The sequence below is a fragment of the Talpa europaea genome (assembly GCF_964194135.1).
Source record: "Talpa europaea genome assembly, chromosome: 13".
Classification (NCBI taxonomy): Eukaryota; Metazoa; Chordata; class Mammalia; order Eulipotyphla; family Talpidae; genus Talpa; species Talpa europaea.
In genome coordinates, this window is record NC_140080.1 from 32,963,251 (window position 1) to 33,103,573 (window position 140,323).

General features: G+C 47.9%; 3 protein-coding genes across 3 annotated transcripts; 2 read left to right on the plus strand and 1 right to left on the minus strand.

Annotated features, from left to right (window-relative positions):
* Positions 1-5,769: 5,769 nt before the first annotated feature.
* On the plus strand, positions 5,770-6,334 carry SMIM33 (small integral membrane protein 33; the record flags this gene model as incomplete). Its single annotated transcript, XM_084252627.1, is given in 2 exon segments — positions 5,770-5,909; positions 5,911-6,334. Coding segments are annotated over 2 exon segments (564 nt in total).
* A 2,844-nt stretch (positions 6,335-9,178) lies between these two features.
* Positions 9,179-14,569, minus strand: STING1 (stimulator of interferon response cGAMP interactor 1; the record flags this gene model as incomplete). The annotated part of the gene is made up of 6 exons (XM_084252029.1): positions 9,179-9,372; positions 10,081-10,267; positions 12,395-12,633; positions 13,745-13,853; positions 14,062-14,245; positions 14,343-14,569. The coding sequence occupies 6 exons, from the start codon at positions 14,567-14,569 to the stop codon at positions 9,179-9,181; spliced, it is 1,140 nt and encodes a 379-aa protein (XP_084108155.1).
* Positions 14,570-47,046: 32,477 nt separating this feature from the next.
* On the plus strand, positions 47,047-95,122 carry UBE2D2 (ubiquitin conjugating enzyme E2 D2; the record flags this gene model as incomplete). The annotated part of the gene is made up of 7 exons (XM_084252130.1): positions 47,047-47,070; positions 78,457-78,520; positions 87,352-87,383; positions 87,463-87,540; positions 87,626-87,731; positions 93,619-93,712; positions 95,077-95,122. 7 exons carry the CDS (start codon positions 47,047-47,049, stop codon positions 95,120-95,122), a joined length of 444 nt encoding a protein of 147 aa, XP_084108256.1.
* Between the last annotated feature and the right edge of the window lie 45,201 nt (positions 95,123-140,323).

Below are 140,323 nucleotides of genomic sequence, written 5' to 3' on the forward strand. Positions count from 1 at the left end.
CTGTCTCGCCCGCTGCTCCCCTTAGCAGTATATTTCAGTAGATCTGCCTGTTCTGCTCCCCACTCTGTCTCTGGTGAATCCTCTGACCTACACCCTAGCTTGTGTATGCATAAATAAATAAATGTTTTTTAAAAAAGGGGTTCAGGGCCTCCCCTGGTGGCGCAGCGGTTGAGCGCTGGGCTGCGAAGCTGCCCACAGCTTCTGCAGCGCTGGTTCGATCCCCGGCCACCGACGAGGGGCCCACATGGTGCGCAGACCTCTCCTGTCGCGCCCGCTGCTCCCCTCAGCAGTGTATTTCATCACTCTGCCTGTTCTGTTCCCCGCTCTGGCTCTGGTGAATTCTCTCACCCTCCTGTGCTTCTGACTGTACCCAGTGCTTGTATAAATAAATAAATCTTTAAAAAGAAAAATAAAATAAAAATGGGTTCAGCATTGCCTTTGCAGCAAGCCAGTCTAGAGGCAACACACACCCTAAGCAGCAAGAGTAGCCCTGCCAGACTCCTTCCCACGCAACTACTTTATACAGGCTCTTTTATTTATTTATCATATTATTCCTGGTTTTACTATCTGTTAGTGTTATTTTAGGTTTTATGCTATTTGGTATGATAGTTTTGGGGTCTGGGAACACACCAAAAGTTTTCATATAAATTAATGGTAACTACTTCTTAGCTTTATATAATTTGGGTTTACAAAAGGCTCCCAGTGACCAAAAGGGGACAATCTGGGCATCAAAATAATAAATAATTGTAATATATAACATTTACATCATTTCTTTTTTTTTGCATAGAAGAACTGGAGTGTAGGCTAAAGGTGTGTGTGTATGTGTGTGTGTGTGTGTGTGTGTAAGAGAATTTACCAGAGACAGATTAGGGAACAGAACAGGCAGATCGACTGAAATATACTGCTGAGGGGAGCAATGGGTAAGTCAGGAGAGGTCTGCTGTGCCATATGGATCACCTCCCTGGCAGGGGATGGAACTCCTGCCACAGTGGCTGCCAATAACTTCATAGTGCTGAGACTTCACCCCTTGCACCACCAGGGAGCCCCCCCAGCTGACTTTTGTGTCCTTTTGACATGTCTCTAGATTCTTTGAGTACTTTCTGGCATAACAGGATCTCTCAGGTTCAGCTAATGTTTTATCTCCCTCAGCCCTGGAATCAGCTATCTCTCTCAGGAGCCCCAGTTTCTGTTAGTGGCAAATGGTATTTAGAAAATGAGATCCAGGTGGTAGGTGTGCGTACTGCTACTCGAGAACAGCTTCTCCAAGGCCCTTCTCTGAAGTCTGACTCCCGTTTTCCTTAAATGATCATTCCCATCTCTGCCATCACCCTCCACCTCAAATACCTCCCAAACCCCACTCACTCTGACCTTGGCCCCTGATTCTTCCCCCACCACGCAGATGTGCTCTTCACTCCTCATGGGCCCTGACACCTATTCTGGGTGACTGTGACTCTCCCATGGGCACATTGCCTACTTTGTTCTGCCTCACCTTAAGGACTGTGTCTTCTGAATTATTTCAAAAGTAAAGGGAGAAGAAATGTTCCCCTTGTTCTTCAATCATAAGTATTTTCTGCCAGCTCACAGTCTTCACACAGTGACCATTTTATTTTTATTTTATTTATTTTTTTTTTTAAAGAGGCACGTATTTTATTTATTTATTTATTTGTTTGTTTGTTTGTTTATACATGCACTGGGTACAGTCAGAAGCGCGGGAGGGTGAGAGAATTCACCAGAGCCAGAGCGGGGAGCAGAGCAGGCAGAGGGACCCAAGTACACTGCTGAGGGGAGCAGCGGGCGGCAGGAGAGTTCTGCGCGCCATGTGGGACTCTCCTCCAGTGGCCAGGGAGCAGCCAGGGATCGAACCGGCGCCGCAGAGGCCGCGGGGAGCTTGGCAACCCAGAGCTCAAACCCTGCGCCACCGGGGAGGCCCCACACAGTGACCATTTTAAACAATGTAATTACTACTCTGTGGTTAATTAATCATCCCCCTATTTTTTTTCCTGAATCTTATATCTATTTTTATTTTAAAAATTTATTTATTTATTTATATTTTACATCATTGTTTTTTTTTTTCCCTCAATGTTTACTTTCTTCTCTCAGGTGTACCCCCATAGAATTCCCACCACCAGTTCACCCTTGCACCATCACCATAGTCCCATGTGTTCTTCTGGCCCTCGTTTTGATCCCTCTCCCTCTCTCCCCTGTAGAATGTCTCTGATTTATAATTGTCTGTTTATTTTGTTTTGTTGTGTTGTTTTTTATTGTGATTATTTTTTCCCTGATCCTTTATTTGATTCCCTTATATTCCTCCTATAGGTGAAACCATCTGATATGTTTCTTTTTCCTCTGACTTATTTCACTGAGTATAATCCCTTCTAGCTCCATCCATGTTGCCACGAATGGCATTAGTTTATTTTTTTGATTGCTGAATAATATTCCCATTGTGTATATTTACCACACCTTCTTGATCTAGTCATCTATTTGGGGGCATTTGGGTTGTTTCCAAGTTTTGCCTATTATAAATAGTGCTGCAATAAACATAGGGGTGCAGGTATCTTTTTGAATTAAAGTGTTTGTGTCCTTTGGGTAGATCCCTAGGAGTGGAATTGCTGCATCATATTGATGTGGTTGTGATTGCTGCATCATATTGATTGTGGGGTCCTTAGGTTCACTCTGGGAAAGGTTTCACCAGAGCTCCTGTTTCAGCGGCACATGGCGAGTTTCCCCGGTGAGTTTCTCCACGAGACAAAGACAGTAGTGATATTTAAAGAGCAGGTTTATTAGAAAAGGGATAGGATAGTAAAAGACACTTGCATAGACACAAGTGGGCAGGAAGAGCTGCCCCAAAAGGGACAGGTTTGCTGCGAGAGGCCTGCATGGTTGCAGGAGGGTAGCCTTGAGGAGAGCTGCTTCCGTTGAGGGAGGTCAGTGAAGAGAAGTCCCTGCATGGTGCAGGTCACGGGCAGGCAGGAGGCTGCTGCTCTGCAGAGGGAGAGATTTGGTGAAAGGAAGCACCTGCATAGGAACAGCTGGGCAGACGGAGTGCTACCCCATTGTGAGGGCTGCATTAGGTTTTATCATCTTCAGAGAGGGCCTCATCTTTGTGAGTGGATGGTTTGTGCCCCTATAGCACTCTGATAGTTTCTGGGTGTTGCACCTCCTGATCTGGGCATTGATGCCTAAGGGTCTTGGATTCTATAACTGGGTTAATGGATTATGGTAACCCCTTCTACCCCTATGTCCTTGTGTGAGTTAGGTTCTTGACCTTGTATCGCCTTTCGGCCAGGCCAACGGGACCACTTCTGCCTCCCCTAGGGAGTTGGTAGAGAAGCGAAGTAAGTGTGGCAGTAGCAGAAAATTGCAAAATAAGAGCAGATTCTTGATCATTTTATTTCCTTGAGCCCATCTAAGAGGCTCCATGAGGACAAAGAGTCAGAAAGAGACAGGGAATGAGTCAGTGAACACTGTTATGGCTCAGAAGGGCCCTCCCATGTCACTTACAGACCTCCAGGAAGGGGAGAGGTGTGGACGGGGGATTCTTCAGGTCCAAGTTCTGCTCAGTGAACTTGTCTAGCACCTGCTGTGTAGTACCAGGCACTATGACAAACTCTGAGACACAGACAGGATGCCTTCACAGAGCTCACAGGCTAGGGAGAAAAATGAGCTCAACAGACCTGTAACATAAGACAAAGTATGACAAATGTTAGTAGCTGGGTAAGAAACATAGTTCTATAGCATTTTAAAAAGGAAAGAAAATGGGGCCTCCCTGGTGGCGCAAGGGCTTGGGACGCAGCACTATGAAGCTATCTTTAGCCACTGCATGAGTTTGATCCCCAGCCAGGGAGGTAACCCACATGGCACAGCAGACCTCTGCTGCTCCCCTCAGCAGTGTGTTTCAGTCAATCTGCCTGTTCTGCTCCTCACTCTGTCTCTGATAAATCCACTCACCCCCACCCCCTGCATCTCTGGCCTGCACCCCCCCCTTGTATGCATAAATAAATCTTAAAAAGAAAGAAAACTACTTAATACAGTGGGCTAAAGAATACATTCTGGAGGAAGTAACACTTGAATGAAGTCATAAAAGCTGATTAGGAGTTAGATAAGAAGCAGTGAGAAGGAGGCAAGAGGGTGGAGCGTCTATTTTATTTGTAAATTTAGTTCCTCAAAGTTTTTGAAATGAATAAGACAGGCTACTGAGAGGTGGACAGAGCAGGTGGCTGGCTAGAGAACTTAGCATGTGATAGTCTCCACTTCCCAGTGTGTTTGTGATTTTGCAATTAAAAAACAAAATCAAAGGATTGTAACTTTAGGAAATCGCTTGGGGTGGGGAGTCAGCATGTAGGAGCCCTGGCCAAGTGTCTGGAGCCTGGTGGAGGAGGGGTGGGCAGGCAGACGCAGACACCTGAAGCTACCAGGGGGGCACAATAGGAAGTGCCACGACCTAAGATGAAGGAACAATCGATTAGAGGTAAGGGCTGGGCCCAGGGTAGTCTCAGAGCTCACGGAAGTGAAAGCGCGGGAGAGAGCAGTAAGGGTGTGTGTGCAGAGGGTGTGTGCCCCGTGAGCCCCATAGACGTGGCAGCTCCGGGTAGGGGCCCGGCTTGGGCATCAGGCTCTCCTTCTCTCCGTTGCCTCTCTGCTGCCAGTTCTGAGGGAGCCTTGCGCTGGGCTGGCAGACAATGCACCAGGTAAACTCTCTGCTCACTCTCTCCTGATAGCTTAGCCATGAGACCGGTAGGGGCCCCATGACTTTCACCAGCCTGCGCTTCCCTTTTCCCCTCCCCACGTACATCCGGTGCCGCTTCCCCGCCCCCCCCACCCCCACCCCCCCCACTCCCCACCCCCACCCCCCCACCTGGGAGCTGTAGGTTGCCCCCTCCCCGCCCCCCCCTCAAACTTTCAAGGGAGATGGGGGGATTGGGGATTGGGCTTGCCCCAGGTTCTGGGGGGCGGGAGGGGGTGGAGATTATGACTGAGGGACTAAAGGAATGGGCTTGTCCTGGACACAATTGCAAGCCCACGGGGAGGGCCAGGCTGAGGACTCAGGGTCTGCTCCTGTTGGTCCATCTGGGAAGGGAGGCTAGGGAGTTTCTTGAGCCTGTGGATACCTCACCAGCTCAGGGGCTTGCTACCTTCACTGCAACTGCCCCCCTCATCCAGCACTTAGCAGGGTGACCTGCAACTTCAGGTAGAACAGTGCTGGGACCCTGAAAGAGGCAGAGGTTGGCATGGGTACTCCACAGCCCTGACAGAGCTAGGAATGAACAACAGACACCCCCTCCCCTCCAGGATCCGGTTGTGATTCCACAACCTGGGGGGGATGTTATGGGCTGATGCCGCACCCCAAATGTGTGGTTCCTGTCTCCTCTTCCTCTCCCCTCCCCCCAGGATACCACTGCAGCTTGCCTTCCGTGTGAGTCAGGGATAGTGGGAACCTAGGATGCTGGTCACAGTGCTCTTCCCAGGAGTTAAAGCACAGCTACTCTCTGCCCACTGCCCAGGGTGCACTGCAGCCCACAGTGGATTTGGTGCCTGACCCAGGGCTCAGGATCTGTTTTGCTGGAGAACTGGGACAAGAAGGCTTGGGATTGGGCTTGGGGGCCAACTCTGTGGCAGGCCGTAAGGGATTCTCTTGCTTTGTCCTCTTTGTCTGAATGACTTTTGTCTCCCTGTTTCTTCCCACCCCCCTGCCTCCCCTCCTGCCTCTCAGCTTGTCTCTCGCTCTCTGGATTGCCCTCTCATTTTCTTCTATTCTCTGTGATGCTGCGTATGTGTCTATTTCTGTCAGTCTTTAGCTCTCTGCTTCTCTCTCTCTCTCTCCATGTTCTTACTCTGTCACTCTCTGTCTCTCTTCCTCTCTCCCTGAATCTCGTTGTCTCTCTCTCCCAATTCCCTTTGGGTGTCTGCCTCTCTATTTTGGTCCTTTCCTTTGTCTACATGGCTAGGTCACCCTCTCTCTCTGCCACTCCCCTCCCAGGCTGGCCATTCTTCCTGGACTTCTCCGGCTGTCAATGGCTCAGTGGGGCAGCAGCCCTGGGCGCCCCCTCACCAGGATGGGCTGCCAGCGCTCACCGTCATCGTCGCTGTCTTTGTCCTGCTGGCAGTCTGCATCGTGGTGGCTGTCCGCCTTGGGCCAAGGCTCCAACAGGGCCATGTCACTCTCCACACAGAGCCACCAGTGCCGAAGCCGGAAGGGGGCATTTATCTCATCCACTGGCGATTGCTGGGCCCCCAGGACAGTTACCAAGATACCCGGCAGGGACCTCTTATCCTTGGCTTCTGCCCTGTGCCAGATGGGCCTCGGCTCAGCATTGATGAAGTTACATATCTGTAGAAGGGAGACTTTGGAAAGTTGGCCTGACTTGACTCAGAACAAGAAACTAAACCGAGAATTTGGCCAAAAGCAAATTGGGGCCTGGATAGTAGAGCTTCAGAAGAACACATATGGATTCAGCTGGAGCTGAATGTTTACAGAGAAGGCCCTGTGGTGGACTGGAGAAATAAAGGAAGTTTAAGGTCCCTGTCCAGACACATGCTGCTATGAACATTCCCAACACCCAAGACCACCCTTCCAAAGCTACTCCCTCCTCTTCAGAGACCACCAGGCTCCTTCTCCAAGTCCCTCCTCCCACCTCTAAATTCCTCCCCTTTTGGTGTCAAAGTGCTTTCTTTTTTTTTATTTTTATTTTTGCGTACAAGATCTGGGGTGTAGGACGGAGGTGGGGGGTTGAGAGGATTCAACAGAGACAGGGTGGGGAGCAGAACAGGAGGATTTACTGAAATGCACTGCTAAGGCTAGCAGTAGGCGAGATGGGAGAGGTCTGCTGTGCCATGTAGGTTAGCTACCTGGCAGGGCATGGCTGTAGTGGTGATAGCGCTGAGACTTAACCCCTCTTGGAGGCCCTAGTGTCAAAGTACTTTCTATGCCCTTGCAAAGTCTCATTCACCTTTTATAGCTCCCCAGACTGTCTTTCAATGGCCCCCACTGACTCTCTCTTGCCTTCCCAGGATGGGATGGGAGGAATTTGGGGGCTCTCATTGCCTCCCATTTTCTGAAACCAGCCTAGAATCTATCCTAGATCCAAAACCTTCCAACTGGTAGGAAAACAAGAAAGGAAAAGGATCTCCATGGATCTTATCTGGGAGAAGGAGGGAGGAGGAGGTTTTCAGAGGAGGGACATGGAGGTTGGGAAGATGCAGGGGGCCAGGGAGGCAGAATGGAGCCCCCCCGGTGATTGTCTGGATGGACATCACTCTCTTTGACACCACTCAGCCTCACTCACATGCAGTCAGGAACTTGCAGACGGATGTCTATGGAGGACTCTTAGTGCTTTACCCTGGGGAATGCCTGAGGGTGACAAGTCTACCCTGGGGACTGCCTCTGATGAGGTTCCCACACAGTCAAGGAATCTGGGGAACAGCAGAAGTCAAAGAGGTACTGAAGTGGAGACTGTAAGTGCGCAGAGAACTAACTTGCATCCTTGGGCCTGGCAAGGAGCACCTATAATGTTACCAGCTGCTCCTGCATGTGGACCAGCTATGTGCTGGGCACTGGGCTCACCTGTGGACCGTTATATATTGTACTGTTCACCCCTCAAACAGCCTTGGAAGGAGAAGTCACAGTTAGCAGGGGATAGCAGGGAGACACAGATATTAAATGGTAAAGTCGGGATTTGAACCTGGGACCATCAGATCCTAAATCCTGAGCACCACATTGGCACTGGGTGGATAGAGGAATGTCCAGTAGGGAGGCCCTTGATTCTGGGCAGGTTTCTAGGTGCAGAAGTGTCTAGCGTGGGGTTGGAGGGTGTTCAGACTTTGGGGGCAAAATGTCTGGGACATCCAAGGAGAAAAAGGGCTATTTCCCTTTTCACACCTTTGGCTCTGTCATCCTTGGGGGTTGTGTCTATGTAGAGAACCTTTCTCCACAGTGATGTGCAACTCAGAAATGTAGACTGAGCATTTGTGATAAAAGCAAAGGTGGGAGGGAGGGGCCAGTCCCAGGGGACATGTCCTGAGTGGCACAGGTGGAACTGACAGAAGTGGGCCACCTGCTTTCCCGGATGGGGGCAGTTTTGCCCTCTTCATGTTGTTGCAGTGGCTCAATAATGGCATCCCTGGCCCCTCATCCTGCGCAGGCCCACTTATCCCAGGACATTGCATCAGTGGCCCCTGCCGCTTTCAGTGACCCTTGCCCAGGCTGCAGCTATGTACCCCTTGTGGGCTCTGTGTGCTAGCTGGGGCCTGCCACTCCCTGCCCCCCCAGGCCTGCACTGGAGATGCGGGCACAGAAAGAACAGATGGAGTGGGGGGTGCTCCCCCACTCTGTGCCCTCAACCTGTCTAGGGGACTCTGTCCACATCAAAATGACACTCCCCACTCACTGCCTTCTTCTAGGATGAGGAGAGGTGTGAGGACGCAAATTGTCGCATGCAGATTTGGATAATGTCAGCCAGAGTCTGACTGGGGTGCAAGAGCACACACTCTAATGGATCATCTGAGGAGTGATTTTAAAAAGGAACTACTTATAAATGGTAGGGAATAAGGAAACCACGTGAGAGTGAGTACCCCAAGCAGAGCATGTGGGGTACCACTATAGACCTGAAGGGGCAAGGGATGTTGCTGTTGATGGGACCTGGAGTTACGGAGGGTTACTGAGCTGTGACTGGACATGAGAGCTGCAGAGAGCCCACATGACCTTGATATCACAGCACGAGGGCTGGGGAGTAAATGCCCCAACCTTACCCTCTTTTTCTTCCCCCGGGAGTCCTCACTGACCTAACATAACCAAAGTGAGAGGACAAGGGAGCCTGTTGATGCCACTCCAGGGCAGAGGAGGAAGAGAAGGGTGGTGCATAGTTCGGAGGGTCCAGTGAAAGACATCTGGCGTGTCCCTGAAGCTTACCTGATTTTTTTTTTTTAGAATTCACAAAACCTTACACTTATAGTCATTGTCCTCACAACAGCCTTGTCAGGTAGGTAAGGTAATGATTATAATCCCATTCCATTGATGAGGATACTGAGGCTCCAAGGGGTAAAACAAGTTGCCCCAGATCATGGGATTCCTTTTGTCATGTCAACTCCAGGAACCTTGTCTGAATGGCCCGCTGTGTTAGGACGTGGACATCCAGACACTGAAGGAGTCTTAGGGATCGCTCGTGCTCAGGCAAGATGAGCCTCAGAACATATCCGTGCGGAGCGGGAGGGGCATGTCCATGCCACTGATGAGGAGCTCAGGCTCTTGGGACAGCGTGGAGGCAGGAGGCACCGCTGGGGCCTCTGTGCTGCCCACAGAAACCTCCTCCCTTTCCTCCTGCCTCAGGTGCCGGAGAATCTCCTGAGACAGTGAGAAGTTGCTCCCCTCTGAAGATTCTGGAACAGGAGAAGGTGGAGAGGAGTGGAGTTAGGACCTCACAAATTCTCACTTAAGCACATACCTGGGGGGCCTCTGGCCTGAGTTCAATCCCCAGCCAGGGAGGTGACCCACATATGGAACAGCAGACCTCTCCCGTCTCTCCCACTGCTCCCCTCAGCAGTGTATTTCAGTAAATCCTCCTATTCTGCTCCCCACTCTGTCTCTGGCAAATTCCCCCCGGCTCCCCACCTCTGGCCTATACCCCAGTTCTTCTAAGCAAAAAAAAAAAAGCACACGCCTGGGTCTTACTGAGTAAATCCTCCAACCCTCCTCCCTCCCCAAAACCTCCCACTCCTTAGCCATGAGGCTAGAGTTTCATGGAATCCTAGAGCTAGAGTGGCTCTAGAAATAATGGGATCCCATCCCTCTTGATGATGCCCCCAGAGGGCAGACATCTGCCCAAGGAAACATGGCAAGGGAATGGCAGAGCTAAGGCTGCAGCCTGGTCCCTTGGTCCCTGACTGGGAGCCCTCCTGCTTTCTCTGGCATCTCTAAATGAAATGAGGGACCCCTCTTCATGTTCTACCCCGGGCCCATAGCCCCAGACCTCAGAAAGCAATCAAGTGGCTCAGCGAAGTGAAGGCCCAGGTTATAGTGCTACCGTATCTCTGGATCCCCTGGAAGATCCCTAGTCTCCTTCTGCCCTCCAGCCTGTCAATCCCTACCCTGGTAGACAATGAGGCGGCAGTTATTCTGAGACTCAGGGGCCTCTGCCAGGATGTCCTCAAGCGTCCGGCAAAAGAGTTTGGCCTGCTCCAGTCGATCCTCCCGGCTAAAGCCAGCTCTGCTATCCTGTGACATGGCAAACAGGGTCTGCAAGGGGGTGGCGTACTCTAGGACACAGGCGCCGGCCTGGAGGAGGTGAGAGAAAGACTAGAGTTAATTAGGGACTGGTAATGTTATAGGACAGGGAGAGGGGCAGCCCAAACCCCGCAAACCTGCCTATTCTAAATGGGTTCTGCCATCCGCCGCATCAACACAAAACATAGGAGACTTTAATGGGAAGGAACTTTAATAAAACTAGCAAACAATACAGGTAAGGCAAAGAGTCTAGTTTCTAAGTGAAGCACCCAAAGTTACCCGTCCCCTCGTGGGTAAAAGTCCATCCAAATGGGATTGGCCCAGAGCAAGGCCCCAAAGCCTGCCATGAGTCTAAAGCACCTTCCAGTGGGGACCCACAGAAAAGGGTCACAAACAACCGGACAAGCCCGGAAGGAAAAGAGCAAAATCAACATCAAGATAAAAGCTGCCATTGTCACCTCCCCATGGGTCTCACCCACATCTGTGTCACCCAGTCCACGACCAAAAGACAAGCGCAGCTTCTTCACGTGTCTCTAGGCTCCATGCGCCTCCTCCAGGGCTCCTGGCTCAATCCTGCTTCTTTCCTCAGTCCCTTCTGCAGCTTCTCCTCTTCCTGCTCAGCTCCACCCTCCCTTGGGAGGGGCAGGGAACCTCCCCCTTTCCTGGGGACTACCCTGTTACAGTAAGACAGCCTAAGGGCCCCACTGCCACTGGCCGGGGCCCCTGCTCCCTTAGTCTGTAGGTGCTGATGGGGTCTATCCTGTCTGATTGGTCTTTGCCGCTGACATCCTACTCCTGAAATCCGGGCCAGGGCTGCACTAAACCCATCTGCCCATCACGGATCCTCTCCTCCTCAGAGAGCTGGGCAAGGTCCACAGAGCTGGGCTGTTAATCACTCCAGCTGGAAATCAAATCTCGGGGCTGGACTCTAGGGTTCAACCCTGATCTGGATCCCCCCTTCCAACACCCATGTGAAATCCTTTAGACACTGGGTCAGTCTTCATCTAGGGCAACTTTTCAGTCAAGAACATGGTGGGCCTCCCTGGTGGCGCAAGGGGTTAAGCTGCAACCTGTGAAGCTAACCTCAGCCACTGCATGAGCTCCACGAGTTTGATCCCCGGCCAGGGAGAAACCCTCATGGCGCAGCAGACCTCTCCTGACTCGCCTGCAGCTCCCCTCAGCAGTGTTTTTCAGTCAAGCTGCCTGTTCTGTTCCCAACTCTGTCTCTGGTGAATCCTCTCCCCCTCTGGTGAATCCATCCCCCACACCTCTGGCCTGTACTCCAGCTCTTGTATGCATAAATATAAAATAAATCTTAAAAAAAAAAAAGCATGGTATACTCATGTTGAAATGATCTCCTCTCTCATTGTTTCAATCTTAATTTTTTCATCTATAAAGCAGGGGTCTTAACAGTCCCTAGCACACAGGGCGGTGGTGAGAGTTCAGTGAGGTGGTCAGTTGAAGCCTCTAGAAAAGGCTTAAAAAATGTTACTTAACAATGGCCAAATCTTGCCATTCCCCGGAACCAGTTTGCTGCACCTCCCCCTGCAGTGACCTTTAGGGCTAACCGTCCCTAGGTCCGGCTGGGCAACCGGCACGCAGGGGGAGAACAGCATAACACCCTGAAGCAGAGGAAGTACAGCGGAAGTTCCCTGAAAAGGCAGAAGCTTATCAAAAGATAACGACCACCAGGAACCACTACAAGAATGCTAAAAATCTTATCCGGTCTTTCTAGAACTACAAACTTTAATCCCTTATTTGTCTTTCTAAACTTCCTTCTTTCTTCTATAAAAGTCATTGCTTGTTATGTAGATCACCTCCCTGATGGTGATAGACTGAGCCCATGAGCAAGCTGATTTCATTGATATTCATTGTCCCTGTGCCTTTGGAAAACATATATATTGGTCACAAACTCAAAGAAAATTACACTCAGATTTTCACTCTTAAAGTGTGTCTGTTTGTCATTTCTTTCACCGACACCCTGACCACCCTGCACGCTTCTCTCAACCCTGAGGTGGCCTCATCGTCTACTGCTGTGCTGGTCCGCGCGGCACCAGTTGAAGAAACTGAGACTCAGAGAAGGGTGGTTAAGTTTTATCAGTGCTTGGTTAGGGCCAGAATTCTGGAATGCTGCTCCTGACCTCTCCCCCAGGGGCACCCACCTCCCTGCACACTCACCCGCTGCCCATTCTCCAGAATCTCATAGACGCTGTTGGAGTAAACCCGGCCCTTGACGCCAGCACGGTCAGTGTTTTGCCTGGGGAGCTCATGCAGGAAGCAAATGTTGGGGTCGGCTACACTCAGGTCATCAGGCACCCCACAGTCCAATGGGAAGAGGATGTACAGTTGACGGCTCCCTGCACCCCGCAGAATGTTGTTGTGGAGTCGGTTGTAAGTTTGGATCCGGGCCTTGAGCCCTGGGTGGAAAAGCCCAAGTAGTCATCTCTCTGTGTCCCACCCAACCCAGGACTAGGACTCAGGCCTTTAGTCCCCTCAACATGTAGGGTGACAAAGAACTGGGAGTCCAGCCCACTCTCATCTAGGGCCAGGGGGCCAGGAAGGGCAGAGCAGCTAGGAACCCTTCCCACTCCTTGCCCAGTATACTATGTCAGGCTGCTGGCTGTAGTTGTTTCCTGGCACAAACCCCAGTGTTCAGGGAAGACATCACTGGGATATGGGAGAACCACAGCCTTGGCTGCCAGGCCAGACGCAACACGTGGGCCCTCAGAGTCATGGCCAAGGGCTCAAATCCTGTCTCCCCTCACTAGACTGTGATTTTGGACATGCCAGAATCACAATTGATTTATCTCTAAATCAAAGCTGATTATCCCTTCCTCACAAGGTATGAATTAAAGGAGAAATTGCACATGAAGGGCACACAACATGTATTGAATATTTATTGAAAGGATTCATGGGTTACTCTGGCCAAGTCACTTAATGGCTCTAAGTCCCATATTCCTCATCCCTGCCCCTGTAAAGTGGGCATAATAATAACATCCTTCATGCCTACTGGATAGCTTTGGGGATCAAATTATTTATTGAAACTGAAAATACTTTGAAAAGTATAGAACTAGAGGGAATTATGCTCAGTGAAATAAGCCAGAAGGAAAAAGAAAAATACTGGATGGTTTCACTTATAACAGGAATACAGGGGAACCAAATAAGACATCAGTGTAAAAAAAATAATAACGGTACAAAACACAACAAAGCAAAAACAGAGACAATTATAAATCAGAGACATCCTGCAGGGGAGGAGGCGGGAGAGCGATCAGAGGGAGGGAGGGAGGAGCACAGGGGACTGAGGTGATGGTGCACGGGTGCATTGGGGAAGGAAAGTCTATGGGGACTACACCTGAGGGGGTGGGGGGAAACAAATATTGTTTGAAAATGAAAAATGATATAAAAATAATAAATTTTTTTTTAAATAAAAAAAAACAAGAAAAATATAGCAAGTTCTGGAAACACAGAGGCTGCCTGTCTTATTGTCTGTCTTATATATCTGGAGATGGGGCAGAGTGGATGGCTCACCTGGCAGGATCAGCCTCAGGTACCCGATATAAAATGACCATGCCAGCCCATGTGCCACGTTGAAGTTCCCTTTTTCACAGACTGCAGAGACCTCAGCTGGGGGCAGTTCCTGTGGATGGCACGGAGGGGCCTCCATGAAGGACCACCAGAGGCCTCCTCCTCAAACTGGATTCCCCAATCGACTGCTGACTTGCTCCCTTCTTTGCCATTGCTGAACCCATTGTCCCAGGACGTTTTAGGTGTCAGCCCCAAGGACCAACCTCTAAACTAGTCCCTCTTTTGGGAGTTCATACCCTCCACCTCCCTCTGTGTCATACCTGGAGCCTCAGAAGGATGTCCAGTGACCGTGAGAGACCCATGAAGGCAAGCATCCAAGCAAAGGACATGCCAACCTCCTTTGGGTTGAAGAAGTAGAAACAGCAAGACAACAGCAGCAGGGTCCCGCAGCGAAAGGGGCAGCCCACGCAGGCCCAAATGGCCTTCCAATAGCTGCCCTGGTACCTGTGGGTGACAACACAGCCCCAACTCCAGTCTAGCTCAGCCAGAGGGCCAAGGGTGGAGGTGAAGGGAGGAAGGCCTGGGTGCTGCAGGGAGTTACCTGGAGTGGATGTGGCACAGCTCCTCAGCCATACTGCACATCCCCTTGAATAGCAGTCCCAGCTGCAGGGAAGCCAGGTAGTGCACAAGCTTCCAGAAAGTGTGTCCTTGCAGCTCCCCCAGTCCCCAAAGGGCTGCCATGCAGATAACCAGCAGGACCAAGGCTGCCTTCTGGGCCCCGTAACCCCGGGGCCGCGGGATGGATGGATGCAGGTTAGAGTGGGGCATCTGTGGGGACCAAGAAATGTATGGTGTGTTCCCCTCACTCTCCTGCTGTTCTCATGCTGGGGCTCTGGTGGGCACCTTTCCCCCCAGACAGCTATACCCAGGGGCTGCTCTTAGAGACAACTCTAGGGAACAGGGTGATTATACAGCACCCCGGAACTCCTGTCTAGGAAGGATTTGTTGAAATTAGAGCAGGTGGGCCTCCCTGGTAGTGCAAGGGGTTAAGATGCAACCCATGAAGCTACCAGTAGCCTCTGCAGCACAAGTTGGATCTCTGGCCAGGGAGCTACCCACATGGTGCAACAGACCTCTCCTGTCGCACCCCCCACTGCTCCCCTCAGCAGTGTATTTCAGTCGATCTGCCTGTTCTGTTCCCCACTCTGTCTCTGGTGAATCCTCTCACCCCCGCCGCACCTCTGGCCTGTACCCCAGTTCTTGTATGCATAAATAAATAAATCTTTAAACAAAAAAAAGAAATTAGAGCAGGTGAAGTACAGGTTCCCACACGCATCTGCCACCCAACCCCAGTGAGATAGCAGGTCTGGTGAAGAGAGAAGTCAGCCACTATCCCAGACCCAGTCCTGAAATTGCCCTATGACAGGTCACCCACCTAGGGACTACTGGGGACCTGGCCTTCCCTCTCCCAGAACATACCCAACAAGGACCTTAGTCAGCAAAGCAGAAAAAACAGAGTTGAAGGGGTGGGGCGAGGCAGCCAGAAGGGCCCTGGAGGATCTCTGCCTTGGGTTCTGGACGCACTGTCTTGATCCTACCTCCTACCTCCCAGATAGGTTGTTTCTGGAAAAGGCCAGATGTCACAGCTCGCAGGGACCAGGGGCAGCCTTCTTGGTGCAAACTGAAAAGGGAAGTAGGAAGTAAATGGAATTTCTCCACAACACTCTAGCCCTGTGTCACCTCCCCCCAACCCCACCCCCCTCCGCAGCCCACAGCCAAGGGTGTCTGGGGAGGAGGGTTTTTCCGGTGCCCCCCCTCCCCAGGAAGGGCCCTTCCTCCCAGGCCCTGATAGGCCACACCACAGCTTGGAGGAGGTGGAGCTTGAGAAGGCCCCCATTCCATTGCCCTTTGCTTCCCCAAAACTGAGGGTATTCAGAAACCCCCTCACACACCCCTGCAGTCACAACCCTGATCACCAGCTCCCCCCTCAAGCCCCCACCGTCAAACCTACCCCACCTATACTCACAGGGGACTCCACAAGCAGCCGAAGACAGTGCAGCAGCTATGCCATGCTGTCTGCCTGCCTGGCTTTAATAGTCTGATTTCTAGCTCGGCTCTTCTTTCTCTGAAGAGGGAGCTGTCAGGAGTCAGACCAGGGAAATGAGGTTATTTCCTGTAACAGCAGCCTTTCTAGTAAAGGGCTGGAAGAGAACAGAAACCCTGCAGAGGAATGAAAGTGGCACTCTTTAAGAAATGACCACACCCCTAATTTCTCTGCGAGAACCCCTTGGGAGTCAAAGGGAGGGGGAGACAGAGGAGGGACAGGGAAGAGGAGAAAAGGGAGGAGGGGGAGGAAGGCTTGTCTTGACTTGGGCAGGGTCTGTGGCTGCTCCCTGGCAAATAGTTTAGCTAGCTGGATGGGGCAGGATGGGGCAGGCCTGGGGAGCAGGATTGGGCAGCATCATAGAGCAACTGTAGCTCCTCCCTGTCCAGCTTGGAGGGTCCTTGCCTGGATCCTTCTCCACATCACAACCATACGCAAGAAGACACAACTTTCCTAGATCTATTGACCTCTCAAGGGTAATGAGATTCACTGAAAACTCATTTTCAAATTTGTTTCCTAAGAATGGCGGGAAATTCCTACACTCTCAAAGGCATCTCCTGAGTATGGCAAAGGCTTAGTTGCTTCCAAACCAAAGCAGGTCATGCTTTCCAAGGACATGCCCAAGCAGAAGACTCCCAGAGGAGACAGCTCCACACCACCCCAAGGCCCAGCTGCCTGGCCTCCGGGAGGCTGCCTGGCCACCAGCACCAAGTCTCCTGGTGATGACAGTATTGCCAGTCCCACTGCTCCACCCTAGTCCTCATTCTCACCCTGCCCCTTCTCCTGGAGGAAGAGCCTCCGGGAAGAACATCTGGACCAGGTTGGTACTGCGTGTTGGAAACCTTAAAAACACAGCGAAATAATGGAGCCAGCAATCCACTTCTAGAACTCCTTCATCAAGAAAGAATCAGTGGTGGGCCTCCCCGGTGGCGCAGTGGTTGAGCGCTGGGTTGCGAAGCTGCCCGCGGCCTCTGCAACGCCGGTTCGATCCCCGCTGCTCCCCGGCCACCGGAGGAGGGTCCCACATGGCACGCAGACCTCTCCTGCCGCCCGCTGCTCCCCTCAGCAGTGTACTTCGGTCCTTCTGCCTGCTCTGCTCCCCGCTCTGGCTCTGGTGAATTCTCTCACCCTCCCGCGCTTCTGACTGTACCCAGTGCATGTATAAACAAAACAAACAAACAAACAAATAAATAAATAAATAAAAACATGCCTCTATTTTTTAAAAAAAAAAAAGAAAGAAAGAATCAGGGGAGGGCTTCCCCGGTGGCGCAGCGGTTGATTGCTGGGTGGCGAAACTGCTTGCAGCCTCTGCAGCGCCGGTTCGATCCCCGGCTGCTCCCCAGCCACCAGAGGAGGGTCCCACATGGCACGCAGACCTCTCCTGCCGCCCGCTGCTCCCCTCTGCGGTGTACTTGGGTCCTTCTGCCTGCTCTGCTCCCCGCTCTGGCTCTGGTGAATTCTCTTACCCTTCCCCGCTTCTGACTGTACCCAGTGCTTGTATAAATAAATAAATAAATCTTAAAAAAAAAGAAAAAAAGAACAGGTCGATCTACTGAAATACACTGTTGAGGGGAGAAGCATGCGAGACAGGAGAGGTCTGCTGCGCCATGTGGATTACCTCCCTGGCCAGGGATCGAACTCATGCTTCAGTGTCTAGTGATAGCTTGATAGCATTGAGACTTAACCCCTGAACCACCAAGGAATCCAGGGATACCTTCTTTTTTAAGGAGTAACTTTTTTAAAGATTTATTTATTTATGCATACAGGAACTGGGGTACAGGCCAGAGGTGTGGGAGGTGAGAGGATAGACTGCCAGGGGAGTAGCGGGCGAGTTGGGGGAGGTCTGCTGCTCCATGTGGGTTTCTCCCTGGCCAGGGATGGAACTCGTGCTGCAGTGGCTGCGGACAGCTTCATAGGTTGTGTCTTAACCCCTTGCGCCACCAGGGAGGCCCCTTAAGGATTAACATTAGTCACCTTTGGACGGAGCAAAGCCGTGTGTGTGTGTGTGTGTGTGTGTGTGTGTGTGTGTGTGTGTGTGTGTGTGTTTTGAGAATGGGGAGGTTGGGGACTGTGAGTGTAGAACCTTCTGAAAGAGCCACAAACAATAAAGGCCCTGGGGTGGGAAAGGTCTTGGCCTATGGAGGAATACAGGGAACACAGGAACGCCCACTGTGGTTGGAGCCTGTGAGCATTAGAGCATAATGCAGTCTTTATTACTTTCCTGTGGCTGCTGTGACAAAGTCCACACATCTAGTGGTTGAAAACAACAGAAGTATGTTCTTTTTCAGTTCTGGAGCCTGAAAGTCTGAAATCAAGGTATTAGTAGGGCCATGCTTCTTTTTCACTTCTCTCACTTTCTGGTAGACTTGGACGCTCCTGGATTTGCAGCTGCAGCACTTCTGTCTCTGCCTCTGTCATATTCTGTCCCTAGGTCTCTAATCTGCACTTGCTCTCTCCTCTTCAAAGGAGCCAGTCCTTTTGGATTAGGATCCACGTTAATGACTTAACTTGATTACAACTGCAAAAGCTTTATTTCTGAGTAACTTCAAATTCACAGATACTGTGGGGCTAGGACTTCACCATATTTTTGGGGGTGGGACAACACAATTCAACCATGACAGGATCAGTGGTGTAATAAGGGGCCTGGAGAGTGGGTGGGAACTTGTGGGCTGGGAATTTTCGTGACAGCTGCATACATGAGCCTGTCCTCAGCGCTCCGTCCAGCTGTACTGAGGGGCAGGAACCTTGAGGCTCTTGTGGTCTGACCATATGGCATCTGAGGAACTAGTTGAGAATCACAGAGGGAAGTTAGGCCCAAGTCCCATGGTGCCAGGCTCACAGCTTGTGAGCCTGCTTTCCTCAGACCCATGTCTCTGAGTGCCAGCACCCTGCTCCGCAGCCATTACGCATCTGAGGCCACATGCTCACTTTGTGGTAGTTGCTTCTTCTCAGAACCCCTGGAAGTGCTTGTTTGGGCCACTCATGTTTCTATTTCTAGTTCAGTTACAGCTGCCATGGGTCTTTTCCTGAAACTGGTGTCAGTGTTCCTGGGAGAGAAATAAACCTCTAAGCGCTTGCTCAGGGGTTGGAACACTGTGTGGGCGAAGGAGTCTGTGACCTCTAAAGAGCCACTGTTTGCTTATATAACGACTTTCATGGTCAAAGATCTCTAATATTCATGTGTAAATGTCCCTGAATCCTGGTGGAATTCGATGCAGGGAGTGTAATGTCAGTTGACCATGATACACTTGGAATCCAATCTGACCTCTGCCTCTCCTTGCTATGTGACCTTAGCTCAGGTATCTAACTTCTTTGGGGCTTAGTTTCCTCATACCTAAAATATGGATGGCAATACCTTTTCTTTTTTTTTTTTTAAAGATTTATTTATTTATGCATACAAGAACTGGGGTACCAGCCAGGGTTGTGGGAGTTGAGAGGATTCACCAGAGACAGAGTGGGGAACAGAACAGGCAGACTGAAATACACTGCTGAGGGGAGCAGTGGGCTAGACAGGAGAGGTCTGCTGCGCCATGCGGGTAGCTCCCTGGCCAGCTGGGAATCGAACCTGTGCTGCAGAGGCTGAGGACAGCTTCATAGGTTGTGTCTTATTTATTGCTCCACCAGGGAGGCCCAATAATACCTTTTATCTCACAAGATTGTCATGAGGGTGAAAAGAAATAATGTACACGTAGACTGACTTGTTGGAAATAGTCATTGCTAGCTCCATTCATTACCATCATCACAATCATCATCTCTGACGATCACTCTTAGAGTGGCCTGTCCCCATCCTCTTGGCCTCTGTCGTGGCTCTGGTCACCTCTTCAGCAGGCCCAGAACTTGACGTCTGATCCATGGGTGGCTCTGAGTCTGACTCCAGACATCCCTTGTTGTGATTCCATTGTCCCATCATGGAGCTGATTCCTGTGTTTCTTGGACAGCGTGCTCTCCTAGTAGATGCGATGGAGAAAAGGGATGGCGCATGATTGTAGGTGAGAAGGCAAAGGTGATTGAACTACTGTACCCTCAGGGAGTGAATAATGGACCCAAGCCCTCCAGGAAGGAAGTACCTAGCAGGGTAGGGAGAGCCACAGTTGTTTTCATTTTTATTTTATTTTTTAAAAAAATTTTAAAGTTTATTTATGCATACAAGAACTGGGGTGTAGGCCAGAGGTGCGGAGAAAGGGATTGGAGGATTCACCAGAGATGGAGTGGGGAGCAGAACAGACAGATTGACTGAAATACCCTGCTAAGGAGAGCAGCAGGCATGACAGGAGAGGTCTGCTGTGCCATGTGGGTTAACTCCCTGGCCAAGGATCGAACTCATGCTGCAGTGGCTGGCGATAGCTTCATAGTGCTGATTTTAACCCCTGTGCCACCAGGGAGGCCCCTACGGTTGTTTTTAGAAACAGCTTGAGATATACTGAAATTCATACATTTATTAAAAATACACATTTAGCTTTAAGTATAGTCATATAATTGTGCAATCATCATCACAATCAATCTTAGAACATTTCCATCACTTCAAAAAGAAGTCCTGTAGCCTCTCTGGTGGCACAAGGGGTTAAGTCGAAGCTCTATGAAGCTATCGCCACAGCCACTGCAGCAGGGCAACAGTTTGATTCCTGGCCAGGGAGCTAACCAGCCTAGACCTCTCCTGTCTCGCCCACTGCTCCCCTCAGCAACATATTTCAGTAGATCCATCTGTTCTGCTCTCCACTCTGTCTCTGGTGAATCCTCTCGTCCTCGCACCTCTGGCCTACATCCCAGTTCTGATATGCATAAATAAATAAATCTTTAAAAAATAAAAAAGAAGTCCTGTAGCACCCCCCCCCAACTACCCTTACCCCCATTTCACCCCACTCTCAGGCAACCTTTAATCTACTTTCTATCTTTATAGACTTGCCTATTCTGGACGTTTCACATAAATGCATCACACAATAAGTGACTATGTCTGTCCTCTTATATGTGTTCAGAGTTCATTCATGTAGCATTTAACAGTACTCCATTCCTTTTTATTGCTTTATTCCTTTTTATTGCTATTCCACTGTGTAGATATATATCATTTTATTTATATTTATTTATTTATTTTTGCATAGAAGAAATGGGTATAGGCCAGAGGTGAGGGGGTGAAGCATGGAGTGAGAGGATTCACCAGAGACAGAGTGGGGAGCAGAACAGACTGATTTACTGAAATACACTGCTAAGGGGAGCAGTGGGCAAGACAGGAGAGGTCTACTGTGCCATATGTGGGTTAACTCCCTGGCCAGAGATCAAACTCAGGTCGCAGTGGTGATAGCGCTGAGACTTAACCCCAGGGCACAAGGGAGGGCCCATATTTAAATTATTGAGGAACCAACAAACTGTCTTCTGTTTCCTTCTTTTTTTTAAAGATTTATTTATTTATGCATATGAGAACTGGGATGTAAGCCAGAGGTGTGGGGTATGAGAGGAGTCACCAGAGAGAGTAGGGAGCAGAACAGGCAGATCTCCTGAAATCTACTGCTAAGGGGAGCAGTGGGCCAGACAGGAGAGGTCTGCTGTGCCCTGTGGGTCAGCTCCCTGGCTGGCTATAGTTTGATAGCGCTGTCTTTAACCCCCGCACCACCAGGGAGACCCTCTGTTCTCTTCTTTTTTAATGCTATAAGTGGAATTGTTTTCTTAATTTCATTAGCTCTATAGTTCTGTAACTTTCTTTTTTCACTAAGGAACAAACATATTACAGATATATTTGTGGGTCAGTAAAAATAAAACCACATCATAATTTTTGGTGTTCACCTAGCATTCCTGACATAGAATGATGAGCTACGATTTAATCTGTCACATATTAGTGAGCATTTAGATTCTTTTAAATTCTCTACCATAAGATTCTTTGCAATAAACATAAGGATGTGCATCGCTATGCATTTACTTTTCTGATAAGGAAAGACTGTAAGAAGTGGGGTTGCTGGAACAAAGAGTATGTCTATTTCTCAGACTTCCGATGGGTAGTGCCAAAAGGCTCACTAATGGACATTGTTTGCTTTAAAAGTCACCATGACAAAGTAGAAAGCAACATAAACTTTCAACCCCAGGGGATTGGTTAAAATAATGACAGTGCATTTGTAGAGTAGCAGGTTGAGCAGTCACAACAAATGATAATGTAGCACCAGATTTGCTGACACAGAGAGATAGTATATTTTTAAGTCACGGAACTGGTTATAAAACAGTTCATATTAAATTAACTTGGGGCCGGGCCTCCCCGGTGGCGCAGCGGTTGAGCGCTGGGTTGCGAAACTGCGCGCGGCCTCTGCGGCGCCGGTTCGATCCCCGGCTGCTCCCCGGCCACCAGAGGAGGGTCCCACATGGTGCGCAGACCTCTCCTGCCGCCCGCTGCTCCCCTCAGCAGTGTACTTCGGTCCTTCTGCCTGCTCTGCTCCCCGCTCTGGCTCTGGTGAATTCTCTCACCCTCCCGCGCTTCTGACTGTACCCAGTGCATGTGTAAACAAAACAAACAAACAAAACCAGCAAACAAATAAATAAAAGCATGCCTCTATAAAAATAAATAAATAAATAAATAAATAAATAAATTAATTAACTTGGGGCCTCCGTTCAATGACACTCTTTGCAGCTCTTTAAAAAAATGAAACAGGTCCTTCTGTATGAATATGGAAATATCTAAGGGATATTTAGTGAAGTGAGTGAGGAAGTTGCAGAACAGTGAGTATGGAAATCAAAGGGTAGATATGCATATATGTTAATGAGATGAAAAGGGCTGTAAACTTCAGGGAGTGTCCCTGAATGACTGAGAGCAGGGAGGGAGACTCACTATAACTGCACATCCTCTTGAACTTTTATACCTTTTAAATTCAATATTTTTGTTAGGGGGAAGTGATGTCCTGAGTTAATCCCATACAGGTTTTGTGGACTCCACCCCCACTCCAGACTAAAGCCATCAAGACTCTGGGAAAGACAAATCCCATCACCACCAAGGGAGGGTGGCTGGGACCTGAGGGTGGAGTTGGGCAGCCAGGTTGGATATAAAAAACCAAACACGTGGGCCTTGGGCTCGCTCTCTGGCTCGCGATCGCTCGCCTCCTGGCTTCACTGCTCCTGGCTCGCGGCCAGCTCTCAGAGCACCATTTTGGGATTCCTGATCAGCGGATCCGGTAGGACTCATTTAAAACTTTGTCTCCCACTTTTCTCCCAGAGCTGTACATTTCCTCATTTCCCCTTCCCTTGTAAATAAACCTTTTATTAACCTTTCACGTGTGCCTGCAGTAGAGCATTGATAAGTCCTTTTAAGCGCGCGGGTGAGGACCCACAGTCAGGCACCCCGTTTTGTATCGGGGTTGCTCTACAACATTTTGTCGATTGTTGCCTATTGAAACATTAAGCAAACTAGTAATAAACCACCATATACATATTATACCACATTTGTGTATGTTATATCATTTTTATTTTTTAAAGTAGTTGCATATATTTGCAACTACTTGAGAAAAAGTAGTTGCATATATTTGCAACTATTTGAGAAAAATTCTGGTTATAAATACAACAAAATGTTCATAATCATTACTTTGTTTTGTTTTTTTTTTAATTTTTTTTTTTATAGAGGCATAATTTATTTATTTGTTTGCTGGTTTGTTTGTTTGTTTTGTTTATGCATGCACTGGGTACAGTCAGAAGCGCGGGAGGGTGAGAGAATTCACCAGAGCCAGAGCGGGGAGCAGAGCAGGCAGAAGGACCGAAGTACACTGCTGAGGGGAGCAGCGGGCGGCAGGAGAGGTCTGCGCACCATGTGGGACCCTCCTCTGGTGGCCGGGGAGCAGCCGGGGATCGAACCGGCGCCGCAGAGGCCGCGCGCAGTTTCGCAACCCAGCGCTCAACCGCTGCGCCACCGGGGAGGCCCCATAATCATTACTTTGAAAGGGGGTTTAGATATCTGGAGGTTTAAAAAGATAGCATCGGGGCCTCCCCGGTGGCGCAGTGGTTGAGCGCTGGGTTGCGAAGCTGCCCGCGGCCTCTGCGGCGCCGGTTCGATCCCCGGCTGCTCCCCGGCCACCGGAGGAGGGTCCCACATGGTGCGCAGACCTCTCCTGCCGCCCGCTGCTCCCCTCAGCAGTGTACTTCGGTCCTTCTGCCTGTTCTGCTCCCTGCTCTGGCTCTGGTGAATTCTCTCACCCTCCCGCGCTTCTGACTGTACCCAGTGCATGTATAAAAAACAAACGGACAAACAAACAGACTAAATGAATAAAGCATGCCTCTATAAAAAAAATAAAAAAATAAAAATAAATAAAAAGATAGCATCAAGGGATGTGAGCTCATGATTCCCCTGGGCTGATGTCAAGCCAGATCTGGGCATTGGACACTTGTGTTCAGAAGCCATAGAAGGACCTGAAAGTGCCTCTTCCTTCATTTTGGGCCCCCTGACTCACTGTGCCTTTCTCCATTATACACTTTAGCAAGACTTAACCTTGTCAATCCTCTAGAAACTCATGAGTTCTCTCTCTGCCTGGATGGTTCTTCGAGTCCCCTATACTGTCTCCCAACCCCCAACCCCAACGTTGCTGCATTTCCCAATGAGTAGACTGTGCTCAGAGTACCAGCAAAATTGTCCCAATTTATCTCAAAAAATGTTCAGATTTTAACAGCTTCAAGTTGTCCCTGCCCTGACCACCTAGGAAGTCTCCCCAGGTCCCAAGCTGGGTGAGGGTCTTGCCTCCTGCTCTAAGTCAACCCAATCTCTCCTATTTTTTTTTAAAGATTGCTTTATTTATGCATGCAAGAGCTGGGGTGTAGGCCAGAGGTGTGGGGGGTGAGAGGATTCACCAGAGACAGAGTGGGGCAGAACAGGCAGATCTACTGAAATCTACTGCTGAGGGAGTAGCACGCAAGACAGGAGAGGTCTGCTGCGCCATGTGTGTCAGCTCCCTGGCTGGGGCATTGGCTTTGGATTGCTTTATAGTGCTGACACGTAACCCCTTGGGCCATCAGGGAGGCCCCCTCTTTCCTATTTGATCACAAATGTTCATCCTTTATTGTTATTGCTGGTTTGGTTGGTGGTTTCTTGGACAGACAATAAGCCATGGGAAGATAGACCTCAATGTGGCTGACTCTCCACTATGGCACCAAGGCCAGACCTATAGGAAATGCTTTGTATATACTCCTGAATGATGACCAAATAAACAAACTCAGGGGTCTGATCAGTTTATTCAATTGTCTGAAGGGCTGGATAGGCCAGAAGAACCTTCCTCTTTGTGTCCACAGAAGGAAAATCTAGGGCAAGTCAAAGTCAGTGTCAAATTTTGGTTCTATATCAGAAAAACTTTTCTAATAATATAGGCTGTTTTGTGAGCTGTGGTTACCATTGAGGTTTACAGGAAGCCTAGATGATGATCTATGGGGACAGACTGCAAAGAGAATTCCATTCTTGTCAGAAGTTGTGAGTTCCTAAGGTCCCAAACAGGGCTGTCGAGAAAGTTCTGAGGGTGTCCTTTTGGTGGAGGAGGGTCAAGGAGGTAGATTTTTTTTCCATTTGAGGAATTTACTTCTGATTGAGGCTAGCAGAGCTGGTCACACTTCCCCATCTCAGGCAATCTCTTCTCAAATCTGCCAGAGGCCATGTGGCTAGCACTGGTGACACCTGGTGGCCAGTTGTTCTAAGACAGAGGCAGCCCATCACCTGCCTGTCCAAATTGTCCCTGGCTATATCCCAGGGCCTAGTAGCATTATTGACACAGAGATGCTGTCAACCTTTGAAGAAGGAATGAATGAATAGACTAGAAGAGGAGGAGGATGAAGAAGAAGAGATGTCTTCTCTGGGTCTGGAGACCTACCCAGGGCACCAATCAGGACAATCCATTGACTCAGGCATGTAGAAACAAAAGGGCCTCAACTCTCTCCTCTGAGTCTTCCCTGTGTCCTGGGGGTACCTGTGAAGTTGGAGAAGGAGCTATTTGGGGGCAAGACTGAAGTAAGTTAAAAGCTGTTCTGTCCTGAGATTGTGTTCGATAGCTATGAAAAGACCCATTGGCTGCTTGGAAGTGCTGAGTCAGGCTCCTTTCAGAGAGAGAGAGAGAGAGAGAGAGAGAGAGAGAACACGAGGCCCAGAGACAACAGGAACCTGACTGAGGTCACACAGCCAGCCTATAGCAGAGCCAGGACTCCCAGCTCCAGTTCCTTAGGTCGCATTATAGCATTTGACCACTAACATCAAAACACAGAGGAAAGTTGGTATGGAGACTACAGGAGCAAGTATCAGCTCCTTGGCCTGGCAAGCAGGGCTTATATATCACTGGTGACACCCCCCCCTCCAATACCTACCTTTCCAGCTAAAAAGTTGAGGCCACTTTTGTCCCAACCCAAACTGGTGTTCATCTTCTCCCGACTCACCTGGAGTCCTCTCGACCACTCGCATCTGTATGGATTGGCTTAACCTCTCTCACCTCAGTTTCCTAATCTACAAAGGATTGTCTGAGGTGTGACAGGGGCTGCATGTCAACTGTCTAAACAATGTTTGGCACATGACATGCCTTCAGCAAGAATCATAGCTGCAGTTATTGTTGCTATTGTAACTAAGGCCCAGTTCAAGACCTTCCCACAATGCACAACTAGACAGAGACACTCTCAAGGGCAGTGGTGAGAATACTTGACTTTGTATCCAAAGACGGTCCAAGACAGTGTTGGTTCTACTGGGCATCTGCCGCCTAGTTTCCCTGAACACCTTCACTATTGAATGGGCAAAGCCTGGTTTTCCACTTTCATTCCTTGAAGCTATAATGTCATAAGTTTGGAATGGGTTTTTGATTTCTCTGATGGGTCAGAAAACAGACACAGGCTGCTACTGAAGTACAAATATGCTGTCTCGGGGTCTCCCTGGTGACATAGGGGTTAAAGACAGCGCTATCAAGCTATAGCCAGCTACTGCAGCTTGAGTTTGGTCCTGGCCAGGGAAGTGACCAACATGGCACAGCAGGCCTCTCCTATCGTGTCCACTGCTCCCCTCAGCAGTGTATTTCAGTAGATCTGCCTGTTCTGCTCCCCACTCTCTCTAGTAAATCATCTCACCCCCCCATCTCTGGCCTATACCCCTGTTCTTATATGCATAAATAAATAAATCTTTAAAAACAAACAAACAAATATGCTGTCTCCAGATGCCCTGGATCTGGCAGGAAGAACTCAAGACCCCAAGCAGAGGAGTGGGGGTAGGTCCATGAGGCCACAAGAAGAAAGCTAATATAGGGGCACAGGTTCTCCTTGGTGTCCATGGCCTCTAAATCAGACCTGTAGGGACCTCCCCTGGTGGCGCAGCGGTTGAGCGCTGGGCTGGGAGGCTGCCCGCAGCCTCTGCAGCGCCGATTCGTTCCCTCGCCGCCACCGGCAAGGGTCCCACAAAAATAAACAAATAAATAAATAAATGAATCAGACCCTGTAGGTGGTAGGTGGAAGGGCCTGCCACTCCACCACAGGTCTTAGAGTCCTTGGCCAAGTCCTTGCCCAAGTACTCATTCATACATTACCTAGTCGACAAATATCAATTAAGGCCCACCTCTGTGCCAGGCACCTTGCCATAGGAACTTACTTTTCTTACTGTTCCGGGCACAAAGAGCAGACAGGCAGAATTCCACATAATAAGAGCTGTTTTAGAAGTTAGCCAGGGTTTGGGGAGAGCAAGAAAGAGGTGATGGTTAAATTCAGCTGGGGGCCTCACTTGTGGTGCAGCGGGTTGAGCGCCACTCTGTGAAGCTGTCCCCAGCCTCTGCAACATGGGTTCAATTCCCAGCTGGCCAGGGAGCTACCCACATGGTGCGGCAGACCTCTCCTGTCTTGCCTGCTCCTCCCCTCAGCAGTGTCTTTGGTCCATCTGCCTGTTCTGCTCTCCACTCTGTCTCTGGTGAATTCTCTCACCCTCCCGCACCTCTGACCGTACCCCAGTTCTTGTATAAATAAATCTTTTAAAAAAAAATAAAATTCAGTTGGAAGGACATGGGAAGGTATGGTCTCTAGGCAAGGGGAACCTGTGTATGGGCCAGGAGGGAAGAGAGCCCTGTTATTTTTGAGGAGCTGTAAGAAGTGGGTCTTAACTACAGGTGCCTTGTTAAGCATAGTTGCCATTCTCAGGGATTCTGACTTGGTAGACCTGACCACCAGACCCTGCGTATTTAACAAGTGATTTTGTTGCAGGTAGAACTGTGGTTCAACAAAGAGGAAGGTATTATGAAAGATGGGCTAGAGTAAAACTAGCAAATGAGGCAAGGACTTGATCCTTACACTAAAGGAATCAGAAGGCTTCTGAAAAGTGTTAAACTTGGGAACAACAGAATCTTTATAAAGAACCTTCTTCTAGGGCTTCCCTGGTGGTGCAAGGGGTTAAGTCTAGGCACTATCAAGCTATCCCCAGCCACTGTGGCATGAGTTCAATTCCGGCCAGGGAGCTAACCCACATGGCACAGCAGACCTCTCCTGTCTCTCCTGCTGCTCCCCTCGGCAGTGTATTTCAGTAGATCTGCCTGTTATGCTCCCCACTTTGTCCTCTGGTGAATCCTCTCACTTCGCTGGCACCTCTGGCCTACACCACAGTTCTTGTATGCATAAATAAATAAAAATAAATCTTTTTTTAAAAAAGAAAGAACTTTCTTCCAGCTGCAGAGTAAGTGGACTGAAGAGGGACGAGCTGCTGGCCGATGTGATCTTCCAGCCTGCAGTGGATACTGGCCTGAATTAGGAAAGAAATGGTTTGGGACAGAAAAGTGGCCAGATTTGGGAGAGGAAAGGAACAGTAGCTGGTCCTGGTAATGCACTGGTTGTGAGATCCCAGTGTAGGGAGGAAGTTAGAGGCAGGGGAATGGATGGACAGGAGCCGAAACCGGGTAAGGAAAGTTGGAGTGTGAGGAGTGGAGGATCCAATGTGGAACGCGAGGGGTCGGAGAGGGACAGGCCATGGTGCACAGGCTGCTGCATAAGGACGCAGACTGGGGAGGGAAAGGTGCCGCACGCGCCGGACCCCCCGTGACGGGGACCACCACATTCAGGTGTGGGTTGAGTCCGCAGCTGGAGAGAAGCCAGCGAGGTCCGGACCACCTTTGGGACCACGTCCCCAAAGTGACCCGCTGCGAGGCTCCAATTCCCGGCATGCCTCTGGGCGGTGACCTCATGGGCCCGGGTGCTATGGCCTCGGCCTCCGCTAGATGGCGCTGCTCCCAGCAGTCCAGCGCGCCCCGCCGGCGGCTGGGGGCTGCAGCCCGGGAGGAGCGGGAACTCCCGCCCGCTGCCTGCTACCGCGGGGCGCCGCTCGGACAGGCCAGGCCCGGACAGCCCCTGGCCGAGCGGTCAGCGCGACGGAGCTGGGGGCACTGACCGGCTGGTTCTCGCCCCCATCCCCGCGCTGTTGCCCATAGTCTGTGCAGGCTTTTCCCGGACGTGCACGTCAGAAATCTGGGCATCCTCCTTGAGGAGCCCTGTCATCCTCACGCCCACACAGGCGGTTCTGTTGCTCGTTCTGCCTCTGCGGCATCTCCAGGACCCTTCCCTGACCCCAGGCCTCTCGCAGACCCACGGCCGTGGTGATTAAAAAGACTAGACAGGGCCTCCGCGGTGGCGCAGCGGTTAAGCGCTGGGTTGCGAAGCTGCCCGCAGCCTCTGCAGCGCTGGTTCGATCCCCGGCTGCTCCCCGGCCACCGGAGGAGGGTCCCACATGGCGCGCAGACCTCTCCTGCCGCCCGCTGCTCCCCTCAGCAGTGTCCTTCGGTCCTTCTGCCTGCTCTGCTCCCCGCTCTGGCTCTGGTGAATTCTCTCACCCTCCCGCGCTTCTGACTGTACCCAGTGCTTGTATAAATAATAAACAAATAAATAAATAAATAAAATATTAAAAAAAAAAACAAATCTAAAAAAAAAAAAAAAAAGACTAGACAGACTCCAGGATAACAGACTCTGTGACCTTGAGGAAATAACCTTCCTATGCTCTAATTCCCTTAAAATCAGTTGGAAATAATATTACCTCATAAGGTCGTTGGGATGACTAAATTATATCCTTTTTCACTACAAAGCAGGTGGTCAGTAAATATCAATTATTTAACACTTATCTCTGTGTTGCTGGAATGTATTCATTCACTGGCCCCAAACTCCTCAGTGGCTTCTGATGGGCCAGGATCCAGTCCGCACCTTTCGCTTGGCCCATAGGTCCTGTGAGTCTCATTTCCTGTTACTTCTCATCTCTTCCTCCCCCACATCCTTTGTTGGCTTTATCACAGATTCTTTTGTGCCTTTGCTTGAGTACACTTTTCCCAGTTTCTCTCCGTGCACAGACTCTCTTCACCCCTTGAGACCCACCTCAAAAGCCTTCCTGTCACATATCCCCCAAAGTTTTGAGATGCCCAGAACTGACATGATCAGAAACAAAGTGGAAAGACTATGGAACAATATGTCACGGTTATAAATATGTTTGAGCACGCTGTGCTTAGTTTTAGGGACAAAAATAGTCCCACTTCTGGGTTTGCAGTAGGTGGCTGGGGAGGTGATTGAGCTGGGATATCAGAAGAGGCAGGAGAAAGGAAAAAAGAGCTTCCTCTACCCCTTATCCCACGAGGTGCCAAGTGCTGAAAAAGTCACCTCCCTGGAAACCAGGTCGGGTCTCCAGATGCAAGTGTTTTATAGATTCTTGGAGGCAGGCTGCACACCCATTTGAGCAGTTTTTCTGGCTGTAGAAATGGGTGCCACTGAGTCAAATGCCCATTGGCGCCTGGTACTTTGAAAACCAGAGGCTAGAACATGTGAGGAAGCCAGCCTGATTTGGGTAATGTAACTTGGTATACCCATGCCTATGCTCAATGTCCTTCAGCCACTCAACTGTATCAACTTCACAGAAGTGAGGGGCACAAAATGTAAAATCCCTTCCCAACTATCTCAGTTCATCCACATACCAGAAAGTGTGCCAGACCTCATCTGGGCAATGCTGGATTGTTGGGGCAGATAGAGGAATGTCATTTTTGCCCCTTGGGACTCAGATTAGTGCAGGAGATGAATAAGCCATGAGGGTAACATATGACAAGTGCTGTGAGAGGATTAAGTGAATGAGGAGCAGGAATGTAGTGTGGTGATTAGAGACCTAGACTGGCATCAGATGATGCAGTAAGAGTGCTTTGTGCCATGTAGGAAGTGATCAAGAATATCTACCTAATGCTATTTACCCAAGATGCATTGCAGCAAGCAAAGGTTTTTTTTTTTTAAAGATTTATTTATTTATGCATACAAGAACTGGGGTACAGACCAGAGATGCTGGGGGTGAGAGAATTCACCAGAGACTGAGTAGGGAGTAGAACAGGCAGATCTACTGAAATACACTGTTGAGGGGAGCAGTGGGCAAGTTAGGAGAGGTCTGCTGCACCATGTGGGTTATCTCCCTGGCTGGGATCGAACTTATGCTACAGTGGCTGAGGACACCTTCATAGGTTGCGTCTTAACCCCTTGCGCCACCAGGGAGACCCCAAGCAAAGATTTTGTACCCAGCTCATTCTCATCTTTTTGCAGGCTTCCCAAACAAATGTGAACTACCCCCATATAATCCCTGTACTTATCATTCACAGTCCCCCTGAGTCCAGATGAGTATCTCTCCTCTCCAGTAGTCTGCGGTTTTTCACCTGAAGAGAGGATATGTGGGGAAATGGGCAGGACAACAATGGAAGAAAGACTGGGGGAGGGGCTGCCACCTCTGCAGGAGGTAGCTCAGGCCCTTGGGGTCCCAGGGAACAAAAGAGGGCTTCCCTTGCACATCTTGGGGAAGGAGGCCGCTGGAGGACTTTGCATGAGAATAAGAGAGCCGCAATTATCCATGTCAAAGAAAGAGAAGGAACTCTCTTGGCACTTGCCACTGCCAGGCTCAGGTCCCCAACAGTACAGATCATCAAAGACACAATTAATGATGCCAAAGAGTAACAAAAAGGAGACCAAAGATGTGGTTGGATCTTCTTTCTTGCCCCACTGCTTTTCCTTTGACCCAGACTTTTAGTTGTGCAAGGCTACTTACTGTGGAGCTCACTGGGGACACAGGACTCCATCGAGGGTCTAAATATAAAGTCAGTCAAAGGCCATTGACTCCCATCTTTATCCAAGTGTTGCTAAATAGCAGCTTTCCATTTTTCATTTCAGGATTAATATGTATTTATTTGCAAATATGTTGGAAACCACAAATGAGCAGCAAGAAAATATATTTTCTTTTTTCAATTTCCTTAAAAATATAGAAAGTTAGGGCCTCCCTGGTGGTGCAGTGGGTTAAATGCCACACTGTGAAGCTGTCCGCAGCCTCTGCAGCGTGGGTTCGATTCCCAACCGGCCAGGGAGATACCCACACAGAGCAGCAGACCTCTCCTGCCTCACCCGCTGCTCCCCTCAGCAGTGTATTTCAGCCAGTCTGCCTGTTGTGTTCCCCACTCTGTCTTTGGTGAATCCTCTCACCCTCCACACCTCTGGCCTGTACCCCAATTCTTTTTTTAAAAGATTTATTTATTTGTGCATGCAAGAACTGGAGTACAGGCCAGAGTTGTGGGGGTGATGGTGAGAGGATTCACCAGAGACAGAGTGGGGAACACAACAGGCAGACTGTTAGAAGATATAGCTGCTGGAGGTGTAGAGGGGTGGTCAAGACATGGGATGTTATTCCTAGGGGGAGCCCTAGACAGGAAAATGAGAAAAGAAACATAGGTCCAGTGAGCCACCCCACTCCAGCTTCTCTGCAGGCTGTCTTAGTTCTCCATCCCCAGGGCTTCTATCTAGAAGAACTGTTTAGCAGGGCAGGGTACCAGCCCTGGGGAGTGGGGAATTAGGAGATAAGATGGTCTCTACTTGGGGCCAACGTGCAAAACTAATGACCTAACCCATTCTATTCTTTTTTTTTTTTTTTAAGATTTTTATTTATTTATTTATACAAGCACTGGGTACAGTCAGAAGCGCGGGAGGGTGCGAGAATTCACCAGAGCCAGAGCAGGGAACAGAACAGGCAGACTGATGAAATACACTGCTGAGGGGAGCAGTGGGCGGCAGGAGAGGTCTGCGCACCATGTGTGACCCTCTCCAGTGGCCAGGGATTGAACTGGCGCTGCAGAGGCTGCGGGCAGCTTCGCAGCCCAGTGCTCAACCACTGCGCCACCAGGGGAGGCCCCTAACCCATTCTATTCTTCCTTAACACTTACTTTTAGGCATTGTGCTAAATGATGGACAGGCATTTAGCATGTAAGAATCTTTAATTCTTACTAAGTTCTGTGGGGTAGGTGTTCTCTATTCCCAATTTATGGATAAGGAAACTGAGGCACAAAGGAGCTAAGTGATTTGGCCAAGTTCATAGAGCTAGCAGATGGAGAAAGAAGAGTTGTGAAGATTCCTAAGTTTTCCTCATTATGACGGGTGGGCTGCCTGGGTTGGATCCAGATGCGCTAACCCTGGGAAGGCCAGGCCACCTCCAGCCTTCTCCAGGAGCTGACCCTGAGAGGAGGGAGACTTCCGCAGGACCCCTTCCCAGATCTGATGGCTTTTGATCGGCTGGCTAGCCCCAGAAAATATGGGGGTGTGGCTGGGCTGGGACGGACTGGGGATCTAATCCCTTTCTGACCCCAGGAGAGTTTCTTGACTAGTTGGAATAACAATGATTGATCATGGGGGTTACTGAAAATCCCACTGGGTAGGCCTGAGGTGAAAGAGCAACCCAACAGATATGATACAAGGAGGTCAGAGGAAGCTGACATACCAGCAAGAAGGCTAGGATGGATAGATCTGGATCATCAACCACTGCAGCACCAGTTCAATCCCTAGCGGCCAGGGAGCTTCCCACAGGGCACAGCAGACCTCTCCTGTCTCATCCGCTGCTCCCATCAGCAGTGTATTTCTGTAGATCTGCCTATTCTGCTCCCCATTGTCTCTGGCTTACACCCCCATACCTCTGGCTTACACCCCAGTTCTTATATGCATAAATAAATAAATCTTAAAAAAAAAAAGATGGGGCCTCCCTGGTGGTGCAGGCAGTTGAGCGCAGCACTGTGAAGCTGTCTGCAGCCTCTGCAGTGCCGGTTTGATCCCTGCCGGCCTCGGAGCAACCCACATGGCGCGGCAGACCTCTCCTATCTCGCCCGCTGCTCCCCTCAGCAGTGTATTTCGTCAGTCTGTCTGTTCTGTTCCCCACTCTGTCTCTGGTGAATCCTCTCACCCTCTTGCAATCTGGCCTGTACCCGGCTCTTGTATAAATAAAAATAAATCTTTAAAAAAAAAAAAAAAAGATGGATAGGACTGGAAGTGCAGCTGACCTGGAAGGAGAGGATACCCTGCAGGGGGTTTCAGTGACAGCCTGGTTTTTCTTCCCTGTGACTTAGAGCAGTTAAGTGCCTTCCACTTGCTTTCCCTTGTCTGTAAGAATTTTGTCCTCCCAGAATAGTTGTGATTGGTTTGGTATCTAATAAGCACTCAATCATTGCTAGCTACTATTACCAAGTACTGAAGATGTTCCTTAAGAGCATGCCTAGACATCCCCTCAGAGTGGGGTGGGGATGAAAGGAAGCCCCAGGATTCTGAATGTGAAAGCCCATTCGGAGGCTCCAAGGCTCTCTAGCCTAGAATGCATTTATGACGCTTATTAAGTCCTAGGCCGGGGTCCAGTCCCAAACTTGGCCCTACCCCCTCCTCTTGAAGAGGTCAAGAACTCTTCTGGGACTTTGGCTGGAGAAGTATAAAGATCTGGGTAGAAATAGACAAAAACCACAAACAGAAGCTCTGCCAGATGAGAATGTTCCCCACAGTTCCCCTCACCAGTAGACAACATATGGGTCTCCAGAGATAGGTGCAGGGCAAAGGAAGAGTGGGAGGTGCCACCATAAGCACTCATTCCTCTCTGCTGTCTTCTCTCTCCCACAGAATGTGACAAATTGTACCTGAAACTGAGGAAGGGGGAGGGGAAAAAGAGAAGCAACAGGGGCCCTTAAAAATGACTTCCCCTCACTACAGAATTTAAGAGAATGAGCTCAAAGGGTAATGGGAAGGACTGAGATTAGACTGCAAGAGGGATTTTATTTACCTACTGATAGCTGTGATAAATGATCAACTTATAAAGAGGTGACATCCCTTTTGTTGATCTATAAGAATAACTACCTGGGGGACTCCCTGGTGGTGCAAGGAGTTAAGACACAACCTATGAAGCAATCTGCAGCCACTGCAACACAAGTTCGATCCCCTGCCAGGGAGCAATCCCCATGGCGTGGCAGACCTGTCCTGACTCGCCTGCTGCTCTCCTCAGCAGTGTATTTCAGTCAATCTGCTTGTTCTGTTCCCCGCTCTGTCTCTGGTGAATCCTCTTACCCCCCACACCTCTGACCTGTACCCCAGTTCTTGTATGCATAAATAAATAAATCTTAAAAAAAAAAAAAAAGAATAACTACCTGGCTAGGTGCCTCGTGCTCTCAGGCATTAGTTCACCAATTCCTACAGTGAGTGCTAATATCCCCATTTTACAGATGAAGAAACTGTACCCAGAGTTTGGGAAGCCATTTGCCCAATATTATTCAGCAAAGAAAATGGCAGTGTGAGAACTCTGGAGGTAGATTGTGTTGTGCCCAAGATCAGCAGACTCGGCGAGCATAGCCTCCAAGAATCCAAAGACAGCTGATGCAAATGCGAAAGGGAGTTTATTACAGGCTCGAGTCTGGGCTCACGGCACCTACCAACGCGGTGGCAGATAGCAAGAGCCCCGAACAGAGGAAGCAGCGGTCTATTATAGGGTCACAAGCGGCGCGAATTTTGAAAGAAGCTGGCAATTACTCATTGGCTACTACAAAGGCATTTTGGCATGCACGGTTATAGTTTCAAACTGATTGGACGGTTAGAGATGCTGTCCCATTTATGGATAGGACTGCCCTCATTGGCAGCTGGGGTGGTCTGCTTTTTCATCACCAAGTGGAGTGAGGGTTGTGACTATAGAAACTATCTCCGGAATGTGGCTGTACAAGGACTAACATATCAAGGTGGAGGATATACAAAATGGCGAAACCTTGGCTAAACTTGGTTCCACAGATTGGAAACCCAGTCAGGGCAGAACTCTGCCTCTTGGACCCCCACCTTCAGAAAGGGACTTCATAAGCCTGACATAGAGCCTCCTACATGTCTCTCTACAATTCTAGGGTTTAAAGCTGCGTCACCTGGGATATGCATATGGGTGCTGTCTGTCACCGGTTGCCATTGCCTGGGAGCGCCCAATGAGTTACAAAAAAGGCTTAAAAGCCATCAGAGCAGGGCCTCCCTGGTGGCACAGGGGTTAAAGTCTCAGCACTACCCAATCCCTAGCAAAGAGCCAACACACAGGGGATAGCAGACCTCTCCTGTCTCATCTGCTGCTCCCCTCAGCAGTGTATTTCACTGCTCCGCCTGTTCTGCTCCCCACTCTGTCTCTGGTGAATCCTCTCACTCCCCGCTTCTCTGGCCTACACCCTGCTTCCTATATGCATAAATAAATAAATGAATCTTTTTTAAAAAAAAGCTATCACAGCAGAAGTCCCTAGGGTCATTGTGCCATCAGGGCCAGAGCCCTTTTTCAAAAGGGGAAACGTCACGTGTGGGGTTCTCAGCCACAGTGGTAGGGGTGAAGGAGGCAGAAACTGCACAAGCATTGACATCTATTTTTGATATTGTAGTTCTCATGCTTGGGATTCCCAGAGTCATATCCCCATTTTTACAAATGAAAAAGTCAAGCCTCAGAAAGATATAAGCATACGAATCTTTGAGCAAGAAATATAAGCAGCCAAAAATCATGTGAAAAGGTGTGTCTGACTTCATCTGTGTTGAAGGATGACTTTGGGTGTGGGAAACAGGTGATCTCATATACTGTTCGTGGAGGGTGTAAATCTTGCAACCTCCTTAGTAAACAATCTGAAAATATCTATTGAAATCTTAAATTTGCATATCCTTTCACTCAGCAATAATGCACGTAGGGATTTATTCTACAAATTTGCTAAAAAATTAAGGATACTTAAATATCCTTAGGGATATTAGGGAATTAGTTAAATAAATTATGATACAATCCTTGTTGTGATATACTCTCCAGTCTTGAAAAGTGTACACCTCATGTCACATATAACTATCTCCATGATATCTTGATGTATAGTCAGTTGCAGAAAATACAGTGGGGTTCCATTTATGTAAAAATACACATGAAGCTGCCATGAAGGCATGTCCCGGGTAGTGAGATTTGGGGGGCTTTGGAGAAGGGGGTAATTTTTACTTTTATGTCATACACTTACACGTCACACACACACACACACACACACACACACACACACCCTTTTTTAAGAAAAGTTGCCCAAGTTTAAATAATTAGTAATTTGTGGAGTTGTGATTTAATTCAGCTGTATCTGACTTTTCCACTGCTCTCGATGCTCCTTCTTCTGGTCTCCTGAGTTACATGGAACAAATTCCTTCACATTTAGGTATTCCAGCCAAGGCTCCAGGTGAAGACTCATCCTTGCATGCTAGCCTCAACTAGCATACCAGTGGGTGAGCAAACCTTCTGACGATCCTAGGCCCTTTGAGTTTTCTGGCTGAAGCCTTAGACACGGCAGAGCAGATATAAGCCATCTATACTGTGTCCTATTGGAATTTCTGGCCCATAGAATCTGTGAGCATATAAATTAGTGTCTTTTACCATTGAATTTTGGGGTTAGTTACATAGCCATAGTAACTAACAATTCTCTACTAGAATGTAAATTTAACAAGAGCTGGGACGTTATGGAGCCCATCTTGGACCCCAGTGGTTAAACCCTGGAGCTGATATAGGGGGTAACACAAAGTAGCTGCTCAGTGAATATTTCTTCATTCTCTATCAAATAATCAATACAATTGGTCCTAGAGTATTTTTTTAAAAAAAGATTTATTTATTTATACAAGAACTGGGATACAGGCCAGAGGCGTGGGAGGGTGAAAGAATCACCAGAGACAGAGAGAGAGAGCAGAACACGCAGACGACCGAAAACACTGCTGAGGGGAGCAGCGGAATTGAACCCGTGCTGCAGAGGCTGCAGACAGCTTCACAGCACTGCACTCAGCCAGCTGCACCACCAGAGAGGCCCAGTCCTAGAGTGTTAAAGGCTGACAATGCCCCCTTGCAGTGCTTAATTACATTTTATTTTATTTTATTTTTTATTTTTTTTTTTAGGCATGCTTTATTTATTTGTTTGCTGGTTTGTTTGTTTGTTTTATGTTTATACATGCACTGGGTACAGTCAGAAGCGCGGGAGGGTGAGAGAATTCACCAGAGCCAGAGCGGGGAGCAGAGCAGGCAGAAGGACCGAAGTACACTGCTGAGGGGAGCAGCGGGCGGCAGGAGAGGTCTGCGCGCCATGCGGGACCCTCCTCAGGAGGCTGGGGAGCAGCCGGGGATCGAACCGGCGCCGCAGAGGCCGCGGGCAGCTTCGCAACCCAGCGCTCAACCGCTGCGCCACCGGGGAGACCCCTTAATTACATTTTAGAAGGTAAATACTGATCCCCAGGAATAGACCACAAGGTGGAGATTCAAGGCTTAAGGGTTGGGTGACAAAGAGGATCATGCATGCACACATGCATGTGTGTGTATGCATGCTTGAATTCCTGTCTGGTTATAGTGTCAGCAGTGGGCCACATTGACCTTGCACTGGCCATTTTGAGTATGACAGCCTTCAGTTCAGTCTCTATTTCCCAGGGCCTGGCAGTAATCGGGATGATCCAATACTCCCAAAGGGCAATTTGGATGCAGGCTCTGGTCTAAAAGACTACAAAGAGTTTTTTTGACAGAAAACAAGAAGAGCTGGTGCAGAGCATTTGCTTAATCTGACGCTTTTGAAGATTTATTTTTATTTATTTATGCATAGAAGAACTGGGGTGTAGGCCAGAGGTATGGGGGGCAGAGGACTCACCAGAGACAGAGTGGGGAGCAGAACAGGTATATTGACTGAAATACACTGCTGAGGGAAGCAGCAGGTGAGAAAGGAGAGGTCTACTGCACCACATGGTTATCTCCCTGGCTGGGGATCGAACTCATGCCATAGTGGCTGTGATAGTTTGATAGCCCTGTGACTTTAACCCCTGCACTACCAGGGAGACCCCAACCTGACACTTCTAAACCCCAATCCCTAGTGCAAGGGAATAAGAGGCCACAACTGCTTGCCCCCACTTACAGGCCTCTGTATGTGCTTTTCCTCTGCATGGGAAAGGCAGCCCATCTCCAGTGAGGCCTGCTTACCCGCTGCCTGTAATTCAGATTTCTGATGAGGTATCATCACCTCCATGACTCCTGCTCTCAACCCTACCATTCAGATTAGGACCCCTCCATGGTGCTACACAGCCCTCTCTGCTTATCCCTACCAAAAGCCTCACTTTCCTAACTGTAAAATAAAAAAAAAAAATAGTATCACCTCATAGTGTGGTTGGGAGGATTTAAATGCAGCAGGCTGAATCAGGGTTTAGTAAGCAATGATGATTGCTGGTTTTGTCACTGTAGGATTATAGTTTCTTATATATCATGGCCCTGCTTGATCATGAACACTGTAACTAAGTCTAATTCACTGTATCCCAAAATCCAGGCATGATGCTTAGAACACAGTGGATGCCCATTTATTCATTCATTGGGCAAATAAATATTGATCCAACACTTTCTATATGTCAGGCATAGCACAGGTGTTAAGTGCTCAGGAACTATTTGTTGAAAGAATAGCAGAAAACTGAGACACTTCTGATAAGATCACACTCCAATTCAGAGTGATGGTAGGATTCAGAATGTCTGCTCTTTTTCCCCAAGTATTCATTAAGTATTCTTTGGGTGGGTATTTCCCACCCTTTGCACTTTGATCTCCCTTCTCAAGCATACCTGAAGCAAACTGAAAGTCTTAGCTACAGAAGTGGACAAGTGTAGCTCAGTGGGCAAAAGGGTGGTGTCTGGAGAGAGACAGACCACATGGACTCTCGCTCTGTGGGCTTGGCCATGTTATTAAACCTCCCAGACTCATTTCCCTCATCTGTAGCAAGGAATCTGACAGTGGAGAGATAATTATCTATGTAAGATGAAGCAGAGCACCTGGCATACTTTGTAAGTTGCCAATAAATTAGATTATTAAAGTTCTTGAGAAGAGATAGGAGATGGAAGAATAAAAGATTATAAGTTGTGAGTAAAAACTATTATCTGGGGACCTCCCCAGTGGCACAGCAGGTTGAGTGCTGAGCTGTGAAGCTGTCTGCAGCCTGTGCAGCACGTGTTCAATTCCAACCAGGGAGATTGCCACATGTTGAAGCAGACCTCTCCTGCCTCGCCCACTGCTCCCCTCAACAGTGTCTTTGGTCCACCCATTGCTCCTCTCAGCAGTGTCTTTGGTCCATCTGCCTGTTCCGCTCCATGCTCTGTCTCTGGTGAATTCTCTTACCCTCCCGCGCCTCTGACCTGTACCCCAGTTCCTGTATAAATAAATAAATCTTTAAAAAACAAAACTTTATTATCTTTGTGTTTCTCTATAAGGTATTATTCAGGAGCAAGTGTGAGATACCATAACCAAGGGGCAGTTGTTCCACTGGATTGTTTCAGCATGGCCAGAGGTTAAAACATAGTGAAAGTCATGAGGATATCAGCTGAACTTTAGGATCAAATACTTTGTACCCTTGGATAGCACCAAGTACTCTCTCTATAACCTAGTTGGCTGAGCTATTTGGATATTTGTTTTTTAGCTGTTTTTTTTTTTTTTTTAGAAAATAAACTATTCTTGGGCCTCCCCGGTGGCGCAGCGGTTGAGCGCTGGGTTGCGAAGCTGCCCGCGGCCTCTGCGGCGCCGGTTCGATCCCCAGCTGCTCCCCAGCCACCGGAGGAGGATCCCACATGGTGCGCAGACCTCTCCTGCCACCCGCTGCTCCCCTCAGCAGTGTACTTCAGTCCTTCTGCCTGCTCTGCTCCCCACTCTGGCTCTGGTGAATTCTCTCACCCTCCCGCGCTTCTGACTGTACCCAGTGCATGTATAAACAAAACAAACAAACAAATATTAATAAATAAATAAATAAAAGCATGCCTCTATAAAAAAAAAATAAATAAATAAATAAAAAAAAAGAAAATAAACTATTCTTTTTTGAAAAGATTTTTATTTATTTATGCATATAAGAACTGGGGTACAAGCCAGAGGTGTAGGGGATGAGAGGATTCACCAGAGACAGTGGGTAACAGAACAGGCAGGCTGACTGAAATACACTGCTGAGGGGAGCAGCGGGTGAGTCAGGAGAGGACTATTGTGCCATGTGGGCAGCTCCCTGGCTGGGGATTGAACGCAAGCTGCAGTGGCTGTGGATAGCTTCATAGGCTGCGTCTTAACCCCTTGTGCCAGCAGGGAGGCTCTTATTTGGGTATATTTATGACGGTGGAATGCATAGTTATTGTAGCTAAACTGGAAAATTTGGGAAAATTTTATTTATTTTATTATTTTTTTGTGGGACCCTCACCGGCGGCTGGGCGCCGGGGAACGAACCAGCGCTGCAGAGGCTGCGGGCAGCCCCGCAGCCCAGCGCTTAACCACTGCGCCACCAGGGGAGGCACTTGGGAAAATTTTTTTTTTTTTAAAGATTTATTTTATTTTATTTTTATTTATTTATTTTATTTATTTATACAAGCACTGGGTACAGTCAGAAGCGCGGAAGGGTGAGAGAATTCACCAGAGCCAGAGCAGGGAGCAGAGCAGGCAGAAGGACCGAAGTACACTGCTGAGGGGAGCAGCGGGCGGCAGGAGAGGTCTGCGCGCCATGTGGGACCCTCCTCTGGTGGCCGGGGAGCAGCCGGGGATCGAACCGGTGCCGCAGAGGCTGCGGGCAGCTTTGCAACCCAGCGCTCAACTGCTGCGCCACAGGGGAGGCCCGGGAAAATATTTTTAATGTTTTTTTTTTAAACTTTTTTTTTTTTAAAGATTTATTTATTTATTTATACAAACACTGAGTACAGTCAGAAGCGCGGGATGGTGCGAGAATTCACCAGAGCCAGAGCAGGGAACAGAACAGGCAGACCGACAAAATACACTGCTGAGGGGAGCAGCAGGCAAGTCAGGAGAGTTCTGCTGCACCATGTGGATCACCACCGTGGTTGGGTGCTGCACCTCCCCCGACCGAACTCGTGCTGCAGTGGCTGTGGATAGCTTCATAGACTGCGTCTTAATCCCTTGAGCCACCAGGGAGGCCCCTGCTGATGTACTCTTATCCTGACCACAAGGTCCAAGGGAAACAGTGGTTGAGGACTCTGAGAAGTTACAACAGGACACCAGTCCCTATTTCACAGGGGCTGATCTTACAGACTTTTCTCAGGGGCAAAGGTTTGCAGGGAATGTTTTTTAAAATCCTGCTTTTTTCCAGAAGATTCATCATTATTCTTATCATAACTAATACTGATGAGCACTCCTTCAGACCAGGAACTTTACCTTTTGTTAATCTCAAACCCTCTGACTATGCTAACATCACTCCCCACACCCACTGGTTTTACTGCCCATACTTGATAATATGGGTCAATAGCAAAGTAGAGCTTGAACTCACTGACTGCAAAGCCCTGTTTCTAAGCCACTCTGTCACTGTTCCATGTGACCTCTCAGCACTGTTGACCTCAGGAAGGGAAGAAACACATGTGAACACACCATTTCCTTCTCCATTCTATTTAACCAAGGGGAAGTCCACATTTACACAATGGTATCTTCTCCAAGGAGACAGCAGGGTTAGTATTTCTCCAACTTTACAGGGCAACCCCAATGTGAAATGCGGTGGCCTGACTGTGGGTCCTCATCCGTGTGCTTAATTCGATTCCAAGTCAGGGAGCTACCCACATGACGCAGCAGACCTCTCTGGCTCGCCCACTGCTCCCCTCAGCAGTGTACTTCAGTCAATCTGCCAGTTCTGTTCCCCATTCTGTCTCTGGTGACTCCTCTCACCCCCCACACCTCTGGCCTGTACCCTAGTTCTTGTATGCATAAATAAATAATCTTTTTTTTTTTTAAAGATTTATTTATTTATTTATACAAGCACTGCATACAGTCAGAAGCACGGGAGGGTGAGAGAATTCACCAGAGCCAGAGCGGGGAGCAGAAAAGGCAGACTGAAAAGGTGTAGCAGGAGAGATCTGTCGCACCATGTGGGACCCTCGCTGGCGGCTGGGAATCGAACTGGCACTGCAGAGGCTGCGCCACCAGGGGAGGCCCATAAATAAATAAATGTTTTTTAAAAAAGGGATTTATAATGAAACTTAACCACAGGTATACACAAAAAGATTAAAAAAGGGGTTATTTACAAAAAGGGGAAATGAAGAAATAAATAATTTGGGGAGAGAGTTAAATTGGTGACTGTGTCTATCAGTTCCACTGATCTGGAACCCCAATAGCATGATAAAGCTGGCAAAAAAACAAAGGACCCCCAAGACCCACATGTCTGGTTATATACCAAACCTGGCTGCTTAACTCCACCCTCAGTTTCCAGCAATCCTCCCATCAATGGTGATGACATTATGGGATTTACAGTCCTTGGTGGTGTCTTGGATCTCTCTGGTCTAGGGTGGGTTTGGGATCCATAAAACTTATTTATGGAGATTGTTCAGGACTTTCTTTCCCCCCAACACTTCCTACTAAATTTTACCCGTCTACACTGGATTTAGACTGCAGTTCTATGACATAAAGCCTTGGAATACCATGGAGTATTTTTGTTTCCTTTTTTTTTAAAGATATTTTTTAAAGATTTATTTATTTATGCACACAAGAAGTGGTGAGAGGAGTCACCAGAGACAGAGTGGGAAGCAGAACAGGTAGGTGGATTGACTGAAATACACTGCTGAGGGGAGCAGTGGGTGAGGTAGGAGAGGTCTGCTGTGCCATGTGGGTAGCTCCTTGGCCGGGGATCGAACTCATGCTGTAGTGGCTGCGGCTAGCTTCATAGGTTGCGTCTTAATCCCTTGTGACACCAGGGAGGCCCTTTTTTAAGATTTTATTTATTTTTGCATAGAAGAACTGGGGTGTAGGCCAGAGGTGCAGGGGGTGGTGAGAGGATTTACCAGAGACATAATGGGGAGCAGAACAGGCGGATTAACTGAAATACAGTGCTAAGGAGAGCAGTGGGAAGACAGGAGAGGTCTGCTGCGCCATATGTGGGTTAGATCCCTGGCTAGGATTCGGACTTGGGCCTTTGGATGTGATAATGCTGAGATTTAATCCCTACGCCTCCAGGGAGACCCCTTGTTTGCTTTTTTAAGGGAGACTGCTTCTTACCTAACAATTTGTAAGTATAAAGGAGGGTTTCTCAAGTACCTCATTACTCATGAATTCATTCAACAAGTATCTTGGTTTGTCGGGTATGGGGGAGTTAGAGAACAAAAGAAATTTCATCTCTGGTTTCCATAAACTGAGAGTCTATTCCATGTAAAAGTTGTCCAACAATTACAATAAAGGATGACCAGTTTCTGATGGCGGGACTCTAATTAAGGGCAACTAACCAAGTGTGGGTAGTAAAGACTTCCTGAAACAGATGACTTTTAGGTTAAATTATTTTTTTTAAATTTTAGTCATTCCAGTGACCAGTGTGAAATGGATTTTATTGTGATTTTATTTTGCTTTTTCCTATTAACTAATAAATTCAAAAGTATTTGAAAATAAAACATTAGTCAAAGATAAATCACAGGAAATTTTGAACAGAAAGAAAATGGAAACAAAAAGTCAAATTGTGGAATATAGGAAAAACAGTGTACTTTTTTTAAAGATTTATTTATTTATTTATTTATGCATACAAGAACTGGGGTACAGGCCAGAGGTGTGGGGGGTGAGAGGATTCACCAGAGACAGAGTAGGGAGCAGAACAGGGGGACTGACTGAAATACATTGCTGAGGGGAGCAGCAGGCGAGACAGGAGAGGTCTGCTGTGCCATGTGGGTCACTTCTCTGGCTGGGGATTGAACTCATGCTGCAGTAGTTGAGGATAGCTTGATAGTGCTGACACTTCACCCTTTGTACCATCAGGGAGGCCCTGTATAGCAATATTTTTAATAGTAAAAATTAAATATTTGCCCAGTTAAATAAACATAAAACATTTATATAGAGAGTACTCAAATATAGAAGTGTTTATTGATACTGAAGAATTTGTGATCTATTATATATTTGAAAAAAATCACCAGATTTTAGATGCTCTCACCAACCACACACAAAACAAAGTGAGAAGATGAATGTTACTTATCTTGACTGTGGTAACTATTTCACTATGCTTATGACACCAAATCATCATGTTGTATGCCTTACATATGTGCAATTTTCAATTTTTAAAAAAGGTAGGTTACCATATTATATGGTGTGATCTTACATTTCTCAAAGAAAAATATGTATTTAAATATAATATAAAAAGACTGAGAGGACATAAATGTTAAGCGTGGTTAATTATTGAATGAGAGTATGGTTGACTTTTATATCCTTCTTTTGCTAATCTGTTTTGCTAATACCAAAAAAGTTCATAAGGAAAAAATTTTTCAAATCTGACCAATGGGCATTTTTGTGCCTCTCCCAATCACATTTCTTAGGAAGATCTGAGACTGTGGAAAGTTTCTCTTCACTTCCAATCTCAAACATACGCACCCTGGACCAGTGCAGTTTTTCCCTCCTTTGACTAATGGGCACCCTGGCAGCTGGTCCTTTTATTTCAACCTTCTCTGCTCAATAGGTGAGGTGTTAACCAATGTTGCTATGGAACTTTGTGTGACTTTTGGCAAGATCCTCCTTTTAGGAGTTTCATTTGTCTCCTTTCCAAATTCAGGAGTTAGAATGAACGTCTTCGAGGTCTCTTCCAGCTATAGGAAACATTTATAATAAAAAAAAAAACCCCAAAGTGGACTTGAGAATTTGGGCATCACTTTCCAGGAATATATTCCTTAGCATTCGCTGTCCCAGGTAAGGGTCCTCAGCCAGAGAAGCACTCTCCAGCCCAAGCCTGGTTCTGTCTGGAGTAGGGCTTCGCTCAGGTAAGTTGATCAGTGAATTAACGTTCTGCCTCCACCTTCTAAAAAACAATTCCAGGATGGGTTTTCTAGGCTTACCCCTCATGGTGATGTGGACCATAAAGTTGATTTTAAATACTGCGGCACACACTGTGCATGTTTTTTTTCTTAGGTAATTGAGAGTGCTTGTCTGTGACAACTCACCAGGTGGAGGGAGGTCTAAACACCTCTCCTACAACTAACTTGCCAAGCTGTCATCCAGCTGGGGTCTTGGTCTGCAAGGCTATGTCGGGGCTGCCCGCGGCATGCTCCAGGAACCACATTCCCGGCAGGTGCCAGGCGGTGGCGAGCCGGCTTCCAGACGGGATCTGACCTGACCCGCAACTTAAGGGCGGTCTCAGCTTTGCCACCGTGGAGCTGGGTGACCTTGGACAAATCCCTTCCTGCTTCAGGAACGTTGCAAGGGGAATAACTGCTCCTGCCCGGCCTATCTAGGCGAAGGGGACAATCAAGTGATATGGAAAACATTCACCTTTCAACTTTCATTGATCTTCAGTAACGTGCTCGGAAGGGCCAGGCAAAGGCCGCAGGGGTTGCGGCGTGCGAGCACCCGCGTTCCGCGTCACGGCTCTCGCGAGATTTCCTCCTTCTGCTTCGCGGCGTCATGCTCTCGGCGGCCGTGGCGGCGACGGCGACGGCGCGTAAGATACCACAGGGGCGGCCCGTATCCCTCCGCCGCCGGAGCGGCCCGGCCCTCCCCTCCCTCCCCTGGCCCGCCAATCCCGCGCCTCCCGACCTGCCCCTCGCCTGGGCCCACCCCGCGCTCCGGCGGCCCCACCCCGGCGGTGCCGCCCGCCCGCCCGCGCGTCCCTCGGTCCACCTGCAGCAGGCGGTCCCTCCGGCTGTCCGACCCAAAGGCGCCGGCCGAGTCCGAGGTCTGAGCTCTTGCTCCCCGGCGGAGGGATTCGCGGAGGCCGAGGAGGCGGTGCGAGCTTAGAAGTGGAGGCTGCTACGGCGGCGGCGGCTCGGGCGGCAGCGCATAAAGGGGCCGCCGCCGGGTGATGCGGTGACCGCTGCGGCAGGCTCAGGAGCCGAGTGGGCCCCGGCCCTCAGTCGGTCCCGCCGGACCCGCGCTCCGAACTCCCCATCTTCTTCGGTCTACCCGCGATCACCGAGGCGGCCTAGCGCCCCCTCGCCCCTTCCCCGTCCCTCCCCTGTCCCCGTCCCCGCCCCGGGGGCCGCCGCCACCCGCCTCCCACGATGGCTCTGAAGAGAATCCACAAGGTAAGGGGCCGACTGTGGGCACGGGCCGCTGGGCGGGCCAGCTGGGTGGGCTGCGGCCTGCACTTCTCGCCGTCGCGTCGGCCGGGCTCACGGCCTCCTCGGACCCGGCAGCCGGCGAAGCCCAGCTGGGCGGCCTTCACACCCCACTCCCAGTGATGGCGCCGGTAGAGGCCACGGCGCGCAGCCCGCGCTTAGGCCCGAGGTGCGCTCGCTCGCTCAGCCTTCCTCCTCGGCGGTCTTCCTAGGCCCCTCGTGGTATGGAGTCCCAGGGCCTCTTCCCGGCCTGGGACGGCTGCGCTTGAGGGCCATTGTCCGGCCAGGCCGGGGGGTGGGGGCTGGGGCGTTGGGCGGCCCGAACTACAGAGGTCGAAAGGGCTCCTTGCCCCATTTCTGTTCCCTCCCGACCCCCACCCCCCACCTGCCTGCTACCTCCACCGAACTGCCTGGTCTTGGGGCGCATATCTCTGGCAGAGGAAGGAAGCTGTTTTATCCGATCCACAAGTATTTCTTGAGTTCACTTACCTCTGGGCGGTCGCACACTTCTTTCTGCTCTACTGTCCAAAAACTGTTAGAGTAGGAAGTTCAGAAGGGAAAAAAACATGACTATTGAGGGAGGAGGGGAAGTAGGAACAGCGTTTTTATTCCTTAAGATTGCCAAATACTAAGTCTTCGGTTTTGCGGGAATGGACCTATTAGAAAAGCTGGTAAATTGCAAGGTTAGAGGAAGAAACTAGAACATTGAAAACCACTGGAGAAATTACACAAAGTTTTCTTTTACAGTATCTTCACATGGTGGATTTTTATGCTTACATTCGATATGTTCGGAAAGCTTCTGAATTGAGAAATGATTTGCTAATTTTTTCCATTAGAAGGTATTTCCTTGCCCTTTTTAGATGAGAGATTATTCATTTTCTTATATATAAGGAGGATTTCCTGATACTTCATTACAGTGTGAACTTTGCTTAAATTTTAGCCCCCCCCCCCCCCCACATTTCAAACTCTTAGTGTGTCTCACTATCTTAGAAGTAGGGAAAGCACCACTAGTGCCAGTTATTTTTGTTATATGTTTCACTTGGCTACTGGACTGTATTCAACTCTTAGTCTCTTAGTAAGAAGTAGATCCTGAGATTAGGCATCATGAATGATAATGAAGATTCGAGGAGAACCAGTTTTTACCTTTCCTTAAACTCAGTGGCAATGCAGATTGTTAGACGATTTTAATACCTCATCTCAGCAGTTGGTCCTCATTTCTTTCCTGATCAAAGACCTTTAATACAGTGGTTACTGTAAACTGGGTTAGATCCTTACCAACTACATTTCTAACAGTTGATAAAGGGCAGACTTTAGTGTAAATCTTATACTAAAATGAGGCAAATTATTTGTTAGAAGTTGTTTCAACCTTAAGCAAAGATCTCTTAAGGAACCCTTTGAGGGGCAGGAGCACCCTGAGAAGCAAATAATCAAGTAAAAATACTTGTGTATTTAAAGGATTTTTGGAGTTACTGGGTTCCCTTAGAGACTGAGAAGTTATCAATTTGATATTGTACCTGTAGAAGAGAATGTGTTCTTAAATATTTTCAAACGTGAAGAGGAATGAGTATATGTGATAGTTTGCAGATCAAGAACTGTAGCCTTTAATCACTTATAATTGATATGTGTATTATAGAGATTTCTTCAGAGAGAGAAACAGCACTCAAACATTTTGATCTAATATGCTAGCTCCTAGTTGTAGGGTTTTTTAAATTACTACATATTTTCTAGATTTTCCCTAAATTATGCCTTCATAAACATTTTAATAAGAAAAATCAGGTTTAGACAGTGACAGTTTGAACTTTTAAAACTACATGTTAATTTTCCCCCTCTGGTTTATAACCTAGAGCTCTTTTCAGAATGTGACTTAAAAATTATTTTTGTTGTAGTAGTCAGTAAGATTGTGAAAACAAAATGGATTCCCCCCCCCCAACTTTTTCTAGGACACCAATTTTAAGTTGAAATCAGATTTACTAGGTGTGGCTAAGACCATTCCTATTTATCTTCAACCCTAGTAATGTATTACAGTGGAATCCCCAAAATACTTACTGCTCTTAAGCCTTCCCAATTATAATTCTCTGAAAAAATAGTTCTACTTAAATGCTCTCTAAACTTTGGTTAATGTGAATTGCTGGGTCCTAATAGAATTTTGCTAAGAACAAATTTTGACATGTATCTTTTTAAATTGAGTTTCTTTGACAGAGTATTTTAAAATAGTGTTCTGTGGATTTGACAGTCCTTTAAATGCCGTGTTGTTTTTTTTTTTTGTTGTTTGTTTGTTTGTTTGTTTTTTGGGAAATGTTTGATGGACTTAATTTTCACAAACACATTGAGATCTCTTGACCGATGCTTTATTAATTAGTGTACCAAAGAGGGCCATTGTGAACATCCAGTGTAGTTGTATGTGGTGATGGGGACCCTCTGAAATTGTTTCTCTCTATACCAAATGGTCCCAGCCTGCAGTGTTTTGAGGTTCTCTGCTGACTTTGTAGGTCTTCAGCTTTGATTTTGATGTTTCAAGTGTCTGCCTCTAGCAGCACCACCCCCAACCCTTTTCCAGTTGGTTGCATCTCATCTGCTGTGGGCTGGGAAACAAGATCGCGGAGCTTATTAAAATTATGTCTAAAATAAGATCCAATAGGCTCTGAGTGAAGAAAGGGCTTCATGTGTTCTGTGAACTGTGTGGTCTCTTTAAGCTGATCTTTTTTGTGTGTTACTTCCTGTTTTTCTTCTTTAGTTTTGTTGTTCAGATGTAGGAAGCTTTTTGGTGCACTTCAGTATATAATGTTGAAATTTAGGGTGAAAGTCTTTATTCTTGGGAATGGTTAAAGACTGAACATCTTGATTTTCTTTTGAGGAGTTTAAGACAAAGTTAGGATACTAGAAATGCTTCTTTGAATAGTAATAGTACCTTCTACATTTTAATTGATAATCCTGCTAATTATAATTAATATTTTATATGCAAAATTTTAATATAGGATCATCACTTGATTTGTTTTATTTGTGATAGAGATTTTTGTGACTAACTCCTTTTAAAACTCCTCAAGATAAAATTCTCAGTAAAATAAAGATTTCAGACGCTAATGGCTTTAAATGACCAGGTGGGTAACCAAAATGAGCAAAGAGAATGGGGGGAACTAGAAATAGCACTTTCTATCAAAAGAGGGCAGCTGCTGCTCAACTCTCTCCAAATGTTGCTATTGTCAGGATCTGTGAACCCAATTGTTGCCAGATTCCCCTCTCCTTTTTTTTTAAACTAACCCTTAAACCCAAATTTTTGTAGCCAATTCAAATTTTTTAAAAGCGCACCTTATTTTTGGGGAGGCACTAGTTTAATATGTGAGTTAAAAATAACAAGATTACAAGATTGAAAAAATAAAAATGACATGATTGAAGTTAATTTGGTAAATAATCAGCTGTATAAAGATTAAGTCATTTAAACTGTATTTTCAGTCTTTTTAAAATATTTTAGAAGCTTCAAAATACTGCTTTATTCTGTAGATGGACAAGATTAACTAGTTTCTCTTAACCTTCTAATTATGGTTATATGTGAGGTCATAGGGAAAACAATTTGGTAGATTAGGTACATGGATACCATAGTCAAACTTAACATCTTCCTCTTTATTATGATCTGTTTGTGTTCTGAGTCATCTTTTTACAGACTGCTTTCAAAATGTCTCAGACTGGGAGATTACCAAAGGATATTTGTAAGGATAGGAAAGGAGATTTAGCACTGTAACAGTGCTAAATACAAAAACATTATTATAAAATACTGTACTGTATTAGAAGTATATAATGCATATTATAGAATCAGAGGTAATGACTGAGGTAATGACTGAATGAATTCCTGTTAAAAATGATAAAACAAATTAGCAAATAGTACTGGGAACTTTAATAAATGGTTGGCTGAAGATGACAATTTGTTTTATCTTGGAAAGCAGACATATCTTCTTATTCCAAAAAATTAAGCTGCTTGATGTAGATGTCTCTAGGATGATTTTTTTTTTCACTAGAAAAGTATTCTTCACTTTACAAATATTCATCATACTGAGAAACTTTTTTTTTAAGATTTATTTATTTATTTATACCAGCACTGGGTACAGTCAGAAACGCGGGAGGATGAGAGAATTCACCAGAGCCAGGAGCAGAACAGGCAGACTGACTAAGTACACTGCTGAGGGGAGCAGCGGGCGTGGCTGGAGAGGTCTGTGCGCCATGTGGGACACTCATGGTGGGGGGGGGGTGAAACCGGCGCTGCAGAGGCTGCAGGCAGCTTTGCAGCCCAGCGCTCAACGGCTGTGCCACTGGGGAGGCCCATACTGAGAAACTTTTTATAGTTTTCCCAAGTTGCTAATTAAATGTAATTTAAACAGCCATCATTGAAGGGTAGTGTAATAAATCTAGGTTTTCTTAAAAGTTTGGCGGTGTGCATTACTGAATTGCTGACTAAGAGGAAGTTTGACAAAGTCCAATTCTGGATATTTTAGTCCAGAGAGAGAGGGCTGCTAAAATACCCTAACCAGTCTGAGGATAGGAATACCTGACTCATGCCTGATGCTGCCAGGAACCTCTGCAGCCTTATCCCAGAAATGCAAGGAGAACACTTGTTTTTTCTGTAGAAATGAAGTTTTGGTGGTTAGGTTTTCAGACTAACCTTCAAAATCCTGTGAAACTATGCAATTGGAAAATAAAGTACCATTTGTTCTATCTTCAGAGGCAAGTGAGACTTCAAGTAATAGGATCATAAATATCTCAGAGCTATTGTCTAAGAAGACCATATGACTTACAAGGGCTGGATCAAGAGCCTGGATTTCTTGATTGTGTCCAGTGTCTTTTTCTGGCAAGCCATGTGCTGCATATCTGTTTGGTATATAAATCCAGAGGACGCATTGTTTTTTCTTTTTGTTCAAACAGTTGGGTATTTAAACTGCTCTAGAGGGCCTCCCTGGTGGTGCAGCGGTTGAGCGCTGGATTGCGAAGCTGCCTGCAGCTCGGGTTCGATCCCCAACTGTTCCCCGGCCACCAGAGGAGGGTCCTGCATGGCGCGCAGACGTCTCCTGCCTCCCGCTGCTCCCCTCAGCAGTGTGCTTCGGTCCTTCTGCCTGCTCTGCTCCCCGCTCTGGCTCTGGTGAATTCTCTCACCCTCCTGCGCTTCTGACTGTACCCAGTGCTTGTATAAATAAATACATAAATAAATCTTTAAAAAATAAAAAATAAAAAAATAAACTGCTCTAGAACCTGAGGTCTTTTACCAACATCTTTTTTTTATTGTTGGGGTCTATGATGTCCCTTAAAACTTTTGGGTGTCTGTTCTCCACATATCATTCATCAGAGTTAAGTGTGCTTTTTATTTTTTTAAGATTGATTTATTTATACAAGCACTGGGTACAGTCAGAAGTGCAGGAGGGTGAGAGAATTCACCGGAGCCAGAGCGGGGAGCAGAGCAGGCAGAAGGACCGAAGTACACTGCTGAGGGGAGCAGTGGGTGGCAGGAGAGGTCTGTGCGCCATGTGGGACCCTCGCCAGGCGGCCGGGGATCGAACCTGAGCTGCAGAGGCTACGGGCAGCTTTGCAACCCAGCGCTCAACCACTGCGCCACCAGGGAGGCCCAGATGTGCTTTTTTAATCTTCAAAAGATTAAGAATCACTCTCCTACCTCCTTAAAACTATTTTTGTTTTGTGTTTTTATTTTAAAGATTTATTTATGCATACAAGAACTGGCTTGTAGGCCAGAGGTGCCGGGGGCTTGGCGTGGGGGGTGGTGGGGTGGTGGTGGTGGATGTGAGCGGATTCACCAAAGACAAAGTGGGGAGCAGAACAGGTGGTAGTAGAGGTGGAGGCAGGGTGAGAGGCAGAGTACAGAGCAGAACAGGCGATTTACTGAAATACACTTCTGAGGGAAGCAGAGGACGAGACAGGAGTGGTCTGCTGCACCATGTGGGTTAGGTCCCTGGCTGGGGATCGAACTCATATTACAGTAGCTGGCAAAAATAGCTTGATAGTGCTGGGCCTGCCTGATGGCGCAAGGGGTTAAGCACAGCTCTGTGAAGCTATCCACAGCCTCTGCAGCTCGAGTTTGATCCCATGGAGCTACCCACATGGCGCAGAAGATCTCCTGTCTCGCCTGCTGCTCCCTTCAGTAGTGCATTTCAGTTAGTCTGCCTGTTTTGTTCCTCACTCTGTCTCTGGTGAATCCTCTCACCCCTTCCACCTCTGGCCTGTACCCCTGTTCTTGTATGCATAAATAAATAAATCTTTCAAAAAAAATAGCTTGGTAGTGCTGAGAGTTAACTCTTTGTGCCGCCAGGGAGGCCCTCCTTAAACATTGTTTTAATCTCAGTAGGTGACCCAGTTACCTAGTCTACTAAGAAAATTGAAATATTAAGTATGAATTCTTTGAGCCTTTCGAAAACAGAAACAGAACCCCACAGTTACCATCTTTAGCGTATACTATAGCAGGAATTTCTGAATTTTTTCAGTAGCCCTGTGATAATTCTGATCTTCCCAGATTAGATGAGAGAACAAGGTTGGAGAAGAAAACAAGTTTATATGGTTATGGTAGGAAGCCCAGGATTCAGATGCATGTAGGTGACTCCAGAGTAGTAACTGCTTCAGATTTACGCGTCATCATTCTTCTCCCCTCTTACCTCTGGAGAAGCTATATGCTTTTCTCCTTTGTGCCGAACTAACATGCTTTCCATCCTATTCATTTTTTTTCTGCCAGGTCCTTGTTCTCTAGTAATTGTCCATGCTTTCCTAGTTCCAGTCTCTTCACTACTAATTTGCCCCAGTATCCAAACTATCCAAGATTTCTCCCATCCTAAAAAAAAAGTTGACCCCTTCCCCAACTGCTGTTAATTTTCTTTCTTTTTAGCCCTCCCATCTTTGACATTTCAGTGCCAAACTTCTTGAAAGAATCCCTGGTGGCCTGGGGGTTGTTTCAGCTCTGTCACCACTGAGGTCTTGAGTTCAATCCCTAGGCAGGGAGCTAGTCCATATATGGCCCAGCAGACCTCCCCTGTCTCACCAGCTGCTCCCCTCAGCAGTGTATTTCAGTAAATCGCCTGTTCTGCTCTGTACTCTGCCTCTCACCCTGCCTCCACCTCTACTACCAAGTATATTAAGCTGAAACACCATTGTCATTCGGTCATACAATAAACACTTTAAGAATAGTATTTTTCTTATATAATAAAGGGGTTCCTCATTAGGTGCTATATTAAATGTTACTGTATATTGATTTCATTACAGTATAATGTGAAAATTTGTTTCAAGAAGGTGCATTGTAACAGGAAAGAACACAAACTCCTGTTTTGTAATATTCATGGAATTAGGCTACCAACAACATTGTTACTGTCTCAGGGATAGGTCATCTAATTTCTAAGAAAAATAGAAGTTATGCTTATTTGAAAATTGATTTTGGGGGGCTTAAGAATTAAATAACTGCTTTTTGTTTAAAACATACTTATTAGTCCATGGGGATGCACTAGTATAGTAAAATATTTAATATACAATAGCTTTAATTAAATAACACTTGCTATATTGAATTATAGCAAGAAGCAGGGTAGACCAGTAGAGTTGAACAGATAGTAATGTCCTTGGCTAAATGCTGTTTATATCAAAATACAAATTGACATTATTTGATTTGTGATGTACAAGTTATTTTAGGTAAATTATTACTTTAGATCTGCAGATATATGTAATTATTTCTTAAAAACATTAAAGCTGGGGGCCTCCCCTGGTGGCGCAGCGGTTGAGCACTGGGTTGCGAGGTTGCCCGCAGCCTCTGCAGCGCCAGTTCAATCCCCGGCCACCGGCGAGGGGCCCACCAAAAAAAAACACCAAAAAAACCAAACATTAAAGGTGGATAAGAGAAGGACAAAAAATTTTAGTCATCTTTATATCAGTAACTCATGACAAATATTATTGTGATTGAAATAGTTGTAATAGATCCTCTCACAATCATTTTCCTTTAGTGTTCCTACAGAAAAACTGTCTTCTTTCTTCACCCCTTCCTCCTGAATTCTTTGTTCTCTTTTGGAGACCCAATAGAAGTGGCTTCTCTGTGAAGCATGCCCCAGGCATGCTGGCAATGAGGTTCCACTACAGAACTGTTTCTTAGTATGTAGACATGAATGATTATATTCCTTTCTCTAGACAGAGCTCTCCTGGGCAAAGTCCCTATATTATTCATTCTATTCTCCATATCTAATGTATAGTAGGCACTCATTTATTGCCAGCAACATCCAGCAAGTGCCAACAGCAAGTGGTGTGATGGAATAGGGAGAATTTTGGAACAACGTGCCTACTGCGTCATGTTCTAACCCTGTGGTTTTAGACAAGTTACTTCACTGATTTTCTTTACCCACAGCTTCCTTGTCTGTATAGTGGGGATAGTGCCATATACTCCATAAATCTGTGGGGTATGATTAGAAAAATATGGACTATCTGAAAGGTAGTTTTAAGTATTATCACTGTATGAACTGGCCAGCAGTGCAGACCTATGAGATTGGTAGACTTTTGAAATCTTAGGTGTCTTTGTTAAGTATCTGTTTAGTATTTCATTTCATTGCCACTCCAACCAAAAGAAGAAGAAAAAAACCCCACAAAACCTGATGTTGTAAAAGTAGTGTCTTGTAATATTTCTAAATGGAAAAAGGCACTGAATTCCACTTTTTTTCTTAAGCAAACTTCAAAATACTGTTATTTAATATGTGATATTTTTGTAGTTCTGGAAGTGAAAACAGTTATCTTTAACATCTTATAGAAAGTGGCTGTACTTTGACCACTTGCACCCATCACCTGTAGAGCATCACCTGTAGAGGTCTAAGGAGTGATAGTACTTGTTGGCCAACTTCTCAAGGGTTTATATCAGGTAAAATTTTTTATTTATTTTTTAAAGATTTATTTATGCATTCAAGAACTGGGATACAGGCCAGAGGTGTGGGGATGAGAGGATTTACCAGAGAGAGTGGGGAACAGAGCAGGAAGATGTACTGAAATGCACTGCTGAGGGGAGCAGCGGGGGAGACAGGAGAGGTCTGCTGTGCCATGTGAGTCAGCTCCCAGGCAAGGGATCGAACTCTTGCTGCAGTGGCTGCGGATTGCTTCATAGTGCTGCGTCTTAACCCTTTGTGCCACCAGGGAGGCCCTGGTAAAAAATTTTAAATCAAAATTCACTTTACAGAAGTAAAAGCATTGGTTCGTTTCTTGTAATTAGATTTAAAAAAAAAAAGATTTATTTATTTATGTATATAAGAGCTGAGTACAGGTGTGGGGGATGAGAGGATTCACCTGAGACAGTGGGGAACAGAACAGGCAGATTTCCTGAAATACACTGCTGAGGGAAGCAGCGGGCAAGACAGGGTGAACTCGGGGATCGAACTTGTGCTGCAGAGACTGCGGATAGCTTCACAGTGCTGTGCTTAACCCCTTGCGCCACCAGGGAAGTCCTACATTTATTCTCTTTACCTTTATAATAGGTAATTTGTTGTTGGGGCCTCCCATGTGGCGCAAGGGGTTAAGCACCGCTCTATGAAGCAATCCGCAGCCTCTGCAGCGCTAGTTCAATCCCCGGCCAGCCAGAGAGCAACCCACATGGCGAAGAGACCTCTGATGTCTCGCCTGCTGTTCCCCTCAGCAGTGTATTTCAGTCAGTTTGCGTGTTCTGTTCCCCGCTCTGTCTCTGGTAAATCCTCTCACCCCCCCCGCATCTCTGGCCTGTACCCCAGCTCTTGTATTCATAAATAACTCTTTAAAAAAAAAAGTAATTTGTTGGGAGATGATTTGAGACTATATACTTTCTATATACTAAATATTTGTATTATACTTATCAGTACATTAGTATTCCCAAACTTGGCTGCCAAAAACGTTTATTATCAGTTACTGAAGATGAAGAATCTGAGAATGATTATAGCTAGGTGGTTCTAGCTCGAGTCTTTTTTTGAGGTTGCTGCCAAGCTGTTGCCTAGAATTCTAGTTCTCTGAATGCTAGAGCATCTCATCCCAAACTTAGTCTGTGATTGTTGGCAGATTTCAATTCCTTTTGAGTTGTTGGACTAAGGGATGAACTCTTTTCCTCCCTGTGTGGGTTTTCATTGACTGAGTGTACTTAAGACATAGCAGCTACCTTCCCTCAAATTGATGAGAGATAAACAATAAAAGCCACAATATCTTTTATAACCTAGTCTCAGAAGTGATGTAGCATCACATCTGCCAAATTCTGTTGTTCTCACAGACTACCCCTTGTATCACGTAGGAGAGAGAGCTATACAAGGATGTGAGTACTAGGAGTCAAGGAGCATTGGGAGTCTTCTTGAAGTCTGCTTACCACACTTGGGGCTCACATTGTTTCGCTTATTTTAAGTTTGTATTTGTATGTACTGATGATTTCCTGTTTATTCAGGTAGGTTATAATATTTATTTATTTTAATGCTCAAATTGTCCCAGTCTTGTTTTTTTACCCCTTATGAGTCTTTGAATACTTTGTTACACCACAGTATGTTTCTGACTTTACCATTGTCCCCTGCTCTAGCCTTAAAATCATCAATTTTTTAAAGATCCTTTATTCTTTTTAATGGAGAATGGTATCTAGAAACTGAGAACTAGATGCTTTCATAGTGTAATCAGTGGGTAGGGAACACATATATAAACACATTTCCATGTATATTTACTATGTTAAAAATTACGAGCTTATACTGGTGCTTCTAATTCTGGTCCAATAGAGTAGGCTTTACCTCATGTTTATTTATTTTGCATAGAAGAACTGGGGTATAGGCCGTGGGTGGGTGGGGGTGAGAGGATTCACCAGAGACAGAGTGGGGAGCATAACAAGCAGATTTACTGGTATATACTGCTAAGGGGTGCAGCAGATGAGACACGAGAGGTCTGTGTGCCATGTGGGTTAGCTCCCTGGCTGGGGTGGAGTTTGGGCCTTAGTTTTGATAGTGCTGAGACTTAACCACTAGGCCACCAGGGAGGCCCTTTATCTGATATTTCTTACTTTCAGTGTTGTAGATAATCAGCCTACCATTGCTGTGGCCCACCTCATAGATACTGTTTTTGCTCTCCCTTCTCTTGGCGATGCCATTCTTAACTCTTCCTTGACTTGGATATCATGTATTGGGTCATATCTATCTCCCCCATGGATGTACTCACCTCTAAAAAGGAAAAGAGGTGCCTCCCTGGTGGCGTAAGGGGTTAAGCACCACACTATGAAGCAATCTGAGGCCTCTGCAGCACAAGTTCGATCCCCAGCCCACCAGGGAGCAACCCACATGGCGAGGCAGATCTCTTCTGTCTCACATGCTGCTCCCCTCAGCAGTGTATTTCAGTCAGTCTGCGTGTTCTGTTCCCCACTCTGTCTCTGGTGAATCCTCTCACCCCCCTTATCTCTGGCCTGTACCCCAGCTCTTGTATGCATACATAAATCAATAAATCTTTAAAAAATAAATAAGAAAAAGAGAAAAATAAAGGACTTATTTTACATAGACATTCAGATAAAAACAATTTTAAATATTAGTAATGTAAACATCACTTAAACAAATGAACTTAAACCCATTGATGTTACCACATAGCACTTTCCTCATTTAGGAACTATGACATTTTATATCTAACTTATTCTTGTTGAAAAAGACCGTAATTTTGGGCCTCCCTGGTGGCACAAGGAGTTAAGACGCAACCTATGATGCTAGCTGCAGCCACTGCAGCACGAGTTCAATCCCCTGGCCAGGGAGCTACCCACATGGCGCAGTAGACCTCTCCTGACTCACCCACTGCTCTCCATAGCAGTGTATTTCAGTCAGTCCGCCTCTTCTGTTCCCCACTCTGTCTCTGGTGAATCCTCTCAACTCTCACAACTCTGGCCTGTACCCCAATTCTTGTACATATAAATAAATAAATATAAAAAATTTAGTTGTCTTTTTATTGCTATGAGTGTTCTTTATATATTCTGGGTATTAAATAATCGGATATGTGATTTGCAAAATATTCCTCCTATTTTGTGGGTTGCCTTTTTACTTTCTGCATGGACACACAGAAATTTTTAACTTTGATAAAGTCCAGTTTGCTTTGTCTTTAGTCATTAGTGTTCTGGGTATCATAGCTAAGAAACCATTGCTTAATCCGAGGATATGAAGATTGACATGTTTGCTTCTAAGAGTTTTATAGTTTTAATTTATATTTATGCCTTTCATCTATTTTTTTCCTCAGTTTTTTTTAAAGATTGATTTATGCGTACAAGAACTGGGGTGTAAGCCAAGGTGCAGGGGAGTGAGAGGATTCACCAGAGGCAGAATGGGGAGCAGAACAGGCAGATCTACTGAAACACACTGCTGAGGGGAGCAGCGGGCATGGCAGGGGAGATCTGCTGTGCCATGAGGGTTAGCTCCCTGGCTGACTGGTTATCGAATTCATCAAACTGCAGTGGCTGGCAATAGCTTGATTGCACTGTGTCTTTAACACCTGTGCTACCAGGGAGGCCTTTTCCTCAAATTTTTATTGTGAAATACATATGATTTAAAATTTACCTTCTTAACCATTTAAAAATATATATGTTACTAAGTTGTACTGTGCAACCATGACCATCAATCTCAAGAATTCTTTGCCTCTTTCAAAACCAAAAGTGCTGTAGACCTCTCCTGTCTTGCCCGCTGCTCCCCTCAGCAGTGTACTTCAGTCAATCTGCCTGTTCTTCTCCCCACTCTGTCTCTGGTGAATCCTCTCACTCCCCCACCCCCCACACCTCTGGCCTATACCCCAACTCTTGTATGCATAAATAAATCTTTTTTAAAAAAAAAAAAAACCTAAATATATGTATATATCACATTTTGCCCATCCATTCATCTGTTGATGGACACAGGTTGTTTCCTGCATTTAGCTGTTGTAAATAATGCTGCAGTTGTCATGAGTACAGATACATTTAGAGACCCTGTTTTCAACTATTTTGGGTATATATCTAGAAGTGAAATTGCTTTTTAATTCTAACAGTGCACAAGGTGTCTGCTTTCTCCACAGCCTTACCAAAACTTGTCTTTTTCGGTTTTTTGTTTTTGTTCTAGTTGTAGCATTCTGATGAATGTGAGATAGTTAATTTTTATGTCTGGTGTGAGGTAGGGGACCAGGTTTATCTTTTGCATGTGACTAGTTGCCCTAGCACCATTTGTTGAAGGGACTATTCTTTCGTCCATTGAATTGTTTTGACACCTTTGTCAAAACCCTGTTGGCCATAGATGTAGGGGTCTATTTCTCTGCTCTGGTTGCTGCCTGGTGGGCTGGGGATCCCAGGGATTGAACTCATGCTGCAGCGACCTCAGATCACTTCATAGAGCAGTGCTCAATCCCTTGTGCTACCGCGGAGGCCCCTGTTTTCTGCCTATTTGTGCCAGTACCATATTGTCTTAGAAATGGTGGCTCTGTATTAAGTTTTGAAATCGGAAAAGTGTGAGTCTTTCAACTTTGTTCTTCAGCTTGTTTTGGCTCTGTGGGTCCTATGCACTTCTACATAAATTTTAGGATCAACTTGTCATTTACGTGAAAAAAGCAGGTGGAATTTTGGTGGCGTTGCATTGAATCTGCAGATCAGATTGGGGAGTGTCAGGGCTACTCATTTTCTGTTTTCCATCTACTTATGAAAGACTCATTTTCAGAATGTTTGTTTTAAGAATATTACTTTTTTCCCATAGAAAAATTAACTTCTCTTACCTTTAAGCCTGTTCCATGATAGGTTTTTTTTTTTTCTTACTTTTTCTGTCCCTGCGTCATTTATTTCTGCTGCTCCTTTTTTTCTCCACATAGTTCTGTTCTTTATTTTTCATGTTGAAGATGAATCATTAGATGACTGATTACTTCATTGTCGGTTGTATGTACTTATTTAAGAGTAGAGCACTAAAATGCTGATTGAATGGTATGAATATTTGGAGGTGAGGTTTGGCAACTGTGGAATTTAATTTAAGTTTTGCTGACTGAGCTGTTTCTCTGGAGTAGCCACTCATGTCAGTAAATTGTATAGTTCTTTGTTGTATGCTAGTCAGGTTTTCCTAAGAAGGATCTTTTAATCTCCCTGGAGTACAGACTAGGCTTCCAGGACCTTCAGGAACAAAGTATAGATGTAAATGTTCACTTAACCTTATTTAGAGTAACCCTCTAACCTATTGCTTGAGTGGGAAGGGTATTCACTGGAGAAGTCTATAGAGTCAGAAGTGATCTAGAAGTCACTTTAAACTTTGTTTCCCTATGAATATATTTGTTTCCAGGTTTTTGTTTCTACATACCCCTACATCAACACCCCCATAAACGTCTTTTGGTACACATAGGTGAGTTTCCCTTTGTAGTCAGAAGAATTGTTTGATTATAGATTTTTGTGAAGTATTGCCACATTGTCTTTCAACATTTTCAGACTCCCAACTATAGGAGAATTTCTAGTTAATTTTTTTAAATGTCTTGTTAGGAATTTAACACTATAGAAAAATGCCTAAAATGACCATCTGATAAACTATGATGAAATTTTCAAACACTAGGCATTCTGTAAGAAATTACCAGGCCGGGCTCAACCGTGGTGGTTGAGCCACTGAGCTGTGAAGCTGCCCACAGCCTCTACAGCGTCGGTTCGATTCCCGGCTGCCGGGAGAGGGCACGCAGACCTCTCCTGCCACGCTCAACTGCTCCCCTCAGCAGTGTAAAAAGAAAAAAAAAAAAATTCCCGGGTCTCCCTGGTGGTGCAAGGGGTTAAGCACCGCACTGTGAAGAAATCCACAGCCTCTGCAGCACAAGTTCGATCCGTGGCCAGGGAGCTACCCACATGGCACAGCAGACCTCTCCTGACTTGCCCGCTGCTCCCTTCAGCAGTTTGTTTCAGTCTGTCTGTCTGTTCTGTTCCCCACTCTGTCTCTGGTGAATCCTCTCACCCTCCACACCTCTGGCCTGTATCCCAATTCTTGTATGCATAAATAAATAAATCTTTAAAAATAAATAAAACGGTTGTCTTTTGAATGTCAATTTTTATTGATATACCATTCTTTTACATAACTATACATATAATTTAGGAGTACACCTTTCCATCTCAAGAAGTGGACATGATTCACTCATCTACCACCAAACACTCATGACATTATGCTATCATGTAACCTACTCTATCTTCTTCCTCCCCTCTTGTACCACCATATTTTTCAGATTCTAAATAAGAGTATTTTTGTTATATTTTGTCAGTTTTCTTTAGATTAGTCAAACTTAATATCTTTCACTGTCTTGACTTATTTCACTTAACATAAGCATCTCAAGTTACATCCATATTGTAACAAAAGGCATAATTTTATCTTTTAGCTGGAGTTGTATTCAAATCATTGAGTATATATATCACTTTTTTTTTCCCCATGGAGAGGTGTGTTGGTGAGAGGATTCACCAGACAGGGAGTGGGGAGCACAACAGGAGGATTTACTGAAATACCCTGGATCTCTTAGAGCTCTGAGAGAGCAAAAGAAGGAAAACTGTCAAACCTCTTAAACCTTACACATGTAACTGATAGTGTCATTTGCTAGGTTTGTTTGTTTGTTTGTTCTTAATTAAATAAGATATAAGGCCAGCCTGGATTCAAGGGGAAGGAAAATAGATTAATTCTTGACAATAAGCTTGCATATTCTTACAGCAGATAGGGGAAGAAATTGTTGGTGGTCATCTTTGGAGGTTACTATAGGGGCAATTGTAGTAATTGTCTTTTTTTCCCTCAAAGATTTATTTATGCATACAAGACCTAGGGTACAGGCCAGAGGTGCAGGGGGTGAGAGAATTCTCCAGAGACAGAGTGGGGAGCAGAACAGGCAGACTGAAATACACTGCTGAGGGGAGCAGCCGGTGCCAGGAGAGGTCTGCACGCCATGTGGGACCCTTGCCCGGTGGCTGGGGATCGAACAGGTCCTGCGGAGGCTGCGGGCAGCTTCGCAACCCAGCGCTCAACCGCTGTGCCTCTGGGGAGGCCCCTCTGCTTTCTTCTTAATATCAAGAAGTGTAAAATGTTTTTAAAATAGGTAATAAAATACACCTTGGTACCAGGCTTTTCCTCAGCATAAATATGAATTTGAATTTTCTGTATGACCCTCCCTTAACCCTTATTGCATTTAAATGGAAATCCCTTTAGAGTGTGGCTTTCATCATAAAAACCAATCTATTAATTTTTCTTATTGTCGTAGTTCTGTAATATCTTCCCCCAAGACAGTAGCAAATATTTCTGTTATTGTGTAGAAGATACTTGATTAGATGGCATCACAAGTGATTTCAGTGTGAACAATGAGCTCCTATCTCTAAGTTTACATAAAATACATATTTTTTAGATTTATTTATTTATTTATACAAGCACTGGATACAGTTAGAAGCGCGGCAGGGTGAGAGAATTCACCAGAGCCAGAGCGGGGAGCAGAGCAGGCAGAAGGGCCGAAGTACACTGCTGAGGGGAGCAGTGGGCCGCAGGAGAGGTCTGCGCGCCATGCGGGACCCTCCTCCAGTGGCCGGGGAGCAACTGGGGATAGAACTGGTGCTGCAGAGGCTGCGGGCAGCTTCGCAACTCAGCGCTCAACCGCTGTGCCACTGGGGAGGCCCCATAAAATATAATTTTGAAAAGACATTTCTTTAGATGTACCTTTTCACACTTTTCCACACTTTTGTTAATACTGTCTGGTCTCCAGTTTTGGAGGTTGAACTGTTCCAGGAAACAGAAAAATTGTCTTCCATCAGCTGATGTTTTGTGTCATTTTTATAAAATAGAATCTCCAACTTGAGACTGGGTTCTGACTTTTTAAAAAAAACTTGAATTGTATTTTTTGTGCTTTACTTCCTCATGAGACAGCTTTGCAAATAGGTAGCCAATCATCTAGCACAGTAAATTTTAACAGATTGCTTTGCTATTGGTGTACCTTACCTAGCTTACATCGTAGAGACTGTCATTCTATAGTAAGACTGATTTGACTGGGCAGAATAATCATTTTGAACTCTCTAAGTTAGTGTTGGGGAACTTGTAAAAGAGAAACTGATAGAGTGAAGAATGAAGTTCATGAGAACCATTACTTTTAAGTTTCAAGGATTTACAGTTTGTATTTTAGAACACCAGAATTCCAAAACAACCATATGTTGCTTACTGAAAATATTACATGTGGGCTTTTGGGGGGATGGGAGCATAGTTTTTACAGGATGTAATGGAAATGGGATGTCATTTTTACCTCTTTGAGGTCCCCGTTATCCTGCCATTCTAAGTAGCATATATATACTAAGATGATGATACTATTCCATCACCCTCCCCGTTTCTCAATATGGAACTATAACACATAGTGACTAGGGTTACAGAAGAGTATGGCAGTGACCCTTGACAAAGTTCACAGATGTTTCGTTTGCTATGTAGTTGTAGATAGGCTGAGGTAGAATCATCTGAGTTTGAAGATCCTGGTTGTCCAAGGTGAAGGGACTTTTTTTCCTAACAGTTCAGTCTTTTCTTTGGAGATTAGTGAATGGTAGAATCTTTTGGCGTAGATTGTCTACCATCTGTCTTATTAGCACACAGACTCTTTATATATATCTGGCTATGTGTTGTCCTCATTTTGAACATAAAAGTGTTAAGGAGCATTGACCACTGCCTCAGCAACAGAAAGGAGAATTTTAGATCTTAACAGATACTCTGAAATCTAATCTGCCCTGAAAATTTAGCTACTATTGCTCATTAGCTCCAAGAGTTATTAGCAAGAAATAGCTTTTTGTCCCTTTTGCTTTGATAACACTATTTCCCTAACATTTTTGTCCCTCTACTTCATACAGAGGCAGTCTTCTAGAATAGTTGTGATTTTCCTATCCCAACTTTGTTATTTATTCAGTCATTTTCTGCTTTGGCTCCAATTGAAAAAGTTCTCAACTTGTGTTTTGTTGGCTATCTGATCCAGTGGTAGCATTATCAGAGAATATAATTAATTGTCTTTCCAAGTACCTTCTTTGAATTGAAGATGCCATCCATCAATTGAAAGATGTACCATTATTGTATATACTACTAAAAAAGAAAATATACTTCCAGTTAACATAAGGCCATTGATTATAATATCTAGTTTGATTTCATGTATATTAAGAAAAAGTGTCTTGCTATCGATGAGAGGTGGTGTTATCTTTTTTTAGTTACTTAGATTTTCTGTGTGTAATTATTTTTTTCAATAAAATGAATCTTTAAAAAGAAGGTTTATTTTTTATTTATGCATAGAAGAACTGGGATGTAGGCCAGAGGTGCAGGGGTGAGGGTGTGTATGTGAGAGGATTGACCAGAGACAGAATTGGGGGCAGAACAGGTGGATCTACTGAAACACATTGCTGAAGGGAGCAGTGGGCAAAACAGGAGAGGTCTGCTTTGCCATGTGGGTCAGCTCCCTGGCCAGGAATGGAATTCATGCCACAGAGGCTGGCAGTAGCTTGATAGCACTAAGACTTTAACCCCTGCGCCACCAGGGAGGCCCTGTCCAAATTGTTTTTAAAAGATTATTTATGCATACAAGAGCTGGGGTACAGGCCAGAGATGCGGGGGTGACAGGATTCACCAGAGACAGAGCGGGGAACATAACAGGCAGACTGACTGAAATACACTGCTGAGGGGAGCAGCAGGTGAGACAGGAGAGGTCTGCTGTGCACCATGTGGGCTGCTCCCTAGCAGGCCTGGAATTGAGCTTGTGCTGCAGAGGCTGCAGATTGCTTTATAGTTCGGCAATTAACCCCTTGCGCCACCAGGAAGGACCCCTGTCCAAATTTTTTTTTTTTTATTTGTTTGTTTTGTTCATACATGCACTGGGTACAGTCAGAAGCGCGGGAGGGCGAGAAAATTCACCAGAGCCAGAGCAGGGAGCAGAGCAGGCAGAAGGACCGAAGTACACTGCTGAGGGGAGCAGCGGGCAGCAGGAGAGGTCTGCGCGCCATGTGGGACCCTCCTCCGGTGGCCGGGGAGCAGCCGGGGATCGAACCGGCGTTGCAGAGGCTGCGGGCAGCTTCGCAACCCAGCGCTCAACCGCTGCGCCACCGGGGAGGCCCCTGTCCAAATTTTTTAATGCAAGTATTGAATATGGCCCTACTGTGTGTAATTCTGACTATCTGTTGTTCAACAGAAATTTATTGGGCACTTCCATGGGCTGTGCATTATGCCAAAAATTGAAGTTAGACCTGTATTTGTCACTGGATTGAGACACATAGTCACAAAAACAACGTTTAAGTGAATCCTACATATGCTTGGAGATAGGGAAGCACAGAAATATTACAGGCACACTTGGACTGGTTGAAATAAGAAAGCTAATGAATTAAGAAAGTTTTGAAATGAGTTAATAGTTCAGATGGTTAAAGGCCTAGGAGGGCCTCCCTGATGGCACAAGTGGTTAAGCACCTCACTATGAAGCAGAGGCAGCATGAGTTCCATCTCCGGCTGGGTACATGGTGAAGCAGACCTCTCCTCGCCCCGCTGCTCCCCTCAATAGTGTATTTCAGTAGTTCTGCCTGTTCTGCTCCCCAGTCTGTCTCTGGTGAATCCTCTCACCCTCCCACCCCCCGCCTCATCTCTGGCCTGTACCCCAGCTCCTGTATGCATAAATAAATAAATCTTTGAAAAAAAAAAAAAAAGCCTAGGAAACAGTCTTAATCTTCAGTAAAGATACAATAAAATAGCAATAAATAACAAAATAATAAAGATGTTAATAAAATATCAATAGCTTTTAATTATAGCAGAATATTTCCATGTAAGTGGGTGCTGCCCAAGTGCTCAGTCTTACCCAAAATAAGTTCTACAATTAAATCTTAATATATTCTCTGCCACTATAAACCAACTTTCTATTTCCTCAAACAGTTTGAGGGAAGTTGTTCATGTGTGTTTCTCCCATTTGCAAGATTTGAGCACCCATTTTGCTTGGGACTGTGCTGGGCATTCATCCACTCATTTAGAAAATTGAGTGACTCTTGCGTTCCAGTCTCTGGGAAATGCAGTGAAGAATATGGTATGATATATACCTTGTCTCTCACTCCATGAACTTATAACTAAGCATTCAAAGAATAAAGATAACCACATATAGAAGTTAACTTTGATAGTTGTGGATACAAAAAAATTGAACATGAAATATGACTATACTACATATACTAGATTTGTATAGTAAAATCAATTAATATAGTTGCTTGAAGAAAGGAGGGGATGGCCTAGGAAATAAAAAAAAGGTTAGAACTGTTGAGTGTTGCTGTGTTTTAAAGCCATAACTCCTCTTGTGAAGACAAAAGTAAACTGAAATCTAGCTTTACAAAAATTATTTAACATCAGGTTTATAATTGTGTTGATTATGTGCAATAACAGATTTTCAAAATGGTTTTTCCCTTGTGGTAAATATCTGCATGCCAAGCAAATTGAATGCCTTTATAGCTCAGTTGTAATTTATTTTATAAAAAATAAATTTCAGTTCACTAAATTAAATTTAAAACTTATTTTTCCACTTATCAATTTCCTGTTTCAGTCCTCTGCCCCTTTATTAAAGTTAACCTGGTTGTGTAATTCACCTGATTAAGGTGAGATGGATGAGTCTAAAGAAATAATTTTCTTAATATAATTCTTTTTTTTTTTTTTTTAATTTTCTAGAGGCATGTCTTATTTTATTTATCTATTTGTTTGTTTGTTTGTTTGGTTTATACATGCACTGGGTACAGTCAGAAGCCGGGAGGGTGAGAGAATTCACCAGAGCCAGAGCGGGGAGCAGAGCAGGCAGAAGGACCGAAGTACACTGCTGAGGGGAGCAGCGGGCGGCAGGAGAGGTCTGCGCGCCATGTGGGACCCTCCTCCGGTGGCCGGGGAGCAGCCGGGGATCGAACCGGGCTGCAGAGGCCGCGGGCAGCTTCGCAACCCAGCGCTCAACCGCTCCGCCACCTGGGAGGCCCTTAATATAATTCTTAGAATTCCTTGTTTTACCTTAGGGCAATGAGGGTCTCCCTTTGTTACGTAAAATTTCTTTTAAAAAGATTTATTTATTTATTTATACAAGCACTGGGTACAGTCAGAAGCCAGAGACGGTGAGGGAATTCACCGAGCCAGAGCGGGGAGCAGAACAGGCAGACTGACAAGTATACTGCTGAGGGGTGCAGTGGGCGCGGCAGGAGTGGTTTGCGCACCATGTGGGACCCTCGCCGGCAGTCGGGGATCGAACCAGCGCTGCAGAGGCTGCAGGCAGCTTTGCAACCCAGCACTCAACCGCTGCGCCACCAGGGAGGCCCATGTTACATAAAATTTTAAATCACATTTACTTTGTAAATGTAAGCATAAAACAGTATAAGCTTGCAGTATTTCTCTAAATCTTTTTATTCTCTAAATCTTGTAGTACAACAGGTTATATTATAAAAGTGATACTTTGCTATATTGTCATGTCATTATTTCCCTTTTTAGGACCTCCCTGGTGGTCTAGGGGTGGCCTGGTGGTCTCAGGGCTCCCCAGCCAGAGAACTAATCCCATCATATGGCTCAGCAAATCTCTCCTGTCTCGCCTGCAGCTGCCCCTTAGCCCGGCATTTCAGTAAATCTGCCTGTTCTGCTCCCCACTCTGACTGTGGTGAACCCTTCACATACACCCCCCTTACCCACACCTCTGGCCTACACCCCAGTACTTCATCAAAAAAAAATTTCCCTTTTTCAAAGAATGTGCTTCATGAAAGAAATTGTTCCCTTTTTACATAGAACAACCTTTTGAAAGCCAGAAATGCATCAGCTATATATTTCATCACTGCTAGAAACTACCAGCATTGCCACGTAACTCAACTTTGTAGGATTTCCTAATTTGGCAGAGGTAACTTTAAGTCCCTGCTTCTGAAAATGAATAGAAACATGTAACCTGCCTTGTATTAAACATGTAATCTGTTGTATTAAACATTTTAAAAACTAATACACTAGCTTTCTTTCAACATTCTCTTAGTACATTCTGAACACACTGTTAATGTACTTAGTGCCACTGTACTTATACTTAAAAATAGATATGATGAGGGCCTCCCTGGTGGCGCAAGGGGTTAAGACACAACCTATGAATCTATCCGCAGCCTCTGCAGCACAAGTTCTATCCCCTGGCCGTCCAGGGAGCAACCCACGTGGCGCAGCAGACCTCTCCTGACTCACTTGCTGCTCCCCTCAGCAGTGTATTTCAGTTGGTCTGCCTGTTCTGTTCCCCACTCTGTCTCTGGTGAATCCTCTCACCCCCCACATCTCTGGCCTGTACCCCAATTCTTGTATGCATAAATAAATCTTTAAAAAAAATAGATAAGATGGGAAATTTTATATGTATTTATTTTTAAAAATTGAAAAACCTGAGTATAGTCTAAATGAGGGAGACAAGATGTAGGAGGTAACTGTTGGAGAGCTTTAGCTATATTGTATCGATTTTTGCCATGCTTGAAAGGTTTTTATTCATAAAACTAACATTTCTTTGTCTAAGATTAAAATTGTTACTCTTGGTTCCTACAGATTTATTTCTGACATTCCTGCAGACATTTGAAATTTTGTGGTTGGATAAGGTGGTATAGGAAGAATGAGTCAGGGAGAGAGCAAAGTTGGTTTTATGGCCAGGCAGTGTATTTTTCTTTGATCTAGGACTTCTTTAGAACCGTAGATATTCTTACAAAGGTTTGAATTATAACATTTCCTGAACTTGTTTCACCCCTAAACCTGTTAACCAGATCTGGCTGTGTAAATTTGTTATAGTTTAACTTCCTTGTTTTATAGAGGTGAAGACTGGTCTGGAGAAGTTGAATGACTTGCATAAAGTACCTAAGAGCAGAATAATGAGAATATCTAATAAGATTATTAAGAAAAGATTTAGAAAACCTGAATTCTCCCTATTACCCCTAATCTGATATCAGCAAAATAAAGCCTTTGTAATTTTTGTGGAAACTTTTCACTAACATACTTAACTCTTTAGTTTTCAGTATTTGCAGCATGAAAATCTCCACATACATTTTTTGTCAAATAAGTAATTGAAGTGAAGGCCATCTAGAGTTTTTTTTTTTAAACTCAGAAAATTTTCTTTTTAATAATTGAAGCATCTCAGTTTAATAAATAGCAAATAAGTTGTATGGAACACTAACTATGGAATTGATAGGAAAATTATAATTTAAAATAGGTGTGCCCTTAAACACTAACACATTTTCTGGTGCTACCAAAGAAACAAATGTTAGATTTCTGTAGTAGATGACGATGAATAAAAGTTTTATTTAACATTTAATGGTTGTTGGCAAGAAATATGTTGCTGAATTTAGGCCTGAAGGATTTTCAAATGGTGATGAATGAAGGAAGGTTTAGATTGGGAACTTGTCATGTTATTCTCCATGGAGGTTAGGGAAGCATGTTTTAGGGATAATTTTCCCTTCCATAGGCAGTGAATCAAGTGTGTAAATTCCTGTGTCCTTGTATTAAAGAGATAATTTAAAATCCCATACATAATAAAAAAAATTACGGTTTTAAAGAGTAGCAGAAATTTGGTACTTTTTACTTAAATAAAAAAAGTGTTTGCCTAGAAAATCTTTTGTGTGTAAAAGTATTTGCTGAAACATTATAAGTGAAAAATAGATGTGACCACCAACTAACAAAATGAACCTATGTGGTTTAGAAATAGTCTTACCAAAATAACCAGCAATAAGAAGGAATAAACTCTATTTTCTAGTGTATCTTTTATAGAAAAACATGTCAATATGTTGAGAAGAAAGCATAGTATAGAAGAATACATGTCAGTAACAGGTTTAAATAAAAATTTAAAAACATGATAACAAAGCTACATTGTTTATGGATATATAGCCAAGTATTAAAAGGCAAGGGAATGACAGGCACTAAGTTTATAGTAGTTGTTTCGGGGGGAGGATATGCAGGGGACTTAATAAAAGTTCTAGTGTTAAGCTTGGGCAAAGCTGTATGGTATTGGTGTGGGTACTTGTACTTTTAACTAACTTGAAAATTTTTAAGGGCTTATGACTTTAATCTCAAATAAACGTACCAACTTCTGTTCAGGAATAGACTGATGTTGGTGCATGTGTCCATCAGTTTGCCTTTCTCTGTAATAGAAAGCATTATTAAGAAAAAAGAAAATAAAGACTGCCAAGGGATTAAATCTATCATTAACAAATAGTGTGAAATTCTGTAGATGGATTTTTTTTAAGATTTATTTATTTATTTATACATACATACAAGCACTGGGTACAGTCGGAAGCACAGGAGGGTGAGAGAATTCACCAGAGCCAGAGCGGGGAACAGAACAGGCAGACTGAGGGCCTCCCCGGTGGCGCAAGGGGTTAAGCACCGCACTATGAAGCAATCTGCAGCCTCTGCAGCACAAGTTTAATCCCCGGCCAGCCAGGGAGATACCCACATGGCACAGCAGACCTCTCCTGTCTCACCCGCTGCTCCCCTCAGCAGTGTATTTTAGCCAGTCTGCCTGTTCTGCTCCCCACTCTGTCTCTGGTGAATCCTGTCATATCCCACATCTCTGGCCTGTACCCCAGCTTTTGTATGCATAAATAAATAAATCTTTAAAAAAAAAAAAAACCAGGCAAACTGACAAAATGCATTGCTGAGGGGAGCAGCAAGCGAGACAGGTGAGGTCTGCCACGCCATGTGGGTAGCTCCATGGCCGGGGATCAAACTCTTGCTACAGAGGCTGCAGACAGCTTCACAGTGCTGTGCTTAACCCCTTGCACCACCAGGGAGGCCAGCTATGAGTTACTTTTAAATATTAGCTGGCATATAAGCAGGTAGTAAAGTTAACATTTATGTTGCAATCTTTAGGGGTGGGACATGAGAATGTAGTACTTTAGAAAGACAGATTGCTTCCCTCAGTGTTTCTTGAAAATGTGGAACATAACTTAACCTTTCAAGGTCTTAACCCTTTCTTGGTTTCTTCATTTTGAGCCACCATTTCACCCTTCACCTTCTCTTTCCTTCCTTCCAGTCTTGCTGGTGGTGAGTTTGTTAGCATTGCCTTTTATCTTTGCTGCTTAATTTGTTAAAAATAAAGGCAATCAGCTTTCAGTGTGCATAATGATTTCCTGGGAGACTGTTAAAACACACATTATTGAGGTATACTCCAGAGTTTTTGATTCGGTCAGTCTGATTGGAGTCTAGGATTTGCATTTCTAAGTTCTCTTGTGTTGCTGCTACTACTGTGTCAGAACATCTTTTCTGAGACCTACTGTTTTAGCTGTTCTTTCTATACAGTTCACTCTTCATAAGAATATTGATTTCCTAGGCAAGTTATAAATTCTCAGATGTTCTAAATTGTATATTTCTAATATTTTAAATCTAGACTAAAGAGTCATAATACAATAAAACAAGTCCTTACTCTCCTGATTATTACTTGGATTAAATGCTTTTGCATCTTATTTTCTTACTGGTAATTGATCTAGTTGATCTCTTCTGATTTAAATTTTTTAACTGAATCATAAACTTTGCTTAAATTTCCTGCATCCGGAATAGCCCCATCAAATATCCTTGATTTGTATAGCAATATTCAGAACTGTTAAAACTTGAGCAATTTTTTATGAAATTAATTATAACCTTTCCATTTCCCATCTTGTTCCTTTCATCTTATGCCATAGAGTAAGGATCACAATACTGAAACAGAACTCTATTCCCTGCCATCTGTATTTTGTTTCATAATTGTTAAGATGAGGAAAAGAGAATTATTTTTAAAATAATGAGTAGAAGCATGAATTTTTTTACCAGCTGATGTCCTAATTTTGAGCACTCTTAAGAGTTGAAAAGGGGGCCTCCCCGGTGGCGCAGCGGTTGAGCGCTGGGTTGCGAAGCTACCTGCGGCCTCTGCGGCGCCGGTTCGATCCCCGGCTGCTCCCCGGCCACCGGAGGAGGGTCCCACATGGTGTGCAGACCTCTCCTGCTGCCCGCTGCTCCCCTCAGCAGTGTACTTCGGTCCTTCTGCCTGCTCTGCTCCCCGCTCTGGCTCTGGTGAATTCTCTCACCCTCCCGCGCTTCTGACTGTACCCAGTGCATGTATAAACCAAACAAACAAAATAATAAATAAATAAATAAGACATGCCTCTAGAAAATTTAAAAAAAAAAAAAAAGAGTTGAAAAGGTTCTTTCCTTTTTGCTAGAGTGCTATGATAAATGTCTGAGACTTTCAGAAGTTTCATTTCTCTATTTTATAGTGGCCACTTTTAAATAGGGACTAATCTTATGGGAAGTAGGTAGTCGTCTTTTTTTTAAGATTTATTTTTATTTATTTATGCATACAAGAACTGGGATGTAGGCCAGACATATGGGGGAGTGAGAGGATTCACCAGAGACAGTGGGGAGCAGAGCAGGCAGATCTCCTGAAATACACTGCTGATGAGCGCAGTGAACAAGACGAGAGGTCTGTTGTGCCATGTGGGTCAGCTCCCTGGCCAGGGATGGAACTTATGCCACAGTGGCTGGCAATAGCTTGATAGCACTGAGACTTTTAACCCCTGCACCACTAGGAGACCCTAGCTATTTTATTTCAATCCCAGAATATAGTCAACTGGTAATTAATTTTTCAAATAGGCAGTGAGTACCTGTTATAAAATTCAAAAGGTGGGCCTCTCCCGTGGCGCAGCGGTTGAGCGCTGGGTTGCGAAGCTGCCTGCAGCCTCTGCAGCGCTGGTTCAATCCCCGGTGCTCCCCGGCCACCAGAGGAGGGTCCCACATGGCGCGCAGACCTCTCCTGCCGCCCGCTGCTCCCCTCAGCAGTGTACTTCGGTCCTTCTGCCTGCTTTGCTCCTCGCTCTGGCTCTGGTGAATTCACTTACCCTCCCGCGCTTCTGACTGTACCCAGTGCTTGTATAAATAAATAAATAAATAAATCTTTAAAAAAAATTTCAAATGGTTTATTATTTTTTTTCTTTTTTAATAGAGGCATGTTTTTGTTTGTTTGTTTGTTTATACAAGCACTGGGTACAGTCAGAAGCGCGGGAGGGTGAGAGAATTCACCAGAGCCAGAGCGGGGAGCAGAGCAGGCAGAAGGACCAAAGTACACTGCTGAGGGGAGCAGCGGGCAGCAGGAGAGGTCTGCGCGCCATGTGGGACCCTCCTCCAGTGGCCGGAGAGCAGCCGGGGATAGAACCGGCGCCGCAGAGGCCGCAGGCAGCTTCGCAACTCAGCGCTCAACCGCTGCACCACTGGGGAGGCCCAAAATTCAAATGGTTTAAAAGGAGTGTGTATATACAGTCACCATTCTTACCCCAAAGCAGGCTTTCCTTTCTGAAGGCAAGAACTAACTAGTTACTTGTGTATTCTTCAGATATTTCATGTGTATACAAAGATGAATGCATATCTGCTTTTATAAAATAAACTGATATTACATGCAATAAAATCAAACTTTTTATTACACAGTTTGAGTTTATTTAGACATACACAAATATAGTTGTGCAATTTCTACTAAAATCATGATATGGAACATTTCCATACCTCCCTAAATTTTCCTCATATCCTTTTGTAGTTAACCTCTTCCAACACCCTTCAGCCCCTGGAACCATTGATCTGCTTCCTGTCACTATAATTTTGTCTTTTCTAGAATGTGTAATCAGTTGGAATCATACTGAATGCAGTCCTTTTATATCTTGCTTCTTGCACTTAACAGTATGCTTTTGAGATTTATCCATATCACTGTCAAAACCAAGGAAGTATTTAATGTGTGTGTTAAATGTCTAGTAGCCCAAGTTTAGGTAAGCTTTTAAAAATTAATTATTCTGGGCCTTCCTGGTGGTGCAAGGGGTTATGAGGCAACCTATGAAGCTATCCATAGCCACTGCAGCATGAATTCGATCCCTGGGCAGGGAGCCACACACATGGCACAGCAGACTCTCCTGACTGGCCTGCTGCTCCCCTCAGCAGTGTATTTCAGTGGCTCTGTCTGTTCTGTTCCCCACTCTGTCTCTGGTGAATCCTCTCATCCTCCACACCTCTGGTCTGTACCCCAGTTCTTATATGCATAAATAAACAAATCTTTTAAAAAATTAATTATTCTGGGGCCTCTCTGGTGGCCTAGGGGTTAAGTCTCAGCACTACCACTGCTGCGACCTGAGTTCAATCCCCAGCCAGTGAGCTAACCCACATATGGCACAGCAGACCTCCTGTCTCACCCTCTGCTCCCCTTAGCAGTGTATTTTAGTAAAATCCACCTGTTCTGCTCCTCACTCTGGTGAATCCTCTCACCTCTGACCTTCACCCCCATTCTTCTACACATACACACACACACACAATACGGATGGCCTTCCACTAGAAAGAAAATAAGTTATATAGGCCATAGAAATGGACTGATGGATCTTCTGTCAGGCTGATGGATAAATGTTAGCTTTCATTGTTAAACCTCAATTTCATTGAGAAGAAAAAGGTGGTTTCATTTGAAAGGAGAAAAAATTTAAGAGTAAATCAAGAGTAAAATTCTAATGAACACTGCAGGACTTCAGAATAGCTTAAGTTATTTTTTTAAAAGATTTACTCATTTATGCATGCAAAAATGGGGGTACAGGCTAGAGGTGTGTGGGGGGTGAGAGGATTCACTAGAGACAGAATGGGGAACAGAACAGGCAGACTGACTGAAACGCACTGCTAGGGGAGCAGCGGGTGAGGCAGGAGAGGTCTGCTGTGCCGTGTGGGTAGCTCCCTGGCCAGGGATCAAACTCGTTTTGCAGTGGCTGCGGATAGCTTCATAGGTTACGTCTTACCCCTTGCACCACCAGGGAGTCCCTAAGTTATATTTTAATAGCAATACTTTATTAATGAAAAGAAATGGGTAACTTTTGTGTTTTAAATTGAGGAAGCATTCTTGGCTATTCTGCTCTGTTATTGTAAACAATGTTTGTAAGTGGGAACTGTACAATAAGTTACTTTTTTTGAGCAACTAATGTCTATTTTAGAGAGATACAAAATCCAAAAATTGAGATACTTAAGAAAATAGATACTGTTAAACTTTATCTCTGTCCCAGTACTTAAAAAATAACATTTCTGGGGCCTTCCCGGTGGCACAGTGGTTGAGTGCTGGGTTGCGAAGCTGCCTGCAGCTTCTGCAGCGCCGGTTCAATCCCCGGCTGCTCCCCGGCCACCGGAGGAGGGTCCCACATGGCGCGCAGACCTCTCCTGCCGCCCGCTGCTCCCCTCAGCAGTGTACTTTGGTCCTTCTGCCTGCTCTGCTCCCGCTCTGGTGAATTCACTTACCCTCCCGCGCTTCTGACTATACCCAGTGCTTGTATAAATAAATTAAATAAATAAATAAATAAAAATAAATCTTTAAAAAAAATAACATTTCTGTACTTTTTTTCTATACTTTGTTTTTCCTCCAAACTTATAGAATGAAACATTTTTTTAAGATTTATTTATTTATACAAGCACTGGGTACAGTCAGAAGCGCAGGAGGGTGAGAGAACTCACCAGAGCCAGAGCAGGGAACAGAGCAGGCAGACTGATGAAATACACAGCCGAGGGGAACAGCGGGCAGCAGGAAAGGTCTGCGCGCCATGTGGGACCCTTGTGGGTGGCCAGGGGTCGATCAGGCGCTGCAGAGGCTGCGGGCACCCTCCCAGCCCAGCGCTCAACTGCGGTGCCACCAGGGGAGGCCCATGGATGAAACATAATTGTAACAAAATGACTAGTTAACTAAGTTAACTCAGAACAACGGGCTTGCAGAAATAACTTATGTGCTGAAAATTTTGAAGTCTGTAATTGGGGTATTCAAACCATACTTCATATAACTCATTAATTAGATCTAAGAAGTTTTTGTTGTACCTTTAAAATATTTTACTGCTGTAGTTTAAACATAAAATCTAAAACTAGTCTTTTCCTAGAGCTTGTTTTCATTTTCAGTACCAAGGTAAGGAAAAAAGAAATATAGTATAATTTTAAGGTTTTTTCCTACCTTTGGAACCCTGATAGTAGATACCAGCTGAAAATATATCAACATATTGTCAGATAGTCCTGTATAATTTGGGTACATTCATACTCAAGTGTAACCTAATAGTTTAGAGTTACAAAAACTGGCTTTGGGTCTCTTTTGAAAAGTTTTTTGAAAAAGAAGATTTTTGTTTTTTTTGTGGGATCCTTGCCGGTGGCTGGGGAACGAACCGGCGCTGCAGAGGCTGCAGGCAGCCTCACAGCCCAGCTCTCAACCGCTGCGCCACCAGGGGAGGCCCTGAAAAAGAAGTTTTTACCTTAGCACAATTTTTGTGGCTCTTTGTACATTATACTATATTTACTCATTAAACTCTGAACAAAGCAAAAATGATCCAATTTTTAAAAACATGATTGGGGGGCCTCCCCAGTGGCGCAGTGGTTGAGCGCTGGGTTGCGAAGCTGCCTGCGGGCTCTGCAGCTCCGGTTCAATTCCTGGCTGCTGGGCAAGGGTCCCACATGACGTGCAGATTTCTCCTGCCACCAATGCTCTCCTCAGCAGTGTATTTTGTCAGTCTGCCTGTTCTGTCCCCCGCTCTGACTCTGGTGGATTCTCTCACCCTCCCGCGCCTCTGACTGTACCCAGTGCTTGTATAAATAAATCAATCAATCCTTAAAAAAAAAAAAAACATGATTGGGGCCTCTCTGGTGGCACAGCGGGTTGAACACTGTGCTGTGAACCTGCCTGCAGCCTCTGCAGCACGAGTTCAATTCCCAGCTGGCCAGGGAGAAACCCACATGGCGTGGCAGACCTCTCCTGCCTCACCTGCTGCTCCCCTCAGCAGTGTCTTTGGTCCGTCTGCCTGTTCTGCTCCCCGCTATGCCTCTGGTGAATTCTCTCACCCTCCTGCACCTCTGGTCTGTACCCCAGTTCTTATATAAATAAATCTTAGGGGAAAAAAATAAAAACATGATTGCATTTAGGAATCAAAATATTTTAACCTAAAGATCCATATTATGGGGGCCTCCCCGGTGGCACAGTGGTTGAGCGCTGGGTTGCGAAGCTGCCCGCAGCCTCTGCGGCGCCGGTTTGATCCCCGGCTGCTCCCCGGCCGCCGGAGGAGGGTCCCACATGGCGCACAGACCTCTCCTGCGGCCCGCTGCTCCCCTCAGCAGTGTACTTCGGTCCTTCTGCCTGCTCTGCTCCCCGCTCTGGCTCTGGTGAATTCTCTCACCCTCCCGCGCTTCTGACTGTACCCAGTGCATGTATAAACAAAAACCAACCAAACAAACAAACAAATAAATAAATAAACATGCCTCTATAAAAAAAAAAAAGAATAATATAAAAAAAAAAGATCCATATTACTCCTCTGTGATTTTAAAGGAGTACACCTCAAGCAGCTCTGATGATAGAATGAGAATCTTGATTAATTTATTAATGTATAAAAGTATGCACTTAGATTAAACACATTTCTTTTCTTGCCCCTTTCTTAAGGAATTGAATGACCTGGCACGGGACCCCCCAGCACAGTGTTCAGCAGGTCCTGTTGGAGATGATAGTAAGTATTGAAAAGGAATGATGGAGTAAAACAGCATACCAATATGCCTCTCTAATAATATGCCTCTCAGAAGCTTTGGGACTGATTAATATACATCTCTTAAGGTTATTTTCTGTGAAGAGATAATTATGTAGGGAAGAGACAGTGTGATTAACCTTACTTAACTATGAAAAATGCAGTTTTCTGTATTATTTCATCATCCTCTGTGCTGTTCATTACAACTTGAACCTCTTCTACCAGACTCTCTGTGTGGTTGTTCTGGCCCCTTCCTAGCTGTCCTTCATCCTTTTGGAGTATTTCCTGGGGTGTAAAATATTAGAGCTTTTATCTACAACTCTTGCTCTTTAAGGTAATACTAAGAATGATTTGTGTGTGCGTGCCTGTCTCTTTCTGCTAGCTTATACTTGTGAAGACATACATGATTTTATTTTTAATGTCCAGTTTATCTGCTTAGTCCTATCTGATTTATTAAATGCTCGTATCAGGAATGTTCATTCATTTATCTTAGCATAATTTCTGCCCCGTATACCATTGTACAGTCTTTTATGTTTAAATTTAGATATAGTTGATATATTGTTTCAGGTATGCAGCATGCTTTGTTATTTGTATATATAGTGGAATGATTGCTACAATAGCACCATAATTAGTTAAACTGTGTGTGATTAAAACTTTTAAGACCTACTCTCTTAGCAAGTTCAAAATATGTTTTGAACTTGATCCCCATGTTTGCTAGCCTTTTCTAAAGAAAGGATATTTGAACAAGACTATGCTTTATGATAGATAGGTAACTAATTTACAACAATAAATGTAACATTTAGCAAATAGGAAAAAGATGAACAAGTTGAAAACTTTTGTGTGAAAGAATTGTAGATTAAGTCAAACGTAAGTATGAGTTTATATTAACAGATTTAAAATTATTTTTCCTGATTTTTCTTAAGAATGTTATTATTGGCTTACTATATTCTTAAGAATCAAAGTAGGGTTGTCCTTTTACAAGGAATGTTTAACAGGTAAAACAGGTAGATGTTCCAAATTATAGGGTTTACATGTGATGAAAAATCCCACTAAGGGCCTCCCTGACAGTCGTTGAGCACTAAACTGTGATGCTGCCTGCAGCCTCTGCAGCGCTGGTTTAATCCACGGCTGCCGGCGAGTGTCCAGCGCACAGACCTCTCCCACTGCTCCCCTCAGCAGTGTATTTCATCAGTCTGCCTGTTCTGCTCCCCACTCTGGCTCTGGTGAATTCTCTCACCCTCCCGCGCTTGTTGACTGTACCCAGTGCTTGTATAAATAAATTAATTAATTTAAAAAAATCCCACTAAAATTATTCGGATCTGTCCAGCATTGGTAACTGTAACATTGATTTCAAACAGGACAGGCCAAGTTCTTAAAATATACATTATCTCATTGAAGCTTTATAACAATTCTTTTAGGTGAGTTGGGTAGAAATTGTAAACTATTTTAGAGGAGTATCTAGTGAGAATCTCATGTAGGTTTCCAAGGTGGACTCATTCTCAGGTTTTCTGATTCTAGTTTTGTTGTTCCATGCTGTCATGTAGTCTATCTGCATCAGTGTGTTCTTTCAATTTAAAAAGTAGTTTTACTACTAAATTCTCAAAAGTGGAGTGGCTGGCCTTGAATTAAAAGTGTTTGGAGTCTGAGGATTAGGTTTCTATTTCAAAACATAAAGAATATGTTTCATTCTATAATTTTGCCTTTACTTTTGCTTCTACCATAGTGTTATCACATGCCTTTCTTTAAAAAGTTGTTATACTGAAGTGTTGAATAAAATTCCCCCCAGAGCATAAACAATAAGAGGAAAAAAATAGATAAATTAGACTTCATCAAAAAGTTGCTGGCAAATGATACCATCAAGAAAGTAAAAGGATAGGGGCCTCCCCGGTGGCGCAGAGGTTGAGCGCTGGGCTGCGAAGCTGCCTGCAGCCTCTGCAGCGCCAGTTCAATCCTCGGCCGCCGGGCAAGGGTCCCACATGGCGCGCAGACCTCTCCTGCCGCCCACTGCTCCCCTCAGCAGTGTCTGCCTGCTCTGCTCTCCGCTCTGGCTCTGGTGAATTCTCTCACCCTCCCGCGCTTCTGACTGTACCCAGTGCTTGCATAAATAAATAAATAAATAAATCTTTAAAAAAAAAAAAAAAGTAAAGGGATAGCAGCACTCCCACTGTCTACCTGTGCCTATGCAGGTGCCTCTCTTTTCACCAGCTCTCTCCCTCTGCAGGGCAACAGCTTCCTGCCTGCCTGTCAAGGCTGCCTGCCTGCAACAATGCAGGCCTCTTTTAGCAAACCTGTCCCTTTTGGGGCAGCTCTGGCTGCCCGCTTGTGTCTATGCAAGTGTACTTTACTTTCCTGACCCTTTTCCTAATAAGCCTGCCTTTAAATATTTTTAAAAAAAAAAGGTAAAAGGATAAAGAAAATTTTTGCAAGCCTTACATCTGATAAAAAAGTTATTATAATATGTAAACAAACTTTGTAATTCGGGGCCTCCCTGGTGGTGCAAGGGTTTGGGACACAGCAACCTATGAAGCTAACCATAGCCACTGCAGCACGAGTTCACTCCCCGGCCAGGGAGCAACCCACATGGCGAAGCAGACCTCTCCTGACTGGCCTGCTGCTCCCCAGTATATTTCAGTCAGTCTGCCTGTTCTGCTCCCCGCTTTGTCTCAGGTGAATCCTTTCACCCTCCCACTCCTCTGACCTGTATCCCCATTCTTGTATGCATAAATAAATCTTTAAAAACAAACAAAACTTTGTAATTCAACAATATAAATAACCCAGTTTTAGAAATAAGCAAAGGTTCTGAACATATATTTCTCCAAAGAAAATATGGACATTACCAGTAAGCCCTTGGAGAGATGCTCAGCACCATTAGTCATTAGGAAAATGCAAATTAAAATACTTTATACCTTCTTGGATGATGAGAATCAGAATCAAATAATAACACATGTTGTAGAGAATGTGGAGTAATTGAAACCTTTATATACTACTGGTGGGTAAAAACCAGTTTGGTGGTTCCTCAGACACTTAAATATAGTTACCATAAGACAGTGAGTTCACTGCTAGGTATATTCAAGAGAAATGAAAACATATGTCCACACAAAAACTTGGGCATGAGTGTTAATAGTATTGCTTATAATAGCCAAGAGGTGGAAACAACCCAAAGCCACCAACTAATGAGAGATAAATAAAATGTGGTTTGTCCATCAATGGAATATTAATATTAATTAAAAGGAATGGAGTACTGATATATACTCAACTTGTATGGGCCTTAAAAACATAATGCTGAGGGCCTCCCTGGTGGCGCAGCGGTTGAGCGCTGGGTTGTGAAGCTGCCCGCAGCCTCTGCAGCGCCAGTTCTATCCCCGGCAGCTCCCAGGCCACCGGGCGAGGGTCCCACATGGCACGCAGACCTCTACTGCCACCCGCTGCTCCCCTTAGCAGTGTACCTTGGTCCTTCTGCCTGCTCTGCTCCCCGCTCTGGCTCTGGTGAATTCTCTCACCCTCCCGCGCTTCTGACTGTACCCAGTGCTTATATAAATACATAAATAAATAAATAAATCTTTAAAAAAAAAGTTTTTAAATTAAAAAAAAAATAAAAAACTGCTGAGTGAGAGAAGTCAAATACAAAAAGCCACATGTTGTACAATCCCAGTTATATGAAACATTCACAATAGGCAAATCTGGAGAGACAAGTAATAGATAATGGTAGCATTAAAATGGGGAGTGACTGCTAATGAATATGGTGTTTCTTTAAGGGATGATAGAAATGTTCTAAAATTGTGATGGTTGCACAACTGAATGTACTTGATATCATTGAATTGTGCACTTTCAATGAATGAATTGAATTATGTGGATTATCTCAATAAATCTGTAAATGTAATAATCTTCCCTTTGACTCAGTCTTCCCATTCAAATTTGAATGTCTTGTGTGACATAATACTAATATGTCAACAGTACCTACCTTCTAAAAGAGAATAAGGAAAATATCCTTAGGGACAGAAAAACTACCTTACACTTGGTCATCAAATTGTGTTTGAGAATATTATACTTAAAATTTTTGTAGATGTTTGAGAACATTGAGGATGAATTCTTGTCCAAGTCTTAATCTGGTCTTCCTGATGAACCGACCACATAAGAATAAAACAGTGTAGGTCTCCCTGGTGGCGCAAGGGGTTAAGCACCATATTCTGAAGCAATCCACAGCCTCTGCAGCACAAGTTCTATCCTCGGCCGGCTAGGGGGAAACCACATGGCGAAGCAGACCTCTCCTGTCGTGCCCTCTGCTCCCCTCAGCAGTGTATTTCAGTCTGCCTGCCTGTTTTGTTCTCCACTCTGTCTCTGGTGAATCATCTCACCCCCCACATCTCTGGCCTGTACCCCAGCTCTTGTATGCATAAATAAATACATCTTCAAAAAAAAAAGAATAAAACTGTAATTGGATTGTTAAATGCATTTTTACCATTATTAGGAGATAGAATTTAAATAATCTTAGGTGGAAGAGAAAAACTGTTAGCTGGAATGAAACTTCGGGAACTCTGTGACTATTCTTGTTCTCAAATTCCTAAATACTACATGTCATTGATATATAGTACATATGTAGATAAAGAGGGAGACTTAGGGTTTATTTTTGCTCTCAAATTCCTAAGTACTACATGTCATTGATATAAAGTACATAAAATGTAGAATAAAGAGGCAGACTTAGCCTTTATTTTTAAATATTCAGATTTTAATGTACCAGTAATTTTCCCCCTACTTCTCTGCAAAGATCTGGTAAGCAAAAGAAGGTATACTTAGTGAAAGAAGTAAGGGGAAGGCTTCCCCGGTGGCACAGTAGGTTGAGCACTGCGCTGTGAAGCTGTCTGCAGCCTCTGCAGTGCTGGTTTAATTCCTGGCCAGCCAGGAAAATACCCATATGGGGTGGGAAACCTCTCCTGTCTTGCCCGCTGCTCCCCCTCAGCAGTGTCTTTGGTCTGTCTGCCTGTTCTGCTCCCCGTTCTCTCTGGTGAATCCTCTCACCCTCCCACACCTCTGGCCTGTACCCCAGCTCTTGTATAAAAATAAATAAATCTTAAAAAAAGAAGAAGTAAGGGGAAGATTGGTCATATATTGTTTGTATAATTTGCTTTGTTTTCTTTTGCTTTGAATACTTAGTGAATGTGATTCTCCAGAGACCTGTACTTGAATTCAAATGTAGGTCTCCTGGGATTCAATCTCAAACTATAACAAATATTCTCACTATCCCTTTTAGCCTCAAGGCTTTATCCAGAATACTAAAGAGTAATCAATGAACTGTGAACTTCACATTTAAACTCTCATAAGAGATTTTAGCTTTCAGTTTGTGTAATTTGGTTTGACAGCATCAAACCCAGGTGATAATGGGATTTTGCTTTTAGACTATCAAAACTTTTTATTTTAGTATATTGAATTATTAGTTTGAACAGCTCCTACAATTGATCTTAAATGAAAGGTTTTTGAAAGGACGTTCATATAAAATATAGTAGTATTTTATGCTTATGGCCAAATATTTCAGCCAGTAACTGTTTCTGGAATTCGCTCTACTTGAAACCAGTGATTCTTGAACTGTTTACAAAACTGTTGTCATTTGAGACAGGTTAGATATTCTCTCACTACCTCCTTTTTTATTCTTCCACTTAGGAAAGCTAGGGATCTAGGAAATTTCCAGAGGGAGGCCTAACTCAATTAGTCTAATAGGTATACTTATATTTAACCAGTGTAGCAGAATACTCAATTAAGATTGAAATGGTAGGTCTTTAAATGCTTTAATTATTTAAATTCATCTTAATGTGCTTCTAGTTTGTCTTTCTCTGCCTTTTGTTAGTACTGTAAATTCTAGTCATTTTAACAAGAGGTGTAAATATCATTCATCTTAGTTGCTGCATTAACAATTTCCTTTCTTTTTTTTTTTCCTCTTTCCTAGTTTAATGACTTAGCTCTATGTTTGTGTTTACACAATTTTTAGAGTTTTGAAGGCCATTGGTTTGCATTCATTTAGTTCTGTTGGAGACTATGAAACAGATACGGTGTACTAACTAAACTAAAATGAATTTTCTATGAAACAGTCTAATCAATTCTGCTTGTGAGAGTTCTCAGTAATATCAGAATGTTACTTAAATACACTGGAATATCTTCCATCTTTCTGAAATGTTGGCTATGAAAGAGGTTGCAATATTATTATTTGAAAATATTAATCTTTTGACATCTGTTAGAAAGGGTATCTTTTCTGTAATTGTCAATGTCCTAGTTGCCGGCCTGTCAGGATTTTCTGTTCCAAGCTTTTTCAGTGTTATACATTGTCAAATTTTTAGTCAGTTTTAGTCACAGAGAATAAAACATGCTTTGTTTTCTATTAGAAAAACAATAAAAAATCATAAAAAGTATTTTACTTTTGGGCCTCCCCGGTGGCGCAGCGGTTGAGCGCTGGGTTACGAAGCTGCCCGCGGCCTCTGCAGCGCCGGTTCGATCCCCGGCTGCTCCCCGGCCACTGGAGGAGGGTCCCACATGGTGCGCAGACCTCTCCTGCCGCCCGCTGCTCCCCTCAGCAGTGTCCTTCGGTCCTTCTGCCTGCTCTGCTCCCCGCTCTGGCTCTGGTGAATTCTCTCGCCCTCCCGCGCTTCTGACTGTACCCAGTGCTTGTGTAAATAAATAAAAAATAAATCTTTAAAAAAAAAAAAAAAAAAAAAAAGTATTTTACTTTTAGCCAAGATTTGTTCTGATTCAAATTTTCCTAATAACGTCTTAAGTCTGGTGATATTTTTAGCAAGAAAAGAATTGATGTTGAAGACTAGGAAGAAAAAAAAAAGGACATAGTTAAAGGAAGTTTTTTTTTTTCCTAATATTTGTATAATTCATTATTTTAAGTGCTTTCTTTTTGTTCCTTATCTTACCTGATTCTTGGAACCTTGACCAAGAATGGAAGTGTGGTTATAGTTGTCTCCCATTTATATTGATAAATTTAATATGAAAGGATTAAATGGAAGGCCAAGACCTGTTTTAAAAAGTTTTCTTGTCCTGTGCGTAAATCATTCTGTTGTCTATAATAAGGTGTTCAGCCTTGTTATTGGGGTCTACTTCAGTCATCAATGTTTTGTTTACTCACATTATAACTACATATAATTACAAACAGAGTGAGATGTTCCTGTTTCTTTAAAGAGCACTTTCTGGGCCTTTTATGTGGGAGCTTCTTTGAAGATACTAGTCTAATTTTGGTGACACAAAGTTACTTTCTTCTTGGCTACTTAATCCATTAAAAAGTTAGTTGGCAGGGCCTCCCCGGTAGCGCAGCGGTTGAGCGCTGGGCTGCGAGGCTGCCCGCAGCCTCTGCAGCGCCGGTTCAATCCCCGGCCGCTGGGTGAGGGTCCCACATGGCGCGCAGACCCCTCCTGCCGCCCACTGCTCCCCTCAGCAGTGTACTTCGTCAGTCTGCCTGTTCTGCTCCCCGCTCTGGCTCTGGTGAATCCTCTCACCCTCCCGCGCTTCTGGCTGTACCCAGTGCTTGTATGAATAAATAAATAAATAAATCTTTTTTAAAAAAAAAAGTTAGTGGGCAGAAATTATGAAAATTTCTTAGTACTAATGGTGGGCAATGTAGAAGGAAAGCTTAGCAATGCTTATCTTCCATCTTTAATTCCTAACAAACAGACTGCTGTTAGTCTGTTCAGTTCCCAGTGAGGGGCAAACCAACCATAGGGATAGTATCATATCAAGAGGTCAGAAGGAACTTTAGGGTTTGTACTAACTTTCCAGTGATTTTTTGGGGATATGATTTCTTAGTCTTTGTATTTCCTCTTGTGACAAAAGTTAGCTGGTTTAAGTTGTTCACATAAAATCCCAGTGACAACTTTCCTTAGTTTGCTTAGACCCAAGTATGAATATTGAGTGCTAAGTAGCTTGCTAATTAATAAGTAAAAACTTACATTTTTATATTTGTGCTGTGTTTAGTCACGCCACCTTTGAAATGGAATTCACACTTTTTTTTCTTTTTTGTTTGAAGAGAGCCTGTAGAATTGAAGTTACCAGAGGGGGAGAGTGTAGAACAGGGTTTAAAGGGTGCCCAGTGGACTATGGTAGAGGATTAGGTGCCTTGGTGTGAGGGCTGGGGAGAGGGGGTGGGAGAGAGGGTGGTAATAACACACTTGAAGAAGTATGATCCTATACCTCTGAATCATAGGCTGTGTTGTAAAACAATGTTACGTCAACTTTAAAAAAAACAGATTTCCTTATTAGACAAATTTGTAATGTATTGGAATTATCCCTAGTGTCTATAATCAAGTTTGGGATTTTCAGATATTTTCTTTATCTATTGAGGGACTAGTGATTCTGAAGAACTGTGTAGGAGAGTGCTTAAAATTTTTTTCTCTTTGTAAGGAGCAGTATTGTAATTTGAGTATTACCAACTTTGACTTTTACTTCTATATATCAGTATGATAAAAGGATTGTATTGCGAATAATCGTGTTGGGGAAATGACAGAACACTTCAGAGAGTCGAATCTTTTGAATCTTCTTTACTCTTGAAGAAAACTAGAACTGCAGCCTTGTTGAAAGTTTGTCTTCCTGACATGAATTTTCAAGATGTTGTAGCCCAAACACTTCTTCATCGAGCTCCTAGTCTGTTTTATCTAGACTGTGCTAGCCACTTTTTTTCCTCTTCAGACTCAGACTTGATTTAGATTTCTCATACTGCCCAGAACTCATCACATTGCTTATAAGGTGGGGTTAGATGGGAAATGATAGTTTTATTATGTTGTAGATACAATGTGGATATTGCTTCATGGTGATTTCTCATTGTTCTTTTTCAGTGTTCCATTGGCAAGCTACAATAATGGGGCCAGTAAGTATTCAGATTAATTTTGGAATAAATAGTTTATGTAATTCTTTCATCTTAATACCACTTTTCTTGTTATCAACAGAATGACAGTCCCTATCAGGGTGGAGTATTTTTCTTGACAATTCATTTCCCAACAGATTACCCCTTCAAACCACCTAAGGTAATTGAGATACAGTAAATTTTTTATATGTTTTTATATTATTATATAATAACAAACCAGTTTACCAAAAAATTCTTTTTTATAGGTTGCATTTACAACAAGAATTTATCATCCAAATATTAACAGTAATGGCAGCATTTGTCTTGATATTCTTCGGTCACAGTGGTCTCCAGCATTAACTATTTCAAAAGGTAATGGGATGGGGGTTTGATATAAGATAAGCAGCTGTGTTTTTTGTATTTTTTTTAAAGATTTATTTATGCATATAAGAACTGGGGTACAGGCTAGAGATTTGGGGAGTGAGCGGATTCACCAGAGACAGAGTAGGGAACAGAACAGACAGACTGACTGAAATACACTGCTGAGGGAAGCAATGGGCAGGCGAGACAGGAGAGGTCTGCTACGCCGTGTGGGTTGCTCTCTGGCCAGCCGGGAATCGAACTCATGTTTCAGAGGCTGCGGATTGATTCATAGTGCGGTGCTTAACCCCTTGCGCCACCAGGGAGGCCCCTGTGTTTTTTATATTTTTAAGGTAATTTATTTTTGAAAGATTACGCATAATCCTTCTAAGAAGAGGTAACAGACCTTTTAAAAAAACATTTGTTTTTTATTTATTTATGCATACACAAACTGGAGTGTAGGCCAGAGGTGCAAGGTGTGGGGTGAGTGTATCTACCAGAGACAGAGTAGGGAGCAGAACAGGCAGATTGACTGAAATACACTGCTGAGGGGAACATCAGGTGAGATAGTAGAGGTCTGCTGTGCCATGTGGATTAGCCCCCTAGCTGGGGATTGAACTCAAACTGTAGTAACTGGATGGCTTCAAAGCACTGAGACTTAACCCTGTGCCACCAGAGAGGCCCACCTTTCTCACTCTTAAATAGGCTTCAGACCACTGGAGAGAGTTGCATTTTCAAGCATAGATATTCCTCGGTGTCACTAGTTTGTCCACTGTACATTCAAGCATAGGTTGGAGAATAGTTTTTTGTTTTTTTTTTTTAGGGCATAGTTAAAGGAGACAATTATTGTTTGTTCCAACCTCAAAATCTGTGAATGGAAGGAATAGATATTCCAGAATAGGAAATAACTCCTCTAGAGGAATGCTTATGCTGTAAACATAGACATTAGATTACTGAAGAACATGGTATAGAGAGATGAATTCATACTTAGACTTTGTTTTTTGGGTTTGTCTTTAGAGTTTCTATAAGAAACTGATTTCTCCTCTTTAAGATGATCATTTTATTTTTTTTTTAACTTTTTTTTTATAGAGGCATGTTTTATTTATTTGTTTGTTTGTTTGTTTTGTTTATACATGCACACTGGGTACAGTCAGAAGTGCGGGAGGGTGAGAGAATTCACCAGAGCCAGGGATCAAACTGGCGCCGCGGAGGCTGCGGGCAGCATCGCAACCCAGCGCTCAACCGCTGCGCAACCTGGGAGGCCCTAAGATGATCATTTTAATATAAATTTTTAGACATCTTAAAAAATCTTTGGTATATAGTCCTGTATGTGTTTGTGTTTGACAATGTATAGAGAAAATTAGTTACTGATTTTGTGATGAGAAACCCTAGTTCTATTAGACCCAATTGTAGGAGTATGTTGGGGAATTTCTAATAACAGTGAACTGAGTAGGGAGTTGACAAACATTATTGATTTGAAATTGTACAAATTGTACAAACCCTCAGCATTATACCCAAGTGAAACCAACAATGAATTAAAAGTTTTCAAAAGTACAAGAAGTAGGCTGTAAATATGATCATTCAGTAATGCTTCCTTTTTTGGTTAATGTTCTAAATATGAAGAATGTGTGTGTAAAAAACTAGATCACAATTGCGTATTCAGAAAGGAAACAATAATCAAAGAAATAAAAATTAAAGTTCTATTTTTTCCTTTTTAAATAACAGATTTTTTTTTTTTTTTTGATATTTATTTAGTGCATAGACGAACTGGGGTGTAGGCCAGAGGTGCGGGAGGATGAGAAGATTCACCAGAGACACAGAGTGGGGAGCAGAACAGGTGGACTGACTGAAATACACTGCTGAGGGGAGCAGCAGGCAAGGCAGGAGAGGTCTGCTGCGCCATGTGGGTTAGCTCCGTGGCCCAGGATCAAACTCATGCTGCAGTGGATGGCCATAGCTTGATAGTGCTGAGACTTAACCCCTTGCGCCACCAGGGAAGCCCCAATCAAAATAAATCTTTAAAAAAAAAAAAAATACTGAACTTTACAATAAAGTGAAAAGTGAGAAGATAATTATGTTTGGAAAAAGCAGGGGAGAAAATATTCTTTACACTATTACTTGAGTTACATAGGAGAAGTACATTGACTAGCTAGAAAGAGTTATTTTGGGTATTTGGGTAGGAAATTTAGTACATGAAAATATTTCTCTCAACTGTATCTTACAATTTCTTTAATGTATGCATTAGATAAGAGGCTTAGTTTCCTGGTAAACAACAAAGATTCTGGACCCAGCTACCTATATTTAGATCTCAGCTTCACCTCTTATATAAGAGACTTGAGACATAGTGCTTCTGTGTTCCTTAGTTTTTTCTTCATCTGTAGACTTGGGATGGTAATGACTATTTTATTGTTATTCCGAAGGGTAAAAAAAAAAAAGACGAAAAGGCAGTTAACTGGTTTTTTATAAACACAGAAATAACTTGGCTAAAGGCACTATCATAAAAAATAGTTGGATATTTGTCATGTTATACATTGATGTTATAACTGTGATAAGACTTTGTATATAGTCTTACAAATTAAAATTGTTTTATTTTATAAATTTATTTTGCATAGAAGAACTGGGGTGTAGGCCAGAGGTGCAGGGGACGAGAGGATTCACCAGAAACAGAGTGGGAAGAAGAACAGGTGGACCCACTGAAATATTACTGCTAAGTGGGGCAATGGGCAAGACAGGAGATGTCTGCTGTGCCATAGGTTGGTTAGCTCCTGGCCAGGGATCAAGCTCAGGCCATAGTGGTGACAGCACTGAGACTTAACCCATAGGCCACCAGGGAGGTTTCCAAATTAAAAATTTAAAGGAAACAAAAACTCTGGGGCATTACATTAAAATTCCATAGATCCTAATGCACACTATAAAAGCAATATACTAAACGAATGAATTAGAAAGTTTTTTTCCTATTTTTCCAGATAAATGGCCTCCCTCCTTTTTGTTGAACCCCTTGCAATGCAAGGATTGCTTGTAACAGTGCTCATATAACTATCCTTATGATTTCCTGACCTGGTTGTTCCTTCTTCACCAAGTAGCAATAGAGATATAAATTTAGTAATGGGACCAAGAGAGTTGAAATAATGTGTGTCTCTCCATAGCTAAAAATGTTACTATAGGGCCCCTCTGGTGGTGCAAGGGGTTAAGTCTCAGCATTATGAAGCTATAGGCAGCCACTGAGCATGAGATGGATCCCAGGCAGGGAGCTAACCCCCATGGTACAGCAGACCTCTCCTGTCTCACCTCCTGCTCCCCTCAGCAGTGTATTTCAGTCAGTCCACCTGTTCTACTCCCCACTCTGCCTCTGGTGAATCCTCTCACACACTGCTCCCCGCCCCCCCAGCCCCTGCACCTCTGGCCTACACCCCACAGCTCTTGTATGCGTAAATAAATAAAATAAATGATTTTTTTTTTTTTAAGTTACCATAGCTTTTTTTCCCCCTTACCCTCTGTGCCCAGTTTTGATTTTTCGGTTATTTGATATCACAATTATTTTATGTTAATTTGACTTTGGCCTGCTCTCTCTGGATAGCTAGCTATCTTTTAAAATAATTGCAGTGCATTTTGTTGAATTTGATTGTATTAGCATACCTGGGTTTCATAATTTAGCTGCTTCCTTCATGAATGTATGGCAAGCAATCTTGTGAAAGGCCTGAATCCTCTGTGTGATTATCCCTTTAACATATAGTCAGGTTTTTTTTTTTTAAACATTCATTTATTTATACATACATACATACATACATACATACATACATACATACATACAAGCACTGGGTACAGTCAGAAGCGTGGTAGGGTGAGAGAATTCACCAGAGCCAGAGCGGGGAGCAGAGCAGGCAGAAGGACCGAAGTACACTGCTGAGGGGAGCAGTGGGCGGCAGGAGAGGTCTGCGCACCATGTGGGACCCTCTGGTGGCTGGGGAGCAGCCGGGGATCGAACCGGCGCCGCAGAGGCTGCGGGCAGCTTTGCAACCCAGCGCTCAACCCTTGCGCCACCGGGGAGGCCCTAACATATAGTCAGTTTTTGAGGCCAATTATTTTAACCAGGTTTACCTCCACTTTGAGTAGAGGAACCTCAATATACAGAAAACTTAAAAGGAAGCAGTTTAGAATGCCATAAAACCACTTGATTTTATGTTTTTAGAATTGAAAGTGACTGAGTTATGACACAAATGAAAATGAGTATACACTGATGAAGACTGTATCTATAAGTTAAAACAATTTAGTCCTGCAAAGAAGAGTCTATGCAGGTTGGTAGAAGTCGGAATTATTCTCTTTATAGAGAAAGAAAGTGTAATTCATTATAAGCCAAAATCAAATTTCTGTGAATTATAGGAACTAAATAGTGTATAAAGAATCTATTCACTAGGTCCAAATAACTACCACCCCATCTCCCTTTCCTGGAAAGAAAGTCAGAGAAGCTATTTCTTTAGAATGTGTCTTTTTTAAAATTGCATTATTAGAATAATTGGAAAAATAAGTAAAGGGAGTTTGTTACAGATGGTAATTTGGGGGTTGTATGTCTAATTTAGGTGAAGATTCAATAGTACACTCTTGTCAATTTGATAGACAGGAAAAGTTTCTTCTGTAATTAATACTTTTATAAGCATTCAAAAATCTGTAACTCCCTGTTGTCATTTCCAGGAAATACATGAATTTTTTCCTAATTGCTGTTAGAATATTCTGTGCTTGAAGAGGGCATCAGGTGATACACCTGACAATGGGAAGAGAAGATGTTTTGGGAATGCCATCTGCCAGAATTGTGGGCAACAGGAATGAAGAGTCAGAAAACATCTTTCCTGATGTTTTTATTTTCCATATACTCTTAAGGCAAGGAAATTTCTGTTAACAGGCTGAATGATAAAGGGCATGTAAATTTATTCTTTACTGCTCAGAAGCCCTTGACCGCTATAGAATAGATTTGATAAGACAATGAATAAGTCCTTTTCCTGCTAACTTTGATGATTTAGAAGTAGAGTGGGCTGAGTCATTGTGCTTGCTATAGAACTTTAGAGAAAAATCAGATAACTGAATTCTGTTAGCATCAGAATATAAAAATTGGAATATATTTGTATGTCAGAGATCATTGGACTTAATGTAACTCCTTTGCATTCAATAAGGGATACATAAGTTAATAAATTTGAACCGAAGAACTTGTACTATTAAGATTTGTCTGCTATGTTCCAGGTGTCACTGAGGAAATGGCTGAGATGATACTCTCTAAGTCATCACTGAAAAGAATTTGAGACTTTAGGTAGAAGTATGTTGTATCCTCTGTAATAAGTTTGAACAGCCCCATTAAGTGGCTCCTACTAGCTTTTATGTTCTCACACTAAATTATTTCCAACTAAAAATGAAACAAATCTATTATATCTGAATGTAGTACCTGCTGTTGAGAAAGCAGTGATTGTTGGGTTTCATAGTTGTCATTTCTAAGAGTATTAATAGTTTAAAAAAAAAGGGGGTATTTAGTACTGTGGTTATCTTTGGAATTTTGAAAATATTTATCCCTGAACATAGGTCTCTAAAAATTGAACTTTTATGGACTATGAATTCAAAGACTAAAGTCAAGGATTTAGAAGACCTGAATTCTAATTCCATTGTAATTACTCACTAGCTAGGGACATTCAGTAAGTTACTTCACCAGCCTGGGCCAGCTCCTTAGGGGTTCAGGCATAAAAAAATCATCTTAGGATCTTTTTTGATTACAATTACTATAAAGTTAGGTAGCACTTATAAGCTTAGGCAGTGGAAGATCAATAAATCGTAAAATATTTCTCATGTGTTGGCATCTCGTGTTTCTTTCAACCCTTTACTTTTATCCTCTGTTAATTTATATTCTTTTTCATTCTAGTACTCTTGTCCATCTGTTCTCTGTTGTGTGATCCCAATCCAGATGATCCCTTAGTGCCTGAGATTGCTCGGATCTACAAAACAGATAGCGAAAAGTAAGTATGGCCTGGAGACTAAAAAGTATCCGATAGGATGGAGCCTTTAACTAAGGGCAGATTATAGCCATATGTTTAAAATGAAAACCTACTGTTTTCACTTAATATATTCATATGGGGGAAAGAGTAGAATATTTGCATTGAGTATCATTGTAAGTAAATGTATGCTGATCATCTAATTACTTCATATGACAGCTACTGTGTAGAAAAACTTTTCTACGTTGTATTTTCCAGTATCCCGATGTCTTATGCAAGTATTTGTAAATTGTAATGGGGAAAGGGAATTGATTTTCTACCATTTGGCATACTCTAAAAAATAAAGTGAATAAATACCACAAGACCTGAAAGTTCCAGTTTTACAAATGAACTTACATGAATTACTGAAAAAGGCCAGGATAGCAAAAAAGATAGTATGTGAAAGGGTTCTAATCCCTTTTTGTTTTGTGTATTACATGAGAGTGGATCATTTTCTAGAATTAAAACCTAAAATATTAAGGAATTATTTATTTTTTTATTAAAGAGGACTATAGATAGTCTTTTTTCATGGACTTAAACCAGGAACAGGGGATTCCTAATAGTTAATTCTTAATTTGTGTTTATATCTGAGTAGTGTCTATAGTCATGTATTTCTGACTGCATTCAGAATAAAATTAAATCATGCTTTTTCTGTTAGTGAATTTATTCATGGATAAATTTATTTCGATTGAGAACTCTTTTGTCTATTGTCTAGAATTGTGAGCATGAATGCCTACTAAAAGGCATTTCCCAAGTCATTGTGGTGGTAATATTCAGCATAACTTTACTGCATCCCTTTTTTAATAAAAAATGTAGAATCTTTTACCCTGTTTATTTTACAACTAGAATGTTCTGGAGCAATAATTTTTAGCAATTAAATTGCTCAAAGAATTCATCTTAGCAACCAAAGTGTTAAAAAAAAAAGATCTACCTTCTTTTAATGAAGAACTAGTTGCTTTATTAATTAGAGGGAAGTATTATGCCAGTTTAATCACTATTAGTATATGATTTTAAGAGCCATATGATACAAATTACACTCTTTCAGGAACTCCAGACAGAAGAGTCAAGGGTTGAAAATCATCCTTAGAAATAGGTTTGATCAAGCATAACTATAAGGGTATGCCATCAAGATCCTTTATTAGTAGCATTTATAGGACTTTGTTTTACATTTTTCACCTTTTCCCCACTGTCATTGAATAAAAGCTTACTAGAAATGTGGGGTTCGAAGGTCATTTTGCTTGAATGTACTGTAAGGTATTCCCCTCAGGTTATTATATGAGATAATAAGTGAAACCTGTCGCCTCCAACTCCTCACCTATGTTAAGCCAAGCTTCTCTTTGTGTGCACAGGTACAACAGAATAGCTCGGGAATGGACTCAGAAGTATGCGATGTAATTAAAGAAATTATTGGATAACCTCTACAAATAAAGATAGGGGAACTCTGAAAGAGAAAGTCCTTTTGATTTCCATTTGACTGCTTTCTATGAGCCCACGCCTCATCTTCCCCTGTGCACATGTTTACCTGATACAGCAGTGCTGCGTGTTGTACATACTTGGAACAACAAACTAGAAATACTGTACTTCTGTACCAACATTGCCTCCTAGCAGAGAAGTGTATGTGTGACAAGCCAGTTCTCCAGGCGTAACCTAGGTGTGAGACTAAAAAACTTCCATATTTGACTTAAATTTGGATAACGGCAAGGTGAGGGGTGGTAGGTATGGTGTGTGCTTGGATGGGGGAGAAAAGCTCCACTGACCTGTAGGAGATTGTAATTAAGTGGAATTCTTTTAAACTCAAAACAGTTATGAAAAGCAAGGTGAAGAACACAAAGCTATTTCTGTATTCATTTTATTTGAAGGACCTACTATGTCTTAGGTGAAAGTTATGACCAACCAGATTAAACTCTACCCACATCCTGTATTTTAAGGTCTAAGTTTAACTGGTCAACAATTAAATGGATTGGAGCTATTAGTATATGAAGTGTGATGAGCTTTGTTCCCAACTCTTTTACATCTCCTCACCCTTCAACTTTCATCTTTTCAGCCCCCTTTTCTCTCCTCCATATTCTTTGGTTTGTATGTGGTTTCTCAGTTAATACATAGCTAATAGCTCTTATTTTTCTTATGTTTTTAACTGCTTAGGTCTCTCTGGATGTAAGGGTGAAAATTCATTTGATGGAAATACTTGTGTATATTTAAAGACCCAATTGCTCCTCTGGAGCTTGTACGTTCAAGAATGATTAATCTGTGTAATAAACTGATTACTACAGTCATTACATAAAATTTTGTGTGAATAGGCTTTTTAATTTTAAGAATTTTGTCTAGCCGAGATTAGTGGTGGATTTTATCCCCCACCCCTGAAATGTTTTCATTTATACTGGTTGCATTTCAAAATCATGAAACAACTCCAGTTTACATAGTAAAAAGGCTATCTTGAAAGTAATTTTACTGAACAAGATAAGGGCATAAGCTTAAAAGCATTTCCATGAATGTGCAGTATTCCAGGAACATGACTGTTAAACTAATTAAGAAATTTGCTTTATTAATGAAACTAAGCTGCATTTCAAAATCTGTGACATTCCCTTGGTACATAGGCCATAAAACACAAAGGCATTGCTATTTGGTAAGTTAAGCTTCTGTGATTGTGATTGTAAAAGAAAAACATTGACCAAACCTGGGAAACATGAGCACAATCTTGTATTGGAGAGTCTACATAATTACTTTGCACTAACATTTGCAGGATGTTCATCCAATTTTAAATTGTACTGTATGTGGCTTTTTGAAGTCTTCCCATGACTCTAGTAAAATGTAGTTTGAAACTTGTAAACAACTGTGTTTGCCAGAAACATCATTCGTGTGAACTAGGCAAGTTACCTTTTATTCTCTCCTAATCTAATTGTAAACCAGGCCAGCCTGAGGCCATAGCAGACGCTCTCTAGTCACCAAGTTCTTTCAAATGCATCTTTACACTCTTGCACAAAAATTGAGGAATAAATGTCCACTGCTTTTGGTTTTAAACTTGTTTAACTTGTCTTATCTCTCAATGTCAATACTCCATCTTGGAACTAAAGTGTGACACAACCTGTAACCTCTTAAAGTGCTGCATTTTAGCTACTGGCTTCACTAGCATTTCTAGAGTCTTGACTTTGCAAAGAAAGTTTGATTGTTAACAGTTGTAGGGAAGGGAGTTAAAATTGTGCTCTAACCTACAATCACCCCATATTGTCAGTATCATGAGCAGGTGGGAATTCACTTTTTTGCTTGCTATTAACTGTATTGTCGACTATGGGTCAGTGGCTCAGATCCCCAAAAAACAGCTCTTTAGTTGTCTGTCAGAGAGCAGCCAGCATATTACCATTTATTTGGTTATAATGGTTATAATGTAGATATTTTCACAAGCATGCTGTTAAGTATATTTCGCTAAATAAAAGCCATCCTCGTGTGCCCAGCGAACGGGTTTTACATGGTCACAAACATTAGACCCTTGCATGCATTTTGGTCTCGCTTAATTGAGTATGGAACATATAGTCTGCATACATATACCTCAGCTAAAGTGAAGACTCAGCGAAGGAGGCTGCTTCCCCTGCTCACAAAAGTGTGTCACTCAGGCTGGTTCTCATCTGGAATCATATTACTTTTTATAGGAATGTCTGACTTTATCACATGTGGAAATTAGGCTGACGTAACCTTGATTATCTTGGTGAGGTGAGGTTACAAGAGAAAATCAAGTTTATGGGTTCCCTTTGCTTAACATGGAGTGCGTGCCCAAGCAGTAGTTGGAGCAGTCTTGTTTTTGTTGTAAAAATATATGAAGTATAGGGAACATCAGGGAGGTCTGTAGACAGAAGATATCTGTAGATATCGTAGTAGTCAGACGGGGACCCATGATTTCTGCACTGACCTAGCAATAGAGATATTCCTTTTCTATTTCCTACTGCTACAATATTCCACTTTTTAAAAAAAAAAAATGATTTATTTATGCATACAAGAGCTGGGGTGCAGGCCAGGGGGTGGGGGTGCGGGGATTCACCAAAGTGTGGGAAGCTGAATAGGGGGATTGACTGAAATATACTGCTGAGGGGAGCATGGGGCAAGACAGGAGAGGGCTGCTGTGCCATGTGGGTTAGCTCCCTGTCTGGGAATCTTACAAGCTGCAGTGGCTGTGGATCGCTTCATAGTGCTGAGACGTAACCCCTTGCGCCACCAGGGAGGCCCTACAATATTTCACTTTTTGAATCATTCCTCTTTGCTTCGATAAGTCACTTTGAGCCCTTAGTAGGTAGTCAGGAGAACTATTTCTAAACCATAGTTAGAAAGCCTATCAACTATAACTGTCCCTTGTTTGCAATAAGATGAAACTGACGTCTCAATCTGCTTAAGATAACCCTTAATACCCCAATGACTGGGTTCATCAGTTCCTGGGTCTTCTAAATTATGAACATCTTTCCTTTCTTTACTCAGGAATATGCATCTTTATTAACCATGCACAAAATTGTTAGTCTTAAGGATCCATCTTCCTTTGATTCCCTTGTGAAACACTCTTTTAAGTTATGGATTATTTTACTGGGTGTGATGTCATGTAAGAGCAAGCATGTTTTCAATATAAAAATAATCTGTGAAGGTAACAAACTATCCAGCGTGCAATTTATGTACGACCAAGAAGAATTAAAAATAGACTTCCTTTGGGACACTCCTGAATTTTTTTTTTTTATTTTTCCTTATGATAAGCATGTATTTAGATGAAAACTGGCTCTGAGTTACCCTGTACCCTGCAAAAAGCCTTCCTTAAAAGCCTTTTCCTAAGGAGCCTCCCTGGTGGCGCAAAGGGTTAAGATGCAACATTTGAAGCTGTCCGCAGCCTCTGCAGCACAAGTTCGATCCCCCGGCCAGCCAGGGAGCAACCCACATGGCGCAGCAGACCTCTCTTGGCTCGCCCACTGCTACCCTCAGCAGTATACTTTGGTCAATCTGCCTGTTCTGTTCCCCACTCAGTCTCTGGTGAATCCTCTTCCCCCCACACCTCTAGCCTGTACCCCAGCTCTTATGTGCATAATGGCTAAATCTTTAAAAAAAAAAAAAAAAAAAGCCTTATCCTAATCTTAGCCAACGCTGGTCTAAGTAGTTGGTATTCAGTCCCCTGTGAATATTTCCAGGCCAATTCCTGGGATGGACTTAGAAATGTGAAAACTGGCTATGGGATCACTTTCTTAGGGTTAATATTCATGAATCAAATACATTCTCCCGCTCTTGCCATATCTTACCTTAGTCAATATAAGTGGGAAAACTCAAAGGTTGGAACTGACTAAAAAGCCTTTATACCCTTTGACCTCAGTGGCTGAATGTGTAACAAATCATCAACTAGCTTTGCCTTTTCTCAGTGACTGCTCCTAAACTGGTTGAGGCAGAGCCAGATATTTTTGTGACAAAGTGATCATTTTTCATCTTCAAATTATTTGTAGAGCTGCACCTGCAGAAAAGGTAAAGTGTTACATGTCTTTAGCAGATGTAAAACTATGAATACTGTAGTAACAAAGCATCATCTTCATAGTTTTCAATCAAGTAGAGGTCTGTTGTCTTTCAACCTGTGTAAGGTGTTGCTGGTAGAGTGGCCTCCTCCAGGACAGGCTCCTGATTGCAGTATGCTCTGAAAGCAATGGGAAGGCCAAGAAGAAACCACTGTGTGCCTGGCCCATCTTCTTGGGAGGAGACCGCTCCTCCTGTCCAGGAAAGAGCAGCCCTAGCGTTGGTGAATGTTCTTTGCTCCTTTTCAGAGTTCTCTAAGGCTGTGAGGGGTGACAGCTGCCATTGAGTCACTTGTTCTCCTATTTGGAGTTCTTCCTAAGCATTTAAAAATTGACAAGTCTTACAAGTACTCCCCCTGCCCCAAATTGTATAACCTTTAGATAACAATAGTGAGTAGGGAGGGTATAGTTTTGTTGACCTTAGCTAATCCCCAAATTGCCAGCTTTCTCAGGTTTGCTGTTTTCCATAAGAACTATGATGGTAGCTTTGGAAGCTGCAGAACTCCTTAGGTCCCTGACTTGGGGGTTTTTAGAGAGCCACAAACACACTCTCACGTTTTGGCTCCAAAGCCGGCACCATCTCAGGTGTGTCAAAAGATGTTCCATGCTTGAGGTAGTTGGCGAAAGCTAGGCTACCTAATTAAGGGATAATACCTGTAGGTTGTTTCCCTGACCACTGCTGCTGTCTTTGGGAAGTGTGGCTGCTTTGGAAAGGGTGTTGTATTTAGGGTCACGGAGCCCAGGTCGAAGGGCACCAGGGTTTCCAGTCACCTACTACAGTGTGGGGACAGGGGAACCAAGGCTTTCTCAGACCTTCCAGAGAAGTTGAACTCTGGAAAGATGACTCCATTCCATCTCAGCCCAGCTTTCCCTTGGAGGATGGGTTGGGGGTGGGGGGGGGGACATAAGAGGAGTGGGGGGATGGGGAAAGCTTTGGGTACATTGTAAAGATTGTGAGGCAGGTACTATTTTCATGAGGGTGAGTTCAGCCTCTAGTATGGATAGAAAAGGCACTTTTGAAATTTAGATAATGCATTTTGGGGAGGGTGGCCGAATTCCTTTCTGATTTATACTCTGATACACTGTGTCCCTGGACTCATCTCTACATCCTATCCCTGCCACCACCTGACAGCTGGATGGGTGTGCCCACAGATGGAGGAGGTGACTGAAGTGTATTTGCCTGGGTAGAGTGAGCCTGTGTCTGAGTGGGTGCTAGTGCCTGAGTGGCCAGCAGAGGGCAGTGGTGACCCACAGCTGTAACAACCATGAGGCCGGTTGGTGGTCAGTAAATCTGCTTGGACAGAACTGAGTGGGGATTTTGGTTGGTGTGGGGAGGCCTGTGTCCACTTGGTTTTGTTCACAGTTCATCCAGAACTAGATGGGCCAGTGCTTCGTTAAGTCAGGCTCCATCTTAGCTTGATCACAGTGAAGGAACACACTAGCCCAAAACCTGCCAAAAGTGGCAAGCCCCACCAGCTCCCCTCTCCCTCTGCCCTTCCTGTTGATAGAGGAGCCATATCTCTCTATGTAGACAGCTTAGTAGGGTCCAAGTGAGGGCCTTTGCCCACCTGACTCTAGGTTGCACAGGAACCAAGGCCTGTCCATTGCTTCATATGAACAAGGGGATCTCATATCTCTGGCAGGTCTTGGCCTGGTGCCCACTGTTACCTTTTCCCAAGAGGCAGGCAGTCCCCGTGACTCCAGCCAACTAGCCTGCTCCAGTTGTCTATGGATCACCTACTCTGGGTAACCAGGGAAAGGTTTTCATACCCCGAGGAGTGGAGACTGGAAGGGCAAAGCTAAGATGACAGGAGCGGGGAAATGGTCTTCCCTTGTCCTTTTCAATCTTTCTTGTGTTTGGGGGCCCCTGGCTCTCCAGTCTTCCAGCCCAACAGCTGTGAGCCTCCAGGGCCACTACCCGGAAGCCAGCTGCCTCTTCTTGGGGAATTCTTTGAAATCCCAAGCTTGGCCATCTGGGTATGCAAATATCTCCAGATTTGCTGAGCCCGCTGAGTGGCTGCACCCCAGGCAGAGCTGTGAGAATTACCACCACTACCCCCAGATGGGAAAGCTGCCTAGGGACAGTTGAGGCCTGGAAAACCCAAGACTTCATTTGCGGAGAGACTCAGGTAGAAAGGCTTTCTGGGGACTCCCCAAGACCTGCTCTAGTTCCTAACTGTGAGTGACTTTGCATCAAAAGGTGAGTTGGGGCACCCTGGGGACCCTTCCTGGAATGTGAAACTCTGGACCTAAGTCCCAAAAATAAAGGAGGAGGCCTTGGATCTAGTTCTGGCTGGAGAATGTGGGAACTACATGGAGGGAAAGCTCCTGACTTCCTATCATGCCAGACCCAGGATGTAGAGATTGGTCTGAACAGCCCAGAGTAGAGCCAGCGGCCTGGTCCCCAGAATGCCTTGCTCTCTTCCAGTCCTCCCCCTGGGGCTGGTTATCTGGCTGCAGCAGGAGGAATGTGTGCTCTGAGTGGAGAAGGGGGGTGGGGTTCAGGGTCAGGGCGGAAACCTGGGAATGTGGACTCCCTGCCTGGCCCTGTCCCTGTTAGAGGGAGGGAGCCATGGAGAATGTGGCTGACAAGGCCCCAGGCGTGGGAACGTGTAGGCCTACATGTGTGTGAGTATACGCGGGAGGGGGTGCCCATGTGCGCAGGAACTTGTGAGAAGATTGTGAGCATGAACATTCCTTAGTGTTTATGCATATGGGTGTGAATCCAAGCCTTTGAGGAACAGGAGTCAAATCTGAGTTTAAATCATAGGCCCAAGCCTTTTCAGTTGTATATTCTTAGACAACTAACCTCTTGCTTGATTTTCTCACTTAGAAAATGGGTGCTTGGCCTCCCGCCTGGTGCATAGACAGTGTTAGAGAAAAAAAGTTCTGTGACTGGCTATTTAAGGAATCAGGGAGGGAGGTGGCAGGCATGGACAGTGGGGCATCTCTCAGATTCTTACGCAAGCGGGAGTTTCGATCTTTTGAGTAGAACCAGCTCTTGGTACCCAGGAACTTAGGGCAGGTTGTCCAGACCAATTTGGGGCCCATAGCTGACATTACCCACTTGATAAGATTTATAAAAGTATGTCTACAAACAGAATGGGTAGACATTTGGATGAATATCCTGGCCAGCCCTGCATGTTCCTGACCAGCGTCTGTCCCTCTGATTCTCTTGGGGGACAAATGGGGAGTCCAGGTACCCCTTCTGGTGAATAAAACCCTAGAGGGAGTGGTGGCAAGAGTTGCTTTAGCCACTTGGGGTATGTGTTGTGGAGGGAGACCAGACCTCCACCAGCTGTTTTCCAGTACTGCCAATAAGGTTGCAAGAGCCATGGGTAATTGTAGCAAAGCCCACAAGCCAAGATCCTAGCTTTAGCTTCCTGGTTTTAGATCACAGGCCTCTGTGTGTGTGTGTGTGTGTGTGTGTGTGTGTGTCGCGTGCGTGTGCGTACACATGAGCAAAGTGAGGTGTTGTATAGTCTTGTTGCCCCAGCCCCCAGGACTTGGGATCCCAGCACAAGGAGGTGAGGGAATGGCCATGGTCACATAGCCAGGCAAAACTAGGAATTGTTGGAAGTCTTACTGGGTGGAACCTTTAGGGGGAAGCGCCCTGGCTGCAAAGGATTCCTGAAAGTCCCTGGGAGGCTCAGGCCTGAACTGGAGGAAGTGAGGGCTACAGCCTAGCTGGGCCCTGCATTGAAAACACAAACGTGGCCTGTTAAGGGTGTGTTGAAGGAATGACAGATCTTGGCCCTGCTCCCGTACACATGCACAGAGGGAATTGGGGTGGGGATGGGTAAATTGCTGAGATCAGGGGGCCAGCCCTGTTTCCTGCTTGGATTAGGGGTGTTGTGGGGACCCGGGAACTGAGGTCTCCGTTTCGGTATGGGGAAATGAAGGCATGGAGAGGAGAGACTGGTTAGCAATGGGCCTCAGGAAACTTACAAGAGGTTCTGGGACCCTGTGTAACTGAGTGGGTCACCCCTGGGAGGGATGAGCTTTGTGTTCTAGAGCTCTGTGAGAGTGGCAGGAAATGGGGCCAGTAGCTGTGTACTAGTTGAGTTGCACCTGGTGAGATATTTAGGGCGGTTTCCCCACCAAAGTCCCAGAGTGTCTGTGGTGGGTGTGACTGTACCAGGGGAAGTGATAATGCGCGGCCACTGTGTGGGTGGGTGAGCAGTGTGTGTTGTGTTTCCCGGGTGTGTGTAATGGCAGAACTAGTTTTGCTGGGGCGCATCAGTTTCCTGGAGAAGAATGGACCTGTCTGGAGAAAAGTGGGGCTCTTAAATAGCACAGCCATATGCCATTATGTCACTAGGTAGTGTACGACCACCAGTAATGGTCCCAAGACCCTCTTGTGTCTTGAACATTTACCATGTGCCTGGCCTTGTAAGTTTGCTGGTTTGCCTATGCCACAGCATTCGTTTGTTGTGCCACATGCAGGCTGTGCCACCGCTGCATCTGTGTCTTAGCCAGGGAGCTGCTTGTCCCCTGGTAGTGTAAGGCCTAATTGGAGGATGTTCTTTGAGGTATATAATCTGGCTACATGACTTTTTGCTTTCTTGGATGACTTTGTTGTGCAGTCAGGGTATGTAACCCGCTGCTGTTGTGTGGCTGAGACCAATGATTGGAATTAAGTATTACTCATTTTGTGTCCTGGTGATGTTGTGGGTGTGTATTGTAGGGTCATCTTTGTAGTGAGGTGAACTGGTTGTGTGGTAATTGTTATATGGTGGCACTGCTGCGGGTCTGTGGCCCTATTGTGTATCCATATGGACCTTTTATTTGACCCCGTTGTGGAGTGACTTGTGTCAGGTACAGTTGTGGTGTAACTGCATGTGCTGAGTATGCATCCCGAGTGGCCCGTGGTGATGGTTCCCTTGTACAGATTGTGTGTTGGTGTGACCCTTTTGTGCCCCTTTGCGGGTCTGTTTGTAGTTTGACCTCGGCCAGGGTACCCCCACCCCTGCCAGGCCCGCTGCCCCTCCCCCGCGCTGTCCGATCGATCGCCATTGATTGTCCCTGACGAGCTGCTCCACTTTCCAGCCAATGTCAGGAGGGGGGATCTCCGCCGCCCTGGCGGTGTCATTTCCACACACTCCCTGGGCTGCCGCCAGCGCGGGTGCCGACAAGAGCTGGTCTGGATCGCCCGGAGCTCGGACCGAACCGCCCACTCTGCGCCAGGACGCCCCCGACGGTGCGACCCCCGCCTGCCCAACCTGCGGCCCGTCCCCGCGGCCCCTGCGTCTGCGGGCCGGCGTGGCCGCAGGAGTTTAAGCGGGACCCCGGGAGGGGCGCTCTCAGCCCGTGAGCCGGTTCGCCCTGGTGGGGGCGCTGGCCGTTTCCGGCAGGAGGAGGCGCCGCCGGGCCAACTTTGCTGTGGCCCAAACAGATGCTAATGATTTTCCGGGAGGCGCCGGCTATCTCTGGCCCCAGCCAGCCGGTGCTGGGCCCTGGCCAGGCACAGACACTTCCCCACAGGATCCCCGCGGAATGACCAGTTAGCCGCGAGTGAACAGTGGTGGTCGCACACTGCTCGGGGTGCTCCCAGAATTGCGGCTGCGTGGGAATGTTTGTTCCCTGTCTACCCAGAATGCCACTGCATCCTCCTCTGAACCCCTTCCCAAACCCCACACAGGCCCCCAAGCTGAGGAAACTGAGGCTCAGAGAAGCTGGGTCCTAGGTGCTGCAGACCCAGCCCCTGCTCAGCTGAGTGGGTCACCCTCTATTAGAGTCACCACATCTGGGACTCTGGCCTCCTTGGTCCTCCATCGCCCAGGAGCAGAGCCAGTTTCCAGACTCCCCCTGGTGGAAGTGCTGACGTGGCTCTGGGCAGCTGTCTGGGCCGGGAAGCGGGGCAGATGTCACAGAGCCCAGGGGAGGAGGCGGCTCCGTGGGGAAGGCAGCCTCCTGCCTGGCCAGACACAGCCTCCTCCCCCTAGGCCTGGCTGTCAGTCTGGGGCTGGGGCACAGCCTGCGGGCTGACCTGTTCTATCTCCAGCTCCTCTGTGTGGCTACTGACAAGTGCTATAACCTCTCTGGACCTCCTCTTCCCCTGTCAGAGTAACAGCACCAGCTTTGGAGGGGTGTGAACCTCAAGTGAAAGCAGAGGTGTGCAAAGTCTGGACATTGTTCCTGCTCAATAAATGTCAGCTATTCTGCAAGTGGGGATTTGGTAATGTCCAAAGGCAAAACTGAGTCCTAGGGATTAGTGAGGGAAATACCAGCTGGCTTCAGAGGTCACTCCAGCCAGTCACCTGTCTTGCTGCCCCTGGCCCTCTGCATTTCTCATGCCTGTCTAGCTCTGTTCCTTCTCACTGAAGTGTCAGCCCCTTTCAGCTCAGCAGGCTGCCAAGCTCGAGCGCGTGAACACACACACACACACACACACACACACACACACACCATCGGTGTGGTTCCCTCCTATCTGGCCGCCACATTGGGTCCCTGGAGCAGCATAGCCCCCTGGGAACAGCAATCGATGGGGCGGAACAGCCTCCCTGACAGATGGACCCACGGAGGCTGGGCTGCTTCAGCAGAGCTCCCTAGGAAACCAGAGACAGGAGCTGAACCGCCATGGCTGCCTCCTAAATAGAAATGGGAGGGGGCGGGGGGAGGAGGAGTAAAAGACCAGAACTTCTTCAGACAAGCCCTAGGCTAGGCCAGCCCCCTGGGGATGGGCCTATAAGGGCACGCCAGCCCCTTCACTTTTCCATAGGCCCAGAATCCTCTTGGGTGGAAGGCTCCATAGAACTTGCTGGTAGGTAGGATATGACTGCATCCGCCTCCATGGGCACAAGAGTTTTGCCAGGTCCCCCATCATGAGCACTTTTTCTAACAAGACCAGCTGTTGAGTGGGTAGGTGGGCAGGCAGACTGCTTACCGCTTTCCTCAGGTCACAGGGGCCTTTAAAGCCAGAATGGCAGAAGGACCTCTGCATGTGTGGGTGGGAGATGATAAGCCAAGGCGCTGTGTGTGTGTGTGTGTGTGTGTGTGTGTGTGAAATGCCTCTTGCCCCCCTACCAGGCTTCCAGATTAGTCCGGGAAGTTCTTCCCAGGGTTTCTCTCTCAACCTCAGCACTATTGACATTTTGGATGGTTTACTCCTTTGTCCTCTGCATTGTAGTATGTTCAGCAGCACCCTTGGTCTCTGCCCATTAGATATTAGTAACACCAGTTTTGAGAACCAAAATGTCTCCAGCCCCTGCCCAATATTCCCTGGGAGGCAAAATCAGTCCTAGTTGAGAACCACTGGTCTAACCTCGGGGCCAGCCTCCTGGGCTAGAAGAGTGGCGAGGACCATAAGTCCTTGGCAATGGTGGAGGAGTAGCTTACCCAAACAGCCCTGTCTCCAGCTCTCAGGCCCAAGAGGGTGGGAGACACCCTCCCCTACCCCCGATGGCCCCAACTGCTGGCTTAAAGGGAGCCATGCTTGCCTGAGATGGCAGGGTTGTTGGCGTCATTGCTCAGCTGTGCCAGGCTTGGTGCCAACACCTCACTGCTGAGACTACACGGCGGGGTGGGGGGGGGGGCGGAGCGGGTGCAGTCATGGGGGATACTCAGGCTGCCTGGGCGGCCTTCTGTCCAGCCAGCTTGAGATGGGGGAAGCAACACGGATGATCAGCCTCCTCCCTCCCCTCAGTACCTCTGCTGCCTTCCCCTAGACTGTTGGGGTACGGGTGGGCCTGGCTAGCCTCAGAGCCAGTGGGCACGGCTGCCGCAGCAGGAGAAAAATTGTGGATACAAGTCCAGCGGGCCCAGCCAGCTGACAGCTGGGTCACCTGAGTGCCGACTGGCCCCCCCAGGAAGGGGAGGGGGGAAGGCACTGTGGGCTGGCTAAATGGTGTTGAGTCACCGGATCAACAAACTCTTGAGCCAGAGATTGGGGAGGGGGTTCCCTTTGAAGTCATAGGCGCCTTCTTTCTGCCTAAACAGGCAGACAGGCATTGAAAGTTCTCTGGTATATAATTTCACTGCTGGGAAGTTCTTTCTTCTGTCTAACCTGCTTCCTCTCCCCCCATTAGCATCCACCCTATCCTGGTCTCGCTCAGGATCAGAGCCCAGCATGCTAGGCTCTCTGACCAGGGTGTGCCATTATTCTGGGGGGAGAGAACACTCACCCGAGGGAGAAATTTTAGTCAATACACACCCGTGGGTCCCCAAGTGAGCCTGGCTGAGGGGGTGGAGAGGGGTGTTGGTGTCAGTTGACAAACCAAGACCCACAGAGAGCAGGGCTGCTCTAAGACACATGGAACCCAGCACCAGCCGAGGGGTCCCATGGTGGGAAGGAGGAAGTGGCTGGGAGGTGGGCAGTGGCTTTGTAACCAGAGATGGGCTAGGAGGGCTGAGGCGGCAGCTTCGGGCTGGGGTTTAAAATAGCGCCTCGGCCTGGCCGGGATCGGGTTCGGGTCACCCACAAGGCAGTGTGGCCACCACCATCCGGTTCGGGTTTCTTGCCTTTCTTGATTTGATGGAGGGGGCTACCCGGGCAGATTGGCCTGAGAAGTGTCCCCTGGCCAGACTCATCTGTCTCCCTTCTCTTCCACACCCACCCCCATGGGACAGGTTGCCCCAGCTGCATCTTGATGCCCTCCCCCCTCTTCAGTAAATGTTTATTCAACACCAACCAGGGACCAGGCTCTTACAGAGCCTAGAGATGACTAAAGCTTTGACTCTGTTCCACGCCCAAGGAGTCCTGGCCCCCAAGAGTGCACAGAAGGGACAGGGGGCCCGGTATTCAACAGTGCCCCTCCACATTTCACTGATGTCCTGGTCTTACCCTGAAAGCCCTAGGCACGGGGAAGTGAGGGGCAGAAGTCCCTGCCACAGGCTATGGGAGATCAGGGCTGGCCCTCAGACGAGACTTCCACCCGTGAAACAAAGGCTTCTGCAATGGGAGGAGAGAACATCCTCTCAAAAGCCAGTGATCATCCTTGAAAACTCCCCAGAGTGGTTCACTCTCCCGGTGTTCCCCGCAGAGAAGGACCAAATGCAATGACCCGCCTGCTCCCGAAGGCAAAGCCGGCAGACACCATCTGAGAGCGCGTGCCGGTCCTCCTGTGTCCAAGGAGGGTGCCCACTTCCTCGGGCTGGCCCAAGGGATAGGGAGAAGGGTCAGGAGATGTGGAGGGAACCCCCGCTTCAGTTTTTTGAGAGATGTAAGTTCTAGCCTTTTCATCCCCCCATCATGCTGTTGAAAGGAGGCGATAGCTGCTTCAAGCAATATTCTTTCTGGGGGGCCTCCCTGGTGGCGCATAGGGTTAAGCACCACACTATGAAGCAATCTGCAGCCTCTGCAGCACGAGTTCGATCCCGGGCCAGCCAGGGAGCAACCCACATGGCGCAGCAGACCTCTCCTGACTAGTCCGCCGCTCCCCTCAGCAGTGTATTTCAGTCAATCTGCCTGTTCTGTTCCCTACTCTGTCTCTGGTGAATACTGTCATCTCCCCGCATCTCTGGCCTGTACCCCAGCTCTTGTATGTATAAATAAATAAATCTTGAAAAAAACAACAACAATATTCTTTCTCACCACAGCCCCTTCCGCTCCATTCTCCCTGGCTACAGTCTCTGGGCCCACCTGGGTGGTGACAACTCCTCGCAGTTGCCCCTGGGGCCTGACCCCACCCTGCCCTTCTTCCCCAGCAATGGGTCTGAGTGTGAGGAGGTGACACAGGCCACCAAGCCAGCTCAGGAGCAGATTCCCTCTCTCCCACCCGGGTAACGGCCAGCCGTACTGACAGAGCTCACATATATCTAAGAAAGCATCTTGTATATCTTAATGATTTCTCAACAGCCCCTGATTGAAGCATGCCCAATTTAGCTGTGCCGTAAGTAACTTTTTATATTTCCTCAGGGAATCATTTCACTTATGAATCTTTTCTGAATCTGCAATCTCGATTAAAAGTTGATTTTAAAAAAAATTTTTTTTGGTCTCCGTCTCCTCTGCTTCTGAGATGCCTCCCTAGTGAAAAGGGTGGTAGCACCATCAATCCTCCCTCATCAACCTGTCTGGGCCAGGAGAATTCTTGGGGGGAGGAGCGATAGCCAAGCCTCCCCCTCTGGCAACACCTGGGAGTCTGAGACCTGAGGGGGGGTACCTCAGAAGAGGGGCTCATACAGCTGAGGCAGAGAACCCCTACGTCCTACCCACAATACTGACTGGCCTGTCCACATCAGGCCCCCCCCCAACTGTGTTACTTTGGGGGGTTGTGCGACCCATTCTGCCTTTAGGGCTTCTCCTAACTTCAGGAATCTGAGAAGGGAGAGCACAGACTGGTTGTAATCCTGGCCCTGGCCCAGTGCAGCTGCTCCAACCTAGGTAAGTCACCTCTCTTCTCAGAACCTCTGTTTCTGAATCTACAAAATGGGGGTGTGGTTGCTAAACATAATTGAGCAGAAGAAGAGTATTGAGCACAAAGCCTCCAGAAAGGCAGTCTTTCTTACTTCCTTTGAGGGACCCCAGCACTGGGAGCAGTGGTAGTGTTAGGGGGAAAAGGATGTCCCAAAGCAAATTCCATATAGGCTTTGTGGACTCCACCCCCACCCCAGGTCAAAGCCAAAGACACTGGGAACTCCAAATCCCATCACCACCAAAGGGAAGGTGGCTGGGACCTGAGGGTGGGGTTAAGCAGCCAGGTGGATACAAAAGGCAGACACGTGGGCTTTGGGGGGCTCTCCATTTTGGGCTCTCAGCCAGCTTGCAGCGTCCGGCCAGCTCTGAGAGTGACTTTGGGTTTCCAGGTCGTCGGATCGGGTAGGACGCATTAAAGACTTTATTTCCCTATTTTCTCCCTGAGTTGTACATTTTCCTTATTTCTTTTTCTCTTGTAAATAAACCTTTTATTAACCCTTTTGCGTGTGTCTATAATAGAGTATTCATAAGTCCCTTTAAAGCGCGCGGGTGAGGACCCACAGCCAGGAACCCGTTTAATATCGGGGTTGCTCTATAACAGTAGAGGCCCTATCCTGGTGCTGAACATTATCTAGTTAATTTGCCTCAACCCATTCATTGTCTAGTCCTGGTGACACCCTTTGAGGTGAAGTGGGTGGGACTGGCACTCTGGGTGAGAATAAGGCCTGGCGGGGTTGGGACTTGCCCCCATCCCTGCCCCAGGGAGGCCCACCCAGGGCTCCAGACTCTCCCTCAGAAGCAAAGGTCATGCCTGCAGTGGGAAGCCTGGAGGGCAAACTAGGGTGAGAAGCTCTGAACTCAGAGAAAAGGGCCTTACACACACACACACATACATACACACACACACACACACACACACCTCCCACTTTATGTGGTTGGGGGAGGGACTTGCCCAGGTGCTGGGACCTCTGACTCTAACCTCTAACCTCTGACTTCTTGCCTGGGGTGGGCTCTCTAAGGGCCAGAGTCACGACTGGGGATGGGGCCTAGGGGACCTGGAGGCAGAGGCAGAGGCGGCTATGGGAGTTAACGATTTACGAGGGGCCCCTTCCTGAGGCCTCCCTCCTCCCAGGCCCTGCAGGCAACCCGTGACTGCCCAGGCGGCTAGACACAGAACCAGTCCCGCCAGTTCAAAGAGCAGTTCATCCTGGGCCCACCCCCAGGCCCTGCCTAAACACCCCATTCTCTGGAGTCTGAAGGGGAAGGCACAATAGGGGTTATGGTGGGGTCCCCTGATTTAAAGAGAGAGGCGGGACCCCACTTTCAAAAGCCCCAGTGTGAGGGGCATTTATGACCCTGCTCTGGCCTCTGGCTACCAGGTCTGTGAGGGGAGCCCCACCCGTCCACCTCCAGCAGGCCTTCCCCATGCCACCCCACCCTAGCCTGCAGGTCTTGGGTAGGGCACTCTCAGGCCAGGTTGGCTTCTGGATTCCCAGGACACCCTTCCCTTTGGCCTGGTCTGGGGCCTCCAGGTTTGGGAGGCCCCTTTCAGTTACCTCCTGGCCCCTCCCTCTTCCTGACCCTAGGGGCCCTAGAACCACAGCTTCATGATTGTGCCAAGAAAAACCAAGAGTTAATATCAGGGGCATGATGCCCCCGAAGCTGCCCTTCCCGCCTCCCACTTCCACACACAGCCCGTGCTCCCGGTGCCTGACAGAGAATGGGTCTGGGTCTGGTTGTCGGTAGCGTTGTACAGCTGTGCCTGGGCAAGGGGACGTAGTGTGTGTGTGTTGGCCTGGTCTCTCCTCCTTCCCACCTTCACCCCAGAGTCATTTTGTTCTAGGACTGGAATTCCCCCCTCTACCCTACTCCTTTCCCCACTGTTTACACAGCTCAGGGCCAGGCTTGGACCACCACACTGACTTCTCAGGCATTTGCCTTTTAAGAGACAAACCTGACTTTCCTGAATTTTCCCTTTAGTTTCACAGCTCTCCTCTCCCTTCAAAGGTCATGGGGACAGAGTTTGGGAGACCAAGGGGTCAATGGTCACTTGTGAGGCCTGAGGCCCCAAAGCGTCATGGACCCATCTCTGGCCAGTCAAGCTTCTCTCTGTCCCTGCCCATATTTGCACCCCCAGTCCTGGCCTGGGATTTTGGCTGAGGCCACAGTCCAATGTGACCCCCCTGAAGACTATTCCGCACCCTGGTCTGAGGTGGGGCTCCAGATGCCCTTGTTCCCTTCCTCTGTGATACAATGAGCAAATGAAATAGAGGGGTAGACTTTAGGCCAGGATTGGTTCTTATTATTGGAGACCCGAACTCTGACACACCGCTCCATGCAGCCATGTCCCAGTTACCAGATATTTAATCCATGACTGACAGTAGCTGATAAATGGCAGTCATGTAAAAGGTAGGGCCTCCCCGGTGGCGCAGCGGTTGAGCGCTGGGTTGCGAAGCTGCCTGCAGCCTCTGCAGCGCCGGTTCGATCCCCGGCTGCTCCCCGGCCACCGGAGGAGGGTCCCATATGGCGCGCAGACCTCTCCTGCCACCCGCTGCTCCCCTCAGCAGTGTACTTCGGTCCTTCTGCCTGCTCTGCTCCCCGCTCTGGCTCTGGTGAATTCTCTCACCCTCCCGCGCTTCTGACTGTACCCAGTGCTTGTATAAACAAAAAAACAAACAAACAAACAAATAAATAAAAACATGCCTCTATTTAAAAAAAAAAAAGGTAGCTCCCTTACACAAGGACTGGATTTAAATTCTGAATTTCCGAGCAGGTGTCCAAGTCTAAGCATGAAATTAGCATGTCCGCATAGAGCAGTAAGTGTGGTACCGCAAGTATAGTAAGTGCTCAGGAAGATGTTGGCTGCAGTTGTTATTACTGATATCTACCCAATGGCAGGTTTCAGACCCGTGGAAGTAGTGAGGGGCAGAGAGACAAATGAGCAAATAAAAGCTATTTCTGTGAGTGAGGTCACTGACCATAGAAGAGGGGCCGCAAAGTCTGGCCACAGAGTACAGTTGTTCAGCGCATGCACTGCAAAAAAGGCCCCTGGCAAAGGGAGCTAGGGAGACTGAAAGCCCATGACCTGCTGCCACAAGGGGGTACCTACATCTGGCAAAAAGGGACATTGCTTTCTAATTTGCACAGAGGTTACTGGGGACCTTGTAGAAATGGGCCAAACTGAGGCTCGTGTTGGAGGCAGAGAAGGTTCCCAGTGGGGGTTAGGCATACTCTGGGTCTTCAGTGAGGAGTTCACGAGTTGAGTTTGATGAAGGCCTTTCTGCTCCAAGGGAACAATAAAAGCAAAGCCAAGGAAACTCAAAGGGGAGTTTGAGGGCGTCACTAGTATTTAGGTGGTGTTCGGTCATCAGGGCCCAGGGATTGCAGGCAGGGAGGAATGGGGTCAGTTAGGGAAGCCAGGCCTGAGTCCTGTGGGCGCTGAGGACTACGGGCTGTGAAGCTGGCAAATGTCAGGCAGATCTGTATGTGAGAAGCCACACTAGGACAACTCAGGAGGACCAAGGCCAAGGAGCTGCAGGTTGCAGTGGAGATGAGCCAGGTGTTAGGAGAACAGCTTTGTCAGTCTCACTCCAGTTGCTCATCTGAAAAATGGAGATGCGCTATTGCCCAGGCTGATGTAAGGCTTCAGTGAGATGAACTATTTAGTTAACCATGTAGCATAGTGACTTCCTCAGGGTAAGGGCTTCATAAATGTCAGTTATGGGAATTATAACCAGGATCCAGGTGGGCAGAGTCTAGGTACATTCACACAAATACCCAGAGGACAGGGCTGGTGGGTGCAGGGCCCTCTCATCCCCCAAAGGTGCTAGAAACTTAAGGAAATACTTTCTGAATCTAAGTTGATTAACTTAAATATTCCTTTCTGGAAGCAGGGAGAGAGGAGGGAATAGTGAACTGGGATTGCCCATGAGAAAGATTTTGCTCCTATCTTCTCTGGTTCCCTATGGATTGAATAGGTAAGGGGCTCGCTGTCCCTGCCATTCTTAATTTCCAGGTGAAGACCCACTCTCCGAACTGGGCAGACGTGTCAGCATCCCTTCCCGAAGAGAATAGCACTGGGATCACCTGCCTCATCTCGTGGCTGCCTGTAGCCCCTTGACCTTTGCCCTTTAGTGTTGAGGAGAGGGCAAGAGACCTAAAATAGAACGTGGAAAACTAACAGCAATTGTCTAAGGTGGAGGAACTTCTACTATCTAACCCCCTGCACCGGCAACCCAGGGGTCCCAGCCGCATTTCTTGGGTCTTAGTTCTCTAAGGCCTGCTGCTTATTCCTGGGAAACAGGTTCTCACAGTGTGTGCCTCAGCTTCCCCAGAAAAGGCATCAGGGTGGACTAATGGCTTGAAGCACCTAAACCTGGGACCCTGCCTTTACCCTTGTTGGGTCAGTGGCCAGTACATTATCTGACACTCAGGGTAGGCCCCAGAATGTCTGTCTTTGGTAGTTTAGGAATGATAATCTAAAGATGTTCACTTGTCTTAAAACTGTCCCCATAGCAAACGCCTTGCTTTTACTCACATGGGTATGTGTTGGGTGCTGGAGAGAAGCTAAACACTCCCATAGGGAGCTAGTCCTTGGCACGTAGTTAAGGAAGGACACGTCTCAGCGTTTGTGGAAAGGGAGGGGATGTCCATGTCTGGGGATGGGTCACTCTTTGTGGCCTGAGAGGGGTAGAGAGGCAACATATTCTAGATGAACTCTGCTCTTTGACACTCTCTCACTGCCTGCCCCCCTTCCGGTTGGACTAAGGTCTCAAAGCCAAATTTAGAAGACTTGAGGGTTCTCCCCCACACTCCCCCTCCCTTCACCCCCCCAGCTGCTCCCTAGACACCCAGGCCCCAAGGCCCTGTCTGCCTGCTTCCCTCAGAGACAGGCAGCAGAGAGGAGAGGAAGCAGCCAGAGAGGTGGGCGCTGGTTTCACTTCTTCCACTGAGGCCAAGGGCCTGTGGCTGGAGGCACCGGGTTGCCACAGTTAACTCCCTGTTATCTGGGCCCCAATCGATCTCAGGCGATCTCAGGCTGTAACGTTTAACCCCAGGCAGATTTCCCCAACTACCCTGACCCTCCCCAGCCAGAGTCGGGGATCTGTTTTCTTTGCCTGGAGAAGGAAGTACAAACCCACCCCCCCACCCCCCCACCCCACCTTCACGATTTCTACGGAATTGGAGAAACTTTCCACTTTGGGATTATCTGCAGTTTGGGATTATCTGAGCCTGGGATTCATTCTATGGGGTCTCTGAGGTGGGAAGATCTCTGCTGCTTTAGGATTAGTTCAAACTGGGCAGATGGAAGGGGCGCTGAAGGAGGGCGAGGATCTGCAGGGCCAGATCTATACTCCGGGGCAGTAAGAGAGCAGGGCTGGGTTTTCCTTCTCCTTCAACCAGTGTCTATTGAGCGCTGCTCCGTGCCAGGCACGGTTTCAGGGCCCGAGTTTGCAGGCCGCGGACCAGGGCTAGGGGTAGGTACCACAACGCAGCAGTCTTAGCCTCAAGACTCAGCTTGAACTGGGGCCGATGCAGGCGACAAAATGTCCTTTCTCGGGTCAGTTTCCTCATCTGTGTAATGGGGGCAGGAACGCCCGCCCCTCCCCCTGCCGGGGGCGCGAGAGTCCACGGCGCGGGGGGTGGGGGGGGAGCGCCCTGGGCAGGGTGGGGTCTTTGAACACCTCTGGCCCGCGGAGCCCTCAGCTAGAGCTTCCCGGCTCCGTGCGCACCTGAGCGGAGGGGCGCGGCCAAAGCCTCCCTGCCGGGCCGGGTCGCGAGGAGCGCGAGCGGACGGTCCCCCGGGGGGTTTGCCCGCGAGGTGTGTCTCCAAGCCGCTGCACCCCTCACAAAAGGAGGGCAGGTTCTTCTGTTTGGTTTTTGTTTTTTGGTTTTTTTTTTTTTTTTTTTTTTTTGCAAAGTTGCGGAAAAACAGGTCAAGCCGGGGAGCGCAGCTGGGGAGGTGGGCCCGGGCCGACCTCCCCGGGGCGCGGGGAGCTCGAGGCGCAGCGGCTGCGGTTCCGGCCTGAGCGCCTGCGGCGTCCAAGTGGCCAGAGCCGCGCCGGGAGGGAGGCGGAGGGAGGAGGGAGGGGAGTTGGGGGGGGGAGGAGGGAGCGTCGAGTCCGGTCCGGGTTTTGCCGGCAGCCCCCGGGCAGCGTTCAGAGCTCCTGCCCGGGCGGGCGCGCGGCGGCGGCGGCAGAGGCGGCGGAGCCTGAGCGGGGATGTAGAGGCGGCGGCACCGGCGGCAGCAGAGGCGACGGCGGCGGCGAGAGCGGGCGCCCGAGCCGAGCGCGCAGAGCGGCCGACCCTTGCCCCCCGGAGCCGGGCCCCGCGCCCCCGCCCTGCCCAGCCCGCGCCCGGCCATGCGCGCCGCCTGCTGAGTCCGGGCGCCTCGCGCTGCGCCCTCCGCCCGCCGCCCGCGCCGCGCCGCGCCGCGCTCCGCTCGGGGGTGATTAGTTGCTTTTTGTTGTTTTTTAATTTGGGCCGCGGGGAGGGGGAGGAGGGGCAGGTGCTGCGGGCTCCCCCCCTCCCCGCCTCCGGCCGGCCGCGGCGGCGCGACTCGGGCTCGGGACCCGGGCGCGGCGGGCGGCGCGGCGGGAGCGGAGCGCACCGCGGCGGCGGTGCCCGGAGCGGAGCGCAGCGCCCGCCCCGCCCCTCCCCCCGGCCTCGCGGCGGCGGCGGCGGCGTGGACGACTCCGAGTGCGGGTAGGTGTCGGGCCGCGGCCCTCCCCCGGCCCCCCCGAGGCCGGCCCCCTCCCCTTCCCCGCCTCCCTCCCTCTCCTCCCCCGGGGCCCGGTGCGCGGCCGGGGCCGGAGTTCGCTGCAAGTCGGCGGAAAGTTTGGCGGCGCGGGCTCCCCCGAAGTTCAGGTGCGGAGAGCCGGGGACGGGGAAGGAGGGGTCCGCGCTGGGAGGGGCGGCGGGCGCCCGCGGCCGGAGCGCGGGGCCCGCGAGGCTGGAGCCCCGGCGCCGGCGCCCGCTCGGTGGCCGCGGCTGTGCTCGAGTCTCCCCGAGCCGCAGTCGGCTCGGTCGCAGATCACTGAGTTCAGACAAAAAGAGGGGTTTGGGTTCGGGGACGACGGGCCGGGCGCCGTGGGCGGGGGCCGGGGCTCTCCCCGCGGGGTCCCGCGCCCTCCCCGGCGGCTCGCGCTGGAGGTCGCGGGCGGCGGCGCCGGGTCCTCACCTCGGGGCGCGGGGCGGGCGCTGCGCCTGCGGGGGCGGCTGAGTGGAGAGCCGGGTGCGCGCTCCCCGCATCAGGCCCCGCTCGCTGCCCTGCGGTTCGGGGGCGACGGTAACTGCCCTGAGTGCCCTGGACCCCGCGAGGCTGAGCCTCCCTCCTCACTTGGAGGGGGCGGCGGCCACTTCTGCATTCCCCTGCGGCTCCTCGCCCCCGCTGCCCACGGGGTGCCTGGCGGGCAGATCAAGTTTGACCTTTTTTTTTTTTTTCCGTCAAAGTATCACCCCATCACCACCCCTGCTCTCCGCGGCTTGTCCTCTCCCCTCCTCCCCAGCCTTGGGGAGTCTTTCAGGCTGTCTGCTGAGCCCCGCGTGGCCAGGCAGCATGCACAGCCCGGGAGGGAGAATGGGGGTGTTCCTCTCGCTGCGGAGCCGTGGGAGGCGGGTGTCCCAGGCGCCTGCCTCGCACCTCTGGCTCCAAATTTACCCGTGAAGTTCGGCCCTGAGGCCCCCTCCCCGCCGCGTCCCAGAGCCAGGGGGCTGAGCCGCCGCGAGAAGAATGTGTTAATTTTCTTGCTGGGGGAAGTTGTCCTCGCCCGGAATGGGCTGCTTTCCGGCGGGGACCGCGGGGTGCGCCTGGCTTTGTTTATTTGTAGGAACGACAGAAAGTGAGAGACCCCAGTTTTAAATGGGGGGGGCGCCTCCGGGACCTGTCAGAAGAGCTGAAGCCAGGCCCAATGAGGGAGCAAGATCGCTCCCCCCCCCGCAATTGGAGGGGGTGCGCTGAGTTGGAGTGGTGGTGACATGGGCTTGCAGGGAGCCACCAGCAGATTTGGGGGGTGGGGTTTCTTAGGGACTGATCCGGAAAGACCCACTCCCTCCTCCTGTCTTCTGCGACCGGGGTCTGGAGGGTTGGCAGCCGCGCCCTACTTTGCCCCCTGGACCCTGGGTGGTCTGTGAGTCGCGTCTTCGGGTGGGGGGGCGGGAGGAGGAGGGTCGGGCGAGCCAGCCTCTTGACCTGCGCCCCTGGCGCTGTTTGGAGCCCTTGGTTTTGTAGTCGGCCAGAGCTCCCCCACCCTCATTTACGCAGGAATTGCTGGGGAGGGGGGCGCTTGTGATCGTTCAGCCCTCGCCCCCGCAGGAGCCGCCCCAGGGCGGCCAGCAAACAGAGTCCCTTTCAAGTTTTCCGCTGGGGCCGCCTGGCAGGGGCTGCGTGCGCGGTCTCTGCGGACTTGTTTGGAGCGCTATTTGAACGCCCGGCGCCACCTCAGCTGCCCCCGGCCCGCGGGGGGTGGGGGGGTTGTCGGGCTGTGCAACTGAGAGCACTAAATAATTAGATGTTTTTTAGGGGGCGCGAGGGCCTGACTTGGCCCCCTCCCGAAAGACCCCCCCCCCCATACCCTTGTTTCCAGCCGCCATCAGAAACCCAGGAACTGGGACCCAGTGCCTCCTACCAAATCCCTTTTTGCAAGAGACGCAGGGATACTAAGACGTCGCTACCCACTACTGCGTAGTGTTGATTTAGCAGTTTCCCTGGATGAGACTTAAGCAAGAGCTGGGGGGGTGGGTAGTGACCCGCTCTGCAGCTGTCACCCCCTTCCCAGAACGGAAATTGTCCTCTCTCCTTGGGGAGGAGGTGATTTTTGCCCTGGGAAGGGGTGGGAACAGCTGAGAGAGGTTGGCCTGAGTTTTCCTTCAGTCCTGGCTTTCTTGGTAGAAGTGCCTCCTACCCCAATCCTGACAGGAGCTAAGGCTCTCCCAGGGAAGCCCCTAGTCAACCATGCCCCTCCCTCTCACAGACTACCTCCCTTTCCAAGGTGGGGGCAGCGGTTCCATTGCAGAAGACAGACGCTGGGCTGGAAGGACTGTCTGTTGGCACCTTATTTATATGTGTATTTGGGTCCGACTGTTTTCTTGGGTCCGACTGTTTTCCCACCTCAGCAGGTGACCCTGGCTGGGGCCTCCTATCTCTCCCCCAGCAGAGCCTGTTGACTTACCCGTGGGCCAGCGGCCTCCCTCGTCTTTATCACGTGAGGGCCTGGAATGTCCACCCGGCTGGGCTGGGCCGGGTGGGGGAAGGGAAAAGTAGGGGAGGATTCTGCATCCAGGGCCCAGACCAGCACAAGCTTATGTTCTATGCACTCCCACTGTGACCCCCAACTCTTGCTTCCTCTTCCCAGCTTTTTGCCTGCCTCCACCCATTTGGCAAGTATGAAACTGAGGCTCATAGGAATGTGGGGGGCAGGGTTGCATTGGATAAAGAACCAATACTCTGGGAAATAAACACCCCACCTGATTTAAGACCCTACCTCAGTATTTATGGGAGGATGGAATGGAGATGGGGGTCTCCCTAGAAGGGAGGGGTATGATAGGCCAGGATAGTGTAGTGGGAGGGGGGGATACTGGTGAGCTAGACCTAGGCCTGCTTTCCTGGAGTCCACTATCTGGTGGGGTGGCCATTTAGTCAGGACTTAACTCCCCAAGCATGGTGCTCTGGGGCAGCCTTAACTGGTTATGGGTCGGGTGGGGCTCACTTACTGTTATTACTGTTATATTGTTCCCACTCTTTATAGGTAACTCACTTATTCATTCATAGACCCAGTGTGTATTTTTTGAGCACTTACTGTGTGTCAAGTCCCACCCTCCTGGGGGTGCAGAAATGAACCTCCTCATCGGCTCCTATTCTGGAGGGCAGGCCCAGGGTGGAAGCCACGCCCTCTTTCCCCGCCCCCTGGGGCTCTGATTGGGGCTTTCCCGTGTTTTCTAAGGGGGGCCCTCGTGCCCCCACCACCTGGTCACATCATAGCGTGCGTGCGTGTGTGTGTGTGTGTGTGTTTAGTGTCCTTGATTAAGTGTATTAATAGTTAAACTCTCACTCATAGCTGGAACTCACCAGACCACAAAAAGCCTCCCCAAGTTACTCACGGGCTGCTGCCCAACAAGAATATCCCACTCAGGTTTTTTTTTTTTGTTTAGCTTTCTCTTACCCCTTTCCTACCACCCGCCCCCCCCAACTCCCTGCCCACCTCCCAGGTTGCAGGCAGTGAGAAAGGATTGCTCCCTCAAAGACTCGGGAATCTCCGGCCACTCTACCTGCCCCCTGAAGCCAAAGGCATGTCAGCTGCTCACTGAGGCTGGGGGGGTCGCATCTGGTAGTCTGGTAGTCTGGGTGGCGTTTGTGCTTATGACTCAGGACGTGCATGTCTGTGAATCTGTGTTGAATGTGTGTCTGTCTTGAGGTGTGGAAAATGAGCTGTGTGTGTTTGTGGATCAGGGCATGTGTGCCTGTGGGTCTAGGAGTGTGCGTCTGCATCGCATATGTACATGAATCTGAGAGTATGTAGCTGAAAGCTGGATTTGTCCCTGTGGATCTGGGGAGGTGTATATTCTGAGTTGTGTGGATTTAGGAGTGTATGTCTTCATGATTTGTTTGTATCTGTGTTCTGTCTGTGCTTGTAAGTCTGGGAGTGGGCATGTCTGAGCTGTGTGGACGGGGGTCTGTGTCCATCTTTGGTGACTGTGGTCTGTGTTCCTTTCTCTTTCTGTATCTCTGTCTGCCAGTCTGTCTTTCTAAGTCTCCCTCCCTCTGTGTGTGTGTGTGGTGGTGAACCTCTCCCACCCGGCCCTCCCCTGCCCTCCCTGGCAGTAACTGGGCAGCCTCCCCGTCTGCCTGCCTGCTGGGAATTTTGGAAGCCGAGGAGGGAGACAGGCTGGGGCCGGGGTGACAGCGCGTATCCACGGCGATGGCAGCCTGTGATTAAGGGAATAAAAGGATTTTAAGGTCATGGGTGTATTTTTTTGTTTTGTTTTGTTTTGTTTTCCCCCCTTTTGGTGGAGCCAGTGGCAGCAAAGGGCCAGAGCTGTGTGTCTCCTGGTCAGGAGCATGTGGGGCTCACCTGGGAGCATGAACACATGAGTGTACATGCATGAGCAGAGCCTGTGAGACTGTCTCCCTTTCTGTCTGCTCCCTATATGCGAGTCCACAGGACTGTTTCTTCAGGGAGAATTCCCAGGGAAACTTGTTTCTGAGTGTTGCATGGAGCTGGACCCCTGCAGTCCTCTGTGCTCAAGGACTTGCTGGCCCCCCGTCGTTACCCATCCTCCCCCACCACTGCTGCCCTTAGTAGGGTGTCTCTGACCAGAGACCAGCTAGGCCCAGTTGCCTTGGCCAGGCCACATCTTGGGGTGTCAGTGCCCCTGGCCCTGCTCCAGCCCCTGTAATTGCATTCTGCGCCTAATCCCCCGCCAGCTCAATTAGATCGCAAATTCTTCTTCATTTCCTGCCTCTGATGCTGGCCTCCCTCTGGGCTCTCAGGGCCTGGGAGGGAGGGGGGATTCCACCCCTCTTCCGCCAGCACTGGGGGCTTTAGGGGTGTGATTAATTCTTGGCACTAGGGCTCTGGGGTGCAGAGTGAAGCCCTGAGAGCCGACAGGACAGGGCTCCCCAGTCCTGTTGGACTAGCCTCAGTAGCCGCGTCGTGGGGGTTGGGGGGGGTTGTGCCGTCTGGTACACAGGCTCTGGGTAGACCAGGCAGAGCAGTGGCCTGGCCGCTGTAGATTCTTGCCTGTCTCTTCCCAGAACAGTCGCCAGTCCGCCTGGCACGACAATGGTGACCTTGCTTTTCACTTTTAACGGCGTTCATTCTGGGGACCAGTAGGACCACTCGCTGAGCTCCCCTCTTTTGAGTCTTCCAAACTCCTTCTCTTGACTTCATCCAGACCAATGTTTTTGAGCACTGGTTTTGGAGTCAGATCTGGTTCCAAATCCTGGATATGTCACTGCCTAGCTGGATGTGTGACCCTTGGGTGAGTTGTATTATCTCCTTCCTTGGCCTTAATTTCCCTATCCCTGAAATGGGTTCATAAGAGTGCCTACCTCAAAAGGCCATTTTCGGGTGGACACAGGGCTTGATTGTGAAGTGCTCGGCATTAGTGACTTACCCTCAGTCAACAAATGACTTTTCCAAAATGTCATTCAGTAGGTGACTTTGACGGTGACAAGGGCTATTCATAGTCCCCAGTGAATGGGAAGAAAAGAACCTGGGACTTACACTTAGTATTTCTGCCTGCTGGTTACCAGGTGCATGACCTTGAGTGCATCGCTTTGCCTTTTCCCCATCTGTAAAATGGGACTTCTGAGTGTCTTGCCTCACCAACACTTGGAAGTGTTGACCTGTTGGTTTTCGTTCAATTATTTGCCCTCCTTTCTTTCCTCAAGCCAAGCTTGGGTATGGGGGGGGGGCTGATGAAGACGCACTCAGGGATGAGGGGCCTGGCCAAGGTCATGAGGCTGGTAATGGGGCAGGGGGAGGGGCGGGCTCAGGATGACCTGCTGGTTTGCTCACGCTCATTTACTCGCTGGCTCAGCTGAGCTGTGAGGCATGGCCTTCCCTCCCTGCTGGTCTCGGTGGAAAGTGGTGGCTTGGCTGATTTTTTTTCTGTAAAAGGGAAGCTGGATGTCTACCCCCTCCTTCCCCAGGAGGCACCCGTGGCAGCGGCTGTGCTGACAGGCCTCCTGGCCTTCTTGCTAGGGTGGCTGGCAGCTCTGGAAGGCCGACTGCGCACAGATCAGCCGGAGGGAAGAGGGAACCACAAAGGTCTGCTCCCGTCACTAATCTCCACAGCCCCTCCCACCCTCCTCCTGTCCTCCCTGTGGATGGAAAGACAGAAAGGAGACACAGAGGAGAGCTGGGGAGACTGGCCTTGCTGGAAGTGGTGGAGAGGAACAGGCGCGTCCCCTATCTTCTGGCTGGTCTCATTTCTATGACCTCTGTCACTCACTAGGCTAGGCTCTTTAATATTTCATGGCTGTTGGAGCCAACCCCCCCGCCCCGACCCACACAGCCCCCTTTGTCTGCCTAATGCCCCCTGCTACACGCACGCACGCACGCATGCACGCACGCACAAACCCTGCGTCCCCATTGCTGAATTGCTGAAGTATTGACCCCAGGCTGCCTCTGCCTTCCCCGAACTGACCCTGATACCTTCCCTGGCCCTCCTGCCTTGTGTCCCTCACACCTGAGTGTCACGCCTTCCGTTTCTCTTGTGCATCTTCCCTTCTCTCACATCTCTGACCATCTCCCTGACCCTTTCCTTCATTTTCCTCTTCTGGTCTCCTCCCTCTCAGATGAACAGAAACAGCAACAACTGGTCCTCCTGCCCACCCCCCACCTCCACTGTCCAACTCTTCCTGCCCGGACCCCCCCCCCCCCAAGCTGTGCTGGCCGTGAGAGCTGGTTTTATTTATTTTTCTGTTTGTTTGGGAAGAGGGCAGTGGCAGTTCTGGGCCCTGGCTGCTGCACTCTGCCTAGAGCAGCAGGCAGGCCAGCCATGCTGGCCTCCCAGGAATGTGGCCGGGACGCCCCGCGCTATATTTACTCCCCTCCAGCTGCCGGCCCCAGCAGGGCAGAGCCAGGCCTGCCCAGTGCCCCCAGGGGAGCCCTATACCCACCCTCCCTGTCCAACAGACCCCACATGGCCCTTGGGCCACAGCACCCTCCCTTCTCCATGACCTCCTCTGACCTCCTTGGACTTGGCCGGCCTGCCAGCAGGAACACTTGTGTGCCATACCAGTATAGGAATAAAGTGCGGGCTCCAGGGCCTGATTCATGTGGGACAGCACCTGGCAGCCCCCACCCCTCTTACCAGGGGCCTAGCCTAGGCCTGTAATCTGGTGGCCAGAACTATGCAAAGCATCTTTCTGGGCCCTTCCCCACCTGGCCTGGTCCCTGCTTGTGCCACAATCCCCTTAGCTCTACTGTGATCACTGGTGGTGGGGGCGGGGTTGTCTTAAGCCTGTTGAACAACTGTGTACTTGCACTACGGCTCCCTGCCACATACCTTGCCCTCTGTGGGACCCCCAGACACATACGTGTGAAACTCTCAGGAGCACATGCTGGATTGCACCTTCTTTGCAAGCAGTGCCATGCCTCTCGTCATTGATTCTCTCATTCATCAGATGCTGGTGGGGTTTTTGAGCCCGTTCCTTGCCAGCCCTGCAAGGGGATATGGCAGGAATTTCTTCCCAAACCCCCAGTGCCTGGCACCAACTAAACAGAAGTTTAGTTGTTGCTCTAATCAATTGCTGTCCCCAGTTATTACTGTTATAATACTCTCTCATAAAAACAGTAATAATAACGGCTGTCCCGTCCTGAGCCGTTACTGGAAGCAGGCACTGTGTTAACGTCTTCTGTCTTCACTTCCTTTATTTATTTATTTTTGTGGGACCCTCGCCGGTGGCCAGGGCGGCCAGGGATCGAACTGGCGCTGCAGAGGCTGCGGGCAGCCTCGCAACCCAGCGCTCAACCGCTGCGCCACCAGGGGAGGCCCCTTCACTTCCTTTAATTCTCAGTGTCCCAGGAAAGGGCGATGTTGGCACCGCCGTGTACGGATAAGGAAACTGAGGCTGGAGAGTTTTTGGCTTGCCCAGGACTTGCCGTTGACAAGTGGGATTGGGTCTGGGGAGAACACTTGACTGACGGTGAACACCATGAGGACAGCCTGGGTGGGTCTGCATTTGGAGTTTCCTGTACCTTCCACATTGCCTGGCACACAGCAGGGATCCCCTCTAAATGCTTGCCGAATATGGGCCTTGCAGTTTTTCCTCCTTAACGCTCCATAACCCTGGAGAGGGGATTGATTGGAGACTTGGATGAGTGGAGGGGGCCTGATTGGCTACTTGGATGAGTCAGTGGCCAGATGATTGGCTGTGGGGGTGAGTGCACTAAAGGGACCTGGGGATGGGGGGCGTGCTTGTGCTGGTGATCAGACCGGACTGTGGAGACCTATTGGTCCTGTGGAGGGTTGTGGAGATTGAGATGGGGGTAGGGCTGACAGACATGTCCAGGAAACAATAGGCTTCCGGGGCTGAGCCCTTGGAGCTGGTCTTGTCTTCTCTGTGGACCTCAGTTTTTCTATCTGTTAAATGGACTTGGAAACCTTTCTTCTGGCTGACTGCCATCTGGCTAGGCTGGGGCTGGCCTGAGAGCCTGAAAGGTGAGGGGACTGTGGTGGGAAGGAGGAAGCAGTGGGTGGTGAAGACAGGAAGATGAAGCACGGAGCTTGGCTTGGAACCTGAGAAGCAGGGAGACCAGCCCTGACGCTGTCCTCCCTCCTCCCTCCCGCTGAGCTGCAGGGTGGGGGTGCAGGTTCATAAACTCCGGACTACTCTCTTTTGCTCTGGCAAGGGCTGGATTTAACATCGACAGCATCAGTGGCTGTGTGTGCCCCAAGTAGGTGGCCTGTGGCGAGGACTGGACTAACTCCAGACCCAGCCCTTCTCCTGCCTGACCCACCTCCTCCTCCACCAGAGCTAGGTGGGAAATTGGTTAACTGAACCCACAGCAGCAGGCAAGGGTTGGCTTTGACCCCCCCTTTCTTCGTGGGGTGTCAGATCTTGGTGGCCTAGAATTTTTAGTCACAGGAGTCTAGAATCATAGAATGCGTAGAGCCAGAGGGATTCTCAAATCAGGATTCTTGTCATGTTGGGATTCTTGAATCACAGAACCGTGGGTTTTACTGCTGAAAGAAAGCGTGAATGATCAGGTTTCAATCTTGTTTGATGCTAGGGGACATCTAGAATCTAAGGGGAGGGACTTCCCTGTGGTGCCCTCAGGTGACATGAGAATATGCCTGAGAAAGAAACCTAGTTCTGCCTCAGCTGTACCCCTCTTTGGAGACCCAGCCAGTGTGGGAGTGGGCTCTGTGGGCCCTGTTAGGCAGCAGGGGGATGCGACTGGCCTGCAGGCACAGGAGGGGTCCTCACAGCAGTGCCCGCCCGCTGCCCACGCTTCCCCAGGCACCGGTGTGAGGAGGAAATACAGGCTGTTGCTTCCAGTGACAGCCGGCAGGGCCGGGCGGCTTCCCAGCTCCCCCTCTGATTCACGGCCGCCTGCAGCTCCCCCCTCCCCTGGGGGCCTCAGCAGCCCCATCTGTGCAATGGGGAGAGGAGGCTGTGCTCCATGGTTTAGCATCGCACTGACGATGTAGCTGGGATTCTTTTCAAGACCACCTTTAGGCTGTGGGAGGAGATTGGAAGAGGAATTCCAAATAGCGAGCTCGGCATTTGGACGCAGAGCACTGAGAGGTTCTGTTTGGAGTCACCCTAATGGCTCCAGGAGCCTGAAGAACTAAATTGGACCTTGAGCCAGAAGGTGTAGTGGGTGGTAAATGAATAGAGGAGGGAGGTGCCATCAGAGTCTCCTTCAGTAAGAGCTCTGGATCGGAGGCCTAGCTGGCCAAGCTTTCTCCTGGACTCAGTATACCCATCTGTGAAGTGGAGATGTTATTCCATGAGATCATTTATTCGGGGTGTCTGCGTAGGTGCTAGAGACTGGGGATGCCAAGGCACACTGAGGGGGAGGGCGCCCCCTTGGCTACAGAGATGGGGTGGGAGTGTGATTTGGCCAAACAGGTGACTCGGAGAAGGAATGGGGTGAGGGATAAGGAGCTAGTCAGCGAGGCAACGTCCAGCGGAAAATCCCAGCCCAGCCGCTAGAAGGAAGTGTTTCCTCCATAGGCCTCCTGGGAGGGAGAACGGCAAGCAGGAAGAAGGGTATTGGGGGCAAACAAGGCCCCCCAGCCAGTCTGAGTGGAGACATCCCAGGCCTGGCAGCTGGGTGGGTGTGCCCCTCGCACTGCGGGAGGGCTGGAACGCAACCCTCTTGCTCTGAGGCTGGGCCTGTGGTGGGGGGCCGGGCCATAGTCCAGATTTCAGAGCCTTCCCCAGGGGCCTCGTGGTGCCCTCCGCCCTGTCCTGAGCTGCCGCCGCGGGGGTGGCAGATGCTGTTTCAGCGGCTGAGGCGAGTGGGAGGCCTCCGGAAGGTCCTCCTGGGAGGTTCCGGGGGGCAGCGGGGGCGTTGGCAGCTGCCGCCCAGCCAGCCAGGACTGGCTCGCCGTGGCCTCCCCCGTCCCTCAGTCCCACACGCCTAGGGACAGGGCTGGTGCTTCGGGATCGAGCATGGCCCCTCCAGCCTTCTTTCCCCCCACTGCCCACCAAGCTTCTCAGCTCTGGCCCCCTCCCATCCCTGGCTGTGTCTGCAGAGCCCCCCGGGGAAGGCAGGGGAGGAGGCACAGCGGGCTCAGAACAGCGGGTGCCCGCGCAGCCAAGTATTTGCGAGAGCTGTCAGAGACAGACAGGCATGTGGGGAATTTGGTGCGTGTGGGGCTGGGGGAAGCAACCGGGTGGGCAGGCAAGAGGGAGGAGGGAAGCTGGGGCTGCCTCCTCCGCCTGTTGGATCCTGCAGGGACCACGATAGCCCAGCCCAGAAGGTGCGTCGGACGCCCCGGACGCCCTGCGTGTATCAGTACAGTGAGGGGGTGGGACTGTGACCTGGCTGGGGTCTGACGACAGTGCTAACTGGGGAAAGGGGTGTCCTGTTGAGGGCCAGAGTCTGGGAGCGGCTTTCTGGTGCAGTGTGGAGCCAGGCAGGAATCCGGGTTGTGCCCGACTTGCCTCCAGGAAATAGCAGCTGTCATGCTCCCGTGTCGTTCCCCCCCCAACCCCCCAAACCTGGCACAACTTGTTTCCTGGCCAGGGTCCGGCTGGGGCAGATTGGAGGAGCCTGGTATTGCCCAGTCTGGGCAAGGAACAGACAGGGTGGAGGAGGCCGTGTTTATAAACCTAAAGGTACCTCGGGTGGGGAGAGGGCCTCCCTCAGCGATTCTTTTGCTGAAGCAGGTTGGAGTCACTTTGGAAGAGAGGACCTCAGTGCTTATCTCTCTGGAAAAGACCCCAGTTTAGTCACCTTTGTGGTCTGCACTCCACTAGTACCTGTTAGACTAGGCAGGGCCCAGAGCTGAGTAATACTTTATGTTTCATAACTGAGCTCAGAGAGGGGGCTACAGTGACCCAAGGTCACACAGCGGGCTCACCAGCCTTCTTGTCGTGTGGACAAGTGGGAAGAGTGAACATTGGGGGTTTGCTAGGGTAGGGGGGCTATATTTAGTCAGTCCTGCAGAGCCAGGGGGCCCCTGGGAGCAGCTGTCGGGGGGGGGGGGCAGACAGAAGCCTGGTGCTGCATTTAGTCTGGACAGAAATATCCTCCCCCCACCCACCCACCCAGTGGCTGGGCGGCCAGGCTGCGGGCTTGTCCCCTGAGGGGCAGCTTGCCTGGGCCTGGCGGCCGGCGGGACAGGCAAGATGACCCGATAGGCTTTTCCCAGCTCAGGTTTCGATGAAACAGGAACCGGAGCCGCAGCCTGGGCCGTGGGGGCCAGGGCAGCCAGAGCCTGGGGGCCAGGGCTGCCTCCCCTGCCCCCCCCCTCCTCTCCATGATGCAGCCTCCCCTTCTCAGAGGCCTGGGGAAGCAGCAGGTTATTTATCAAGCCAGCCTCCCCGCCGCGTCTGCCCGCGCCTCCCCCACCACCTCTTGTGCTGGCGGCCATGAGCCCAGCAGAGCAGGGTGAGCTGGGCGGGCTGGCGGCAGATGAGCTCAGGAGACGTGAGTCACCCCATCCCCAGCCACCCCACGAGGCCCTAAGGCCTGGCAGGCAGAGCGCACTCACGCAGTCCCCACGAGGCACATCCAGGGGCAGACACTTGGGACACTCAGTACACGCAGTTCCACATGACCCAGCACACACAGCTGATGCACATGGTGTGGGCTTGCTCACATATGCCTCGGGCTCCCCAGAATCACACTGGCTGCTATGCTCATAGCCCCAGCCGCTGGCACGAACATAGGTGGATGGACATGCAGTCATACATGGGTGTGCCACGCCTCGGGAGGACCCCACACACTGCTCCAATAGGCATTTGTGTGTCTGCTCCATAGTGTCACAGGCCACAGCGCACACCCAGATGGTTAGACTGGAGCACTGACACAACAGCCTGGTGTGCACACGTGTGCGCACACATGCAGCCCACATGGTTGGGCATTCCGCTTGCCCCAGATGCCCTGTTCAGGCTCACACAAAGGAGGCCTGACCCTCTACTGTGCAGAGTCAGCTGAGTTCCGCAAGGTGGGCTTGAGAAGGGAGATCAGATAGTTCACCCCCCACCATCCCCCCACCTGGCTCAGCGTTCTCTCTCTCTCCCCTTCTTCTCCCCACCCCGCCAAGTGTCAAGTATGGAAGTGTTAAGCCCACCTGCCCTCCTGGATGGGGAACTGGCTCTAGCAGCGCAGGTTGGGGGTCGATGGGGGAGGGATGCAGAGGAGCCAGGAAAAGGAAAGCCGTGGAAAATCGATTCCCTGGGAGCACCGAGTGGCCAGCTGCTCCCCCCACTCAGGAGGCTCTTGAGATTATGGGAGCAGTGAGACCCCCTTGATCTGGTGCCCTGTGCCCCAGGAGTCTGCCTGCCCGCTCTCCCTGCTCACCTCGCACCCTCTTTTTTTGTTTTTTTTAGATTCATTTATTTATGCATACAAGAACTGGGGTACAGGCCAGAGGTGTGGGTGGAGGTGAGAGGATTCGCCAGACAGAGTGGGGAACAGAACAGGCAGATTGCCTGAAATACACTGCTGAGGGGAGCAGCAGGTGAGTCAGGAGAGGTCTGCTGCACCATGTGGGTAGCTCCCTGGCTGGGGATCGAACTCATGCTGCAGTGGCAGCGGACAGCTTTGTAGGTTGCACCTTAACCCCTTGCACCACCAGGGAGGCCCCCTCACCTCGCACCCTCTTTCCACTGTCCCGTTAGTTCCCTCATTAACCTCTCCCACCTTGCAACCAGCACCCTGAGATTTAGAATTTGGATGTCCCCCTGTTTTTAGCTTACTGGCCTGGAGAGTGGGTACTGAGCTGGCCTGAGTAAAGGGTGGGCTAGGCTGCTGGGTTGGAGAGATGCCCTCAGGAAGCCTCTAAGCTTCTGTTATTCCTGCTGGGGCTGGAGCCTGCCTTCCCTAGGCTAAGCAGAACTGGGGGCATACCCCTTTTTCCTATACTGTAAAATACCATTTTTCAGATGAGAGAATTGAGTCCAATAGAATGGCTTCAAAGTTGTGAAGGGTTTTGGATACAGTCACCTGACACCCAGACTACAGATCATTCTGGGCCCACAGGAGTGAGACAGACCCAGTCAGGGTCAAGGGCCAGGTGGCTAGAAGGACTTGGGCCAGGCAGGCTCCCACCTCATGGACGCTAGTTCTCTCCCTTAAAGACCTGGACCATGGTGGGGAGAAGGGCCCAGGCATCTGAGAAAAACATGCAGCAGTGCCCAGTCAGGAGGACTGGGTGTTTCCCAGTCACGACTCTGGAGTTGGACAGACCTGGACTTCAAGCCTGGCTTGGTTACTGTCTGCTGTGTAATCATGGGCCAATCTGCCAGCTTCTCTGACCTCACCTTTTCTACCTATAAAATGGGAATGAACCTTATCTCTGTCTCAGAGTTGCAGGACCTGAAGTAGGTGGTGGGGTGTGGCTCTCACCTTGTCACACCTGGATCTCCAGGTGAGTCCAGTCTTACTCCCCACCTGTCTGCTCCACCAAAGCTGGCATTTTTCTGGGAGTGGTACCCCACAACAAGGACTCCTTAATTAGAATGTCTTGGATTTATTTAGCCTTCTCTAGGGCTGTTGTCAGATGGGTACACTGAATTGTGGGAATGAAGAGGCTAAGCTGTGGCCACAGGGTGGGGGAGGGATGGGAATGGTTTGACCTGGGGTCCCTTAGGTGGATAATCCTGAGGACTTCCCAGTCTGGGTGGACACAAGCTCTCCATGGTTCCAAGGCTTTCTCTGCCCGCCCGCCCCCCCCCCCCCCCCCCGCAAGACCAAAAGTTAAGACTCAAGCAGGGACTTTCAGGTGGCAAATAAAGTCTTTCCAGAGGTGATGAGGAAGGCCTGTGAGGACTGGGGGGATATAAGAAGTGCTGACAGAGCAGGCAGGGCTGGGGAACCAGGGAAGCAGAAAGAAAGGTTGGAAGGGAGTGTGTGTTTTTTTAATGTGGCCAGAAAAGGAAGTGCAAGTCTGGACAGCTGCCCTCCTTGTAACCTGCAGACCCCTAACACGCTCAGCTCCCCATGTTCCTGCAGGTAAGAGGACAGGGCAGGTGGGGAAGGGGGATGTTCTCTCTTTGGGGCTGGGGAAACTGAGGCATGAAGAATTGGCTCAGATTCAAAGGCAGACTGGCAGAACTGGGGCCACAATCTAGGTCACCCAATACTTGACTTGACACTCTCATGCTGGCTGATGATGGCAGTAAAAAAGTAACAACACAGCTATCATTTGTTGAGCTCCTACTGCATGCTGGCCCTGCATGAACTTCACAGGTGTCCTCTCTACAATCCTCATGGGACTGTCACCGTTTATATTTCACAGACCAGGGAATGGACTTGGTAAGGTCCAGCACATCCTGAGGTTACCTAGGCTAGAGTCTGCACAGCTGGGAGAGGAGCCCTGACTCCGAAGCCCACTTGGGCCCTTTCCTGATCGGAATCTGTGCGGGGAGTGGGGGTATTGAGGGCTCCCACCCATATCCCCATAACCATACACAAAGAGTATTATTCCTAGCTGGGCCTACCCTTCCCCCACCTGTGCCCCGCCCTGTCACTGTTCTAGTGCACTCTACTATTTTGAGGGATGCCCCAGGTTTGGACTCTAGGACATTGGGACTGCTTACCCCATTTGGCCTGGAGAGGTAAGCCCTGTTGTTGGTGAGCAAGTGGGTTGGAGGCCAGAGAGGCCGTTGGTGCCTCTTAGGGTTGGGGGATGTCCTTGTAGATAAGTTCTGGGCAAGTTCATTGCTAGGCTTGTGAGAGCTGCTTAGGGGCCTAGTCAGGGTCACATCCCTCCCAACCCCCACCTACTCCTTGTCCTCCGGGAGCCCTACAGGGAGTAGTTGACAAAGCGTCCTTGGGCTGGAGATAGTACACGGGGGCAGTCGCAGTGACCTCCCGCCCCCCATCAACGTGCTGCTTGGCCAAAGAGCCTAACACGGTGTGGTCTGGGGTCAGGGCCCACTAATGGTAACGGAGCAGGTTTATTTTGCTGGGAGTTGGTCCTGGCCTCAAAAGGAGGGGCAGGAATCCCTTAGACTGTATGGCAAATCCTTGTCCCTTCCTGATCTCAGTTTCTGTATCTGTGAAAAGATTGATCTTCCCTGCACATTGTCTTAGGCAGGGGTAAGTCACAGGATCCAAGGATCCAAGGATCCAAGTACTCCTGTGGTGCTGACGGCACAGGGCAGCAGGATCGGGGTGGAGCGGGGCACGCTTTAGAGTTGGCCTGGAATTTAGTCTCACCTCCACCATCCACAGCTCAGCTCAGAACCTCAGTGTCCTTATCTGTGAAATGGGAGGACCATGCTGACTTCTTTGGGCTTCTGTGAGGATAAAGCAAGATGGTGTGGACAGAGCACCTGACACAGACTTGATGGGATGGTGGTGACAGTAGGGCCCCTAGACCCTCAGCTGTTCTGGTCGCTGTACCCCCCAGCCTTGTTCTCATGGATGCTGGGAAGGAGATGGTGCCAGTCTGCTGGCTCAGCCAGCTTGGCCACTGACCTTCAGAGCACCCAGGCTGTCAAGGCCGCCTGCCTGCCTGCCTGCCTGGCGGCGGGCAGGCAGACAAGGGGGAGCGCCAGCCAGCTCCTCGCTTGACGCTTGCCCCCCTGCTCCCACTCTCCTTTCCCTCTCTGCGCCTGTGTGTGAGCTAATTAATCTCAGCCCCTTTGGGAAATTAGAACGCCGCAGCAGCGGCCTTCACAGCCTCACAGTGCCTGTGCTGCTACTGGGCCCTGCTAGACCTGCTGTGGTTTGGGGGCACGGGTGGGGGATGGGACAGCACGATGAGCTGGGTAGGTATGGATCTCTTTGAGCTACCCATCTCCTGGCTTGGGAGGTGGGGGGGGGGCTCTGACCTCTCAGCCCCTGCTGCTCCCTTAAGGACGCCAGGCAGTGGCCCTGCCCAGGGTAAAACCCAACCCCCAGTGCCTCTCTGACCTAGTCATGGAGTTGGTCTGATCACCCCTTACCCCACATCCCATCCCATTGCAGGGTCTTCTTGCCTGCCCAGCTCGGACTGACAGAGACAGATGTAATTATGGGATTTTGCTTGGGAAATTAATTTGAAAAAGTTAATTAATTGGCGGTTCCGGAGGTGGCGGGCTTCACGCCCAGTCGGGCCTACTGACGTCAGTGCTGACCCAACAGACGTCCAGCTTTCCTGTGCAGGCTGGGGAGAGGGACCCTGGTGACCGGCTGGGCAGCCCTGAGACAGGCAGATGCACAGTGAGGAGCAAAAGGCAGACCAGTGTCCTCACCCAGAGTGGGCTCCTGGGCAGGGTTTATGGACAGGACCTGCTCAAGATGAAGAGTGGGAGAACTTAGCTATTTTTATGTTGAACAAGATATTGTCAAGCTTCCATGCATGGACCCCAGTGTCTCAAGTGCCACCAGCCAGTATAGACCACTGAGTATCTTGTGCTGTTCTTCCACATCCATTCCTTGAGAGAAACTCTGAACCTGTTCCCAAAGACTTCTCCATCGTGCGTGAGTGCATGAGGAGCATGGGTGGACCTGATGAGGCATCTGAAGCTCAGAGGGGTCCTACTGGCCCAGGTACTCCAGCTGTGTCCTCCGGCAGGAGCGGGGCAGGGGGAAATCAAACTCAGGATTCCTGCCACAAAATGCATGTTGCCACAGGCAGCCTCCTACATGTGGTGATAACGCCATAAAGTTGAGGGTTGCCCGAGGAGGGGGCCAGAGAACATGGCCAACCCCCTCTTCCTGGCACCATTGTGTCTCCCACACCTCCATCCAGTTCTCAGGATTACCCAAAGGGGCTGAGGCAGAAGACCCTATGCACCAGGGCATCCTAGGGTACGTTGGGGTCCACTAGAGGGTCCCCGGCCACATCAGCCTGACCAGTTGCGGTGTCTAGAGGATTGTGGGCTCAGTACAGTCCTGGTCCAGACAGAGACAGGGTCAGGACTGGAGTAAGTAGTGGCCAGGCCTGGGACAGGCCAGGGATACTGACCTCCAGGAGGCAGCAAAGTGAGGAACATGGACTTGGAAGAGCTTTGAGCCTGGGTTTCCCTCAAACGGCAGGTCCTTTAACTTTTCTGAGCTTCATTTTCCTCATCTGGGAGGCAGGGATGATCAGATATGCCACTTAGGGGTGTGGTGAGGCTCAGGGACATATAACCACTTCAGGTGTCTGGCTTTACTCTGTTTCACTACTTGGTGGAAGCTGCCTGAGTGGAAAGCAGGGGGCAGATGGGACTGCGGGTGCCAGGGTCTGAGAAGGACAGTAGGCTTTTGGAGATGAACCTGGTGCGTGTGGTTGGATCAGAGGAACTAGAGGACACGCAAGAGAAGGCGATATTTGTGAAGTACCCAGGAGTCAACAGCTAGTGGCCTGCAGCACTGGAACTCTAAGGGAAGCCAGTCTATACAGCATCCTCTCCCAGATCTGTTTAGTGGGTTCCCTTCCCTCTAGGATATCCCCAGAGTCCAGGTGGGTCCTGCAGTTATGTTCACCTTGCTCCCATGGTTGGCTGCGATGGAAGTGACGGGCATGGATAGACTGAGCTGGCACTTTGCATCCCACATCTCTCTGACGTGTTCTGTGCTTCCGTATTTCTTCAAGGCCCAATCCGTAATCTTGGATTTTAAAGTGGGTCACAGACACCCACTCCTTGAGCATCCTGTGTAGACTGGGGCTGGGGTCAGAGGGGAAAAGCTTCCTCTAACTTCTGCCACCTCACCTTCTCCAGGAAGCCCTCCCTGGTGCTGCCCCCAGCGCTTCAGCCCACTGGCTGAGCACTTGAGGTTTACTGCAGATTCTGTTAAACTCTCCTGTGTGTCTGTATGTCCATCTCTCCCTAGACTGGGAGCTTCCTGAGGGTGGGGGCCATGTCATCTCTTTGTATCCATGTCTAACACATAACCATAAGGCTCTAAGTGGGCCAGTTAGGCTCAGTGAGGCCACTGCCCAACCAAGGTCACAGCCTTTTGAATCACAGTGCTGACCTAGCTAGGTGGATGTGGGGCCACTGGTGCCCTCTGGGGTCTTCCTGCTGGCCTCAGAACCTTCCCAGACTTCCTTGGGACCTGCAGCTCCTGAACTGTGTTTTGGGCAGTGTTCATGATGTCCAGCCTTGAGAACACTTGGAGTGAGTTCTTGGCCTCAGAGAGTCAGGGCAGTCCTTACTGTCTCCAAGCCTTGGTTTCTTCATCTGTAAAATGGGAATATTGGTATCTCTCAAATAGTGCTTTGGTCGGGGCTTGGAAGCTTGTGGATTTAAAAGAAAGGATGCATATGTTGTTCTTAGATCCCTACCTGGAATTTCGGAAGAACTTAAGTGTTCACCATCTTTACTATTACTATTGACACTTTGTTATCGTTACATTATTATTCATGTTCTCAGGGCCCCAGCAGCTGTGGTGGCTGTGGACCTGGTTATGGTCTGTAGAAGAGTTGTCCGTTCCTAATTAGTGCCCCAAGGAGAGGGCCTGGGTTTTTGTTTTTGCTGGTGGATCCCACCTGCCCAAGGCTTTGCCAGCCTCTGTCATCCACTGGGCTGAGGCAGGGCCCCCTCTCCAGCCTCAGGTAGGGGCCTGGCTCCAGGCAAAGCCTCCCCAAATTTCCCCTGCCACTCCCTCTGCCTCAAGACCTCCAGGGCCATGAATCATTTATGAGGCAAAAATGAAACCAATTAAGGACAAACTTTGAAAGCCTCTAATTGCTGCGCCTGGTGGCACCGAGAAATGAGGGGAGGAAGGCCTGCTCGGTGCGGAATCTCCTTGGCCCGGCCTTCCCAGGCCGCCTGTCCCACCGCGTCTCAGGGTGCCTCGGCCTCTCAGCTCCCCTCCCGGCGGCCACGGACGTGCCTGTGCGGCTGGCTGCTGCGTCTGCTGCCCGGCGCCCGCCTGGGTCCCAGGCCGACTAATTAGGCCCGGCTCCCCTCCCCGCTTTGCCTGCTCCAGGCCCGAGGTGATGGCGGCTGTTCCTGCCATTCTGGGGCCTGTGCCCCAGAGCTGGCCACGATTCTCGGGGCGGGAGCCAGCTCTGCTCGCCTGGCTTAACCCAGACGAGCCCAGAACTCAGGACGCCATGTCCCTGAGCTGGGAGACTAGGGCTCCCCACAGCCCCACTGTGGGGTATTGGTGTGGGTAGGTTCTGGATCCCGCTGGGGCATATGACTCGATAGCCCCATTCAGTCTTGGGGAGAGAGATGCTTATTCCTGCCAGTGGGGGGGGGCGAATCTGGGGGTGACTGATACAAGAAGGAAGCTGGGGAGTACAGGGGAAGAGAGGGTGTTGAGCTCCTGAGTTTTGTACCAATGCAGCAGGGTCCACCTTGACTTTGCCACACTGAACTTAGCAGATTCCTTAGTCTCAGCTTCCCCATGTATAAGCCCGCAAGAATGGCCAGTTTCCTCCTAGATTTGGGATCTGTGGAACTGGGCTCTCTGTGTCCCCTACTACCCTCTCTTTGGGGCTGCTGAGAGCGCGGAGCTCAGGATCCGGAGCGGGGTGGATCCAGCAGGGTCTGCTTCACTGCCAGGCCCCTGGCCATGAGTGACCAGCCTGCTTAACGTGCTGAGGGCCAGGCAGGCCCTGGGCACTCAGGCACGTTGTTTGCTGAAACCGAATTTCTGTGCTTGTGTTTTTCCATAATTATATTAGCAGGTGGGATTTTTCCTCGGGGAAGCGGTGGGAGGGGGAGCACCGTGGCAGTGTCCCCGCCCGCTCTGAGCGTGAGCTCACACTCGGCTCTGCCCGCCCGCCCGCCTGCCGTAATGATTTTTTAATTATGCAGCCAGTGCTCGGAATTGCTAATCCGTCTCCAGCCCAGCATCCCCTCCTGCAGCTCATACCCCAGCCCCTCACTGGTGTCCCCAGAGTGGTGTCCCCATGCCCATCAGTAATGTCCAGGGACACTGCCACTGTGGGAGAGAGAGGGGCCTGGGGGTGGGAGTGGAGGCTATAAGGACACCTCTCCTTCTGCAGGTGGTAGAACTTGGGGAGGGGGTTAGTTTTCTGTCTTACACACACATACCCCTCCCTGGCCCCCGCATGGCTTACACCTGCCAGGACAGCTGTGGCTCTGGAAAGGGAGCAGGGGAGTCATCAGTGCCCACCCCTGAGTGATGTGATCACACCCATTTCAGGGACATCAGCCTTGTGTGACCCCAAGGGCGCACACACACACATACACACAAGTGCAATCTTTGTCACATCCCTACTCACACTTTGCTTCCCTTTTCCAAACACCCTCGGCCTTCCAGCTACACAAACACAATAGTACGCTCTGTATGTTTCTCACACAGCCACACCTGAGGGCCAGGGCACCCTCAGGAGGCCCCCTTGCTGCCTCCCACTCATGCATGCTCGCCCTGCAGTGGCCCTGCCCCCCTCCCTTGCCTCCATTTCCTCCCAGCCCCACTCCCAAACTAGGAGGGAATCTGAGGTCCTCCTGCTCCCACCTGGTGGGGTGGCGGCCTGTGGCCGGGGCCTGTCTGAATCTCCATCGACCTGGCCTGGGGGAGGTGGGGGTGATGGGGGGGCTGATTCTGCAGCACTGTGGCAGCGGCTCCTCTCCAGGCGCCCAGCTGTGGCATCTGTCAAGGTCAGATAGCGACTCCGGAACCAGCCGGCTGGGCCCCATGGCCCCTCTCGCCTCATTATTTTTGTGTTCCGGGGCTGCGGCGACACCTCCCTCCCTCCTCCTCAGCCTCCCGCCTCTTGCCTGCCTCCCCCACGCCTCTGCAGGGAGGGCCTGCGGTCTGGGGGCTTTTGTTTTCCAGTTTTTTCCACACTCAGGCCAGGCAGGCGGATAGACGCTGCCCGGAGTTGTTGGTCCATGAACAGCAGACAAGGCAGGTGCCTCTCTCACAAGACAGGTGTCCCTGGCTGGGAGAGCGTCTCTGGCAGTAGAACCTTGGGTTGGTTTCTCATGGGGGACAAACGAACTTGGGCGGGGCCCAGCCCCCACCACAGCCCAAGCACACCTGTGGGCAGCTTCCTGTTTCCATAGGGGCCCCAGCACCTGGCTTCAGTTCCTGTCTGCGCCATCCCCATCCCAGTTGGGCCTCAGAGTCACATCCCAGAACCCCTCCGAGGCCTTGACACAACTCAGTTGTGAACACACACACGTACACATAACAAAAATGTGTTGACACGCACAGGTCAGAACCCATACACATCCAGGTGTCACATAAACCACTGTACTTGCACACAGGCATGTGCGGCATACGCGTGTGCCCACAGAGAGCGCACACTCCCTTGTACATGCTGGAAGGTCACACTCATACCTCCGCTTACAGCGGTACATTAACCCAGTGTGTACATCAGGCCTCAGGCCCGGGGATGGTGACACCTGAGACTGCACACACACACACACACCACCCCCACCCGTGCACACAGCATACGTTGGTGTGTCTGACATACCTCCTGGGTGGACACACACATACACATTTGTCTTTGGCCTTGCTCCTCGCGATACACCCTCCAACCTGAGCTCACCCCTGGGACCCGGTGTTCCTTCAGCATAGTTACACCACCCAAGGGGCTTTTGTACCCTGAAATGCTGAAGTGAGCTTGAGGCTCCCCTCTTGATGTGTCCTCTGTATCCATGGAGAGTGGGAGATGGTAGTTGACAGATAGACAGCCACGGCCCCCTGGCCAGTCTCTCTATGGCCACCAGCCTCAGCCTAAGCAGTGAGATGGAAGGGATGGGGGTTTCCAGGCGACAGAGAGGGCAGGTTCCGGGGTCAGCCTCTTGGGGGCTGCCTCTGAGCCCCTCTGCTCCCCTCCAGCCCCTAACTAGGGTTTGTAGGTGTTGGGTGGGTGAGCTGTAGCAGACACCCGATCCCCCGGGGTCTCTGGGATAGCCCCGGCTATCCACTCACTTCCTCCAACTGTGGACGACTGTGACCGCCCCTGAGAGGGGGAGGTAGCTGGAGGTTTAGCAGTGGCAAGGCCCCCACCCCCCAGGAAACTCAAAACCCTGGGCCAGCCACGGGTGGCGGGTTGGGGCAGGCACAAAGAGGGCCTCTGTGCGGCCCGGCTGGGCTGCCCACAGGATTCTGGGGGAGGAGGCAGGAGCCGGTTTCCGTCCCATTCTGCTTCCTGCGGAGGCCGCCGGAATGCCCGGAGCTCTGGCCCAGCCTGGCCCGTCCGGCCCACCCGCAGCCCCTTCCCCTGTCTTTTCCTGGGCCTTAGGGTACAGCTGCAGACTTCTCTGCAGCAGTGCCCTGACGTGTTTTACCCCAAACCTGAGAGCCATCCCCCAGCATCATGGGAAACTGAGGGGGTTCCCCTGGGCTCAGGGTTGAATTGGATCTCACCCTCTGGCCAAAATCTTTCCTTCCTGGTGTCTCATTTTTGGAAAGCAAGGTCCTGTAGTCATACAGACCTGGTTTCAAATTCTGTCTCTGCCACATAGTGCTCTGTGAGCTGTGGCAGGTGACTACCTCCCTGAGCCTCAGTTGCCTCCTCTGTAAATGGGAATAATACTAATTAAAGAGTTACAGGGCCTCCCCTGGTGGCGCAGTGGTTGAGTGCTGGGCTGCGAAGCTGCCCACAGCCTCTGCAGCACCGGTTCAATCCCCATCTGCTCCCAGGCCACCGGAGGAGGGTCCCACATGGCGCGCAGACCTCTCCTGCCGCCCGCTGCTCCCCTCAGCAGTGTACTTCGTTCCTTCTGCCTACTCTGCTCCCCGCTCTGGCTCTGGTGAATTCTCTCACCCTCCCGCACTTCTGACTGTACCCAGTGCTTGTGTAAGTAAATAAATCTTTTAAAAAAAAAAAATAAAGTATCAGCAATGAGAAAGTAAACATTTAAAAAAAATTAAAGAATTACAGAAAAAGTTCACTGAGAAAAGGTAAACTGCTGAGCATAATGCATGGCAGGGAGGGAGTACTCGCTCATTGTTAAGGCCTGTTGTGTCTGGAGAGACAGGCAGAGGGTTACATCCTTCTCACTCCAGTAAGACTCACATCATCTGAGTCTTTTTTTTTTTTTTTTTTTTTTTTGCATAGAAGAACTGGGGTATAGGCCAGAGGTGTGGGGGGTGGGGAGGATAAGAGGATTCACCAGAGGCAGAGTGGGGAAAAGAACAGGCAGACTGACTGAAATACACTGCTGGGGGTAGCAGCGGGCAAGACAGGAGAGGTCTGCTGCGCCATGTGGGTCAGCTCCCTAGCTGGGGATCGAACTCAGGCTGTAGCAGTGATAGCTCGCTGAGACTTAATTCCTAGGCCACCAGGGAAGCACCCCATCTGGGTCTTTTTTTTTTTTTTAAAAGATTTATTTATGCATACAAGAGCTGGGGTACAGGCCAGAGATGCAGGGGGGTGAGAGGATCCACCAGAGACATAGTGGGGGACAGAACAGGCAGACTGACTGAAATGCACTGCTGAGGGGAGCAGCGGGCGAGACAGGAGAGGTCTGCTGCACCATGTGGATTTCTTTCTGGCCGGGGATTGAACTCATGCTGCAGAGGCTGCGGATTGCTTCATAGTGCGGTGCTTAACCCCTTGCATCACCAGGGAGGCCCCATCTGGGTCTTGATCCCAACCGTGTGACCTGCTTAAAACTCTCCAGACTTCAGTTTTCCTAAATTAAAATTTTATCAGCTGATTCAGACCCTCTGGGACGCT